Below are 103,086 nucleotides of genomic sequence, written 5' to 3' on the forward strand. Positions count from 1 at the left end.
ATCAAGACAAGACAATTAGGCGGTCAGAACTTCAAAGGCGTATAACAAAGAGACCGAACTCAAGAAACAAATCTAGTAGCATGTTCCATAAAACTTCACCTTCAAGAGCAAACTATGAAAAGACAATAGATGGAACAAAAAAAAAGGCTTTAAGTTTTCTTTGAACCAAAAGAGACACATGAAACTTGTACTGGAATAAGACAATCAAATAGAGGAAAGAGAGCCTACGATGCCACTCTGTGTTCTCCTATGGCCGCTTCTACTAACAAAAAATATGGAGAAAATGCCAACCATGGTACTGATTTGTTTTTTTTCTTCTTTTGGTTAGAACTCTGATTTTTCAGTTTTGTGGAAAACTATATATTCTTAAATCTTTGAAATTGGTTTCCTTGTCCGATGAGTATATAGATTCTCCAAAGCACCAACGCAGAATAACAAAAGCAGCCACAAAGATGGCTTCTTTAAGTCTCAAGAATATTGCAGTGGACTGATGATTAAATGGTTATTAGCTCTTTAAAACTTAAAGCTTTGCTTGGCTTCAACAGATTGTCGGTTATGGCTTCTTTCTGTCTCACTCTTGTTTTTGTTCGACTTTTCTTGCTTTGAAAATTCATACATGTATTATGGATGATTTATTGGCAATATGAAAATGTAATATTCCCCTTATTAGCTTATAAAAATGATGTTTTCTGATTCATTTCAGCTTATTAAACTTAACAGAGTAAAGTATTAATTCAATTCACATCGAGAAAACCACAAATCATACTAGTAGCAGGATTGTTTGATGTGTATAAGTTATAATTTTGAAAATTTGTCGTTTTACTTGATAACACTTAGAATAATTAATTGAGAAAAGCATCTATCAAAAATTGACTAATTCTTTCAACTTAAGAAAATACTCAAAATAGGCTATTTCGAAAGTATTTTTTTTTAAAGGGTTTATAATTCAATATTCTGAAGATGTAAGATTTAAATTTCGATTATTTTCGTAATGTAAAATAATATATATTAGTTTTCCATTTTAGTATATATATAGTTATTATTTACCATATTCAAAGGAAGTGATTTTTTCGTTATTTGTTTTCTTTTAACGATTTTTTCCTTTCTGGTATAAATATATCTATTATTTACCTTATTTAATTAATGCATAAAAGTGATTTTTATTTAAGTTTTATTCCTTTTTAACAAGATTTTCCTATCTAGTTTTACGTATATCTATTTTGAATTTTGGAAATTTGATATTTCAGCCTCTATATAACAAGATTGTAGAACGTAAACTTTGGCATACACACCTTTGCGTCCTAATCAATCTCACATCTTGGCTTTCTTATTCACCTTTTCACCCGCCATAAAATATGGACCTCCGAGAATCACTGCGGAAGCAAAACGAGATCGTACTGAGTTTGTTTAAGCACGTGATCGCCACCACCACCGCCGGAAAACCCTCTAACCGACTCTTTTCCCCGGCGTTAATCAATGTCATCCTCAGCTTTATCGCCGCCAAGTCTCCCAGAGACATCGAAGAAAAGATTCTCTCTTTACTACAGGCTTCTTCGACCGACGAGCTTAACACCGTCTCCTCCAAGATCGTAACCACCGTCCTCGCCGACAGTACACCAAGTGGCGGTCCGACGATCGCGGCAGCGAACGGCGTCTGGAGCGAAAAATCTGTCCCTGTCGATCCTTCTTTCAAGGATATTATAGAGAACTCGTATAAGGCTGCTTTTAACCTAGTTGACTTTCGCAACAAGGTAAATATTTTTTTAAACCTAGTTGCCTTTCGCCACAAGTTAAATACTTCCACAAGGCTTTTGTCTGAATCCAAATCACAAATGTTGCGTGAATTAACTTTGAAAAAAAGTAAAAAAAAAAAACTTAAGATAGCAAAATATCCGTTTAGGCTTGTATATTGATTATATTAATAAATTAATTTGTAATCCTTTAGAATTAACAACTTCTTTGTTGTTTTGTTTTTTAATAGGTTCATGAAGTGGTTGAAGAAGTGAACTCATGGGTTGAGAAGGAGACAAAAAGACTCATCACTGATCTCATCCCAAAAAACTCTGTTTCTCCTGCGACTGATCTCATATTCGCCAATGCATTGTTCTTCAACGGAAGATGGGATCAAGAATTCGATCCATCTCTTACAAAAGACTCCGACTTTCACCGTTTCGATGGAACCACAGTACGTGTGCCCTTCATGTCCGGCTACTCTTTAAGATACGGTCTGGTAGTTTACCAAGGTTTCAAAGTCCTCAACCTACCTTACAGGGGAGGACGTGGTGACTACTACGGTCGCCGTTTCTCGATGCAAATCTATCTGCCTGATGAAAAAGATGGGTTGCATGCAATGCTGGAGAGGTTAGCTTATTGTTGTGGATTCTTGAGTGGCGAAGGAGATATTCCTGGATACTCTGCAGGTATAGGAGAACTCAAGGTTCCGAGGTTTAAATTCGAGTTTGGTTTTAACGCCACGGAAGCTGTCGAGGGTTTGGGTTTGGAGCTGCCGGGGGATGTGATCATCCACAAGTCTTGCATTGAGGTAGATGAAGTGGGATCGAAAGCTGCAGCGGCTGCTGCTGTGATCAGTAAGGGTTGTCGTATGCCTCCTACTCCGAAAGAGAAGTATGACTTCGTGGCTGATCACCCGTTTCTCTTCCTTGTCAAAGAAAACTTCAGCGGACTAGTCCTGTTCCTTGGTCAAGTTACTGATCCTTCTATGCATTAATGTGTGTTCAAAGCATTTGCATGTTGACTTTGGTGGATGGTTTTTGAAACTAATAACTTCACTTATTCCTCTGGCTTTGTTATCTTTTTAAGATTTGTTTTTTTTCTTTGAAAGAAGTGTTAAATTAATTCAAATCGAAAAAACCTTGTTACAATGATTGCTTGTTTGCTATCTCGAACTTATGAATTATGGAAGCATTAAAATTGAAAAAGAACCCAAGTGACTTTTGTTGGCTTCATCAATATGCGAACTAAACTGGCAGAGCAACTTCATACACTCTTCCTCCTGTGACGCACTTGCTTGTCGATGTTGTGATTAGCCGAGTTGGGTTCTGAGGTTGTTCACCATGTTTTCTCATCTTTCTTTCGTACCAAAATGAGAATAATGTAGTTTGGAAGACATAACAAATCAAAAACAGTGACATCTTGTCTCGCGTTGGATCCATCAATATTTCCAGTATTTGATACCACATGAGTTGTATATTCCGTACATAGAAAGCTTTTGAGTCAAACCGTTCAATACTTCCTCCAAGTATTTGCACCAGAAGAAGAGATTGTTTCTATTAGGGCTGGCCGTGGGGCATTCGGGGGACCAATCGGATTTTGGTTCGGATTCAATCGGGTTTCGGATTTTCGGTTTTATGATTTCGGCCCATTAGGATAGCATAAAATTATTGGCATTTTAAACAATTCAAAATTACATGAACTTTGTTAGTTGGTGTTAATGTTAGAGATGAGGTCTTGCAAAATGTCTTCTAGCAATGGCTTAAACAAGTATGCATATGAGATTTTTATGTAAACTAGGGGTTGGCCCGCCGGTGAGTTAACACTAAAACTATTTTATATTAAAATATATTTTTTATTTAATAAATCATTTAAAATTTTACTTTATTGAATATAATAAATATAATATGTTCTTATTCGAAGATTATATTGTAAATTTTACTCATCGGCTTATGGCTCTGGAAAGGTATTAAACTTTTGTCGGTTTTGTGTACGTCATACTTTAAGTTAATAAAAATCCAATAGAAGACAAAAGAAAAAGAAAGTCTAATTACTTATATTGTAAGTTCTTGAACTTTTTTTTATGGTAAAATATTCAATCATTGTTTCGCTGAGTCAATTTAAATTCTTTTTAATGTGATTGTTAAGATGATTTAATATGGTTATGTTCTGCTTTTTTACGGGTTAGATTTTTAATATTTTTTTATGTTAGGTCATCTATTTTATTGATACTTAATATTTTTTTTTCATATATATTTGTTTTATGTTAGATGTATTGGAAAATGAACAAAATAATGAATAAAAATTCATTTGAGAAATTGGATAAATAAATTAATAAGAATTTTTGATCAACTTGTTCTTTAATAAAAGTAGATTAGAAATTTTCTTTTATAACTTCAGTTTGTTCTTTATCAAAATCAGATTAAAGAAAAATAGAAACCATATTTTGACTGAGAATATTTGAAAAAAATATTAACAACACATTGTAAGAAAAATAGAAACCATTTTCTTCATTTTGTTCTCAGTGACCAAAATACTGAGAATATTTCAAAAAAAAAAATACACTGCAACGAAACTAAAGAAAAATAGAAGTGGCTCCACGTCGATTGTAGTTTATAAACAACACATTGTAAAAGCGTATTTGAGATACGGCTGATGTTTAAAACCTGGTCGAGCAAACCATATTTTTATTTCTTAGATAAGAAAAACAACATTATAATTAAGCTCCAGAGAAATAGTATACAAATGAAATCAACACGTCCTATAATAATTTATATTACGTAATATTAATAGCCAAAGATGCAAACATGGTTCAAGAAACAAATTACTGAGAATATTTGGGAAAAAACATTGCAATGAAACTAAATAGAAATAGTAGCGGCTCCACGTTAATTTCTTTGTTTTGCCTCTTGGGGGGGGGGGGGGGGGGGGGGGGGGTTTCCTGCAATGGTGCTGTGCAGCTGTTGCTGTTCTAACGGATGGGATGTCGTGTCTGGTTTGAGGGGATTCCATCCATTTCGTTGCTAGGTTCATCACCACTTAACCTTTGTCCATTAGAGCATTTGCAGGAGACGCATGTGCCACCAGGAATATCAGTAAGCTTTAGAATGAATGTTTTCCAACAATTTCTTGGTAAATGGAGGGATCTCAGCTTCGAGTGGGCCTTGATATTAGGAGTTTTCAAGGTTCCTAAAACAAATGATGTAGTATAAAACATTGTCGAACCAATTCTAAGAGATTTCAAAGCACTGATAATGCAAGTACTCACTTAATCTAAGTGCAACCGGTGATTTAAAGGATTTCTAAACTAATGAGTAATGCTAATGCAGTTGCAGAATAATAAAAGCGATAAATGAAGTAACTTTCTTGACTAGCGGAAAAGAGAACTCATGGGCATAGAGATTAGACCTTGGGTGATCAAGTTTCAAACTAAGGATGACAAACGATCAATCAAACTATCAATCTTAAGCTTAGACACAATTCTAAACAAGCTCTATGTCTAGATGAATGTTCATTTACTAACACTTTTCAAACATCAAATGTCTTTGGTTGAATAATATGAAAGCAATCATTACTAACAAGTCTAATGGCTATATTAGCACCTCTAACAACAAACGTCTTTGGCAAAGTATGCTAAAAGCTTAGAAGAGTTGTCTCAGACATTTCATCAAACACCTTTTGGGTGGAAAATGCCTAGAGATCAACTTTTGAGAGGCCAACTCGGAAGATGCATTATGAATACTCTACTAGCAAGGACTAAGAATGATCTACACTAAAACATCCTAGCTCTAACCTAATCACCCTTAATCTCCCTAACCAATGAATTCAAAAGGTGATTACTCACTAATCTCCATGATTCCTCTTAAACTCATATTTGATTTCAGATTAATCATGTAGAGAAATACAGAGAATCGATATGAAAACAACAGGACTGCAATAACAAAAATGATCAACTGAATCAAAGAGATGAACTTTCCAAGAGGTTTTTTTGTGGTTTTCTTAAGATCAAAAAATAATTCGCCTGCAATGGCTTACAAAAGGTTCTTTAACATAGGTTTAGAAAGTGTAAAACGTGCCCAAAAGAATGACCAAAAAGCCCTTGATAAATCATAAGTTCGACCAAATAGACGACACACAGCGACCTCGGCACGTCGCTCCGGGAGGTCGCTCTGGGTGCTGGGAGCGACCTCAGGTAGTTGCTGTGGGACGTAACTCCTGGTTTGTTCGTCGCTCTCAAATCGACACAACCCGAGCGACCTCTGGGTGTCGCTGTGGTGAGGTCGCTCTGGAGTTGGAGCGACTTCGCCTTGTCGCTCTAGGAGGTCGCTCAGAAGCGAAAATGGCGAGCAACCTCGTGTTGTCGCTCTGGTAAGGTCGCTCTGAGAGGTAGGGCACAGCGAGTTCATTGCGTCGCTCCGGTAGGGTCGCTCCCATGCACTGCTTGTCCAATGATCACCTTTATCACCTCTTTTGAGCTCCAAATGCACCCAAATGTCTCCAAGAACTCCATGTGGTACTCCAATACCTAATAAAGACTCATGAATGCAAAATGCAACCTAAACATGGCTAAATCCTAGTCTATATGATCAAAATGCACATGGGTAAATTGATAACACAATGGAAATATGCAAGATAACAATCAGTTTTAGTTCTTCAGAGTACATAACATAGAACATGATTTGGTTTTGACCAGCATTGGTGGGTTCTTAGATTGTACCAGAAGCTTTGCATTCATCTAGTAGATTAAGCATGTGGGGTTGAGGAGCACTAGGAGATGGTGAGAACCGACGGTTGGGATTGCATTGGCTAGTCGGGGATGGTTTTGTCACAGAGCCATCAGATTCTACATCTACTCCATCTTGAGCAATGGCCAACTCGCCTCGTCTCCTCATCGAAGCCGACACTCTCTCTTTCCATATTATCCCATCCTGTGCTCAAGAGAAACAGAGGAACCATTTCTTTTATTTTCTTGAAAGTTGAAAAAACAGATAAAATAAAGATCATACATTAAGAATGGATGGCTCGGGGAGTGGAGTGGACACTGGATGGGTTGATCATGTTCCAGCGGTTCGAACTCTGTTGCTACTTCGATCCCATGAGTTGAATCGGCTAGGTTATTAAGTGAAGCAACAAAATCAGTATTTGGAGGCAATGCTCCCCTGTCATCCTGATCATTAGACAAGGTTCATGTCAACTGTTATTTGAAAAACACTTTAAGGAGAAATAGAGAATAATCTCAGATTCAAGAATAGCTTAAAATCTATTAAAGAGAATTATATAACAGAGAAAAAGATTATGAACACAGAATGTTTTGGACTAGACTAATGATGAGGAGTTCAGAAGATTCAACGCGAACCAAACTAATTAGCATCTCAAGAAGAAAGCAGAATACTAAGATTTGAAGATTGTTGTAACATCGTGATGATAGAGCGGACGACGAAAACGAAAACTTTGAAAAAACAGAGATATCGTGTTGGAGTTTTCTCCTTAAGCCCAAAACAAATTAAGCCTTAGTCCAAGAAGAAGAAATATCTAGAAGTAGAAGAAGAGTGTGGATTGAGAAGTGGGTAGGAGTGTGTTGAAGTGTTTAAGAAAAGAAGATGGAGAAGTCTCTAGAATTAGCTTGTAGTTACCCTCCACTAGTATAAATAAGAGTGTAGAGTCCCTTTGTAACATCATCCAAGAAGAGAGAAAACAAAAGAGAGAAAATATTTGTAAGAAAGAGTTTCCAAAAACAAAATTTTTTTAGTAAACCATTTCCTAAATATTAAGAGTCTTCTTCTTAAATTTCTTAGTTGTCTAAATCTCATTTTCATCTCATCAATATTGGGTAATTTTCCCAACATATCGAATGAGGCCCAAAACCAAAATGGCCAAAATATGATATGATAAATGAAACTCCCATATTGGTAATTATAGGAATTGTGATTTAATATATAAAGGTGTAAACTCATCTATTTGATTGTCAATTGAAGGTCATGAGGAGCCCCAAGTCATAAGCTTGGGTAATATTTGCTTGATAGATGGATCTTGGACAGCTTCTGCTCAGTATAGTGGATGTGGATGGGTCTGGTTGGACAGTGGAGGAAACACTTAATTGTTGGGGACAAGAAATTTCGATCGACGGGAATCAGCTCTGCATTCGGAAGTCGAAGCACTGCGGTGGGCAATGGAGAACATGCTTCAACACTCAACTTGCCAGAATTTTGGGACAGATTGTAAAGAGCTGATAGCAATGATAAAGGATCCTCATGCCTGGCCTAGCTTTGCGACAGAGTTGGAAAGGATAGAGACGCTGCTGATTTGCTTTCCGGACTTCGACATCATTTATGTTCCACGAGCGCGCAATCAGTTTTCAGATTTTTTAGCTAAGACTGCTAGATCCTTCCATAGGAAGTTACATTTTATTGGTTGTTCTGTTCCGGTCTGGTTACCCAGTCCACCTCAAGTTTGAGTAATAGAATGGCCGTTTGACGTCAAAAAAAAAAAAAAAAAAAAAAAAAAGATTGTCAATTGAAGGTAGTAGTTCATTTGGCTAACAACCGTGTGTGATCCTACTGCACTCATCAATTGACCTTTTAAATTAATTAATAAATCTATGAAATGATTTTTGTTATATTTTTATATGATCAACAAAAGTAAAACTAGTGTTCTGAAAGAACATTCTATGCCGCCGTTTTAGCTGCACCTAAGGCTAAGCCCTTCAAAACATAAGTCAAGCAAACTTTAAAAACTTCAAAATTATAACAAAGAAACAGAAACTTTTATCAGAACTCTTTGTTTTAGTTAGGTAGTTCAGACACAAACTATTAGATAAGTAAAACCACAAGAAAATGGTTTAAACAACATACAGAACTGATTGCAAACTACATTAATATATTGACTGCAATAGTAACATATAACAAGTAAGATCAAAACAGCTCCTAACATCAGAGTTCTGGCTTGACATCAACACAATGCAGAACATCAAGACAAGACAATTAGGCGGTCAGAACTTCAAAGGCGTATAACAAAGAGACCGAACTCAAGAAACAAATCTAGTAGCATGTTCCATAAAACTTCACCTTCAAGAGCAAACTATGAAAAGACAATAGATGGAACAAAAAAAAAGGCTTTAAGTTTTCTTTGAACCAAAAGAGACACATGAAACTTGTACTGGAATAAGACAATCAAATAGAGGAAAGAGAGCCTACGATGCCACTCTGTGTTCTCCTATGGCCGCTTCTACTAACAGAAAATATGGAGAAAATGCCAACCATGGTACTGATTTGTTTTTTTTTTATTCTTTTGGTTAGAACTCTGATTTTTCAGTTTTGTGGAAAACTATATATTCTTAAATCTTTGAAATTGGTTTCCTTGTCCGATGAGTATATAGATTCTCCAAAGCACCAACGCAGAATAACAAAAGCAGCCACAAAGATGGCTTCTTTAAGTCTCAAGAATATTGCAGTGGACTGATGATTAAATGGTTATTAGCTCTTTAAAACTTAAAGCTTTGCTTGGCTTCAACAGATTGTCGGTTATGGCTTCTTTCTGTCTCACTCTTGTTTTTGTTCGACTTTTCTTGCTTTGAAAATTCATACATGTATTATGGATGATTTATTGGCAATATGAAAATGAAATATTCCCCTTATTAGCTTATAAAAATGATGTTTTCTGATTCATTTCAGCTTATTAAACTTAACAGAGTAAAGTATTAATTCAATTCACATCGAGAAAACCACAAATCATACTAGTAGCAGGATTGTTTGATGTGTATAAGTTATAATTTTGAAAATTTGTCGTTTTACTTGATAACACTTAGAATAATTAATTGAGAAAAGCATCTATCAAAAATTGACTAATTCTTTCAACTTAAGAAAATACTCAAAATAGGCTATTTCGAAAGTATTTTTTTTAAAGGGTTTATAATTCAATATTCTGAAGATGTAAGATTTAAATTTCGATTATTTTCGTAATGTAAAATAATATATATTAGTTTTCCATTTTTCGTAATGCCTCTACACAAGTCGCAATACTCATCAAGTAACAAGTCACTTCAACCAGCTCTCACATTGATTCACACACACACACACAAAGTTAATTCTCACAAATGGGCATTTGATCTCAATCATTTGGCTAGGTAAGCAATGGTCTAATATGAATGAAGAGAGGCGTTCAAATGTTTTCATTTAAAGGTGGTTATCACTCAAAACAAGGAGCTTGATCATTATGCAAAATTTATCTAAGATTAGAAGCAACTCATGCATACATAGATTCATTCTCATCATTATACCCCCTTTTGTTATAAGTGATCACAAGTTCTACCCTTTTTATCATCATCTCAAAATCAAAATAAACCTCTCACATCACTCACCCAATGAACAACTCTCCTTTTCTTTTGACTCAACCACTAGGGACTTTAATTCATTTTTTACATGCTCTAACTCTCTCTCATTTCCTTCACCACCTTCTCTTTTATTCTTTTTCTCTTTTTTTTTTTATATATGGGGGGGGGGGGGGGGGGGGGAAGGTTCTTTGTTACATAATCTAGAGCTTTATACTTTCCTTTTTTGTCCATAGAGTTTTCTTTTCTATTTATACTCTTTTGCTCATCTCTCTCATCTTTCTCACTCCCTAAACCCAAGATATTGAAATTTAGAACACACAAACTCTTCTCACCATCCCCAAATGCTAACTCATTTTTCTAGCACACTACAAGAAAACACCGGTATTCCGACGACAAATATCGTCGGTATGTCCTCGGAATAACGGTATTCCGAGGACATACCGACGAGAATGGTCGTCGAAAATTTCTCGTCGGAAAGTAAAATTTCCTCGGAATTTCCTCAAAAAATTCCGAGGGAATACCGAGAATTAAAGATTCCGAGGACATTCCGAAGAAACATTTCCTAGGACTGTTCGTCGGTATCTCCTCAGATATTTCCGATGGAACGGTCCTCGGAAACATTCCGAGAGAAAAGAGGTATCAGAATATTCCGACGAACTTCGGCCGTCGGAATATTCCGAGAAACTTTTGCCGTCGGAATATTCCGAGGAAGTGTATCCGTCGGGATATTCCGAGGAGATATGCCCTCGGAATATTCCGAGGAAGTTGTCGTCGGAATATCCCGAGGGATACACTTCCTCGGAATATTCCCAAAAATAATTTTTTTTTAAATTAAAAATTTATTTTTTTAATTGAAATTTGAAAATATAAAATTAAAATTGAAATAGAAAACATATTAGATAATATTCAAAGTTGTACATACCAAAATAAAACATTCAGAGTTTTTTTTAAAAAAAGAAAGAAACTACGGAAACTGCTCGTTCGGGTACATCCTCTTCATCATCTCCATCATTTGCTCGTTCTGCTTCCTCGTTGCCTCCCATCCCGCCTCTTGATCCGCCATCTTTTGCTCCAACGCAGCTATGCGGTCATCTTTGTCCTTCAACTGGTCCATAAGCACTTCTGGATCAACATAGGGCTGTGGTGCAGAATGAGGAACCGACCGGGCTCGACGACCCAAACCGACCAAACGTCCCTTCTTCTTTGGAACCGACTGAAATAGAAAATAAACAAATTTAAATAATAGAAAAGATGATAAAATGAAAATAAAGAAATAGATGAATTGAACTTTTTTATAAAGAACATAACGATTCAACGATTTCGTTGATTCGAATCCGGGACAAGTTGGTCGAAGCCGTCGAAGTGGCGTCCAGGTCGGTTTGAAGCTGAGATTGACGGGTCTCTTCGTCTTCCTTCTGAGTTTCGATCAGGCTGAGCACATCCCTCACAACACCATCATCAATCTCCCCGGTGTGCTTGTTGGTATGCGCCGTCTTCATTAGGACGAAATCATCAACTGGCTCGCCATCATTTTCATCCGCCTTGAAAAAAACAAAAGTTAAACAAACATTAGAAATTAGAAGAAATGCATAAAAAATAAAATAAAAATACTTAAATAATTAAAGAAAAAAAGATTGAACTTACCAAGCGATTCCCCAGAGTGGCAATAGTCTGGGCACCCAAATTGTGCTTGTACATGCCCTTCTCGCCACGATCGCTTTTGCGGCTGGCAGAGTTTGTCACGGAGGTAGCTTTCGTCTCGTCCTTATCCCAATGCACACACAATTCCTCCCAGACCGTGCTGTTGATCGACTTCGGGACGTTTTAATAAAAAAAATATAAAATAGTTTAATAAATCCAAAAAAAGTTTAATAAATTCAAAAAATTGTTTAATAAATTAAAAAAAACCTAGTTGATGAGCCACTTCTGCTTCCACTCGTAGATCTGCTTCCCATAGTTGTCCATAATTTTATGGACGAAGGCGTCACGGATAAAGTTCGTGTGATCGGGATTCCAGGTGAACTCTTGCTGAAAAAAAACACAATTTGTAGAAATTTTATATTATAAATTAAAAATATAAGTTAAAAAATTAGAATACTTACCGCAAACTGACGAAACCACATCTCCTGGTCCTCGGCAGGGAAGTGAGTGAAAGTCGGATATCCCTTGCTGAGGTTCGAGTACATCATATTGTTGATCCATGCGCTGATCCCGTTCCCGGATCGGTTGAACCTAATATAAGAAACAAATTATTAATAATGAATCAAATTTTAATGAAAAGAAAAAAAAAGACTTTTAATTACCATGTTTGACGTCGTCCCTTTGGACACGGAGTGAGATAGGGAAGATGCTCACGACCGGGCGGTTGAACCAACTGGGCAACAGTCATCACCCCCGGAACGACTGGAGGAGCGGGAGGGGGTGCAGCAGTGGGAGGGGTGCAGCAACGGGAGGGGGTGCAGCAGCGGGAGCAAAAACCGGAGCGGGAAATGAAGAATCCTGACAGTGGCTGCTCGACCCCCGAGAGTGGCTGGACGAACCCTGAGAGTGTCTCCCCGTACCACTACGACCTCGTGGTGAGGCACGACGAGATCGAGACCGGGTCTGATCACCAGTAGACCTATAAATTAAAAAAAACATATTTAAAAATAATATTAATAAATATTAATTAAAAAAATATTTAAAATTAGTTATAATAAATATATAAATTAAAAAAACATATTTAAAAATAGTTTTAATAAATATTAATTGAAAAACATATTTAAAAATAGTTTTTATAAATATAAAAATAATAAAATAGTGTTTATAAATAAAACAAATGTTTTATAAATACAAAATTAGTTTTAATAAATATAAATATTTTTACAAATATGAAATCATCTTTTATAAATCCAAAAATAAAATTTATATACAAAAACCGTTTTGTAAAATCCAAAAAATCGAATTTATATACAAAAAACGTTTTGTAAAATCCAAAAATCGAATTTATATACAAAAATCGATTTTATAAATACAAAAATAATAAAAAATTTATAAAAAAGTTCTAAATCAATTCAACACAACAAATTATCCAACCAAATCACAATTCTAAACCTATTACAGAACCAAATCACAATCCTAACTAATCACCCTAACAAAAATCTATCAAAAAACTTCTAAAATCATCAAATCTACATAAAAACCTAACAAATAGAACCTAAGAGAGTGGAATAGAGTCCTTACATGATTTGTGTAGGTTTAGAGAGGATTCGCCGGAGAGATCGTAATGAGAGAAGGTGGAGATCGCCGGAAGAAGAGAGAAATGGAGAAGAAGAAGTGTTTCGTCTTTATAAAACCTAGGGTCCGACGGAAACTATCCGTCGGAATTTCCTCGGTATTTTCAATTTCAATTTTCGCGAAATATTTGGCGGCTGGTTTTCCCGGTTAAATGAAAATATTCCGATGAAATTCTGACGGACACTTAGATATCCGTCGGAATTTCCTCGGTATGTTCATTAATTCGAGGAAAAAGAATATCCTATGCATGTATTTCTATTGGTTTATATTGTTCCTCGGAATTTCTTCGGACTATTCCGAGAAAATTCCGAGGAACACAAGTTTGGGGTTTCAAAACATCAATTTGTTTTGCCCTATATCATTTCTTATACAAATGCAATGCATACCATTGAGGAATCTTTGTATAGATGATCACAAACTATGAAATAACAAAATTTCAAAACGAATTGTAAGTATCCCCTTTACCGTTCATTAAAGTGTATAAGTGTTTCTCTTATGTTGTGGGGATTTCGTTCATACAATCGGAAAAGTGTTTATTATAGGGTAAGGAACAAATTTTTGACTTCATAATCAGTCTAACACACTTAATAAGGGTTATATAAGTGTTATTCAAACCGCAAAACGTTGTTTTCGGTTTAAAAACCCTATTTCCTCGGAAAAGCCTCGGAATATTCCGAGGAAATTCCGAGGAACACTTGGATTTCCTCGGAATTTCCTCAGAATATTCCGAGGCTTTTCCGAAGAAACAGAAACCCTAAAAGAAAAGCCCTAAATCGTCGGAAAAGTCTCGGACTATTCTGAGGAAATCCCTAAATCCTATTATCCCTCGGAATTTCCTCGGTATTCTTATATTAAAAAAAAGGCGATGCTACTCTGTTTCCGAGTCATCATCACCAGATGAATCTGAATCTGGATCTTGGTGAAACTCTCCAATCTCTAGTTCATCCTGTACGTGAACGACGGCTTCCTCTCCAAAGTCGATTAAATCGACTACAAGGCCAACTGCAACTAAATCTTCTGATGCACTTATGTTACCGGATGTTCTTGGTTGTAGTGGGTCTTCCAGCTCAGAACTTCCCTGAACTTGGCCTCTCGGGTTGAGTGATGTAACAGTGACCCATGGATCATCTCTGTTCCTAACCCGGGGGTACTTGATATAACAAACCTTTAACATTTAAAAAATTATTTAATTTGTAAATAAGTGTTATTAATACACATGATGATGAATCATTATGAATAATTGATATATGTATATTTAATTACCTGATCGGCCTGAGAAGCAAGAATGAAAGAATCATAATATTGTAACTTTCGCCTCGAATGTACTGATGTAACACCAAATGCATCTGTTCTCACACCTCGATCTGGAGTGTTGTCGTACCAATCATAATATAAAACAATACAGCGCAATCCAACCATGCCCGGATACTTGATTTCCATAATCTCCCGTATGTTTTCGTAGTATACATCATCTCCAGATGCAGAACAAACGCCAACATCATAAGTCGTACTCGAACGTCTTCTCTTTTGAGTTGTGAATGCATATCCTCGAGTACAAAATCTCGGATATGACTTCACAACATACTCTGCTCCATGCACCATCTCGCGTATCCAATCGTCAAATGTTTCACCTCTGGTCATACCAGCAGACACCTATTAATAGCACATATATATCTAATATCAATATATGTGAATTAGTATAAATATGTGATAAATAATATTTTAATTTGTTTAAAGCACTCACATAAGTAAGCATCCATCCAAAAAATTCTCTCTGCTTCAGTTCTTCAAGTTCCTCCTCTGTGGCGTATCTATATTCGAACCGCTTTTCTGCCATGAAAATCCTGTACATATGTTGACAATAATATAATTAATTAAGATTTAAATTTCAACTTGTTAAAATAAAAATTTGTAAGCTAATTTATTTACCTCTCATATTGAAGAACATCTTCGCAGTTGGTGATAAAATATGTTTGCAAATGACTACGCTCCTGCTCAGTAAGTCGACGGTTCTTTGGTTTTCCGCTAAGTCGTCCAACATCTGTGAAGATGTCTGGAACCGTAACATGATATGTTGCCCGTTCGCCTCTATCATCATGCCGAGCAGGTCTTCTGTTTTTGGCTGCACTTCTGCTGGAAAGTAGAACTCTACAAAGTTTAAAGTTTCTGAATTTATCATCTGTGCGATTATAGAACCTTCCACCTTACTATAATTTTTCACATCTTCTTCAAATGGTACATATACCGCTCATTCAAATACATCCATCTATACTGCACAGGACCACCAAGTTCCAATTCTCTTGCCAGGTGAATAACAAGATGCTCCATAACATCAAAAAAATGATAGAGGAAATATCTTCTCAAGGTTGCACTAAATCACGGCTATGTTAGTCTTAAAATTTTCAATACCTTCAAGAGTCACTGATCTCGTGCATAAATCGCGGAAGAAAGCACTAATACCTGCAATTGCTTCATGAACATTCCGTGGTAATAGTTCCTTGAAGGTAAACGGAAGGAGGCGCTGCATCATTACATGGCAATCGTGACTCTTCAAGCCAATAAACTTTCCTTTCTTTCTGTCGAAACAGTTACACAAATTAGATGCGTAACCGTCTGAAAATTCCACATCGTTTGAAATCCAATCAAAGAACGCATTTTTTCCCTCTGCATCAAGTCGGTATATGGGAAAAGGAGCCCTACCATTCTCATCAACATGAAGTTCTGAACGAGCACATATATCGACTAAATCCAGTCTTTACTTCAAATTATCCTTTGTTTTACCTTGAACGTTAAGGATCGTGTTCATGAGATTGTCAAAAAAGTTATTCTCAATATGCATGACATCTAAATTATGCTTCAGCAGATGATCCTTCCAATATGGCAGATCCCAGAAAATACTCTTTTTGTGCCAGTTTTGTAGTTTTCCAACAACATCTACCGGATAATGCACATGTCCACCTTGGTCTTGTGTCCTTTCTGCACCAAAATCTCTTAGTTGTGTCGACAAATCTGCCCCACAAATTTCTGGAGGTGGACTGTCAAACACCCTCTTGTTCTTCGTAAACAAATTCCTACTCCTACGATATGGATGATCAGGTGGTAGGAATCTCCTGTGACAGTCAAACCAACACGTTTTCCTTCCGTGTTTTAGTTGGAAAGCATCAGTGTTATTTTGATAATATGGACATGATAGCCTTCCATGTGTTGTCCATCCAGATAACATACCATATGCTGGAAAATCACTTATTGTCCACATAAGTACTTCCTGCATTTGAAAGTTTTCTTTACATGAAACATCGTATGTTTCAGCACCTTGAGCCCATAGTTGTTGCAACTCATATATTAGTGGCTGAAGAAACACATCAAGTGATCTCTTAGGATGCTCTGGTCCGGGAACGAGAATGGAGAGAAACAAAAACTCTCGTCGCAAGCACAAGTTTGGCGGTAAGTTGTTTGGTGTAAGAATGACTGGCCATAGAGAATACTGTCTTCCACTCTTGCCAAACGGGCTGAAACCATCACTACATAATCCAAGGTAGACATTTCTTCTCTCATACGCAAAGTAGGGATATTTTGATTGGAAATGCTTCCACGCTTTTGCATCTGAAGGATGTCTAATCACACCATTTGTTGAATGCTCTGCATGCCATCTCATTGGTTGCGCTGTGCGTTCAGACTGATACAACCTCTGCAACATTTCCGTCAAAGGCAAATACCACATCGTTTTAAATGGCAGTGGAACTCTTCCACTCGTATCTTTATAACGAGCATTTCCACAAAATTTGCATGTAACCCGCTCTTCATCCGCCCTCCAATAAATCATGCAGTTATCGCTGCATACATCTATTACCTGATACGATAAACCAAGACCAGCTACTAGTTTCTGAACCTCGTAGTATGAACCAGGGGCTACATTATCCTCAGGTAGAATACCTTTTACAAAATCAGCAATCGCATCCACACAGTCATCAGCCAAATTATAATCTGTTTTAATGCCCATCAGTCTTGTTGCAGATGAAAAAGCTGAATGACCATCTCTGCAACCTTCGTACAAGGGTTGCTTTCCATCATCCAACATATCATAAAATCTCATAGCTTCTGCATTGGGTAAATCTTCCCCTCTAAAATGATCATTTACCATCTGCTCAGTACCTACACCATAATCTACATCCATTCTAATTGGTTCTTCTAACCTAACCGCATGCTGAGGTTCGCTAGTACTACCATATTCATAATCAGTTTCTCTATGATGATACCAAATTTTGTAACTTCGTGTAAACCCATTCAAATATAGATGAGTCCAAACATCCCACTCTTTAATAATCTTTCTATTTTTACAATTAGAGCAAGGACATCTTAACATACCCGTTTCTGCTTCCGGTTGTCGTTGAACTAACCCCACGAATTCGGTTATACCTCGATAATAATTTTGTGTTCGGATCCAAATGAGGTCGATCGATCCAACAACGATAATAATTTGAAGAAGACATGCTTTTTTTAATCAAATTCTTGTGTAAATATAGTATGTGAGAGGATGAAGAAATGGAGTGAATGAAGAGGTTGGGGGTGCGGGTATTTATAGATTAAATGCTGCCGACAGTACCGAGAAAATTCCGACGGAATACCGACGGCAACGGCTCTTTCCTCGGAATTTCCTCGGAATTTTTAAAATCCCCAACGGCTCTCTAACGGCTATAATGTATCCTCGGATATTCGTCGGTGTTTTCCGAGGAATATGACTTCCTCGGTATTTCATCGGTATATTCCGAGGAAACCCAAATTTTGGTTTTTCTCGGAATTTCCTCGGAAATTCGTCGGAATATTTCGAGGATCTTATTTTCCGTCAGAATGTCCGTCAGAATTACGATGTTTTCTTGTAGTGGCAAGAGATGAGAATAAACCTATGTCGCCTCTAATACTCTCAAGATTTTGCACATGACATGCTATCAAAAGAGGCCTCACTCATGCAATTCAATGTTTGGTCTCAAAGAATGATTAAGGTTTTAGGGTAAGGAGTGCTATTTGGGTTAACAAAGATAGGTATAAAGGAATAAGATAACCCAAATGTGTATGAGATCCATGATCAAGTATGCAAATGCCCATATGCAAGAGAGATTAAGTTCATTCTAGCCAAGTTCAAATTGGAGCTGATCTTAAGGACAATGCTAACATCAAGCAAGCAAGCAAGTTTCAAGAAGAGTTTTCAAGGCTCGAAGCGTGCAAGGCTTTCAAGAGATGCTTAAGCTACTTGATATGTTTAACTAGGGTGTCATTTTGAGTTCTAGACAAGAGTTCTTCGCAAGGCATTTTAAATCATTGTTCCCAATGCAAGTGAATGTAACCTATATGCTCTAGACTCAATCTTAAAAGTGCAAGTGATGCAACTACATGTTTCTTTTTGTGTTTTTCAAAATTTTCAATTTTTTTGGTTTTTTCTATGCATATATGTATGCACAATGCAATGCATGAGACTCAAATCATCAAAGAAAACATGATCAAATACTTGGTACCTCCCCCAGACTTAAGTTACACAGTCTCTGTATTGTCAAGTAGAGAGAGATACCTAAAAGAAAATTAATATGCAAAAAATGAAATGGTATATACAAGGGAAAGTAGTGAAATACCTTCTACGGATAGTGAGTAGGGGTAGATGCCCCAGCATCGTCGTCGTCAGGTGGGAATGTGGTGTAGTAACCACCTGTTGCTGAGCTGTAGCCTCCAAACCATGGGTGGCTCTGAACCTCGTCAATCTCGACCTCATTATCAAAAGAGGCTAGGGATAGGGACTTGTTTCCTGAGGCGGAGGGTTCAATGGATGGGTTCCTCCACTTGCGCTGGAGCTGTCTAGCAGTGAGGGGGAAACCAAGATCCGCAGGCTGAGGTGGAGGCTGGGAGACTGATGTGTTCGCGAAGGCGAAGTCTGCAGAGCTACATCCAGCTATTCCTCCCCTGGTCAAGAAATCATCTACTTTCTTCATGAACTTGGCTGAAGTCTTTGCTTGACTCTTCACAGTCTTGCTAAGCACCTTACACTTGTCTTTCAGCTTTTCTATCGTCCTGTCTTGTGCTTTGTTTCATCGCTGAAGTCGACCAATATGTTCATGAGCATCACGAAGCGCACCAGGAGGAAGAACTCTAGCATATGGCTGGAAGTAGTAGCGCGGAGGTCCATAGACGAGTTCAGATGCCTCTGCAGTAGGTTCATCATGTCTCGTTGGAGCACTCCTTTTTCTTGGTGCAGCAATGGGATCGAGAGACCCGTGCTCTCTAAGAAAGTCTTCCTGGGAAATGTTGAAGCTGATAGCTCCAGGTCTCTCTAAGCTCGTCAGGTTCTTGTTTGGAAGAACCACCTCAACAGGCTTGCCTTTCAAGTAGTAGTGGTAGACGTAGTTCTTCCCATACATCCCGCTGAAAATAAGTGGCAATCCTCATCTGAGCATCATTCAGGGTTTGGCTCGCATAGTAGATCACATGGGTCTTGCCATCTTTCTTCTGTCCCAAAACAGCTCCCACAGCATAGTCACTAGCATCACACATGATCTCAAAGGGAAGATCCCAATCGGGTGGCTGGACAATTGGAGCACTGATGAGTTCACATTTCAGCTTCTTGAAGGCTTTTAGACATTCCACATCAAACCTGAAAGTGACTTCTTTACACAGCAGCCTAGTCAATGGTCTAGTGATCATGGAGAAGTCCTTGATGAACCTTCTGTAGAACCCAGCATGACCAAGAAAACTTCTGATGTCTTTCACTGTCCTTGGTGGAGGCAAACCAACCATAACATCGATCTTAGCCTTATCCACCTCAATCCCCTTTTCTGAAATCTTGTGTCCCAGCACAATACCTTCCTTAACCATGAAGTGCCACTTCTCCCAATTCAGCACAAGGTTGGTGTCTTCACATCTCTGTAGGACCCTGCACAAATTTGACAAACAAGCAGAAAACGAAGATCCCTAGACAGATAAATCATCCATGAACACCTCCACAACATCCTCAATTAGATCAGAGAAGATTGACATCATGCACCTTTGAAAGGTGGCTGGAGCATTACATAGACCAAATGGCATCCTTCGATATGCGAAGGTACCATAAGGACATGTGAATGTCGTTTTCTCTTGATCATTGTGATGTATGAGGATTTGAAAAAACCCTGAATATCCATCAAGAAAGCAATAAAATGGGTGATTTGCAAGTCTCTCAAGCATCTGATCAATAAATGGTAATGGGAAATGATCATTTCTAGATGCAGAGTTTAGTTTTCGGTAATCAATGCACATTCTATGACATGTGATGGTTCTTGTTAGTATCAATTCATCCTTGTCATTTCTAATTACAGTGATACCACCCTTCTTTGGTACAACATGCACATGATATACCCATTTAGAATCTGAGATAGGGTAAATAACACCAGCATCTAAGAGTTTAAGAATCTCTTTCTTTACAACATCCTTCAGGTTAGGATTTAACCTTCTTTGATGCTCGATAGAAGTCATTGATTCATCCTCAAGATGTATCCTATGCATGCACAAAGAGGGTGCTATTCCTTTAATGTCATCAAGTGAGTAATCTATTGCCTTTCTAAATCTGTTAAGTGTTTTCAAAAGTTCAGATAGCTCAGTTTCAGTAAGTTCACTACTCACAATGACAGAATAAGTTTCATTAGGACCAAGGAATGCATACCTTACACCATGGGGAGAGGTTTAAACTCCACTTTAGGCGCCATAAGCTCGCTCCAGTCATCTTGATGGGTGTCCTCTTGTTGAGTGACTGAGGCTTCTTGATGAACTACTTTAGGCAGCTCCTCATACTGATCCTTACTAACAAACCCTTTGTGTGAATCCAGCATCATCCCATAGGCAGTACTCTCCAGGTTCTCAATCACTTCAACCTCTCTCTCTATCGTCAAAGCATGCTGTAGAGGGTCTTCTAGTGACAGCTCTTCAAGAAGCTCATCAGCAAGAGCGTCCACCTCTTCAATGTAGAAGACTTGCCCTTGAACCGTAGGTTTCTTCATTACCTCCTTGATGTCAAAGTTGAGAATGTGCCCTTTACCCAAGTGGAGATCAATCTTGCCCGCTTTCACATTAACAATAGCTCCTGTTGTAGCTAAGAAAGGCCTTCCAAGGATTAAGGGATCTTGAGCTTCCTCACCCATCTCGAGCACCACAAAGTCTGTAGGGATCTCATAGTTTCCAACCATCACGGGGAGGTCCTCCAAGATACCCACAGGGTACTTCACTGAACGATCAGCCAATACCAGAGAAAGTCTGCACTTCTTATACTGAGTGAAACCAAGATTCTTAGCAACAGATAAAGGCATCAAGCTGACACTAGCTCCCAAATCGCAGAGACATCTCTCAAATACCATAGGTCCAAGAGCATAAGGTAATGTGAAGCATCCTGGATCTTCAAGCTTCTTTGGAACAACAAGTCTCTGGATGATGGCACTGCACTCATGAGTGAGAATCATCATGCCCTCCATCTCTTTCTTCTTTGCAGCTACAACATCTTTCAGGAACTTGCTATATTGAGGAATCAGCATGAAAGCATCAATAACGGACATTGTGACTTGAACTTCACTCATATGCTTCTCAAATAGAGCTTTGTACTTCTCTAGCAGCTGGCTCCTGAATTTACCAGGGAATGGAAGTTTGGGTTCATAGAGAGGAGGAACAAAAGAATTCTCACTTGCTGGAACAACAACTTCACCATCTTTCACTGTTCTCTTCTCTTCCCCAACCTTTCCTTTACCTTTGGCTTCCACAATCTTCTCCAAAATCTCATCATTGATCTTCTCATCAACAATCACCACTTCGTCATCTATGTTGATGGTCACCCCCTCACCTTGTTTCTCAGCATCCTTGGTGAGAGCTCTATGAGGTAACTCCTTACCACTCCTGAGGGTGATAGCTTTCATGGTCTCTTTGGGGTTTTGCTCAGATTTTCCAGGTAAAGAACCTTGTTGGCGATTTTGGTGAGTGTTCATGGCAGCAAACTGGTTCTCCAAAGCTTTGAACTTGTTGTTGAGGTCATTGTAGGTCCCATCAATCTTTGAGTGAAGGTTCTTCAACTCATAACCAAAATGACTCTCACTTCTAGTCTGAGACTCCAATATTTGTTTCAGTAAGGCATCAGTGCTGCTTCCTTGAGAAGTAAAGGTAGAAGGATTAGCTTGTTGTTGTGATGAATGGTGTACTTTGTTGTTGAAACCATGAGGAGGGTTTTGCTGAGGCTGATAGCTGCCTTGCTGGTTGTTCCTAGGCTGATAACTACTCTGTTAGTTGTTGGAATATAATTTCTGTTGGTAGTTGTTGTACTGAAAGTTTGGCTCTTTTTTGTACCAGCTACCATTGTTGTTAATGAAACACAGCTCTTCTTAACCTTCCAAACCCTCAACCTCATGGACAACAGGTGGTGTCTCTTGGTTTGGGTTACCAACAAAGTTCAGCTGCTCTTGGGTGGATTTATCAGCAATGAGTATGTCTATCTTATCTTGTAGAGCTTTTAACTCCTTCCTCGTCTGCTTGTCATCTGTTCTACTGCCTCTGTCGTGGTCTCCACTGTAGACTGCGTCACTCTTTACCATGTTGTCAACCAGCTCTTCTGCATCTGCCTCAGTTCTTCCCAAGAAGAACCCATTGCTAGCAATCTGGCTCTGTACTTAGGAAGAGCACCCATGTAGAATGTGCTTAGCAAGCTTTCCTCAGAGAAACCATGGTGTGGGCATTGAGCTTGGTAGCTCTTGAATCTCTCCAAGGCTTCACTGAATCCTTCCAAGTTCTTCTGTTGAAAGCTGGAAATCTCATTTCTAAGCTTAGCAGTTCTTGAAGTAGAGAAGAACTTCTCCAAAAATGCTTTCTTGCAGTCATCCCAGGTGGTGATAGAGTCGCTGGGTAGAGACTTCTCCCACTGACGTGCCTTATCCCCCAAAGAGAAAGGGAATAGCTTGAGCTTTAAGGCCCTCGGACACACCATTGGTTTTTGACAACTCACAGTAGCTGTCGAACCTGTCCAAGTAATCAAATGGGTCCTCTAGAGCCAAGCCATGATACTTGTTGTTCTCGATGACGTTGAGGAGTCCTGATTTGATCTCAAAGTTGTTAGCTGCCACAGCCGGTGCTCGGATTCCCAGTCTATGACCATGAATGTTGGGGCGGTCATAAGTGCCAATGGGTCGAGCTGCTCGTTGTGGGTGTTGTAGAACGTTGTTGGCTCCATTAGCGTTCGCATCATCTTGAGGTTGGTCTCCAATATCAATATCCAATCTCTGCAAGTGAGGCTGTTGCTCTTCTTCTCTTCTCTTTCTAGCACACTCTCTCTCTAAAGCTCTGATGTCTGTAACTCTGGGAACTAGGTTTGAAGGACCCCTGCTCCTCAAGTTCATACACCTGAAAGTTAAAGGGAGGTGAAGAAGGAGAATCAGTAATAAAAGAAGAAAATAAAAATGACTTAGTCTCAAGCAAGTGACTAAATCTCAATGTTCAAATCTACTCAGAATTTGGCAACGGTGCCAATTTGATATTAAGAGTTTTCAAGGCTCCTAAGACAAATGATGTAGTATAAAAGATTGTCGAACCAATTCTAAGGGATTTCAAAGCACTGAGAATGCAAGTACTCACTTAATCTAAGTTCAACCGGTGATTTAAAGGATTTCTAAACTAATGATTAATGCTAATGCAGTTGCAGAATAATAAAAGCGATAAATGAAGTAACTTTCTTGACTAACGGAAAAGAGAACTCATGGGCATAGGGATTAGACTTTGGGTGATCAAGTTTCGATCTAAGGATGGCAAACGATCAATCAAACTATCAACCTTAAGCTTAGACACAGTTCTAAACAAGCTCTATGTCTAGATGAATGTTCATTTACTAACACTTTTCAAACATCAAATGTCTTTGGTTGAATAATATGAAAGCAATCATTAATAACAAGTCTAATGGCTATATTAGCACCTCTAACAACAAACGTCTTTGGCAAAGTATGCTAAAAGCTTAGAAGAGTTGTCTCAGACATTTCATTAAACACCTTTTGGGTGGAAAATGCCTAAAGATCAACTTTTGAGAGGCCAACTCAGAATATGCATTATGAATACTCTACTAGCAAGGACTAAGAATGATCTACACTAAAACATCCTAGATCTAACCTAATCACCCTTAATCTCCCTAACCCATGAATTCAAAAGGTGATTACTCACTAATCTCCATGATTCCTCTTAAATCCATATTTGATTTCAGATTAATCATGTAAAAAAATACAGAGAATCGATATGAAAACAACATGATTGCAATAACAAAAATGATCAACTGAATCAAAGAGATGAACTTTCCAAGAGGTTTTTTTGTGGTTTTCTTAAGATCAAAAGATAATTCGCCTGCAATGGCTTACAAAAGGTTCTTTAACATAGGTTTAGAAAGTGTAAAACGTGCCCAACAGAATGACCAAAAAGCCCTTGATAAATCATAAGTTCGACCAAATAGACGACGCACAGCGACCTCGGCACGTCACGCACGTCACTCCGGGAGGTCGCTCCGGGTGCTGGGAGCGACCTCAGGTAGTCGCTGTGGGACGTCGTTCCTGGCTTGTTCGTCGCTCTCAAATAGACACAACCCGAGCGACCTCTGGGTGTCGCTGTGGTGAGGTCGCTCTGGAGTTGGAGCGACTTCGCCTTGTCGCTCTAGGAGGTCGCTCCAAAGCGAAAATGGCGAGCAACCTCGTGTTGTCGCTCTGGTAAGGTCGCTCTGAGAGGTAGGGCACAGCAAGTTCATTGTATCGCTCCGGTAGGGTCGCTCTCATGCACTGCTCGTCCAATGATCACCTTTATCACCTCTTTTGAGCTCCAAACGCACCCAAATGTCTCCAAGAACTCCATGTGGTGCTCCAATACCTAATAAAGACTCATGCATGCAAAATGCAACCTAAACATGGCTAAATCCTAGTCTATATGATCAAAATGCACATAGGTGAATGGATAACACAATGGAAATATGCAAGATATCAGGCCACCTGCACCCTGCTGAATAACAAATACTATGTACACCTACTTTTTTTTAAAAAAATGAGGGTATCTGGAGACATACCATCATGTCACCCACTTCCGCTGCATGCACATTAGTCAACTTAGACATTTCTGCATCAAACACAAACAACTCTATGACATCTGTGATGTCATTTCCACACGATACCTAAAAGTTGAACATGTAACCGATGGGTAAGAACAAATATGGTGATCAATGTTTGGTGAAGTTGGTTGGATTGTGCGTAAAAAAAACTTAGACGCACAATTGTCGAGCTGTATTGAAGTGTAGATGCAGATTTAAAACAAATGGATGGAATAGAAAGAAAAAAACAGTGTAAAGGAAATAGGGTTCGTACCTGTCACCCTGGAGGTCAACCATAATGCATTGAGCACTCTGCTCATGGTCACTAAAGGTAGACTTGATCACACCAACAAACCTTAAGGCGCCTACGAAGCAAGTGGTTGAGTTCGTTAAACGTTGTATGCTAAATCTCAAACTTTTTGAGTTAATGAAAGTAAACTAATTGACCTGGCAACTGAGGGTAGTATTTGGTAACACAATGAGATGTCCGTAGTCATGGAACCAAAAAGAGCTCAAGAGGTATTGCAGTAGGAGGAGTTGTGATTTCAACAAACTTCGTTAGATTTTTCAAGCGAACGACCAAGGGGATTCTGATAGCTTGAAGTGGGTGTTACTCGTGTAACATCAAAACCACTGTTCTCTTAAGTGATGCCTTCTTTCAGAAGGTGTTTAAAAGTGTTAAGCTGATGCAAGTTGATAGAAGCTTGCAGGAGACTGGATTTTAAAGAGTGAAAACATGAAACGCCTTTAAGTATATATGGAAGAATAGGAAAATATAAAGCATAATCAAGGAGAAAATATGAGCCTACCCTTCTCATTAAGCAGAAGCATGTCAATTCCCATAAGCTCCTCCTCCTTTGCTTCACATTCAAGCTACACAGAACCGCAGAAGACGTGTTACTACTGCCTGAGAACAACGAACGAGATCCACATCAGTAATAAAAATATGGGATGGAACCATTGTTGCAGGTTGTCTTTGTGAGGATGCAGAAGAGTCGAATAATGTGAAGTTGGGAGATTCTGAGTTTGCTGCAGCATCTCTATTTATAGTGGAACAGAACAAATTAGGGTTTCGCAATGGAAGTTAGGAAAGGGGTAGTAAAATTCAACGTCGTGGGAGAGCTTCAATGAGATAGTTAATGTAGAATCGTGATGATATCGAAGAAAAGCGTTACGAAGAGCCGAGGAATATAGGTGAACCGAAAAGACAACCACCGAAAGAAAAGATAGGTTGTTAGGGGGGTTTTGTTCGAAAGAGAGATTGGGTCTCGTCATCTTAACACAACATAAACGTAATTTGAAAGCCCACGCGAAGACCCGGTTTCACTCTTCTTTAGTCAAAAGGGACAGTGGCATGGCAAAACCAAACTCTCTGATTGGACGATTTTCCAAGCTGACGTGAACGTCCTTCCTGAGGTTCATATTCTCCTTTTATTACTTGTTTGATGGAGCAAATTCATGACTTTATACGTGTTGTAATTTTCTACATGTTTTTACAAGTAAGTTAATGTTTCCTACCCAAGGCATAAACAACTTTAGCACTCAAAAACTAACCCTCTTTTGATTTTTTCAGCAGATAAATAAGGTTCTATCACATTGAACAACATGAAATATAGTGGCCTTAGATTATAATCTTGTTCATGCTTTAAAAACTATTATACTAAGGTTACTAACTATGTCGTCATAAGGTTTATGTTTGATTATCTTTACCTCACAAGTAACTTTTGGTTGACATATGACATGGGATTAATCGAAGTAACAATCAGTTTTAGCAATTTAGATTTTTTAAATCAAATTTTTTAAATTCTTTAGTCCTCTGGCATTTTTTTTAGATCTTTTTAATATTTGTTTTTTTTTCTTTTTCTGAAAGTGTTAAACTAATACAAATCGAGAACATTTTCTTACAATGATTTGCTTGTTTGCTATGGAACTTTGAATTATCAAAGCATTAAAATTAAAAAAGAACCCAAGTGACTTTTGTTGGCCTCATCTTGATGCGAACTAAACTTGCAGAGCACCTTTAAACACTATTCCTCCTGTTAATATAGTCGAGGAGATCATCCTGTTACGCACTTGCTTGTTTAACCATGCTTTCTCATGTTCCTTTGGTATTAAAGTGAAAATAATGTATAGTTTGGAAGACGCAACAAATCAAAAACCGTGACATCGAAGCTGTTTGTTTGATTGCCGCAGCTTTATGCGTCTGCGTCTGCATCTGCGTCTGCGTCTGCGTCTGCATCTGCGTCTGCGTCTGTTTGTTTTGGTGTTGTTCGTTTTTCAGAAGCAGATGCAGACTCAGACGCAGACGCAGCTTGTTGTTCGTTTCGAAGACGCATGACATTGATGCAGACGCTGGACGCAGACGCTGGACGCAGACGTAGGAAATTGATTTAGTGATGTTCGTTTGGCAGACGCTGCGGCTATTTGATTTAGTTTATATTTTAATTTTATGAATTTGTAAAATTGTATTTTAAATAAATAAAATGTAGTTTGAATTTGTAAAATTATATTTTAAATAAAGAAATGTAGTTTAAATATATTTACATGCATCAAAATATTATATTTAATTGATAATAAATTTTTAGTCAAATATACAAATTTAACAACATTTTTATCATAAATTATAAGCTAAATTAAAGAAAAAATAATATATCAAAATATTTATCACAAAACAAAAGCTAAACAATACATAGTCTTAAATAAATAAAACAAATATTTCAATATCACGAAATGATAATCAAAGCTATAAGCAAAGAAAAACTAAGTCACTAACGTAAACATTTAATACGGTAAACGACCTCTACCATATTCATCTGTGTGTTCTTACGCAAAGCTTCCATCGCTCTATCACCGGTCGGCTCATATACAGTATGTCCACCACCACCACCATCATCATCATCTTCTTCTTCATCACCGTCACTATCAACTTCTTCTCCTTCTGCTTCTCCATCATCATCACTTTGCCATTGTACAAAATCATGATCTTCCTGATGTGAATCACGTATGAAGTTGTGCAGCGCCATCGTCGCTGTCACGAGCTTAATCCACTTGGCCAGATCATACTTTGGATGCTTACGATCCAAAATCCTCCATTTTGCTTTCCATACTCCAAATGTCCTTTCAATCACCGATCGCATTCCTGAATGCTTTGGGTTGAACAACTCTCGTGCACTAACAGGTGGTCCTCCTCTAGCAAACTGACCAAGATGAAATCGCATACTACGATGCGGACCAAGATACCCCGTCCTGGTCGGATATCCCGAGTCAACTAGATAATACTTTCCAGGAGGAGGATGTGGGAAAGAAGCCTCATTCCTCGAACAATGAGTCAAAACCTTTGTATCATGTGCTCTACCAAGTACACCGAGATATGCGTATATGAACTTCATGTCGAAGTTACATATAGCAAGAACATTCATTGTAGGATCTTGCTTTCTACCTTTATATGATTCTGCATTTTGACTTGGAGGGCGAACCGGCACATGAGTTCCATCGAGTGCTCCGATACAATCTCTGAATGAGGCCAATACCGATCATCATTCCTCAAAACAAGACTTACTCTTCCAAACTCGCCTTCTTGTGGTCTTAGTGTATCCTCCGCAAACTTGAGAAGAACACTCAAAACATCATCAAGCTTCCGTTGGACCGTATCCACTGATCTTTGATACCTTGCAGCAATATCACGCTTAGTCTTATCTTGACCAACAGTCTCAAGAAACATCGCAACAGATTCCTCAAGGTAGACATGATGAGTCTTTTTCAATCCATATCGCTCAGCTAGCATCTTGCACAAAGCTTCAAAAGTCTTTTGGTTCATTCGAAGAATGTCATAACATTGCTGATCAGATTCATACATAAATTGTTGAACATTTCGCCATCCTGCTTCTCGATCTGTTCTATGACTCAATCTCTCAGTAATAGGCTTGAAACACACAGACACAGACGAAGAGACAGACGAAGCTTGGGAGATCTTGAGACACACAGACACAGCCTGAGATGCTATGGAGAAGCCTAAGACAAAGCCAACACACAACACATTCATCAAGCTCTACACAGTTTCATCAAAAGACACAAGAAATCATTTTAAAACAGTTCAAACTTAATACAGACCAACTCTAAGCATCAATACCAACACTTGTTTATATTTTCCTCAACTAATCAGTAGCCACATTATTATTATATTTTTCTCAACGTACAAACACAAACGGACATAGCTCAAGAAGTAAGCTTTTCAGTTTGTTTAACTCTGAGGAAACTTTGCTTGTCCGAGTCATAAATAATAGGCAGAAACACAAGAAGACTAGAGAAGTAAAAAGCCATATATAAAGCAAACACACAACTTCAGATTCTATACGAGGAGGATAGCTACAGTGACGAACCTTACGATAGAGAGATAGAGTGAGAGACGAAGAAGCTTCAGAGAGCTTGAGAGAAGCTTGAGACAAGAGGCTGAACACAGAACACACTTATTTGCCGCAAGTGCTGAAAAAAAACACACAACACAACATTCATCAACGATGCTTGAAACCAAAATGCTTTAGAACAGAGAATATATATATATTTTTTAGAACAGAGACAGTTACCTGAACGAGAAAAGGAAGTGATGGGTTTGGCCGAGCTCGAGATGCTATGGAGAAGAGAGAGCTTCGAGAAGATATGGAGAAGAGAGAGCTTTGAGATGAGATGCCATGGAGAAGAGAGCTTCGAGATGAGATGAGCTGGGTTAGAGATGGAGAGATCGAGAGAGAGAGAGCTGGGTTCGAGATCGAGAGAGCTGGGTTCGAGATCGAGAGATGAGAGAGATAGCTGGGTTGGAGATCAAGATTCGAGAGAGAGAGAGCGGGAGCGTCTAATGGAGAAAAGTTGCGTCTGCGTCTATTAGATTAGGTATTTTTGGTAATTAGTGAATTAGGCTAAGGGCAAAATGGTAAATAGTTTAAGTAGACGCGCAATTTAAGTCGTGATCGCTGGGTTTTTTGGCGGCTGACGCTGGACGCTGCGTTCGGACGCAGACGCAGGTACCCGTCGATGAAACGAACAAACTTTAATGAAAAACATAGCCGCAGACACAGACGCCGGACCTGCGTCGATGAAACGAACATCACTATCTTGTCTCGCGTATGATCCATCAGTATTTGATCCTATTGAGTTGTACATTCCGTACTTTTGCGTCAGGCCCTCCATACTTCCTCCAAGTATTCGCTCGCATTGGAAGAAAAGATGGTTTCCAACCGGATCTTTGAACAAACTGCAAGGACACGTCGGCCGTAGAATTACATTGGATGATTCAATCTCTCTAATTGTGTATTGCTATCCATTGAAAAACCTTAAAAACTTATTTAATACTTTATAGTATCATCACATGGTGGTCAGACCAAAAGTTATGATTTACTATTATGTTTTGCGGTTTTAGCATATAAGTTTAAAATTTTGACGAACCGTAATTTTGAAGCGAGTGCCACTTTTGACCCTGCGCGTGGCTTATAGGAGTAAACCTGGGCCTTTTGGTTTGGGTAGTTGGGCTACTAAACAGATCCGAAAAGCGTGTGGTGGGTGGCAATATCGTAAATAAAGGTGAGTTGAAACCGCGGGCGTTGAGAGGAAGAGACTGAAAGGAAGAGTACAGGAGAAGAGACTTCGGTGTTCAAAAAGAGAGAGAGAAGAGGAAAGAGTCTTCCGTCAGTCGGTGGAGTTTGTTTGCTTCATTCACACACTTTCTTCTGCTGCAGCGGATCTGAAGTGAACAATGAATCGCCACCACGATCCCAATCCCTTCGACGAAGAAGAAGACGAGATCGTCAATCCCTTCTCGGTAAACTTCCTCCAACTCTCTTCGGATTCACGATCGACGCGCTGGTTATGTAGATTCTTGTTTCATATGTTCGTTCGCGAGAGTCTTAAAAGGATCGGATCTTAGATCTCGAAACTGTATCGATTTCTCTGAGTGTATGTTTCTGGTGTGTGTTGTACTTTTACAGAAAGGAGCTGGCGGCGCTGGAAGGCCTGTGGCATCTAGGCCATTCGACGTTGATGCTACAGTCGATATTCCTTTGGATACGGTGAATGTAAGAGCACTTTACGCTCTTGCATATTCTCACTTTCAGTTATATGGAATCTAATGTGTGAATTGGTGCAGGACTCTTCAAAGAAACAGAGAGAGCTCTCTGATTGGGAATCAGAGCTTAAGAAGAGAGAAACGGTTAGTGTCAACGGTTTAAATTGCGAAAATCTTGATTGAAAATCACAAAGCAAAAATAGTTAGAATAGAAAAAATCTTTGAAATATACGAATTGGTTCCAGTTTGACTCAGTCTGTACTCTGTAGCACATGCTATAAATAGTTTTCTCTTGCTTTTTTTTTTTTTTTGCTGGTTTGATTTTATTTTCATGAAACTCTTTAATCCATGACTGACTCAGGATATTAAACGAAGAGAAGATGCTGTTGCTAAGTGTAAGTCAGCTCCTGTTGACTCCATGAGACTCACTCCACTTTTTTCATTTGCTTTGAATATTGTGCTTGTTCTTTGCTAATGAAACAACATCGAATTGTGTCCGTAGCTGGCGTGAAGACAAGCGATAAAAACTGGCCACCCTTTTTCCCTATCATACACCACGACATTGCTAACGAGATACCAGTTCATGCACAGAAGCTCCAGTATCTGGCATTTGCTAGTTGGTTGGGTATGTTACATTAGTTGCAACTATATCCTGTTTAGGAGCTGTGTAAACAGTGAACTAATGGGCTTGTCACTGTTTGAGTTTGAATTTTCAGGTATAGTTCTGTGTCTCGTGTTCAATGTCATTGCAGTGATAGTCTGCTGGATTAAAGGAGGAGGTGAGCTTTTATACTATAACTGATTCACACTATGAAGTTTGTGATTGGAATGCTGTTTCTAAAATCCTAATGGCAGGTGTCAAAATCTTTTTTCTTGCCACGATCTATGCGCTGCTTGGATGTCCAATTTCATATCTGTTATGGTACAGGCCTCTCTACCGAGCAATGAGGTGATGCCCTCGCTTATATCTGACTATTCCCTAGACTGGATCATATTGGCACTGTGCCTATAACTGAATTGTTTTCTTATCATCTTGCAGGACTGACAGCGCTTTGAAGTTCGGTTGGTTTTTCTTCTTCTACCTGGTGAGTTTATTGAAATGAACTCTTTTCTCTAGATTGGATTCACATTTCATCTTCACTCTATGCAGGTGTACTTTCTATTTTCTGTATAACTGATATTTTCCTCTTAACAGATTCACATTGGGTTCTGCATATTTGCCGCCATTGCTCCTCCGATCATTTTCCGTGGACAATCATTTACGTAAGTCTCAACCATTGCTCCTCTAATTCTTCTTAATCTGACGATTTACAGTGCTTCATGTATAGTTAGTTTGACAAGGTTTTCACATGGGAAGTTGTAAGTTGTTCTGATAGATTAGAAATACCGATTATGACTTAGGATGAGAACTAGAAAAGCTAAGAATCTTAGGTAGTCGTGTGACGACTAACCAGTCATTTGGAAACATTATTTGTCTCTGTATTATAACTAAACCCTTAGGCTCATGAAGCCTCGTCCAAGAGTATGTGTCTCTGTATAATAACTAACTGCCTGTGTTGCGACAAGTGATCCTCATTGTCTTCCAATCTGCAGGGGTGTGCTGGCAGCAATTGATGTAATCAGAGGCAGTTTACTAGCCGGGGTATTAACCATGGCATCCTTTGTATATTCACCACCGATCAATTTTTTGTCGCCAACTATTAGCCTAGCTTAACTTTGATTCTTGCTGCAGATCTTCTACTTTGTCGGCTGCGGTCTTTTCTGCTTGGAGTCGCTTCTCAGTCTGTGGGTTCTCCAGGTAATATGATACAAGTTTACCCTTTTCTTTTATTTAACTGCTAATGGTTACCAAACCAACATATAAGACAAGTTCATGCCTTAAATGTGTTTCCACTATTATTGGGATTTCTGCAGAAAATATACATCTACTTCAGGGGAAACAAGTAAGCAATGCATATACTAGAGCAAATACCATACTCCTACAATACCGCCTGCCCTCTTAGATGGTTTGATTATAGTACTATACTATCTTGCAACTACTGTAATTACCATTTGTGCACTTGTCTGCAATATTACTCTGTTGTGTTTTGTTGTACTATGTGGTGCTGTGTTCTTTGGTTAGTAGTGGCAGTGGCATAAGACATACTCTCTGTTATGTTATTACGTTTGAAATTTTTTGGGTTTGCAAAAGAGTATGTTATCAAAATTCAAACAAGACTATATTCAAACGCAGTCCAAGGTTAACAGATGGCACCCAAACAGTACAACTTTTCTTCCATACGAAAAGGTAAGACTAAAACAGAGATAGAAGGAAAACACATAAGCTAAACTTTAAACTGAACCTGATAGAACAGCTACTTGACGGTCGCAAACTTTTTTTTTTTTTTTGAGAAACTAAAGATGGTCACAAACTTGCTACCGATATGATCTTCAGTATCTTAATTTCTGTAGAGATCAAATTCAGTAATAATAGTGTCGCTGATGTTTATCAAAATACTTTTATGTTAAAACGTTTCCTTTATTTGAAATGTATTTCCCTTATATCTATCTGTATATAATTTAGTTTAGGAAACTCGTAATTTTATCAAGAAAATCATCTCAATTTAAGTCGATCGATCGTCTTATTCTTACTTTCATGGACTTATTAACGTACCAAGAAGAATTTTAAAACGAAAAAAAGTTTACATACAAACTGAAAACTCTGTTGCAGTTCTGTAGCCATTAGATGAACGTAGCCAAATCTATAACCGTTCATATGTGAAGTTCTGTTATAAAGCGTTTAACTGTTTTTCTAAAAATAGACGTTTAAACCGCTAAAGTCAGAGTCCGCCGTCGTTGGCCCTAACGTAGATCGCAAGTTATTAAATTTTCTAGCTGTTCCACATTTCTCTTTCTCCTTTATCTATTGTGATATACCCAGATCGATTCAAAGCCCAAGAAAATTTCTCCGATCAGATGGATTCTCGAGGTTCTTCAGATCAAGACGATGAACATATCGTCCAAGTTAGACAAGCTCTGATGTGTCCCGACGGAGGAAGATTCGAAGGTCTCCGAACGGCACGTTTCTTGAATTACACAACAACCTCCATAGAGGACGACGTTTTCGAGCTTCCTCTCGACGCCTTCGTGACGTCAGAACCAGAGAAACTCTCCTTCTCCGGATGGGGCTCTCCCTCGGTGAATTGGATCGAGTGGGTGAACGCCATGGCCGAGTCCAACGCCACGATGTGGCGTAGATCAGGAGTCTACGACGCGATCATGGCGTCGCGTTACCAGATAACGAAGCAAGACGATCTGATGACGGCGCTGGTGGAGAAATGGTGCATAGAGACTAACTCCTTCGTGTTCCCTTGGGGAGAAGCGGCGGTGACGTTGGAGGATATGGTCGTTCTCGGTGGGTTCTCGGCTATAGGGAACAACGTTTTGGCTTCGGTGAAACGAGACTCGATGAAGTCTGTTGAGGAGAAGCTGAAGAGAGCGAAGCGTGAGATTGAGGCGAGTTCGATGAAGAGATGTTGCGTTGGTTTGTGGATGAAGGAGATGATGAACTCTGGGAATGAGATTGAGCATGAGGCGTTCGTGATTTCGTGGCTTTCACGTTTCGTCTTCCCTAATTCAGGTTATTTCTTTTTTGAATGTTTAGAGGTTCTGAACCGAAAGCACGTACATCTTCTAAAACCATTTAAAATTAATTCTCGTTAAGAGAGCAAATCCTTCCCATAATTAAACTCGTGATCCTTTAAATCATTACTATGAAATACACCAAGAATTTTAACCATGTTTCAAAAGTAGGTGTATAAAGTAGCAACACGTCCTAGCCGAAATGATCTTTTTAAAATCTGATTTATATGATATTGTTCTAGACAGGTTAAAATCGGTCTAAGTCGATTCGAGTTAGTCTAATTGTTTTAAATTAAAAAATAATGTTGGTACAAATTTTAATTTTGTCTAATTTTTTTTATTTTATATATTTAATTTTGATAATTCATCGAAATAATTTATAACTTAAACCAAAAAGCTAAAATATTTTACATAAATATAAAAGAATATAACAAATCAATAATTCGTTACCATCTAAACCTCACATAGGTCTGGACAATTCACATAATCGCTAGTAATCTACAAAACGTTACTTACCTAGCAATTTTCTTGAACATTGGTTTTAACCGCTAGGCTAACTCCACTTTGTTAATTCAGGTGATCTCGTGAGGGAGAAGCTCTTTGCTGCTGCGGTTCAGCTCGCTAGAGGTGTTAGGCTTGCGCTGGCTCCTGCGGTTCTTGCCGGGATCTACAGCAGTCTTGGAGTTTTGAAGAAGCAACTTGTTGGTGGGTCCGGAGAGGAAGAGACGGTGGTTACTGCTACATCCCCGTTTCAGTTTGTGCAAGTGTGGGCTTGGGAGAGGATCATAGACATACGGCCACCAGGCCAGCCTAGCCAGCTAAAGCCTCACGAGCCAAGAATGGCTCTATGGCACCATCACGGCGGTGGTCAAGAGGCAAACCAGAGTCTCAAAAGTATCCGAACCGTTCTTGATTCCGCCAAGGAGAGTTTCCATCACCGTCCGTACACAAAACCTTTGAAGAACTTCAAGTTCCCTAAGTTCTACTTAGAAGATGACTGTTGGGTGTCTTTGGAGGATGAAGACATTGTGGCGTTCGGCCGGTGTTTGAGATGCTCTAAGCTGGTGGGTTTGAACTGCATTGAGCCTTATTATCCTCACCGTGTAGCGTTGCAGTTTGGTTACGATCAGGATGTTCCTGGAGTAGTTCCCGTGGTGCTGACCGAGTCGCCGGAGCTGGCTTGGAAGGATTATATAAGACCGATTACAGATGAAATGATTTACATTCCGTCTAGGCTCCGGCGAGCTGATGTTACGGTTAAGTATATAAGATGGTGGAAACAGTCTGTTACTACTCTACAGGCCATGGCTAAGAGAAGTACACATAAGGTTCTGAAAGAGAAACCCACAGAGACAACAACTTCAACAACAACAATGGTTAAATCTTCTCCTCCTAGAACCTCTAAAACAGGAGGAGTAAAATCAGAGTTGAAGGGAGGAACTTTAAAGACAGAGAGTGATAAAAGCAGCTCTGCAAAGAGTTTCACAGGTTCGGAGAAACCGAAGCCTTTGAAGAAGGTTGAATTGGTCAAGAAGCCATTGTCTAAGTTGACAAAGACTCCAGGAAGATCAGTGGATGAAGTCAAAGAACGTAAAGGAGGACCAGGACCAAGGGTCTCGCAGGAGATAAAGGCTCATAGCCATGTGAATATTCTACTTCCCGGTTCACCTGCTAGCTCACCAAAGACTCGACAGTCACTCCCTCAAAGGCAAACGTCTAAAAGTAAATGATGTGTTAACATCAGCTCTATCTCATTGACTCATTATGACGCGCTTTTGTTTGTTTCTAACTTGTTGCTGGCTAGTGCAGGTTCTCATGTAATAAGACCAAAAGCATTACCTGGTAAGTCACCAAGACCACAAGTTTCAAAAGGACCAAAGGATTCATCATCTTCTTCTGTTTCTTTTTCATTAACAAGCAAGAAGGCCCCAAAGAGAACCACTGAAGCTACTAGCCTCCATCAGATTCCCCCATCTAAAGCCACTCCTGCTCTTAAGAGAAATGTGGCTGATCAACGAATCAAAGCTCATACAAAACAAGAAACTCGACATAGCAGCAAAGGAGGAGATGAAGCGATGATGAACACATTGAAGGCTATGAGCGAGATAATGAAGTTAGAGGAACACGTAGGTGAAGGGGGTGAAGTGATGTATCAAATACCAAAACAACAATTCGAAGTTTTGAGCCAAGGAATGCAAGATGTTCTACACGAGTTGCAGTCTATTAAATCCGCACTGAACATCGAAAAATCATCATCAATCTAAGACTTTTACCCAACAACATGATTGATGATCCATATGATTTAGATCTCAACCCCTTCCTTGTAATTGTTTTTTTCTTGCCTCATTAATCAGAATCTTCACATCTTTTAAGAGAAACCAAAAAATGGTCTACACACCATCCTCTTTTGCTTACTAGCATGCATGATAAGTAGAAACAAAAGAAAAGAAGAAGCATCTCTATGTTTACAAAGTGGCAGCAACCAAATCAGGAGGAACAGAAGCAAGATCAAGCACCCAAGACTCTCTCAGACCAGCTCGAGATTGATCTTCCGGCAGCTTCTCGGACGGAATCTGATGAGAGAGCAAGGCCGCAACATCGTCTTTCTCGACCCATCTGACCGCTTTATACCCGTAATCCCGTCTCTTGAACAAGTTGCTACACTCCTCGTTAACCTTCTCCAAATAGGCTACACTCAAGCCATACGCATCGCTATACATAGTCAAACACACAACAATCTCATACCGTCTAGTCTTTCTTCTCTGAAGACCTGGACTAGTCTCTGAGTGGACAGCCCAGACAGAGCCTTTCCTGGGATATATCTGGTATACTTCTCGTGCAACCCTCTCGCAGTTGACAACGTGAGAGAACAGTTTCACTTGTTCAACCAAAGCTTTCTCTGAAACCCTGAACCTCCCACAAGAACTGATCTTCACCCAAGAGATCAGTTTCTCACTCTCAAAATCTAACCAAGTGATCCATACCTTAAAAGGGTTCAAAGAGACGACTTCACTTACCAAACAGTAACTCCGAGGCATTCTGTCATCATCACCACCATCGTACACCGCCCAAACCTGCCCTTTCTTGAAGCTTCTAGGCATCCTGTCTTTATCAAAATTATACATTTCACAATCCTCGTCTGCCATGTAGTTTTCTTGGTTCAACTTACCACGATCCCTCTTCCTATTAACCCCTGGCACGTATTCTAAATCCACTACCTCACTTAACTCCTTGCGGTTCGTCTTCTTATTCTTCTTTTTATTACTCTTATTCTTTAAAGCTTCTTTCTCCTTGTTAGTACTCATCTCCATCAAAGTTTCATCACCTGAAGATATGTCATGCTCTTCTCTAGAGACTCTTGTGCTACTTCTCTCAGTGATCTTCACCTTCGGTTTCTTTCTCTTTAACACTGATTGCATTTCAGCTAAAGTCATCATCTCTTCATCCAACCTCTCAGGTGCATTCAAAGCTTCTGCTTCCTCCTCTCTCATCTCCCCTGCCTCGCTCACTCTTCTCAAGCTCTCACCACCCTCACCAACGCGCTTCTTCCTCCTCGTATAAGTTATAATCTTGGACGAACAAGCTCCATTCGAAAACGTCGACGTTTCACCATCACAAGCACCAAACTCGCCCTGAATCCTAATCCTCAACCTCATATCATACTCATTCCTCCTAACCTTATCAGACAAAACCTCAAAAGCCTCATTCACAAGCTTGAACCCTTCCTCGCACCCCACATACGGATTCTCATCAGGACGCAACACCAAAGCTAGCTTCCTATACTGTTCCTTTATAGTATCGATGCTAGAGAAAGGCACTACCTTTAGAATCTTGTACCACTCCGGCGCATCTCCGTCGGAGGCGGTGACCATGGAGGATACACCTTCCGTGTCCGGAGATAAGGCGAGAGCTTTACGCGCGTGATTCAGAGCTGAGATCAAGTCGCCGCTGTTGAATTTCGATTCCGCTAGGGTGTATTGCCTCGTTACCAGTGTCTCGGTCTGATCCTGAAGCTGCCATTGCTATCTATGTAAACTTAGGTGTTGATTTTTGTTTGTATTTAGTTTAAATAGTTTTTGATTTTTGTTTTTCCAAAAATATAGTATTTTTTAGTCCAATCAAAATTTTTAGATTTTATTTTTTGATTTTGTAAAAATCGTTTTTTCTTTTTTTTGCCAATCAGAATTTTTAACTAATAGATTTTTTCTAAAGTTTAGGAAAACGATTTTTTTATTCAAAATTTTGATCGGCTTACGAAGGGAAAAAAAAAAAAAACTTTTATGACTTTTTAATAAAAAAAACCAAATTTTGTTTTATTTTTGTATATTTTAGATTTTAATTAATTGAAAAAACACACATACAAGTTTTTTCTTATAAGATATCATTTTAACAATATGTAAATTAATTTGTTTGTGTTTCATATATGTTAAATAAATTTAGATATTTTATATATACAACATTAAAACCAAGAACCAAAACTCGAAATATAAAAGTTAAAGATCAATATCAAAGTTTTCGAAAATAAATTTTAAAATCAAATACCAAAACCTGAAAATCAAAAGCCAAAATCTAAAAATCAAACGAAAGTTTCATAGGAAGACCCTAAAATTGTTTTATCATAAACTAGGATCGGAGTTATGATAAAAATTATTTTACATGAATTTATATTAACTTATGAAACATTTAAAATTATTACGTATTGAAAATAATATTATAAACAAAAAATAATGGAAATAATTCTAAGATCATATTGTTATTATTAATAAACATTTTTGATTTGAATTAAAATGACAACAACTTTCATTATTCTATATCGTTAAATAATACAATATTAACAAAAATAATTAAAAAAATGTAATAATAGAAATATTCTCATTATTTCTATTTCAATTTGACATAGTAAAAATATAAAGTTTATACAAATAATACTATATTTATTTTAAGAAGCTTCAAATTTTTAAAAACATTAACATAATTTTTTTTCTAAAGAACCTACAGTCCAGTAAGTAAAGAGTATTTGTATTGTTGTCAGTTTGTCACCATATAAATCAGGCTAATCTGTAATAAAACACACAAATCATTATACAGAAAAGATAATGAAAATCAAATTCACGCTCCCTAAAAGTTAACTGAGTGTACTTGCCAACCAGCTTCTATGCTGTTAAGATACTTTATGAATAAGTCACTAAGAAGCCATATCTGCGAGAAAGTAAACGCGTACTGCTGATGTATCTTTGGCTCCCACACATTTATAGTTACTTTAGTTCCATAGTATTTATTTTCCCTTTCCACATAAGATATAACATTCTACAGTTCCAAAAACCAAAACAAATAACACATCTCAGATTAAGAAATCAGAAAAAAAAACTTTTAACTCTTCTGATGACCACTTTGGTTCATGAGTACATGTTCCTCAGATTTAGGAAACGGGAAACTTTTATACTTTTTCATGCCATATTTTTTGTTTGAACTTTCTCTCAAGACAACATCTTCCTCTGTCATGATTCCTTCAGCACATTTACCATATCGATGGCATAACTGAGGGATATGTATGTCCTTATATTTTTGACTTCGTAAAGACACTTTGTTGTTATCAAAGAGTCCCTCATTAGGATACAATTTTTCAATTTTTTTTTTTTGAGATTATACAACCTTCTTCGTAAAGACAAATTATTTCAATACTAAGATATGTTTTAAAAATAAAATATCTTAGAATCAATAAAAAGCATGTCAATTTCTCAGAAACTGAGCAACCTCACCTCTAAGGTGGAAGAACAACCCATAATTCAGATCAGCAAGTCGAACAGAGGAGTTAACTATTATAATGAGAAAATATCGAATGCTATTGGATTTCTGAAGATGATTTTCAAGAGATGAAGCTTTACCTTTTTATAGGTGGAGATTCATTGGTAGGAAAAAGGGATAAAGCGAGATACAATGAATGAGAAATCATGGAAGCATTTATGAAGGTTGTTACGTAACGCTTCGGAAGATTACAACAGAAGACGAAAAGACGCAATTAAAGCTTGGCACATAGGTTTTTCACGTCGATTTGATCCACTCAATTCATCATATCTCCTCCATAGCTGGTGTAGATCAAAGATGACACGATCCTTAATTTTTGGTCACGCCATTGGGGAAGACAACCTCTCTCCGTTGGGCCAATTAAATGTTTAGAAGCTCATTAACATGTGAACAAACGAAACATAACTCGATTAAATGAAACGCAGAGTTTTACTTATCTGAACACGTGTCAGCTCCAGAACGCATGACTTTCTGACGTGGCATCCTAGGTGGCATCACAGGAGAGAGGCGAACATATTTATATATATATATATATATAGATATAGTTATCAAGTGTTTTTTTTTTGACAACATCAACTAATAACTAACTAGAAACTCCAACCGGTCTAACAAGCCAAATCGGTAGGATTAAATCGACATAAAGCAAAGCAGAAGGAGAACTCCTCGCACCATAAGAGGATGAATATGATCTGTTTTCGTCCAAAGGATCAGTACTCCGAAAATAGCGTCCTTTAAAAAATTTAGAAAACAAACAATCTGGTTTATCTATTAACTGCCAGAATTGTTTAGCCAACAGAGCTGTATTAAAATCTTGAAGATCTCTAAAACTCAGTCCCCCCTCTTCCTTAGGAGTACACACTTTATCCCAAGAAAGCCAATGAATTCCTTTTTTATTTCCACTTCCACCCCACCAGAAATGAGAGAGGGTGCTTGTTATTTTCTTCGTTACTCCTTTAGGGAGCCTGAAACATGACATTACATGCGTTGGCATCGGTGCAGCCACCGATTTGATCAAAACTTCCTTTCCCCCTCTTGTGAGAAACCGAACTGTCCAGCCATTAACTTTGTTGTTTATTCGGTCATTTAGATAACCAAAAATTTGTATTTTGGACCCCTCAAGGCTTTCCGGAATACCCAAATAATTGCTCATCCCCCCCAAATTGGTAATTCGCAGAATATTGTGAATATCCGATCTTATATTATCTGGAACCTTGTGACTAAATTGTATAGATGATTTCTGAAAGTTAATTTGTTGGCCCGAAACTGCTTCGTAATCTTTTAGCAGTTTTAAAATTACTACACACTCCTCCTTCGTAGCCTTACAAAAGAATAAACTATCATCCGCAAATAAAAGATGGGAGATATGTGGGCTGCCGCGCGCGATTTTCAACCCCGTGAGACGTTTCTCTCGTTCCTCCTTCTTAATATTTGCTATAAGGGCTTCGGTGCATAAAATAAATAAGTACGAAGACAACGGATCTCCTTGCCTTAAACCTCTTTCTGGGACAATATGCCCTTTCGGCTACCCATTCAAAGAACCTTATAATTAACTGAAGAGATGCAGTGCATCATCAGAGCTACCCAATCATTAGAGAAACCCATCTTCAAAAGTAGTCGCTTGACAAAAAGCCACTCAATGCGATCATAAGCCTTACTCATATCCGTATTGATTGCTAAAAATGTGTCTTTGCAGGCATTATTTGTACGGAGACCGTGGAACATTTCTTGTGCAATGAGAATATTATCTGAAATTAACCTTCCCGACACAAATGCAGACTGTGTTTCCGAAATCAGCTTTGGTAATAAACCTCCGAGCTGCTGACATAATACCTTTGAAATAATCTTGTATCCAACTTTACATAAGCTAATTAGCCGCAGTTCAGTCATCCGGTTAGGTCTTGCCATTTTGGGAATAAGACATATTTGTCATATTTAATTTATCCTCAAAATTTCCTGAATTAAGGAAATTATTAGCCATATTCACCACATCCTCCTTGATGATTGACCAGGATTGTTGATAGAAAAATGTTGTCATTCTGTCTGGCTATGGGCTTTTTCTGGATGCATCATAAACAGAGCTTCTTTAATCTCCTCTTCCGTAGCCGCAGCCATCAGTTTCCGATTTTGAGAATCCGTTATCGAGGTAGGAACTTCCTCTAAAAAACTAACGAAATCCTCTGGGGATGAAGTGTGGAACAAATCCATAAAATATTTAACTGCGACTTCCTCAACCTTGGATTCCGAATTAACCCAAATACCATATTCATTATACAAACCAGTAATCCTATTCTGAATCCTTCTTTGTTTAGTAAGAGCATGGTAAAATTTCTTATTCCGATCACCGGAAGTATGCCATTTCGTTCTACTTTTCTGTTCCCAATATTGTTCCTCATCCCGGTATGCTTCCTGTAGTTTCCGAGAAACTTCCAAGACCTCATCATTTGTTTTGGAGAAATCATTATGAATTTCTTCAAGAGCCTTTTGCAATGTATTTATTTTATCCTTTCCATATGGTGGGTTAGCTTTTCTCCAAACCGATATCTTATGCCTTCAATTATGGATCTTTTCAACGATTAAAATGTTAAAATGACCAAATAAATAGATAATTATACCCCAATATTAATTAATCTAAATTTTGGGTTTAGATTTGAAAGCTAGAATTTAGGAGGTGGAGTTTAGGATTTTAAAAAGTAAATTAATAAGTATTTAAAAATAAAAATAATTTTTTTAAATAGTTTTAAAAGAAATTATTGAATGTCAAAACAAAATTTTGAAAAAAGTTAAAAAAAATCAAAAAAAATTTATTAAAATTTCAAAGTCAAAAAAGTATTATTCGAAAACTATAAAAAATTATTTAATTGTTATTCTTTATTTAAATAATTATTTATATTTATATATCTATAAAAAGTAAGGGTATAACAGTTTTTTCATTCGTTAATGAAACTTTTTTAGTCTTTTTCTTTTTAGTGTGTTTTTTGGTGAAAAAATCTATTTTAAATTCATTTGAAGAATTGCATTACATAATTTTCTAATGATATATACATATATATATATACTCTATAAGTATATTTAAATTGTTTAATTAATATTCTTTCACTCCAAATTATATGATATTTTAGAAGATTTATATTGTTTCAAAATATAAGATGTTTAAAGTTTTAAATTAACTTTAACTTTATTTGAAATTGTTCAACTAGTAAAATTTTACAGTTTTTTTTAAAATTGGTTGAATAATTTTACAATTATAGTTTTAAAATTATATTTTAGAGGAATGTAAATATTAATCTTTATACATAGGGAGTATATCTAAAATCAATAACTTGATACATTAATTTAAATTTTGTGCATGTTAATATTTCTTATGAATAAAAATATAATAATTAAATGAATATAATATACTTTTTAATTTCATAAATATGAAATCACATTCATAATCATGAATAATAAAATGTAAATAATTAAATTACTGTAAAAAAACTGTCAAAAAAATAATTAAATTAAAAAATTTCGTTGTGAAAGAAAATATTCTATAGAATAAATACAGTTAATATATTAATACCAAAAAATTTATAATTATATATTCATAAAAATCATATATCGCATAATTTTTAATAATATTATCCAACAGTATATCACTAATATATATATTTAAAATAAATAAATTTATGTCTTCAAGTATAATATATAATTTTAGTAAAAATATGATATGATTTTATAAAACGGTTTGAACATTTTAAAATTAAAATAAGGACATCATAATACATATTATATAATCTTATACTTTAAACAAAATAAAAATTAAATACATTTCAAACCTTGAAATCTTTAAATAATTTTCTAATTTTATATAAATATAAAAATATATTTTTTTATGTTAACTTAAATTTTGTAAAATAATAATTCATACTTTTAAAGTGCAGATCGGTATCTAATAAAATTTTAAGAAAAAACTAAAATTAAAATACTTATTTGTAAAAGGCCTCGTGGGGATTAATTTAGTGGAGATTAGTCTAGGCTTACCGCCTAGGACACCCCACGGTTATCAAAACAAAAAAAAAATACTTATTTGTAAGTATGGTAATTGGAAAGAGGTACCAAGAGCATATGAATAAGACATTGATTTATTTGGTCATAACTCGAAGACACAAAGGTAGCTTCACATGAAAACAATGAATACTTTGATGCTTTAGAATAAAAGTATGCTACACGCGCATGCAACCTTTAGTCATTAACAAATAAAAAGAAAAATCATTTCCTTTTGATCTACATGCTAAACGTACACAGAGCCGTGCCTATATATGGTGTTGAGAAAGAGGCAATGACCTCAGCCCCACTCTCACATAGTAACTTTAGGGCCCCATCTTTTTGTTTAATTGGTTAAAATTTTGCATTTTAGTAAATTGTATATTACATGGTAAACATTTTTACATATTTATTTGAACTAATTTTTTTTTTTTTTTTATGTTACTTTAATGGGCTTTATTATCTATCATTAGCTTTTTCATCTTTTTGTTGCTAAATATTTTTGTAAACTCATTTGATATTTACATATTCTGAATATAATTTTATACATTTTTGCTATATATTTTTTTTTAGTTTTTAACATAAATATTTAATATCATTTTATATTTTATAGTGGAATTAGCATTAATGATAAAGATCACACAATATTACATATACAATTTTAATATGGTCTTTGTTTTTTTATGTAATATATAGTTCTCTTCATAAATATTTTACATGAAATATTAAATATATTTTTACTACAATATTAATTATCCTTGCAAATTATCATAAAAACTATATTCACCCATATCGCCTTAGGCCCCTTAAACACTAGGCACGGCACTGAACGTACACATGTGACATGTGATTCGGATTTTCATATTATTGTAGAAAGCTGTTTCTTATAATAAAATAATATTGTAAAACTAATCATTTGAAAAGACATCAATTAAATTGAGATCTAATACAAAACAAAACTATGTCGAGCTAATAACTGAAATCTAGATTTACTTTGTGGTTGAGTATAATTAGAATAGCAGAAAAAAAAACACTTGAAGAGTAATTTTATGGAGGACGAAAACCATGTGCAAAGAAAACATTTACAAGCTGATTCCTTTTTTAATTTGCGGGGAAAGGACAATATCACAACAACAACAACAAAGAAAAGTATATTTGTCGTGTCTGAAGTTAAGGATCACCATTGAGAAATTATATATAGTAGAGAATTGTTCAAAGCTTTAATTATGTATACCAAATCATTCAAACAATTCAGCATTTTTCTTAGATAAAACCAAAATATTGTAAATAGAGACTGAAAATGGATATCGTTGGTGAATTTCATCTAATAGAAAATGATGGTAAATCATTTCTGGAATATCACCATTCAAAATACCATCCTATACCGCAAATTCAAAGCCCACCCTCCTCAGATAATAAATTCATCAACAACCATTTTCTTCAGTCTCTTTTCTTATGTCCTAAAGAACGATGGCGTGATGCATTTAGAGTCCGCACTCAGCATTACACCTTTCATCCGATCATTTCTTCGCCGGAGTGTTGTTATACCTACCATTCAGTACACCCTTTGTTTTGGTGCAACAATAAAGAGTTTGAAAAAGATGGTGGGTGTGACATATGCAACGGTGTAGATTTTGGCACAGACTATTATCTATGTGTTTACTGTGATGAAAAGTATCACAGAGAATGCGTTCAGTCTCCACTTAAAATAAAATCCCCTTATCACCCTCAGCATTCTCTCCAACTTTACTATCGTAGGTATATTCCCCCCATCATCAAATGTTTATGTTGTGAAAGAATAGCAAGTGGTTTACTTTATTATTGTGACATATGTGAAGTTTTCATGCATCCTGTTTGTGCAATGAGACCAATACCCTTTGTTATAGACCAACCAAAAAGACATGACCATCCTCTCACCTTTTTCCCCAGACAAGCTTCTTTAACTTGCAACGTTTGTGGCTTGTTGAGAAAAAATTATTTCACCTACATATGTGTCAAATGCAACTTTGTAGCTCATAAAGATTGTATGTATTTTCCACGCATCATCAAAATATCCCGTCACCGCCATCGTATCTCCTACACTACTTCTCTCCAGTCCGGGGAATGGTTTTGTGGAGTTTGTCGCCAAAGTATTGAGACCAGTTACGGTGCATATACTTGTGATAAGTGTTGTGATTATTTTGTTCATTCAATATGTGCTCTAGGAAAAGATATGTGGGACGGGAAAGATCTCGAAGGTGTACCAGAAGAAGATGATATAACAGAAGACGTTGTACCATTCATTATGATATCTAAAGGAGTGATACTTCATTTTCTTCATGACCATCATCTCTACCTCCAAGTCAGCATGCTTTATGACGAAAATAAGTTTTGTCAAGCGTGTGTTCTGCCTATATTTGAAGGTGATTTCTATTCTTGTATTGAGTGTGATTTCATCCTCCATGAAACATGCGCAAAATATGGCCGCAAACTACAACATGCGTTGCATCCTCATCCTCTTACATTGAAGCTTGTGAGTCCATATGAATCTGGTTGCTACGGTTGCGATGCTTGTGGTCGTGTATGCGGTGGATTTAATTACGGGTGTCATTTAAAGGAATGCAACTTCGATTTGGATATACGTTGTGCTTCAATATCTGAACCATTTGATTACCAAGGTCATGAGCATCCCTTGTATCTAGCTTTGAACCCAGAAGAAAAGCCCATATGTCACATATGCAAGATAAAATGTAAGAAGCAACTAAACTGCATCATATGCGATTATATTATATGCCTTAAATGCACGACCTTGCCGTCCAAAGTAAGGTATAAGCATGACAAACACTTTCTCAGAGTTTTGTGCGGGGAAGAAGTATGTGAGAAAAGTTGGTGCGAGGTGTGCGAACATGATTTGAGAGATACAAACGTGATCTATTGGTGTGATGAATGTTGCATCACTGTTCATATTGACTGTTTATTTGGTAAGGATCCATATCTGAAGCATGGTCATTTTTATAAATTATATGGGTACAAGCACCAAACTTTTTGCAAAAGCAATACTTCTCGACCATTGTGCAACTACTGCAGAAAACGTTGTCAGAATAAAATATTTATGAGAGATAATATCATGCTATGTTCTGTGAGATGTGTTTATTATTACTACAAGAAAAATTGTATTTTTTTTTGAACTGAAGAAAAATTGTATTTAGCTACAAATTAGCCACTAATTTTTTTTGTGGCTGTTTTCAAACCACAAATAGCTATAAAATAGCCACAACTTCTTAAAATATGTAACTTATAGCTATTTTGTAGATTTACGTAGCTAAATAGCTACAAGTTTAATGTTGTGGCTATTTGAAAAAAATTAACCGCGATTAGCCACAAACTAAAGTGTAGCAAATTATATCCATAATTAGCTACAAAATAAGAAGTAGAAACATATAGTAACTACAAAATTTGTGGCTATTCAAAGAAAATTTAATCCCTAAACATACTATAAACCCTAAATATTCAATTTTCAATTATAAAATGTAAATCTTAAATTCTATATTTAATAAAAAACAATAATAACATTTTAAAAAAGTCCAACACTTGTAATAAACTCAAATATAATAACTTTTTTCATCAAACTCTAAACCTTAAACATATCTCAAACTCCAAGTATATTCTAACCCTAAACATTTAATCTTTAATAAACAAACTTTTGAAATTTAAACAAACAATTCATCTAAGATTAATGTCTAAAAAAAAACCAAACATATATAACAAAATTTTAAAAGTTTCAAATATAATCATTTTATGTACCTTAAACTATTAACCCTAAATATATATATATATGTATCTAATATCAAATACGTATCTCATTTTTATAAATAAATATGATATTTAGTAAATCATAAATATTTAAGCTTATAACTTAAATCTAAAACTCTAAATTATAAAATATAATTGTTAATTATTTTTAAAATATATTGTTTTAACCCTAATTTCTGACCTTATACATATCCCCCTAAACTCTTATCTTCAAACCAAATCAAAATTCCAAAACACAATTCATAAAATCGATATTTTTATATGAATCAATTTTAGTTACTAAATAAAACTATTGACTTTTTTTTGTGTCGGCACACTATAGACAAAATTAAGATATAACCAATTATCATATATATTCAAAAGAAAAAGGTTAAAATACCATCTTATTTCTAATTGGGCAGTACATCAAAGGTGCGGATTACAGTCTGGACCATTGATTAAATTCAATCTAATGGTTCAGATTGCTTCATTTCTTTCCCCTTCTTTCTGTTTTTTTTTTCTCCGTGTTATCATTCTCTATCTTTCATTCTTTCTTATCTCCTTCTTCCTCTTGTATCAATATTGTCTTCTTCCTCAATACCAACATCATCATACAAGACATGAGTCGATGATGATGTGCTTAATCTCTTATCTTTTTTTTTTTACTATCATTAGTCTCTTGCTTGCCCATTAATAACCTTCTTCCTCCCCTTTCTCATCCGTCGCTCGGTTAGTACCTCCTTAAATGGATTTACTGCGTTAGTCACCGGATCTGGTTCGTCGAACTCATGTCTCCTCAGTGATTACACCTCGGTCTCCAGATCTCCTCTGCTCAAGCCCCAAAATCTAGCCGCTCTCAGCTTCAGTCTCAAGTCGCATCTTCTTCATACCGGTCAACTCGTCACCGTAATCTCAGCTTTAGTCTCAATTCAAACCTCCTTCAACGGCTTCACTCAGTCTCCGGAGTTGGTTTCATCGGAACTCACCGGAATCTGTAGATATCCTCCGCTCAAGCCTCGTATTCTCGCCGCTCTCAACTTCAGTCTGAAGTCGCTTCTTCATCACCGGTAAAGCTTGTGATAGCCAAGAACGACGGGTTTAAGCAACACGACCAGCCTTCAGCTCCAACCATAGGTTTGGTCATGACGGCGCAAGACTATACAAGACATAAGTCTAGGTTAATTTCATTAGGTTTAGGTTTAAGTTTCTAAACCAGTTTATATGTGTAAACCAAATGTGTAAACCATTTTTTTAAACCAATTTTAATTTCTAAACCAGATTATTATTTGTAAACCATAATAAAAATACTGATGTAAATAAAATAATTTGTTTGTCGATTTATTATATAGAAATTTGTATTTATATTGATGTCAAAAAAAATTCGTAATTTATAAAATCTACAAATTAGCCACAATTTAATAAGTTGCAATTTGTGGTTAATATAGCCACAAATATATTTGCCACTATTTATAGATAGTAGCTACAAAATAAGGATGTGGTTATGCTGTAGAAAAGCTACCACAAATAGCCGCAGTTGATGATTATCCACGACGCTACAAAAACAAATTTGTAGCTATTCTTGTCTATCGGTCATATAGCCACAAAATATTGATCATAGCTACAAAAAAAAATTGCGGCTGAAAGCAGATTTTCTTGTAGATCGTTAACTTTCACTGAAGATATATAAAAGTCCAGTGAGTTGTTTTATATATATGTAATTTATGTATCTATCATAATTCATATATGACTTCACTATTTGTTACAATAGTGAATGCCATCTGACCTCCGTGTTCCATATCCAACCACTAAAAACATGTGTTTATAGACGAGACGACCAGATTTTGTAGGTGCGTTGTAGATACCATCCTAACAAAACAAAAATGAATATAATATTGTAGAGAAATTTTTTAAATATATATTAAAACTAAAAAAAACAAACTGCATTAGAGCAACCTTAACGGTTGGATTCTAAAAATGGGTTTTTAAAAACAAGACATTATTATTTTAATTTATTTTGTTTAAATGTTTAAAGTCAAACAAGACATGTAGTTGCAGATAGTTTCTTCCTGGTAGTTATTTAGGGTCCGATTGCTGTGTTTTCCGTTATAAATCAATCGGTGGATCTCCATAACCGGTCCGGTCCATAACCGGTCCATATACTTAGAGAGAGACGGTCCAACCCTAGAGAGAGAGAGGCGGCCGCGAGACTTGGAGAGGAGAGAGAGGCGGCTATAACTTGCCTATTTCCTAATTCGTTGATGTTTATGATTTGTAATTTTTCCTATTATTGTATTTCCATTTATCTCTCTTGTAACCCCTATATAAAGAGAACACTTATTCATTAATAATATACATAAACTTACAGTTCTAAATCCTTAAGTTTACAACACGTTATCAGCACGATAGCCTCTAACACTCTGAGCCTAAAACCAAATCGCTAAAACCCAAAACCCTAAATGAAAAGGAATATGCCTTGGAACTTCGAAGAGGAAGTTCTCCCAAACCGTGAGGACCCAGAAAAAGATCAAAATATCAAATCGAAGCCCTGGCCGAGGAGAATCAGTCAGTGCAAACCGCTTGTCGATCTGACCACCGACGCGCCCTCAGGCACAGATAGAGTGCGCGCCGATTTGCTTTGGAACCCTAATCCGAACCCGAAGATACCGACGAACCCTAATCCGTTCGTGACTCTGTTCCAGCTCGCGTCCAAGACAGCTCGTGTACAGCTAGCGTCCCAGCCAGCTCGCGTCCCGATCATGTCTAAGCTCGAGGTTTATTCTTGGTGGTTCGGTTTCTACAAACAACTAAACTAAAGGTATTTCGAATTATAAGAACATAATGAATCGAATTTGGTTGATTGTAAAGAATGGAACCCTAAAATATAATCTCTAATATGAAAGCCATAGGATAATAGATCAATCCCTAAGTGCGTAAATCGAAGCTCTATAAGTTCGATCCCCAAACCATAAAAATCGAGATTGATCCATTGATCAATTAAAATCAGAACCTTAAAGGTTTTGAATCTCAGATCAAATCCCTTTGATCTAAGATCAAATTTTCGAAATCTCTAAACCCTAATTCGAAAACTATTGATTAATTAAAATTAATTGATTGATTGATTGAGATTGAATTTGATCATCCTGAAATTGAAATTGCTTGTTAATAAAATCGAAACCCTAAAACCCTAATTCTGAAAATCGATTTTGATTGTTTGAAATTGAACATTGATTGGTTGATTTGATCACCTAGAACTATTGTTAGGATTTTTCAAACTCGAATCTGATTGTTTGGCTTGTTTAAACTAAAACCCTAATGACCTAGTTTAGACTATTTTAAAATCGAAATCTAAAACTACATATTAGGTTAAACTGTTCTAGACTTGATCATACTCGTGGCCGTGTGGCCTTGTTGCATTCATACCATAACTTAATCACATTGATTGATTGCAATTACACTTAGAACTTATTCTAGGAATGGTGTTGAATCGAATCAAATAGCCGTGTGGCTTGATCTTGGCTTGGCCGATAGATTTACTTGTTTTGATTGCATCATGAACTGATAGAAACAAACAATGTTAGGATTGCAATTACACGACAAACTAAATGCATAAAAATAAACTAGTTTGCATCCATGGCCGTGCGGCTTGCTCATTGGCCGTGAGGCATAGATCTTGGCTGTGAAGGCTTGTTTGATTGTTTGAACATAAAACCCTAATAGTTTAAACATTAAAAACTATTCCTAAAAGATCTAAAAATATTAATCTATAACTTCAGATGTCGAAAATCAACAACCTTGATTTCGCTGCCCTAAATTACCTTCAGTGGGCGCTCGATGCTAAAATCATCCTGAAATCCAAGGGACTCTGTGAGTTTATCACCGAGAACAATAATGCCAATGAAAAGGATCGTTACAGAGCCATCTTGATCATTCGTCATCATCTAGCTGAGAGCCTCAAGGATCAATACCTAACCATTGAGAATCCACTAGATCTTTGGAATGAATTGAAATCAAGATATGATCACCAAAGAACGGTGATCCTACCAGAAGCTCGGTTTGATTGGACGAATCTGAGGATCCAAGACTATAAGTCTGTGGACGAATATAACTCTGCACTGTTTAAAATTGTTTCTAAAATGAAACTGTGTGGTGAAAGTATTACAGAACAGGATATTCTTGAGAAAATATTTTCCACTTTCCATGCAAGCAATGTGCTGTTACAACAACAGTACCGAGAGAAAGGTTTCAAAACCTATGCTAATCTTATTTCTTGTCTCTTGCTCGCTGAGCAGAACAATGAATTACTAATGAGAAACAGTCAGATGAAACCACTTGGATCAGCTCCACTACCTGATGCACATGCTACAGAGGACAATAAAGAGTCCAACCACGTCCAAGGAAATGGCCAGCATGGCCGTGGTCGAGACAAATCGAACGGACGTGGCCGCGGTCGAAGATCCTTTGGCCGCGGGCGAGGAAATGGTCGAGACCATGGACGGGACCGTGGCTCATTTGGACGAGGCCATGGTCGTGGCCGTGGATCTTCTTTCAAACCCCAACACTCGACTAAATCAGAGAAATACGTGTGCCATAGATGTGGAATGAGCAATCATTGGGCTAAGACTTGTAGGACTCCCAAGCATCTAGTTGACCTCTATCAAGAGAGCTTGAAAGGGAACATTCCTGAAGCCCATATGACTTACCAAGATGATGAAAATGACTTCAATCATGAGAAGGCCGATCTTATGGATTATGAAACTTCAGATTGTCTTAAAAAAACTGAAGACTGATTTCGACATTTGTAATCTAAATTCTATGTTCATTGTTTTGATGTTTTTCATTTCTATGTTTTTCATTTTTATGAACTTGTTTTATTAAAACTTAATAAAAGGAATGAATGATTTTTGAAAACGCCAATATGATTTGTGGGTATAGTACACATTAAGGGCTATGGCCAGATATGTATAAGGGCAAGCACTTAGATGCTTTATATTCACCCAGAAAAACCCATTGAGATGAGATATAAGAATGAATAGTTTCCATATTGAAAAAATGGGCGAAACAAACAAACAGTTCCTTCAGATATATGTATAAAATCGCCCAATGCCATAATGAGTCCTAAAAAACTATACATGCATTCTCTATTGATCTAAAATATGCCAAGATCAGTATGATAGAGGCAATAGTCATGGTAACCAGAATGGTTTACCCACGAAATTATACACTTTATAGTATGACCGGATTGGCCATCCTGGTCCAAAACATATTCTATTGATCTAGAATATGCCAAGATCAGTATGATAGAGGCAATGTCATGGTAACCAGAATGATTTACCCACGAAATTATACACTTTATGGTATGACCGGATTGGCCATCCTGGTCCAAAACATGATGCGAAATTGATATTAGAAAGGGCACAAAGAGTTATCCCATAAAATCTCACGTGTGTAGTATGAACACAAGGGAAACTCATTAGACCATGATGTCCCAAAGCACTTAAAGATTATAGTATGTCCATGAGGGGGCAGTGAGGACAAATCCGCACATGTCCATACTATATATAGCTTGGCTGAATCCTTTTATAAATATGTATTGGCCATTACCCATAGGTTCAAACTCTCAGTCCAAGGCTTGGGGACACACGAATTTACATGCATCTTAACTAATAAGCATCAGACCATTAAGTGAGCATAGATATTCCCATCTCAAATTTATTACAGGTCATGAGCCAGACATATAACATCTTGAGATATTTGGATAAGCCACCACAAATATATGTGACGTCTAAGATGGATTCTTAGAAGAGGATGAGGATGGGGATATATGTTGGATATGAATCTCCCACAAATAATGAAGTACCTTGAGCCAAATATGGGTGATCTATTTAGTGGCCAAGAACACGGATTGCAAAGTTTAATGGATCCGACTATCCAACATTAGGGGGAGAAAATAATAAGCTGATAAGAGAAACAGAATGGCATCGACCATCATTGTCTTGACAAGTTCCTCAGACTAAAGAATGTGAAATAGACGTCCAAAGATTATACATTTACAAAGCTAGCTAATCAAATGACAGACACATTTGCTGACCCGAAAAAGAATGACTAAGTCATATATAAACCAGCTTGTAAAGTACCAACTAAATTGATGTCCAAGAGAGACACAGTCAAGTTGCTACAGAGTCTATACAAGATAGACCAATAAGTTCCAAAAGATAAGAATCTTCAGAAACAAAAGAGAAAGGTGCATAGAATGATAAAAAAAATCTGAGGTCAAGGAAGCCATACCAGACAGAGAGATAAGGCCGGCCGGCTCTAAGGTACAGGTTTCAAACAATGTAGCTTGGGACGCCAAGCTGCAAAGTATTAAAGGTCCTGATAATAATGAATCTCAATCGATTATATCATGTCTGGAACATAATGGAACACAATAAGGAATGTCGACATAAGATGGTACAAGGTAGCACTTGAATTTATGAATATAAGCGAGGATCATGAACCCACGTCAATATAAGAGTGCGCACTCGTAGAACAGATTGAATGGAAAAGTGGGGTTAAATAGTTTAAAGAAGAAAAGCGTATTTGGCCATATGATTAAGACGCCATATGATGTTAAAACCAGTGGATATAAATGGGTCTTGTGAGGAATAGAAATCGTGAGATATAAAGCTAATATTGCACAAGGATTCTCACAAAGACCATTAATAGATTATGATGAGATATACTCCCATGTGGTGGATGCAACTACTTTTAAGATTTCTCAAAAGTCTGGCTATATAAGAGAGAAAATTAGACTTGCAGCAAACTTATGTAGTGACTGCATATTTATATGGTCCACTGGATAATGAAAGTACTAGAGGGTATTGAGCTGAATGTACAGCAAGTTCTCAAGAAAAATATTGATAATCATCGAAATATATGATCTGAATATCCTAGGAACCTCTGGATACAATTTCCCAAACGGTTGAATACCTTAAGAAAGAATTCGAGATGAAAGATCTCGGGAAAATAAAATTTTGTTTGGGATTACAACTTGAGTACATAAATGATGGGATCCTTGTGCATCAGATGGCATACACTGAAAAGGTACTCAAGAGATTCAATATGGCCGATTGCCATTCTCTGACCAGTCCCATGGTCGTGAGGTCTCTCGGCCTGGACACTGACCCATTCCGTCCCAAGATGGACGATGAAGATGACCTAGGTCCCGAAATGTCATATCTCAGTGCCATAGGAGCTTTAATGTACTTGGCAACTCACACACGGCCTGATATAAGCTTTGCCGTGAACCTACTATCTTGGTTTAGCTCCTGTCCGACCCAGAGGCATTGGAATGGGATCAAACATGTTCTTCGTTACCTGCAAGGAACGAAAGACTTGGGTCTGTATTGTACTAACCATAACAAAGCTGGTTTAGTTGGGTTTGCTGATGTTGGTTATTTATCAGATCCACATCAAGCTCGATCATAGACAGGATATGTCTTTACACATGGAGGTACGGCCATATCATGGCGTTCCATGAAACAAACCATCGCGGCCACTTCATCTAATCACTCGGAAATCTTGGCCATACATGAGGCCAGCCGCGAGTGTGTTTGGTTGAGGTCGATGACCCAACACGTCCGAGCTGATTGCGGGATGGCCGAGTTCAAAAAGCCAACCGTGATGTATGAGGACAATGCTGCGTGCATTGCTCAGCTCAAGGATGGTTACATAAAAGGTGATAGGACGAAGCACATATTGCCTAAGTTCTTCTTTACTCACAAGCTTCAGAAAGCATGTGAGGTCCATGTCGTCCAAGTACGATCCAGTGACAATTCATCTGACCTATTCACCAAGGCACTTCCTACCTGCACGTTCAGGAAGCTCACACATCAGATTGGGATGCGTAGGCTGAAGGACCTCCACTGAGGTTCACATCAGGGGGAGTAGTACGTGTTGTACTCTTTTTCCTTCATCATGGTTTTGTCCCACTGGTTTTTCCTGATAAGGTTTTAATGAGGCAACATTAAGCGTATTACAATCCATGTATGGTTATGGCATCCAAGGGGAGTATTATAAATCAATTGGTGGATGTCCATAACCGGTCCATACACTTAGAGAGAGAGACGGTCCAACCCTAGAGAGAGAGAGGCGGCCGCGAGACTTGGAGAGGAGAGAGAGGCGGCTACAACTTGCCTATTTCCTAATTCGTTTATGTTTATGATTTGTAATATTTCCTATTATTGTATTTCCATTTATCTCTCTTGTAACCCCTATATAAAGGGAACACTTATCTTATTATATAAAGCTTGGTTATTCAAAGTTGCTAATTAACATAATCGCGACATGTGTCAATTAATTTATTAAGATTATGACATGTGTCAAAAATATGTTACAATTTTCTTGGTTCTTCAAAGTTGCTAATTAACATGATCGCGACATGTGTCAATTAATTTATTAAGATTATGACATGTGTCAAAAATATGTTACAATTTTTTTTAATAGGATGTAAAAAGATTTAGAAAAAAAAAATTATTATAACATTTTTTGGACACTAGAAAAAGAAAATTATTACAAAAATATAGTTTCTTATTCTTTTTAGGAGTTAAGAAAAAGAAAATTACTATTACATAGCCTTTTACAATTATATTTGTATGGTTCTTTTTATAATATTTTAAAAATATTTGATAGTAAATTTAATTTTTGAAAATTCTATAAACAAAAAATAATTGTAAAAAACTATTTGAAAGTATTTTTTTCTTTTTAAAATATTTTGTATATTTTTCATCTTTAAAGATACCAAAGAATGATATTATAAGAGAAAATATTAATTTTTTTAAAAAAAGTTTAAATAAAAACGAATTATAAAATCCTACAAGTACAAGAAATTATGCAAAAGCTTACATAAAGGAAAAAGCTTAATTGATCATCATATGGCGAACCCCTGGTTCCCTGATGGCAACAGTGCTTCCGCCTTGTCTCCGCTGCTTCACACCACTGGTGATAACTGCATCCTCATCCCGCCAGACCCTCCCGACCCTGACCCTGATAATCCCCTCTCCCTGACTCGTTTCCCTCCTCTAAACTCCCCTGGCTCTAAAACTCCCAAAACTTCCGACGTCAGTTGCGGCAAACCTTGAGCTCTGGTCCTTCTCGCTTGAACTCCACTTTAACTACTCTAACTTTTGGTTTGATTCAACCAATTCATCAAACTATGGTCTCTCCCTCAATAGAATCCAGATCTGAAAGCTCTGTTCACCATACCCTAGAAAACTTTAGAGTCCTCCCTCCTAAGTCTTCCTCTCCAATCTTATCCAATAAAGCCTCAAACTTCTCCTCTACCCCAACTCTCTTCGTTTCTCCACCTGCTACTATTGAAATTCCACCAAAACCTTCCCCTTCCGCTCCTCTTCCCACAAACCATGTTTACCCTATCCTAAACCCTTCCTCTTCACGCTCGGTCCCAAAGAGTTTAAACACTGATGCTCCTCAGAAGGCTGCTCCTCCTCTGGTTGAAAGACTCCGTAAGTCTGAAGATAAAACTCTTCGAAGGCTTGCACCTGTGACGATTTCGGATACAGGTCGACCTAGGGTACTTATTCCAAACAGTGTGTTCCAGAAGGGAGCTGAATTACACAAAGACTTTATAATCTGCTACTTTAATGGTAGGCCTCCACCATTTACTCATATTCAGAATGTCTTAAACCATCTATGGGGCAAAGGAGTCCGAGTTGAAATCCACACGAACCCACTGTCCCGTTCAATGTTGGTAAGGATACCTTCTGACTATCTGAGGCAGAAAATTCTGGAAAAGCGAGTTTGGTATGTGGGGGATTCCATGTTTCAAGCAGTACAATGGACCTCTTCAGCATCCTCTCAATCCTCTCCTCCGCTGGAAACAATACAGATTTGGGCTCATTTGACAGGCATCCCACTTGATCTTCGTCATCAGCAAGGATTGAGTCTTATAGCAGGCCTGGTGGGAGAACCTAAAGAGACTGATGACTTCACACTTAACTTGGTCAGTCTAACGCTCTCCCATGTCAAAGTGGCCGTTGATCTTACCAAGCCTCTTCCAAGTGTGGTGGAGTTCACTAGAGAATCTGGAGAGATCGTTGAAGTTTTGGTATCCTACCCATGGGTCCCTCCTACTTGTACACATTGCAAGGAGCTTGGCCACACCATGCAAAATTGTCTCCATCTTCCTCCTCCCAACAAGCAAGCGCCTCCTCAACGGACTGGTAAAGCGCATGTTGATGGTGGGGCTAATATTCCTGCTGCTGGAAAAAATGAACCAGACACCAGTAAGAACACGCCTGCAAGATCAAAGCAATCTGGCGGTAAAAGTCTTCGTACTGAGAAGGCCTCCTCTGCAAATCCACAAACTCTTGCAACTCAATCTGCAACTCATACTAAGCCGTCCACCTCCACTAGCCCTCCCCTTCATCCTTCTTTACCCATAACTCCCCTAGAAAAATTCATTGTCCTTTCCACAAAACCTCCTTCACCTAAACCTATGCCCTCTGGCCTTAACCTCCCCTCTCCAACCTCGTCTCTTTTGCCTTCTCAGATCCTCACCCTCCCTTTTAAACTTGTTTCCCCGCCAAGCCCCTCAGACCACCCAAAAAAAGACCTCGCCAGACCTCCCCTTCTTCCACCCAACAATTCCCTTCCTTCACTGCCCAATTAAAATTTTTCTCCTCTTCTCCTGCCCTCCCTGCACCTGATCCACCTGTTGCTAAACCTTTTGAAAACCTTACTTCTTGCTCAAACTCCTTTTCTGTTTTCACTTCTATTGGCTCTCTTCCTTCGGGGGAGACCATAGACTAATTCCATGAATACTAAAATCTTTTTTTGGAATGTCCGCGGATTGAATGACCCGGACAAACATGCCTCTTTTTGTCAATGGCTTGCGAGTCACCAGCCTTCTTTTGGTACTATTTTGGAGTCACACATCAAGAATCATAACCTCAGCCGCCTAATGAATAAACTTTGTAGAGGCTGCTACTACACTTCCAATCACTCCTCTAATGAATATGGTCGGATCATCATCATCTGGAAAGACACTATCTCGGTTCGTATCCGACATCAATCAAGCCAAGCAGTCACTTGTGAGGTCAAGATCCAGGGTACTGCACCATTTGTGTACACAGCAATTTATGCATCTAATGAGCGATCAGAAAGAACAGACCTATGGGTAGAGCTGTTAAACACTTACCAGACTCACTCTCTCGACTCAGTTCCATGGATGTTGGGAGGTGATTTTAACCAGATAGTTCATCCTACGGAGCACTCTCATGCTGATGTAAACTTTCTCTCTGCCAGCATGGTTAAACTGAAGGACTGCCTCCACCATATGAGTTTGTATGATCTACGCTATCAGGGCTCCTTCTTCACCTGGTCTAATAAGCAACCTGATTTCCCTATTGCAAAAAAGCTTGACCGATTACTTATCAACAGCCAAATCCTAAACCTCTTTCCTAACTGTCAATCCTTCTTCCTCCCTGGCCTTTTCTCTGATCATTTCCCTTGCTTACTTGACCTTGCCTATAAAACCCCCACTCATGGTACCCGTCCCTTTAAATTCTATAATTACCTAGCCAAACACCCTAGTTTTCACCAAGTGGTTTATGAGGCATGGACACAAGCCGGAAGCACTGCCTGGAACCTCACAGTTCTATGCTGGAAACAAAAGCAAATAAAGAGTGCCTTAAAAACACTAAACAGAGACAACTTTTCACAAATACAGATTAGAATGAGTGAGGCTAACCGTTTGCTACAACATGTGCAGGTGCAGGCTATGCAAACTCCTACTTCTCAGCTATTTGAAATGGAGAAACAAGCGGTAGAGAGATGGAATTTTCTGAGGATGATAGAGGAGTGCTACTTTAAGCAACGATCCCGCATTAATTGGCTGAAAGAAGGTGACCTGAATACAACTTACTTCTATCGGGTGGTGCAATCACGCATGAGCTTCAACACTATTCATTCCTTTATCCTCCCCTCAGATAACATCCTAACGGATCCACTTGACATGAGTACGCATGCGATTCAACACTTTACAACAATTCTGGGTAACCCCCTCCTCGAGTCTCCATTGTGTCTACCACCGCCTGGTTTAGTTCCTTGACTTCTTACTGCTGTTCTCCAAGTGATGCTCTCCTCATGACATCTATACCAACAGCTGAAGAAATTACCTCTGTTCTTCATAAACTCAATGTTAACAAAGCTCTAGGTCCGGATGGGCTTACCTCAGGTTTTTATAAATCCTCTTGGCATATTTTGGGAGACGAGGTGGTTAACTCCATCAGGCACTTCTTCTTCTCCTCTTTTATGCCAACTGCCACAAATTCTACCATCCTGTCCATGGTACCAAAGCATACGGGTGCGTCTAGCATCACTGACTACCGGCCCATCTCCTGTCTGAACACGCTCTACAAGGTTGTTTCCAGGTTGCTTGTGAAGAGACTCAAGCCCATTCTACCATTGCTCATAGCTCCAAATCAAACTGCTTTTGTCAAAGGACGGCTGTTAGTTGAGAATACATCTCTAGCAGGTGAGCTAGTCAATGGCTATCACAAGGCTACTGGAACCAAAAAAATCACAATAAAAGTGGACATAGCAAAAGCTTTTGATACCTTATCTTGGGACTTCTCTTCTCCTGCCTTGAGGGTTTAAATCTTCCGCCACTCTTCATCTCCTGGATTCGAGCTTGCATCTGTACAACCAGTTTCACAGTGGGTTACAATGGTTGCATTAATGACTATTTCAAAGAAACTCGCGGTTTACGACAAGGAGATCCATTGTCTCCCTACCTGTTCGTCATTGCCTTAAATAACCTGTCCTTCATGCTCAAGCAGGCTGCTAAGGAAAGGAGGTTCAACTATCACCTTAACTGCTCATCCTCTAAAATGACACATTTGTGTTTTGCAGATGACCTCTTAATCTTTGTTGATGGAACTGTAGACTCTGTCCAAGCTGTTCTTCAAGTGCTCCATGAGTTTGAAAGGTGTTCCGGGTTGGCCGTTAGTGTCCACAAAACTTCATTCTTCGCATCAGGAATGTCACCTGCAGAAACAGACCTATTTCAGTTCACTACGGGTATGCCAATGGGAATGTTACCGGTATGTTACCTAGGAGTTCCACTCTGTACAAAGAAGCTCACTCTGCTCAATTGTGAGGGACTGCTTCAGAAAATTAAATCAAAGTTCTCCTCTTGGAGCTCAAGATCTTTGTCATTTGCTGGTCGACTCCTATTGATCAAAACTGTAATTGCTGGCATAACAACGTTTTGGTGCTCCACTTTCATCCTCCCACAAGCTTGTGTTAAGCGGATAAACTCATTATGTGGAATATTTCTGTGGAAAGGTAACATTGAGGGGCATCATTCGGCTAGAGTGTCTTGGGATGCTGTAACAAAACCGAAGTGTGAAGAAGGGCTAGGAATAAAAGACTTATCTCTCTGGAATAAGGTGTGCTGTCTGAAGCTAATCTGGCTCTTGTTCTTCCAAGCGGGTTCTGTGTGGGTTGCGTGGTTTCGCGAGGAAGTGTTGCAAGGAGACCTTAGCAACTTATGGACGACAACTCCAAACCATCGGTTTTCCTGGCAAGTAAACAAACTCCTAAAGCTTAGTCCTCTCATTTATAGTTGGATTTGGTTGCGTGTCTCAAATGGTCTTACCTGCCGTTTTTGGACTGACAACTGGTCTATCTTCGGAAACCTAAAACAGTTTCTTCAACTCAGTGAAAACTCCCTTCTAGTAATACCGGAAATGACATCTCTGGGATCCCTATTTGTTACTGGCTCATGGCAGCTCCCACCGGCTCGTTCCGAATCTCAGGTGCAGCTCCATGCCTATCTCACTACGATCCTGTTGAATGAAGAACATGATTATTATGAATGGGAAATTGATGGCAAGATTACAGAGAGATACTCTATTGGAACGGTTTATGACAACCTTCGATCACGAGGACTCTCAGTCGATTGGTTTCAATCTGTTTGGAACAAAGGAGGTATTCCAAAACACAGTTTTCTCACTTGGTTCTTTGTGTTGAATCGGTGTCCTACAAAGGGATAAGATTATAAGCTGGGGGATCCAATCTTCTCCACTATGCCTTCTGTGCAACAACTCTTCTGAAACTCGGAACCACCTATTCTTTGAGTGTGCCTTCTCTTGGGGATTGTGGGGATCCTTGGCGCGTCGTTGTGGCTTAAACCCGGAACGTTCCTGGAGCAGAGTAATGTCTCAGCTTCAAGGACTGAATCGACGCTCTCCAATTGGTATCTTGACCCTACTTTGTTGGCAAAGCTGTGTTTACTGGGCATGGACTGAACGCAATGGCAGACTCCATAGGAAAAACTTCCGCTCCGTCGATGCTTTAACTCGACTCATCGACCGACAGATAAGAAACAGAATCCTCGTTTTCAGAGACAATAATCCAATTGTTTCCTCCACTTTGATGCAGCAATGGTTAGCCTGATTCAACCTCTTTGGCTTATCTTCGTGCATGATCTGATCACGATTTTCCCCGACCATCTCCGTCTCTTCGTTACTTCCAAATCTCCAATTGATCTAAGTTATGGGCCTTAGTTGGGCTACTAATGATTCTTGATTTGCTTAATTCTGTAATGGGCTGGTGGGCTAAGAACAAACTGAAGCACTTTGGGCTTGTTTTTTTTCTTTCTTCTGCATTTTAATACGAAAATATGTTCAAAAAAAGTACAAGAAATTATTTAATAAAAATCAAATAGAAAAACTAACTATAAAATAAGTGATATTTCTTTTTTAAAACCTAAGTAAAAAAATGTAAAAGTACTCTTATTATTTTCATATAAATAACTAACTTTTCTTTTTAACCGATAAATGTATGCTACAAAAATAGAAACCAAAATAAATATTATTTTCACATCTATATTTAGGTTTAAGGTTCCTCATATTATTTTCTCAAAAAAATAGTATTTACAATATAAATATTATCTGAGTATTTTCTTTTAATTTCTTTAAAAAACTCAATTTTTTTATCATCCTTATTACATCTTATGATGCTAACACAAAAGTTTTTTTTAATTATGATGTTTTTATCATACATAAGTATGTGTAAATATGAGGAATATATGTGTGTATGTATAAGACACAATATATAATTAACTAAACATAATTTTTTATTGAAAATATATTAGTTGTATAAAAATCTTAAAAAACAAGAACAAATTATAGTTGGAATTTTCCTTTTTAAAAAAATTAAAAGTAACTTATTTCTTACTAATAACTAACTTTTCTTTTTAATAGATAATTTTGTGTTAAAAAATTATAAATCAAAAATAACTTTAAATATTTTACCCGACATGATTGTCACATTTGTACAAAAAAAACATTGTGTATGTATTAATAAAATTCTATCATTATGTGAAAATAATTTTTTTTCCTAAAGTTCTAAATAAAAGAAATTTGAAAAATAACTTTTTCCTCTTCTAATCTTAACCAAATAAGATTTTTTTTTTCCTTTTAAATCGTGACCAAATAGAATTGTAAAAGTAATTTTTACTTTTAAAATTTAATTATAAATATGATACTGAAAATATTTAGTTAAAAATATTTGTGATATTGAGAAAACGAATTTTGAAAATAATAACTTTTAAAAATAGTTAATATTTGCTGGAAATAATTATTTGATAGCATTTTTATTTTCTAAATCCTAGGAAAAATTAATTATAAAAGATTATGTAATTTTAATTTTCATTTCTAACACCCTAAAAATGTAAAAAAAAAATATTTGATAGTTCTTTTACTTTAAAAATAAAATTCTAAACAAAGGAAATTTGTATCATATTTTTTAGTTCCTAACGATAAGAGAATTGTAAGAAATTATTTGATAGTATAGAAAATTTGATGATGAACTTGATACTAAAAATTATTTAATTAAAAATGAAGTGTAAAAATAGTATTGATATGAACCGTAAAAATCGTAATTTAAAATTATTTAATAGTAACTAGAAATTATTATTTGATAGCAATAAGAATTTTCTGAAATTCTAAACAAAAGATAATTGTAAAATTTTATATGATAATACTTTTCCTTTTCTATAATCCTAAACAAAATATAAAAAAGTATTTGATAGTTTTTCTTTTTTTTAATTTTAAATAAAAATGAGATTTATAATATATATTTTTTTCCTTTTTAAAAAAAATCCGAACAAAAGTAAACATACCTACTTAATAGTATTTAAAAAAAAGAATTTTATGACAAGTATGATGCTAAAACTATTAAATTAACAAATATCAAAACTTAAAATGTTGTCGTGATTAGTATTTATGTGTTTGGTTGTACGAAAATCAAACACATGTTTGATATGCAGTAGTTTATAATTCATTTAAATTAAAATGTTATTATGAAAATATATCATTTATAAATAATGAATCAAGAAAATTATTTAACATCATATAAGTTTAATAAAACATTAAATTAGTACATAAGAAAGTGTATAATGTTGTTATTGCTTCTTCGCCTTATTTAACTTCTAAATTCCTTTTTATTTCATTATAATTATTATTTTGGGTTGGATCCGGTTTAAATTTTTACGTTTGGATGTTTTTTCTAGCTCTAACAAATATTAACTGAAACTTATATGTGAAAACAAGTTCTTAACTATAAAATAAATTTCACATAACATATGCAAAAACAATTTTTGAAAAATAATAAAATGAGTTTTCAATATTTTTTATTAAATTAAAATATCAAATAAAGCCCGTTGCAACCACGGGCCCAAATCTAGTTCATTAATAATATACAGAAACTTACAGTTCTAAATCCTAGTTCTAAATCCTTAAGTTTACAACATTTTCTATTTTCTTTTCTCTTATTTTCTTTTCTTTTAATCTTTAGATACTTAGTAATATCCCTCCGTTGGACCTGCACCCCTTTAAAACTAACAAAGCTCTCTCCAGTATCCATGCTAAGAGCTACAGGACCACCATCAATGAGCAAGCGCATAAGTTCCTTTTCATCCACTTTGTTTATAATGGGAAAGTCTTGAACTTTAAACACACGAACATTCTGCAAAAGAACATGTAATAATTAATGTGGGAACCGAAATTCGCACTGTCGATTTCCGTTTAAATAAGGAAAGTAGGAGAACCCTAGTTTCCCAGAGGTCCCGGATATCTGCTAATATCACACGCCAAGCAATCAGAACACGAAACGAGAACAGTAATAAAATAAGAAATCGAAAAAGAGAGCAAGATAGTTCTTATTCCGAATCTGCGTTTGAGCGTTTACAACAAGGTTGGTGTCTGGGCTACGAGAGCTGTCGGCGAGATTCCTAGTTCTAAAACCCTAAGACGGCAAAAACCTAATTGAGTCGCAGCTCGAATAACAAAAACGAAAAATTGCCTAAAATTGCTCTAAGTGCTAAGTTTGCTCTAAAAGTCCCCTCCATGCCTCTCGCCTAGAACTCCTTATATACTGGCTCCAAGGTCGGTTTATGTTTTTCCCTTTCTGCCCTTAAGCCGTCATAGCATAAAAATGGAAATATTCCATTTTTTCCGATCTTCGTAATTATCTTCAAAATTTCGTATTTATCCGCGGAAACTTGACATTTATTTTTCCTTGCGAACCAAGCGTAAACCGTCATGCGGCTTACGGGTCATTGGTTAAGAAATCGTAGGTTGGGCTTCGAGTCATGTCTTAGGTCCCTTTGGGCCGTCTTCCGACTCGAAGGTGTTTATTACGGCTTCTTTCAATAAAGAACGAACTTTTCGCGGTTTTCACGGTAAAGTTTGATCGATAACTTAGAATGGCGAGGGATCGTGAAATGGGTTCGCTACGGTCTTTGGGAGATAGCATCGAAGGGTAGACGAGAGCGCATGGACTAGCGGCGTATCGATGTTTCGGAAGAGCTTGGTCGCTACGTAGCGACCGAGCGATTGTTCGTTCGATACGTAGCGACCGAGCTTTGGCTCGCTACGTAGCGACCGAGCGGAACGTGTGTTCCGATGCTGCGTAGCGATCTTCTTCGAGCTCCTGTCCGATGACTCGCGTTTCTTCCGCAAAGCTTTTCGTAAAGAAGATTCTATTTTGAAAAAGTATTTGTCGAAGAAGTTTTCTACGTTTTTCTTCTTCGGGGATTTGGACGTTAACTTCGTCGTAACCGTTTTCGACCCCAACAATTAAATAAGACACAAGCAGTGCATTATATAAATAGACTTATATCATTAAAATATCATTACCTTGGATTTGCGTTCTTCATTGCAATGAACCGGTTTAGCTTTTTTCTTATCCGTTTTATAATCCAAGGCTCGTTGAGAACATGTACAGTCGTCTTCTGAAATGGCTCCGTAATCGATCAAGAACTTTTGCATATGCGTTAGATCGTTCAGTCCACCTGACTTATCTACTCCGCCAATGACACCCACTAGTAGGTGACGAGCTGACAAGCACACAGCTGGAGGCTTGAATCCTTTCTCAATTACCAGACGTGCAGATAAGCTTCTGTTTGATGAAATTGTCCAGCAAGTACCTTCAAAAAGAGAAATACAAATTATTAGGTCCAGTTTATGTATTCGATATGACTTATATTTATAAAGAGAACTTGATCATGCGCGTAACCAAAACGGTTAAAAGAAATTGATATGATTCCAAAATATTTGCCTATGACGGAGCAGTTCCGCATGATCCAAGCAAGTTTTATATATATAATAATTAGGAAAAATCCTTTAAAAAAAAAAGAAAAGAAAACTAGATACTCCCAGTCGAAAACAAGATTTAAGACATTAAATAATCCAACACTAGATTAGTATTTCCCTACATATGTATACATGAAACTATGTGCAATAAAGGAAATAAAGACCAGGCATTTATTCATTTCGCTTATTTGGATCATTTGATTTGAATCATTGTAGTAGGAGGTTTTACTTACGACGGTCTCCTTGATCCGTGACTTCTCTCACAACGTAAGCCTCGTCACACCAATCGAAATCGGTCTTAGCGCCTTTGGGGAGATCCTGCAAAACATAAAGGTAATGATTTCATTAATTATATTTTATGTAATTAAAATAATAAAGTCAGCTTTCATTTTCTTTTTTTAACAAACCAAAAATGCAGTTTATGTTGCGAAATCAAAAATTGATGCAGATTCACGAAAAACAAGTTCCAATATAGAGGATATGATGCTTATACCGTTGGGTACATTTCATCAGATGATGTCAACCCAATAAGAGTCTCTGGGTTTATCTTGATCTTTCTTTTTTTGTCTCTTACTACTACTACCTCCATAAGAGTCCCATGAAACGTCGTCATCATCTTCTTCCTCCATCTGTCACTAACAAAACAGTGGATTATTAAATCTAAGTTCGTATGGGCCCTCCTCGAATAAAGATACATATGACCTACACTACACTATGAGTAGAAAGCACACACAAAAATCGAAAGAAAATTGAAAACAAAGCAGCTCATCTAAGAGAACCGGAGACACAAACGTTTTTATTTTAGCAAGCAAAAATCATTATTTTCATGGTGAGAACTGTCAGATCTATATAAGGTCAGATCGATCCAGATGATAAAGAAAAGCTATAATTTATGAAAACCGTCAAGGGAAAAAATCAGTGACAGCAATTTCGTTTACGCATCCCAACAAGAAAAAGAGGAAAAAAAAAAAAGAGAGGAGAAAAGACCTTTCCAATCACCCAGAGCTCCAAGAGAATAGAAAAACGAGAACGACGCCCTTAAACCCTAGAAAAGACCTGCAACCTTTTTGTGGAGCCCACATTTCTTTAAACTGTTTTTCTTTCTGGTTAACAATCCGTTTATTACTAAATGCGAGACTAAATTCATAGTAAGATAAGCGATAAACTCTCATTTTCCCTGACTAATCAAATCAGTATTCATTCTAATACCCAGGTTTCGATTATTTTGGAGAAAATAATTGAATTATAGGGAATTTTCAATCAGTCTTAGGGTTTTCTTTTTGGATTTGGCATTAGTTTGTCTTTTTGGATTTGGCATTATAGGGAATTTTCAATCAGTCTTAGGCTTATTAAGCCAGATCGTGACGTATTACTGTTAATGTTCATGTTATAAGGTGACGTGTATTTGATTAATGCCAAAAGTTGACCATGGTTACTTTTTTCTTTCTGACTAACTAAGTCCAGGGTTAAAAAAATACCATGATGTGTAATTTGCCAAAACAAAAGTTAACTCTGGTTACTTTTTCTTTTGTATAACTAGTCAAGGGTTTAAAATATCACGATGTGTGATCGAACGCGCAAATACTGTGTCTTTCTTGCTTTGTCTCAAAAATTTTGATTTTTTTTTCTTTTCGAAAAAAGGCCTTTCAAAATTGTGATTTTAGACCTGTGCTGCTAATGATTTTAAATCTATAACGGTATAATAAACTTTTAATCGTCACTGGTTAAAGCAACGAACGAGAGACCCTTTTTCTTGTTTGTTAAAAACGAATAACTAAACCTTTTCTTCATATCAATGTTGTTTGGTGCATTCCATGTGTTTTGTATTTGGTTTAGTACAGTGTTGGATATCTCTAAACATTTATGGTCGTTCTGTTTTCAGGCCGATTGTGTGTAGGCATTTGAAATATGTTTTTACCAATTTTCTTGATTAAGTTTCCGTTTGCTTCTCTTTGTTTGGGATAAGTCTTTTCTTTTTTATTTTGGGAAGTGGGATTGTGTATAGGCATTCACCTTGATTATTTTTGGTTACTTATACTATAGCAAATTAATTTAATTCTTTAATTAATTGTTTTATATCAGAAATTATTATTTTTGTGTTCTACAGACAGCAGTTAGTTTCATATGTTTTGGATATATATAAAAAGTATCCTTTATCATAAGTTTCTAAATAAAAACATGAAAAAAATAAATAGAAGAAAAATATGAAGTGGGAGAAAGAGAATATGCGGTGGAAGATTACAAGAGAAAATATAGGCTGTTGAAAAAGTTCAACCATTGTAGATGGTCTTATATTATTATCATGTATTTCACATTTATATGTCATTTTGATAAATAATATTCATGTTGGAAAAAATTCGCAAAATTGATTAAAGAGATTCTCCTAGAATAATATATTAATATGTGACCACCCCAATAAAACCCTACCAAATCAAACTCTCGTGCTCAACTCCCTGAATGCATATTCCATGTTTTATCATTGATCATTATTCCTTATTACACATATAACTTTCATTATTCTTATATTTTCTTGTAAATAAGCTGTAGGTTTCTTTCCAACCAAATTACGCGGTAATATGAAGTAACTGTATTCTCTACCGTCAAACTTCTAATTTAGAAGTTTAGAAGATTACCCATAAGCTTCTATCTACTCAATATACAAGTGGGGAAAAATTGAACATGCCTCACTGAAGCAAGAGTTGATCATTCACCGCTTTGGAAGAAAAAAAGACATTGTCAGAAAGAAAATATATAGTTTACATTGCAAACGCCATGGCAACAAGAATGGTTTTATCACACATCAATACCTTAAATAAAAAGTTAAATTTTAAAATTGATTGATGGGTGTTAGGGTATATATTAAGAATTAAAGAATTTTAATAAATGTAAGCTTGTATACTTTTAAGATTAGTATTAACAGGTCTCTTTTTTTTTGCTTAAATTTGGTGGAGTATTAACAGGTCTTTTGTATCACTACCCTATAACTTAGAAATTTACGTACATATTTCAGTGATATAGTTCATACAGTTTGGCTACTACATAACATAAATTATTATTATAATTAAGTAAATTAAAATTTTGGAGTAAGTAACAATGAAGGAAACGAATATAATTAATTGTTTGGGACCGTTACGAGGTTTATAGGGTAGCGTCCAAAAGGAGAGATCTGGACTCATCCACGAAGAAAATCTGGCCACAGAAGACCCCACAAAGATCACATCTGAACACTACAAGAAAATAGCGGCATACCGAGGGAAAAAATCGTCGGTATGTCATCGGAATAACGTTATTCCGACGACATACCGACGAAACAAGTCCTCGGAAATAACTCCTCGGAAATTCATTTTTCCTCGGAAATCCCTCGGAAATTTCCGACGGAATTCCGAGGAAATGAATTTCCGAGGAAACTCCGAGGACCACCAGTTCGTCGGAAAGGTCCTCGGAATATACCGAGGGAGAACTTCCTCGGGATATTTCGATGGATTTTCCGATGGTCCAATCCTCGGAAGTTCCGACAAAATGTTCCTCGAAATTTTCATCGGGAATTTCCGAGGAACGGAGCCCTCGGAAAATTCCGAGGAATGAGTCCCTCGGTATATTCCGAGGAAGGAGTCCCTCGGTATATTCCGAGGAAATGTTCGTCGGAAATTTCCGAGGGTTCATTTCCTCGGAATTTCAAAAAAAAATATTTTTTTAAAAAAAAATAAAATTTTGGAAATTTAAATTCAAAAATATAAAATTAAAATTAAAATTGAAAAAAACATATTAGATAATATTCAAAGTTGTACAAATAAAAATAAATCATTCCGAGTTTTTGAAAAAAAAAAAAAACTACGGGTCTTGCACGTTCGGGAACACCTCGTTCGGGTACATCCTCTGCATCATCTCCATCATTTGCTGGTTCAGCCTCTTCTGTGCCTCATAGCCCGCCTGTTGAGCCGCCATCTGAGTCTCCAACAAAGATATGCGATCATCCTTGTCCTTCAACTGAGCCGTAAGTACTTCTGGATCAACAAAGGGCGGTGGTGCAGAAGAAGGAGGAACCGACCGGGTGCGACGACCCAAACTGACCAAACGTCCCTTCTTCTTTGGAACCGACTGAAATAGAAAATAGCCAAATTTAAATAATATAAAAAGATGATAAAATAAAAATCAAGAAATAAATGAATTGAACTTTAAAAAAAGAACTTACCGATTCAACGATTTCGTTGATTTCGTTGATTCGAAACCGGGACAAGTTGGTCGAAGCCGTCGACTCGTCATCCTCGGTTTGAAGCTGAGACACTTCGTCTTGCACCTGAGTTTGGACCAGGGTGACCACTTCCCTCACAAGACTGTCATCAATCTGGCCGGTCTTCTTGTTGGTATACGCCATCTTCATTAGGACGAGATCATCAACCGGCTCGCCATCATTTTCTTCCGCCTTGAAAAAACATAAATTAAACAAACATTAGAAATTAGAAGAAATGCACAAAAAATAAAATTTCAAAACTTAAATAATTTAAGAAAAAGCGGCTGAACTTACCATGCGATCCCCCAGAGTGGCAATAGATTGAGCACCCAAGTTATGCTTGAAGACGTCCTTCCCTTTACGGTCGCTCCTGCGGTTGGTGGAGTTGTGGAAGAAGTTTCTTTCGTCTCTTCCTTATCCCAATGCGCACACAACTCCGTCCAGACCGTGTTGTTCATCGACTTTGGGACCTTTTAATAATAAAAAAAAAGAAAATAGTTTAATAAATTAAAAAATAGTTTAATAAATTAAAAAAAAATTGTTTAATAAATTAAAAACAACTTTGTTGATTTCCCACTTCTTCTTCCACTCGTGGATCTGCTTCCCATAGTTGTCCATAACTTTATGGACGAAGTGGTGATAGATAAAGAGCGTCTCATCGAAATTCCAGTTGAATTCTTGCTGAAAAAAAAACACAATTAGTAGAAAATTTATATTAAAGATTAAAAATATAAATAAAAAATTAGAATAGTTACCGCAAACTGACGAAACCACAGATGCTGCTTGTCGGTAGGGAAGTCAGTGAAAGTCGGATATCCCTTGTCGAGGGCCGAGTACATCATACGGTTGATCCATGCGCTGATCCCGTTCCCGGATCGGTTGAACCAAATAAAAAGAACAAATTATTAATAATGAATCAAATTTTAATGAAAAAAATACGTTTAATTACCATGTTTGACCCCGTCCATGTGGATACGGAGTGAGATAGGGAAGATGGTCACGACCGGGCTGTCGAACCAACTCCGCAACACTTATCACTCCCGGAGGACCCGGAGGAGCAGGAGCGGGTGCAGCAGCAGGAGCGAGAGGAGCAGAAGCGGGAAATGGAGAGGGAGATGTATGGTAGGAGCTGTGGGGCGAAGCGGAATCCTGAATCTGGCTGGAATCCCGAGACTGGCTTCCCGTACCACCACGACCACAACGCTGTCGAGGCCGGGTCTGATCATCATTAAACCTTTAAATTAAAAAAAATATATTAAAAAATTAGTTCTAATAATTTTATAAAATAAAAAAAAACATATTTAAAAAATAGTTTTTAATCAAAAAAATATAAATAGTTTAATAATTACAAAAAATAGTTTTAATAAATAAAAAATATTTTAATAATTACAAAAAATAGTTTTAATAAATAAAAAAAAGTTTAATAATTACAAAAAATAGTTTTAATAATATTAAAAATGTTTAATAAATATAGAAATTTATATTATATATATATATATATATCTTTTTAAATCCCAAATAATAGTTTTTATTCACAAAAAAAGTTTTGTATATATTAAAAATGTTTAATAAATATATAAATGATTTTATAATGGAAAAAATAGATTTTATATACAAAAAACGTTTTCATATTATATATACATAATGAATATAAATATTTTTATAAATATGAAATCATCTTTTAAAAATCCAAAAATCGAATTTATATACAAAAATGTTTTGTAAAATCCAAAAAATGAATCTATATACAAAAATAGTTTTGTAAAATACAAAAATCGAATTTATACACAAAAATCAAATTTATATACAATAATCGATTTTATAAATACAAAAATAATAAAAAATATATAAAAAAATTCTAAATCAATTCAACAAAACAAATTATTCAACCAAATCACAATTCTAAACCTATTATACAACCAAATCACAATCCTAACCAATCACCCTAACAAAAATCTATCAAAAAACTTTTAAAATCATCAAATCTACACAAAAACCTAACAAATAGAACCTAAGAGAGTGAGATATGGTCCTTACATGATTTGTGTAGGTTTAGAGAGGATTCGCCGGAGAGATCGTCGGGAGAGAAGGGGGGGGGGATCGCCGGAGAGGAAGAAGAGAGAAATGGGGAAGAAGAAGTGTTTCGTCTTTATAAAACCTAGGGTCCGACGGATAGTTTCCGTCGGAATTTTCTCGGTATTTCAAGTTCAATTTTCGCAAAATATTTCGCGGCTGGTTTTCCCGGTTAAATGAAAATATTCCGAGGAAATTCCGACAGACACTTAAATATCCGTCGGAATTTCCTCGGATATTTCATTAATTCGAGGAAAAAGAATATCCTATGCATGTATTTCTGTTGGTTTATATTGTTCCTCGGAATTTCCTCAGAATATTCCGAGAAAATTCCGAGGAACACATGTTTGGGGTTTCAAAACATCATGCATACCATTGAGGAATCTTTGTATAGATGATCATAAACTATGAAATAACAAAATTTCAAAACGAATTGTAAGTATTCCCTTTACCGTTCATTAAAGTGTATAAGTGTTTCTCTTATGTTGTGGGGATTTCGTTCATATAATCGGAAAAGTGTTTATTATAGGGTAAGGAACAAATTTTTGACTTCATAATCAGTCTAAGACACTTAATAAGGATCGTGTTCATGAGATTGTCAAAAAAGTTCTTCTCAATATGCATGACATCTAAATTATGCCTTAGCAGATGATCCTCCCAGTATGGCAGATCCCAGAAAATACTTTTTTGTGCCAGTTATGTAGGTCTCCAACAGCATCTACCGGAAAACGCTCATGTCCACCGACGTCTGGCGTCCTTTCTGCACCAAAATCTCTTAGTTGTGTCTTCAAATCTTTTCCACAAATTTCCGGAGGTGGACTGTCAAACACCCTCTTGTTCTTCGTAAACAAATTCCTACTCCTACGATATGGATGATCAGGTGGTAGGAATCTCCTGTGACAGTCAAACCAACATGTTTTCCTTCCATGTATTAGTTGGAATGCATCAGTGTTATCTTGACAATATGGACATGATAGCCTTCCATGCGTTGTCCATCCAGATAACATACCATATGCTGGAAAATCACTTATTGTCCACATTAGTACTGCCCCCATTTGAAAGTTTTCTTTACACGAAACATCGTATGTTTCAGCACCTTGAGCCCATAGTTGTTGCAACTCATATATTAGTGGCTGAAGAAACACATCAAGTGATCTCTTAGGATGCTCTGGTCCGGGAACGAGAATCGAGAGAAACAAAAACTCTCGTCGCAAGCACAAGTTTGGGGGTAGGTTGTATGGTGTAAGAATGACTGGCCATAGAGAATACTGTCTTCCACTCTTGCCAAACGGGCTGAAACCATCAGTACATAATCCAAGGTAGACATTTCTTCTCTCATACGCAAAGTCGGGATACTTTGATTGGAAATGCTTCCATGCTTTTGCATCTGAAGGATGTCTGATCTCACCATCTGTTGAGTGCTCCGCATGCTGTCTCATTGGTTGTGCTGTGCGTTCAGACAGATACAACCTCTGCAACCTTTCCGTCAAAGGCAAATACCACATCCTTTTATATGGCACTGGAACTCTTCCACTTGATCTTTATAACGAGGCTTCCCACAAAATTTGCATGTAACCCGCTGTCAATCCGCCCTCCAATAAATCATGCAGTTGTCGCTGCATACATCTATTACCTGATACGATAAACCAAGACCAGCTACGAGTTTCTGAACTTCGTAGTATGAACCAGGAGCTACATTATCCTCGGGTAGAATACCTTTTACAAAATCAGCAATCGCATCAACACAGTCTTCAGCCAAATTTTAATCTATTTTAATGCCCATCAATCTTGTAGCAGATGATAAAGCTGAATGACCATCTCTGCAACCTTCGTACAATGGTTGCTTTTCAGCATCCAACATATCATAAAATCTCATAGCTTGTGCATATCTTCCCCTCTAAAATGATCATTTACCATCTGCTCAGTACCTACACCATAATCTACATCCATTCTAATTGGTTATTCTAATCTAACCGCTGGCTGAGGTTCGCTAGTACTACCATGTTCATAATCAGTTTCTCCATGATGATACCAAATTTTGTAACTTCGTGTAAACCCACTCAAATATAGATGAGTCCAAACATCCCACTCTTTAATAACCTTTCTATTTTTACAATTAGAGCAAGAACATCTTAACATACATGTTTTTGCTTCCGGTTGTCGCTGAACTAACCTCATGAATTCGGTTATACCTCGTTGGTATTCTTCCGTAAGCAATCTCGTGTTCGGATCCAAATGAGGTCGATCGATCCAAGAACGAAAATAATTTGAAGAAGACATGTTTTTTATGAATCAAATTCGTGTGTAAAGAGAGTAAGAGGGAGGATGAAGATATGGAGTGAATGAAGAGGAAGAGGGGTGCTTGTATTTATAGTTGAAATCCTGCCGACAGACCGAGGAAATTCCGACGGAATTCCGACGCCAACGGCTAGTTCGTCGGAATTTCCTCGGAATTTTTAAAATCCCCCAACGGCTATAATATATCCTCGGAATTCATCGGTTTTTTCTGAGGAATACATGTTTCCTCGGTATTCCATAAGAATATTCCGACGGATTTATATTTCCTCGGAATTCCGTCGGTATATTCCGAGGAAATTCCGAGGAAACCAAATTTTGTGTTTCCTCGGAATATCTTCGGAAATTCTTCGGGATATTCTGAAGATTTCATTTTCCGTCGGAATGTCCGTCAGAATACCGTTGTTTTCTTGTAGGGGAAGATGCAACTCGAAGAAAAATATACAGTTGTTTTTCTTGTTTATTGATCCAGACGCACTCCGCGGATAATACTATTACTTTATTACATCAATATACACCATATAATTTTAAGAATATTTCGGAGTGCATAAACAGGATTCGATGGTTGCAATCACATGTCATCAAAACCCTGAATGAATGTTTAGATTTTGAACTTAATATATATATATATATATATATATATATATATATATATTTTGATGGGTCAGTATTCAAAATTTAGTAAATGACATTATTTTCAGAATTTTAACACTAACATATATATATACTGATACGGGTCTTATGACCATCATATAATTTACAAAGAATTAAATAGATTCAAGATTGGATACCATATAGTTTGGTGTACAATATAATTTAATTATTATTCAATAAAATAATATTTTGGAGTAGCATAAGCTTCAACTAAAGAAATATATGCTTGGGAGTTGGAATCAATACAGGTTGGAAATAGTTATATAGGAAAACGTCCAAAATGAGAGACTCAACAAGAAGAATGTTTGCATGGAGGACCACCAAGATCGCATCTTCATCATCAACTTAAAAAACATGCTTTCAAAAAAAAACTCAAAAAATATCATCTCTATTTATTTATTAATTGGTATAATAATATTTGACAGTATTAAGTATATATATTTCCCATTAATGTGGTGTTGGTTTGTTAAGAAGGTGATTTAAAATGTGTTTTACGACTTGTTGTACTACAATAATACTATTTACATATAGTGTAAAAGATAATAATTGTTTACTTTGGCCAAATCATTATTATCTTTTTTCTTTGTCAAATCATTATTTATCTTTATCTATCACTAAAAGTGGTGATCTTTTTCTTAAAAGTTGTTGCACTTTTTTATTTTTAGTACTGTCAATATCTCGAACTGGTGAGAAACCTTATTTAGATCTGGAATCGAACAATGCATCCACAACCGAACACAGCCTCAGCCGCAACTACGAACCACAAAGTACAGCGGCTCCGGCTGACACGTCGACGGAAACCACAGAGAAAGGTGATCTCACAAACCATCTACAAAATAAGACCCAAAACCTATTAAAATTGAAAACGGTTAAGGTCTAGAAATAAAAAAGAAAACTACAGCGGAGTTGACCGGCGGTGGTGCAACATTTTCCATTGTTGTTACTTTTTTTTATATTTGTTGCATTTCTCATAGTTAATACTCTTCGTGACTTTAATTATACTAGGTCTCTTACCGGGCGTAGCCCGGGTTATTTTCTATGAAAATGTTAAAATAAAATATCACAATAAATTAATATAATTTTGTCTAAATCATGTTTAATGTAAAATAGTGCTTGGATTAAAATAATCATTGAATGTTAAATAAAGAAAGAAAAAGTATTATCGATGGCTATTGGTAATTATAATACAATGATTATTTTAATTGACGTAGGAAACAATAATGTAAATTTTAAAACAGTTGACTGATCTCGTTTACTGTCTTGTTGTTCGATCCCATGTGGAGTTATGCCATCAGGTTTAGGATAACAGTTTTGGAAGCGTTGTATGATATCAATGTCGTTGTCAAAGTAAAAGCGCGATCCTGGTGTGGTTGTGAGTGATATTTTCCCTGTAAAAGTGGAATATTTGTAAGCATTTAGTTTGACATAAACTTTATGTTTAGTTTATTTCCTTCATGTAACCGTGGAATTATACTTGTGATGATTACGATTGGTTTTTCCTGGTAAATATGTGATTTAGCTCTCTGAAATTAGCCGCCTCGTTGTCCCATATAGTTAAACGTACCAATTTGGATCTACAAAAAATTATTGTAGTATATTTTTTTTGGTGAAAAACAAATCTTATTTAATAAAATGTTAGTACCTGTCTAAACGCAATCCAATGATGATCTTTGTATCGTTGTTGTGGTTATATATATCACTTCCTTGGATGAGACATATTCGGCCAACAACATATGTGGGAATAATTTTTTTAGTAACAATAAAAGAGAATTTATTGGTATGTGAGATAGGTAATGGTTTTTTTTTTATATGGGAGGAAGTTGGTTGCACTGGCTAAGCTGATCAACTGGGTGTAGTGTTGGGGATGGAATATGTATGAACGAATTGGTGGTATGTTTTCTTGAACTTGTGTAATAGTTGTTGTCTCATTGATATTGATTATGTATGGATGAACGGTAAGCTTGTACCGTTGGTTATTGGGAAGAAAATTAAAATATCTAATGTGATAAATGTTTCCTTCCTTGAACCGTTGGTACATTTTGTCAGACGTAGAAATAGGCACCCTCCCTTGCATTTGTTGTTCCTGTTTAGTGGTTAAAATCAATCATTTCAAATGTAGTTAAAGTGATAAAAACATAGTATTTTTAGACAGACCTGGATGTCAAGACACATGAAAATTGTTCTTAGGAAAGCATTTTTGTTTTTGTGGTTTGTGATAGGCCACATCCTAATGATCCTAACGATTATTGGCTGTGGTCCGAGGTGGTCGCTTTGGTTGTTGTGATCTTCGGCCGCATGTCCTGCACAAATGAGAATGAGAATTATTTTGTATTGCCCATCTTTATAATTTGTATATTTTGATGTGTGGTTTGAGATTTTTTTTGCACGGAAAATGCTTTTAAACTTTTCTTTTAGATGATAATCTACGATAATTTGGAGTTAGCTTATATTATTTTAATCTCAAACGCATATGTGATGATATTTTAGCTGTTATTTGTTTGATTTGTCAAACTTTTAAAAAATACGAAAATTCTTATTGTTAAATTTTAATCTAGTAAAAATACTTGTAGACGGTTATTAAATATTGTATTCATATTATGTGAGTTTTAATAAAATTTAATACAGTAATAAATAGAGCAGAATATTATTTTAAAAAGTTCATCATATATTAAAAATTAATATTTAGTTAATTATTAAATATATCATTAAAAAATAAAATTATTCTAATGGTTTCTGAATTGATAATATATCTATACACTATTTTCTGTAAAATTATTTATTTATAATCGACACCATAATCCACTTTTAACACTTTTTCTTGTAGGTAGATAAAGGTTTGGAAAAGCGCCAATAACTAAGAGATTGTAAAAATCAACAAACTGGTGTTCTAAAAGAGCTAACCTATAGTAATGAAAAGTGATATTTTTGTTCTATAAAAATGTCTAATAATATCCTTAAAGTATTTTTTAAAATACGAAAATTCTTATTGTTAAATTTAAATCTAGTAAAACTATTTATAGACGGTTATTAAATAATGTATTCATATTATGTGAGTTTTTATAATATTTAATGCTGTAATAAATGGTGCAGAATATTATTTTCAAAAGTTTATCATATATTAAAAATTTATATTTCGTTTTTTTACTAAAAATTTCATAAAAATAAAATTATTCTAATGGTTTCTTAATTGATAATATATCTATATATTATTTTCTGTAAAATTATTAAGCCCCCAAGTGCGGGAAAAAAACTTATCATTCATACAAATAAGAAGAAGTTCATATGGTATTACAGTTGTGTTACCTACAAAACTCCTAATAGTAGTTAGTTAACTTTTTTAATATGAGTTTTAGTTCTTTTACTATATATATAGATATTCTAAATTATCTTACCACGTTCCTATTAAAAAGAGAATTATCTTATGTTTATCAAACCATATGCATGTTTTTTCCGTATTAACACTAACTCTTATAAAAATTGAAATAATAATATATGAGAAATCCATATTATATTAAATGTAGTTAATAAAAAGATACTAAAATACAGTTCTTTCTATAGTATACAAATAATTACACGAAAAATAATTTATGATTTTTTAATAATTGATTATAAACCTTCTTTAGTTTTATTAGATTTGTGGAGACCAGTGTCATCCCATCTATAATGCAATTCTCAATTTTATAGTTACTTGTAATTATACTACAATATAATTGAATTCCATTTTATTAGTTTAGTAAAACCATATATGAGTTTTGAATTTTAAAAATATTTGCATCATTTATATGGTTTTAGTAGAACCATTTAACAATACTCCCCAAATTCTCCAAAACTCTTTATAGTTTTTTTAACAATTTAGAACACATTAATTTTTCTAAAAAGAATTCTGTCAAGCTGATCAAGGTTGACAAATTCGTTGCTCAAAAACAAAAAATTGGGTGACAGCCATTGGTATTATAAGTGTTATGTCGATGGAGTTAATGTTTTTTTATGGAGTTGAAAATAGTTACTTTCTACAATGAAAAATAAAGTCGGGTATGCTTTGTGTGGATAATTTAGTTTATTAAATGTCGATGGAATATACTTATAGAAAGTAACTATTTGTAAATAAAGCTTTTTTTGTGGAGTTGAAAATAGTAACTTTCTAGGTTTAGTTCAATGAAAAATAAAGCTCAAACCTAAACAAAAGAAGCCTACACACATAAGTCCACTTTAAACAAACTTTAAACCCATATCCAAAAATAAAATAATCTGATTGGTTGATTATTTTTGATGATGTGGATAGCCTAATTGCTCACTATATTGTGCTTTTAGTATTGTGATAATACTAGGGTCGTAATATAATAAGAACTATATGAAGCCAAATGTGTTGTTCAAAAAAAAAAAATTGAAGCCAAATGTAAAACGTAAAGAATCTTTGAGGGACTTGAAATGTAAAATAGTTTTTTTATTTTTTTAAAGATGGTTACTTTCCCAAAAAAATAGGGTTTGTCAGCCACTACTTGAAGATACCGCGGTATCTAAAGATGGATGATAATTAGTTTCCATAGGAGCGACGGTGGGCATGGAAGAAGCGTTGATGGGTAAAAATGTGATAGTACCAATTAGCTTCTCTAAATTTATGTGGGGTTTTATTTAAAATCAAGGGATAATTTAGTTGATAACCAAACTGGAAACAAAAATAAATAGTATAGCCATATGACTTAAATTATGTAAGCAAAATAACCCATTTTTGCACTGTATACAAATAGTATTGTCGAAACTAACCTTCTTACTTATTTAACATATTTTTGTTTTTTAATAAAATTATATAGAATAGTGTTGGACTATCAAAAATTCCAAATAGTGTAGAAAAACCATATAAAGTAATATAAATACACCCAAGATAAATACTCAAGCAAAAAAAATAGTTTTTTTTTAAACAGTTATTTTATTAGATTCATGAATGTTGTTTGAAAAGGAAAAATCTGAATAGTTAATAAAAAATTTGGTTTACTAAAAAGTAAAATAACTGAAATAACAAAAAAAATGAAATCTAGAAGTTTGTGATACACTGATGTTTAGATTAAATTCTCTAGGATTTATGAAAAGTTTTGCGAAATTGATCGGTCAATTCAATATAATCATGAAAGTTGTTTAAATTTATATTTTTATGATTGACAAATAAAAAAAATTGAGATGAGAATTTTGGCGAGACATGGTAGATTTTAGCTTAGGGTGATTAAAGATAGATTGAAGTTAGAGAAAATAGTTACCGAAAATTATAAGTTAGAAATTTTTGTTCAGTTCTCATATTTAAAAATAAATACAGAGTTGTTAAATAAATAAACAGTACTTTTACAGTTTAGTTAAAATTTTATTGAGCGATTTGCACCATAAATACACATAGAGTGGGAAATTTGCGGGGATGGAAGATTAGACAGCCCAAACCCAAGGTCCAGCTTCTGAAGGGGCGAAAAGACGACGGTGCCCCTATTGCTCGTCTATTTCTTTTACGTAGAGAAGCGGAGGAGTTTTACAATGATGACATGCAAGTAATGATTACAAAATCTATATATACGTCGGACCGTTTATAATTGTCTAGGTTTCTATCTAAAATTAGCATAAAAAATTGACCACTCACTGCACATAGAAAATATAAAACTTTTCGCCTGTTTAATACGAGTAACAAAACGATATGCATGCTGAGTAAACTGTACCGACATGTGTATTTGTTTTGCTCTATATAACAAGTGTTGGTCCGTGGGTGAAACACAAACCATAACTATCACCTTCTTAGAAAAAAATCGTCTTTAATGGCTTTTTAAGGTTCTCTTCATTACTCCAGTTTGGGAAGTAATAATCAGGTCAATTATTAGTATTTATGTCGTATCTTCTGTTGTTTCCGCCGATAATGTTTGCATTTATGATGGATGCATGTCAGTCTTAACAAGTCTATATCTTAGAAACATTATTTATCTGAACATTCTTTTTGCATGCGGTCGTTTGCTTTGTCATTACACTTTATTTAAGAGAAAATATCTTTTCAGATGAGGAAGCTTGTAAGGCTTTGGCGTGGAGAGTGGCTCAAGGAAGGCGACGGCGCTTGGAATTTTAATGCTGATCCTACTGACTTTGGGTTCGGGGCGATGATAAGACACAATGAAACCTATGAATCTTTGCTGAACGTTGTGAGGATGAGATACGTGGTGGGGCAAGGGACTCCTGTCCTACTGTCTTACCAGTTTCCGGCATGGATTCTCGGGACACAAGGGAGGCAATCTCTGCCGATTAGCTTCACCACAACCGCTGACATACCAGTCATGCTCAGTGTAAGAGAGTGGTTCACCGAGCTCGTGCTCGTTGTGACAATCGGAGCTGAGAGCGTCGCTAGATTCCATTTCAACCGAAGAGACAACTTTGTTATTGGCCGAAAGCGGTTTGTTGTTGACGGTAGTCAAGACGAGTATGCGAGAAGAGAGTATCAAAGTAAGTGTACATACATTTATATTGTTTGCCTTTTGTTTTGCATGATTGTTTTTGTTCATTTTTCTAAGAGACATGTGGTGCGATTTTTTTTGCAGGGCTCGTGGTTGGGAGAAGGATGACATGCAACAGATCCATCTTGGAGAAAATTTTTAATGAGCAGGAGATGATGGTCCTGCATAGGGTTGATCTTGAGATGGACTTGGCCGACACACTCCAGGAACAAGATGACCGGCGCTACGAAGCTGTTGCTCGCGAGGTGATATTGGTGGAAGACGACGATGAAAACATGACTGATGCACAAACAGGTACAGGTTTGATTTGGTAGTTCGCAGTTATACTGGTTCTGTAAAAGCGTCGCTATATCCGGCTATTCTGTCTCGCTTATCAGCTACATTTCTTATTAACCGCTTAATATGTGTGTTGTTTACATTACACAGATGGGGGAAATGATCATGCACCTAATCCAGATCCGTCGCAATTGCCCCTGATCCAGCCACCTACAGCCCCGTCTGAGACGGAGGCATTAACAGAAGGTGAAGTCCATTTGCACTTTTTAGCGGCATGTTAGGTTTTACATATTATCCGGCTATGATTAAATCTGGAGTCTACGTTTTAACTTAACCAGTTAATATATAATGATTTGGTAGGGGAGTTGACACTTACACAACAAGCTCCGTCTCTCCCATAAGCGGCAACCATGAATCAAAATGAGGGCCAAATCGTCCGGCGATGGACAATGGAGACGCCGATGGATTTTTGGGAGGGTCTGATGGGTGATGACCTTGTTCTCCCTGATGGCGTGGAACCAGATCGGGCTGTAGTGGAGGCTGAAGGACGCGCAACCGAGACAATATGCTTTGTAGGTGATGGAGGGGTTGCAGCAGATCACGAAGAAAATGATGCTTTCTCTACTGGATCGTGTCCAGATTTGGAGATGGAGGTCCCTCCGCCTGTTTCTGTGTCGGATGAGACTCACGGAGGTGCTAACGCTGCACCCGAGCCTGGTAACGAGTTGCTCGTAGCGTTTGAGAAATTCTTAGGTAATGAGACAATATGTTATCTCCTTTTTGATTTAACAACTGCCCACGTGACAAAATGAATAATATCACCCCGGTTTTGGTATGCAGCATCAAGGGGCGAAGGTAGCCATGTGCCTCAACCCCCTCAATCGCCTGGTAGCGTCCAGGAGTGGAATGTCAGTTAGTGAAAAATGTCAGGACCAGACCACCGTGGTCGTTACAGCTAAGCTCGGACTCACCATTGACTGCGGTGGTATGGGAGCCCCCGGACCCCAAGATGTGACACCTAAGAACCCAAATTCCTCGTCTGATGAAAGTGAAGCTGATGGTGGGTTTAACTAAAGTTATTTAATCGCTATCGACTGCTAGTGCAATATGGGTTATTTGTAGTATTAATCGGCTAAGTGTGTTTCCTTTTAAGGAAGTGTTTTCCAACGGAATGGGTTTGTTACCATTTTACGTGTGATATATTAGCCGGCTAAAAACCCCAAATTTGTGTGATATCTTGCATATTTCCATTGTCTTATCCACTCACTCATGTGCATTTTGATCATATAGACTAGGATTTAGCCATGTTTAGGTTGCATTTTGCATACATGAGTCCTTATCAGGTATTGGAGTACCATATGGAGTTTTTGGAGACATTTGGGTGCATTTGGAACTCAAAAGAGGTGATAAAGGTGATCATTGGACGAGAAATGCATGGGAGCGACCTCACCGGAGCGACACCGTGAAGTCGATGTAACACCCTTTCAGAGCGACTTGACCGGAGCGACACAGCGAGGTCGCTCGCGTCTCCATCACCCGGAGCGACGTGACTGGAGCGACACAGCAAGGTCGCTCGCGTCTCCATCACCCGGAGCGACGTGACCGGAGCGACACAGCGAGGTCGCTCGCGAAGAGCGACCCACAGCGACGTCTCGCAGCGACCCCTCCAGAGCGCTCCCGAAGCCTGGAGCGACCTCCCGGAGCGACTACTGGAGGTCGCTGCGCGCCTTCTGTTTGCTCGAATTCATTTCTACTCAAGGGCCTTTTGGTCATTTCATTATGCACGTTTTTTACTTCTGAAAACCTATGTTTTAAGTTCCTTTAGCAGACACCAGACAGATTATCTTGGTGCTAAGAAAAACCTTTGGAAAGTTCATCTTTTAAATCATCTTTGTTCATCTAGTATTTGCAATTCTGTGTTTTCCAATTCGTTGTTGTATCGCTCTGTATGATTAATCTGAAATCCAAAATGGGTTTAAGAGGAATCATGAAGAGTAGTGAGTAATCACCAATTGAATTCATGGGTTAGGAAGATTAAGGGTGATTAGGTTAGAGCTAAGATGTTTTAGAGTAGATCATTCCAAAACCTTGCTAGTAGAGTAATCATAATGCATCTTCTGAGTTAGCTTCTCAAAAGTTGATCTTTAGGCATTTCCCACCCAAAAGGTGTTCGATGAAATGCCTGAAACAACTCTTCTAAGCTTTTAGCATATTCTGCCAAAGACATTTGTTGTTAGAAATGCTAAGATAGCCTTAGACCTGTTAGTAATGATTGCTTCCATATTATTCAACCGAAGACATTTGTTGTTTGAAATGTGTTAGTAAATAAACATTCATCTAGACATAAAGTTTGTTTAGAATCGTGTCTAAGCTTAAGGTTGATAGTTTGATTGTTCGTTTGCCATCCTTAGTTCGAAACTTGATCACCCAAGGTCTAATTCCTATACCCATGAGTTCTCATTTCCTTAGTTAAGAAAGTCAACTCATTTACCGTTTTTATTATTCTGAAACTGCATTAGTAATAATCATTAGTTTAGAAAACCTTTAAAATCATCGGTTGCACTTAGATTAAGTAAGTACTTGCATTCTCAGTGCTTGAAATCCTTTGGAATTGGTTCGATAATCATGTATATTACAACATTTGTCTTAGGAGCCTTGAAAACTCCTAACATCAAATTGGCGATGTTGCCAAATTCTAAGTAGATTTGAACATTGAGATTTAGTCATTTGCTTGAGACTAAGTCATTTTAATTTTCTTTAGTTATTGATTCTTCTTCTTCACCTCCCTTCAATTTACAGGTGTATGAACTTGAGGAGCAGGGGTCCATCAAACCTAGTTCCAAGAGCCGGAGACATCAGAGCTTTAGAGAGAGAGTGTGCTAGAAAGAGAAGAGAAGAAGAGCAACAGTCTCACTTGCAGAGATTGGATACTGATATGGGAGACATACATCAAAATGATGCCAACAACGTTCCACAAAACCAACAGCGAGCAGCTCGACCCATTGGCACTTATGACCGCCCCAACATTCATGGTCATAGATTGGGAATCCGAGCACCAGCTGTAGCAGCCAACAACTTTGAGATCAAATCAGGACTCCTCAACGTGATCGAGAACAACAAGTATCATGGCTTGGCTCTAGAGGACCCATTTGATCACTTGGACAGGTTCGACAGCTACTGTGGGTTGTCAAAAACCAATGGTGTGTCTGAGGATGCCTTAAAGCTGAAGTTATTCCCTTTCTCTTGGGGGATAAGGCACGACAGTGGGAGAAGTCTCTACCAAGTGACTCAATCACCACTTGGGATGACTGCAAGAAAGCTTTCTTGGAGAAGTTCTTCTCTACTTCAAGAACTGCTAAGCTGAGAAATGAGATCTCCAGTTTTCAACAGAAAGGCTTGGAAGGCTTCAGTGAAGCCTGGGAGAGATTCAAGGGCTACCAAGCTCAATGCCCACACCATGGCTTCTCTAAGGAGAGCTTGCTGAGCACATTCTACCGTGGTGCTCTTCCTAAGTACAGGGCCAGACTGGATACATCTAGCAATGAGTTCTTCTTGGGGAGAACTGAGGAAGATGCAGAAGAGCTGGTTGACAATATGGTAAAGAGTGATGCTGTCTACAGTGGAGACCACGACAGAGGCAGTCGAACAGATGACAAGCAGACGAGGAGGGAGTTAAAGGCTCTCCAGGATAAGATTGACATTCTCATTGCTGATAAGGCCACCCAAGAGCAGCTGCACTTTGTTGGTAACCCAAACAAAGAAGCCACACCTGTTGTCCAGGAAGTTGATGGTTTGGAAGGGCAAGAAGAGTTGTGCTTCATCAACAACAATGGTAGCTGGTACAAGAAAGAGCCAAACTTTCAGTACAACAACTACCAACAGAGATCTTACCCCAACAACCAACAGAGTGGTTATCAGCCTCGGAACAACCAGCAAGGCAGCTATCAGCCTCAACAAAACCCTCCTCCCGGTTTCAACAACAAAGGACAACAACCTGCCCAACAACAACCTACTACTTCTACCTCTACTCCTCCAGTCAGCAGCACTGATGCCCTACTAAAACAAATCTTGGAGTCTCAGACAAGAAGTGAGAAGCATGTTGGCTATGAGTTGAAAAACCTTCACGCAAAGATTGATGGAAGCTACAATGAGCTCAACAACAAGTTCAGAACCTTGGAGAACCAGTTTGCTGCCATGAACACTCAACAAAATCGCCAACAAGGTTCTTTACCTGGAAAATCTGAGCAAAACCCCAAGGAGACCATGAAAGCTATCACCCTCAGGAGTGGTAAGGAGTTACCTCAGAAAGCTCTCACCAAGGATGCTGAGAAACAAGGTGAGGGGGTTGCCATCAACATAGATGATGAAGTGGTGATTGTTGATGAGAAAATCAATGATGAAATCTTGGAGAAGATTGTGGAAGCGAAAGGTAAAGGAAAGGTTGGGGAAGAGAAGAAAACAGTGAAAGATGGTGAAGTTGTTGCTCCAGCAAGTGAAAATTCTTTTGTTCCTCCTCCTTATGAACCCAAACTACCATTCCCTGGTAGATTCAAGAGGCAGCTGCTAGAGAAGTACAAAGCTCTATTTGAGAAGCAAATGAGTGAAGTTCAAGTCACAATGCCCATCATTGACGCTTTCATGCTAATTCCTCAATATAGTAAGTTCCTGAAAGATGTTGTAGCTGCAAAGAAGAAGGAGATGGAGGGCATGGTGATTCTCACTCATGAGTGCAGTGCCATCATCCAGAGGCTTGTTGTTCCAAAGAAGCTAGAAGATCCAGGATGCTTCACATTACCTTGTGCTCTTGGACCTATGGTATTTGATAGATGTCTCTGCGATTTGGGAGCTAGTGTCAGCTTGATGCCTTTATCTGTTGCTAAGAAGCTTGGTTTTACTCAGTACAAGAAGTGTAGACTGTCTCTGGTATTGGCTGATCGTTCAGTGAAGTACCCGGTGGGTATCTTGGAGGACCTCCCCGTTATGGTTGGAAAATATGAGATCCCTACAGACTTTGTGGTGCTTGAGATGGGTGAGGAAGCTGCAGATCCTTTAATCCTTGGAAGGCCTTTCTTAGCTACAGCAGGAGCAATTGTTAATGTGAAAGAGGGCAAGATTGATCTCCACTTGGGTAAAGGGCATGTTCTTCACTTTGACATCAAGGAGGTAATGAAGAAACCAACAGTTCAAGGGCAAGTTTTCTACATTGAAGAGATGGATGCCCTTGCTGATGAGCTCCTTGAAGAATTGTCAATAGAAGACCCTCTACAGCATGCTTTGACGATAGAGAGGCCAGCTGAAGTGATTCAGAACCTGGAGAGTGCTGCCTATGGGATGATGTTGGATTCACACAGAGGATTTGGTAGTAAGGATCAGTATGAGGAGCTGCCTCAAATTGTCCATCAGGAAGCCTCGGTCATTCAACAAGGGGACACCCAGCAAAACGACTGGAGCGAGCTTAAGGCGCCTAAGGTGGAGCTTAAACCTCTCCCCAATGGTGTAAGGTATGCATTTCTTGGTCCTAATGGAACTTATCCAGTCATTGTGAGTAGTGAACTTACTGAAACTGAGCTATCTGAACTTTTGAAAACACTTAAAAGATTTAGAAAAGCAATAGGTTACTCACTTGATGACATCAAGGGAATATCACCCTCTTTGTGTATGCATAGGATACATCTTGAGGATGAATCAATGACTTCTATCGAGCATCAAAGAAGGTTAAATCCTAACCTGAAGGATGTTGTAAAGAAAGAGATTCTTAAACTCTTAGATGCTGGTGTTATCTACCCTATCTCAGATTCTAAATGGGTATCTCCTGTGCATGTTGTGCCAAAAAAGGTGGTATAACTGTGATTAAAAATGACAAGGATGAATTGATACCAACAAGAACAGTCACTGGGCATAGGATGTGTATTGATTACCGCAAACTGAACTCTGCATCTAGAAAGGATCATTTTCCACTTCCATTTATTGATCAGATGCTTGAGAGACTTGCAAATCATCCATTCTATTGTTTTCTTGATGGATATTCAGGATTCTTCCAGATCCCCATACATCCCAATGATCAGGAGAAAACAACATTCACATGTCCTTATGGTACCTTCGCATATCGAAGAATGCCATTTGGTCTATGTAATGCTCCAGCCACCTTTCAAAGGTGCATGATGTCGATCTTTTCTGATCTGATTGAGGATGTTGTGGAGGTGTTCATGGATGATTTCTCTGTCTATGGATCTTCGTTTTCTGCTTGTTTGTCAAATTTGTGCAGGGTCCTACAGAGATGTGAAGACACCAACCTTGTGCTGAACTGGGAGAAGTGTCACTTCATGGTCAAAGAAGGGATTGTGCTGGGGCACAAGATTTCAGAGAAGGGGATTGAGGTGGATAAGGCCAAAATCGATGTTATGGTTGGTTTGCCCCCACCAAAGACAGTGAAAGACATCCGAAGTTTTCTTGGTCATGCTGGGTTTTACAGGAGATTCATAAAGGACTTCTCCATGATCACTAGACCATTGACCAGGCTGCTGTGCAAAGAAGCCACCTTCAGCTTTGATGTGGAGTGTCTAGAAGCCTTCAAGAAGCTGAAAGGTGAACTCATCAGTGCTCCAATTGTCCAGCCACCTAATTGGGATCTCCCCTTTGAGATCATGTGTGATGCTAGTGATTATGCTGTGGGAGCTGTTTTGGGGCAGAAGAAAGATGGCAAGACCCATGTGATCTACTACGCGAGCCAAACCCTGAATGATGCTCAGATGAGATATGCCACAACAGAGAAGGAGATGCTAGCCATTGTCTTTGCCTTTGAGAAGTTCAGAAGCTACTTGGTGGGATCTAAAGTCATTGTCTACACAGATCATGCTGCGTTGAGACACCTTTTGGCGAAGAAGGATGCAAAGCCCAGGCTCTTGAGATGGATTCTTTTGCTGCAAGAGTTTGATTTAGAGATCAAGGACAAGCCAGGAGTTGAGAATGGTGTAGCTGATCACTTGTCCAGGCTGAGAGTGGAGTGTGGCATTCCCATTGACGAAGGACTCCCTGAGGAACAGATCATGGCTATTGGAGCAGTGATAGCAGTTTGTGAGACTGGAAGGAAGCTTGAAGAAGTCAAGGCAACAGAAGAGAAAGAACCTTGGTATGCTGATTTGGTGAATTACCTAGCCACAGGAAAAGAGCCTTTGAATCTTGTGGGTTATGCCAAGAAGAAGTTCTACAAGGATGTGAAGAGATACTACTGGGATGAGCCCTACCTCTACATTCTCTGCAAAGATCAACTTTATAGGAGAGTGGTTGCTAATGAGGAGATTGATGGGATCCTTACACAGTGTCATGGATCATCTTATGGAGGCCACTTTGCTACCTTCAAGACTGTTGCTAAGGTGTTACAAGCTGGATTCTGGTGGCCACACATGTTCAAGGACACACAAGACTTTGTTTCAAGGTGTGATTCATGCCAAAGGAGGGGAAACATCACCAAGAGGAATGAGATGCCTCAGAATCCAATCCTTGAAGTTGAAGTGTTTGATGTGTGGGGTATTGACTTCATGGGGCCATTTCCATCATCACATGGCAACAAGTACATCCTGGTAGCTGTTGATTATGTCTCAAAATGGGTGGAAGCTATTGCAAGTCCCACCAATGATGCAAGAGTGGTAATCAAGATGTTCAAGAGCACCATCTTTCCAAGGTTCGGAGTTCCAAGAGTTGTAATCAGTGATGGAGGGTCTCATTTCATCAACAAACTGCTTGAGGGACTTCTCAGGAAGAACGGTGTTAAGCACAAGGTTGCAACTCCTTACCATCCTCAAACAAGTGGTCAAGTTGAGATTTCTAACAGAGAGATCAAGTCCATTCTGGAGAAGATTGTGGGGATTACAAGGAAGGATTGGTCAGTTAAGCTTGATGATGCGCTTTGGGCTTACAGGACAGCTTACAACACACCTCTGGGGACCACACCTTTCAACCTATTGTACGGGAAAGCTTGCCATCTACCAGTGGAGCTTGAGTACAAGGCACTTTGGGCAGTAAAGTTTCTGAACTTTGACATCAAGAGTGCCAAGGAGAAAAAGCTTTTTCAGCTACATGAGCTTGATGAGATAAGAATGGATGCCTTCGAAAACTCAAGGATCTACAAGGAGAAGACTAAATCTTTCCATGACAAGAATATCTTAAAGAGAGAGTTTAAAGAAGGAGATCAAGTTCTTCTCTACAACTCAAGACTGAGGTTGTTTCCAGGAAAGCTTAAGTCAAGGTGGTCCGGCCCTTTCAAGGTCAAAGAGGTTAAGCCATATGGAGCAATAGTTTTGTGGAGTACTGATGGACGAGACTTCACAGTCAATGGGCAAAGGGTTAAGCTCTACATGGCTGATGCACCTGAGGAAGATGGAGTTTCAACTCCACTGTCTGATCCTACCCCAGCCTAGTCCAAAAGGAGGCAAAGTCAAGCTAGAGACTTAAAACAAGCTCACTTGGGAGGAAGTCCCATGCGTATCCTTGTACATATTGCATTGGTATTTTCATTTTCATCATATTTCATTAAAAAAAAAAAGGGGAAAGTGTTGAAGTATTGTTCAGGTGGTTCATCGATCCAGTCAAGGCAAGGACTTGAGCGTGGGAGTGAGGTTCCGCAGCGACGCCACGAGGTCGCTCCAGATGGGAGCGACGTCTCGCAGCGACCACGTGAGGTCGCTCGCGTTTCTGTCACTGGGAGTGATGTGATCAGAGCGACTCGGCTAAGTCGTTCGCATATTCGGTGTCCGGAGCTCGAGAGTCGCTTTGGGAGCGACGTCCCGCAGCGACCACGTGAGGTCGCTCGCGTTTCTGTCGCTGGGAGCGATGTAACGCAGCGACCACGTAAGGTCGCTCGCGTTTACTGCGACACGGAGCGACCCATCAGAGCAACAACGTGTGGTCGCTCGCGTTTACTGCGACACAGAGCGACCCATCAGAGGGACCACTCCAGGTCGCTCCCGAGCCGGTCGAGGTAAGTCCCTCTTCAATTTTGTCCGATTTAATTTGATTTAACCAGCCCTAAACCTAACCGGACGACCCTAGAACTACCCATATCCACGACCTTCATCTCTTTCACTCTCCCTTCCTCTCACAAACACTCATACTCTCTCAAACAAACCCACACCAAAAATCTCCTAACTTTCTCAATTCTCACCCAAATCTCCTAGTTCTTGTTTCTAAATCTAAGCTTTCGCCCCAACAGTCTATTCCTCACCACCCATTCCCCATTTCCTTCCATCCAAAGCAAGGTATTGTGTTTTTAAATTCAAATTCGTAGGTCCATGAACCCTAGAATTTGAAAATCGAAATTTGGTCATTTTCTTGCTTGATTGTGGTGAAATAGACTAGGGAAAGCTTATAATTCAATTTGGGTTGTTGAATTGAAGGTGGAACTGAGGTTAATTTGAACTTTGGCAAAATTAGGGTTCATGGATTTGGGGCTTTTCGAAATTGATCCTATTGAGTGTGTTAGTGGGTGAGTTAGTATGTTAAGGTGTTGAAAGGTTTGATTAGAGAACCCTCTCATTCTAGAATTACTTTGATTATTGAATTTTACTTGTCTTGTAATTTTCACATGATGAAAAGATTAAGAATTGTGATTGTTTACGTTCCTTCTTGAAGTTTACATTTGCAAACTCAATTGACTTATCCCTTTCCAAGTTTTGTATTTCTCAGGTACAATGGTTAAGAAAACAAAGGGAAAGTCGGATGCTGAGAGGCAGGAACCTGAAAGTCAAGAGTCTTCGTTGAGAGGAAAGGCTTTAGCCTCAGAACGAGCTGGTTCTGGGACACAAAAGACTTCTCGACAGAAAACTGTGGCTGCAAAGAAGGCAAAGGAGCAAGAGAAGAGGGCAGGGAAGAGTATAGCAGTTGCCACAGATGAGGAGAGTGGCGATGAAAGTGCAGATGAGTAGGCTCCTACAAAGAGGGCCAAGATGTCCAAAGGGAAAGAGGTTGCTGAGGATAGAGACAGGACGAAAACTCCATCTGAGGAAGAGCTGTATCACCATTTGTTGAATGGGGTAACTTGGACTCCGACCAGATTCGCTGACCTTGATTTGCTGAAGGAGGTGGGTCTCGATTTTGATATTGAGGCAATGCTGGGGCACCTGAAGATGCCCAAACTCCTCACCATGGCCTACCCCACCTACCGGGATGTCTCCTGTCAGTTCTTGTCTTCCCTTGAGGTCACTTACCATGACGATCCGCACGTGAGGCAAGGATGGGGCAAAATAAAGTTCAAGGTCAATGGGAGAGAGTACAACATGAACTTCAAGACATTGGGAGAGTCATGGGTTTCCAAGACTTGGCAGACTACTCCCTTCCCAAGTTCGAAAACCTCCCCACTCAGCTTTGGAAGTTAATCACTGGAAACAAACACTCTACCGGGGCTGACAAGAACTCACATATCCGGCACCCATCTGTACGCTACCTCCATAGGATGCTCGTCCATGCATTCTACCCACGGAAGCAAGCTGGTAATGTCACCGAGGAAGACATGCGACTGCTCTGCCCGGCTATCCGCCCCTATGCCCCACCTCAAACGTTGCCCCTTCCAAGCAACGACATCTATGCTTCCTTCGGGATGGTCAGTTTCTTCGTGAATCGTCTCGAGCACTACAGAGACTAGGCATGGTACACAACTGATTCGCAACCAAAGGTTGGGATAGGCGGGATGATCACGCCACTGCTCCAATTTCTGAATGTTCCTTTGGGAAAGGACGCAGCAGGGCCTAAGTTCATCGATGGCACTTACTTGAGGATCGCCACCTATTTCAGTGGGATGTATGGGAAGGACTACGTCTACCACTACTACTTGCAGGGCAAGCCGGTCGAAGTGGTTCTTCCAAACCAGAGACTGGCGAGCTTAGAGAGACCTGGAGCTATCAGCTTCAACTTATCCCAAGAAGACTTTCTTGGAGAACACGGGTCTCTCGGTCCCATTGTTGCAACAAGGAAAAGGAGTGTTCCGACGAGACACGACTTCACAGAACCTCCTAGGGAAGAATCTGTACCCATCTATGGACCTCCACGCTACTACTTCAAGCCACATGATGGAGTCCTTCCCCCTGGTGCGCTTCGTGATGCTCATGACCACATTAGCCGACTTCAGCGATGGAACAAGGCACAAGACATAACAATCGAAAAGCTGAAGGACAAGTGCAAGGCGCTGAGAAAGACGGTGAAGAAGCAAGCAAAGACTTCAGCCAAGTTCATGAAGAAGGTGGCCGATGTCTTGACCAGAGGAGGAATAGCTGGATGTAGCTCAGCGGACTTCACCTTCGCAAACACATCAGTCCCCCAGCGCCCACCTCAGCCCACTGATCTTGGTTTCCCACTCACTGATAGACAGCTCCAGCGACAATGGAGGAACCCACCCACTCAGCCTTCCGCCTCTGGAAACAAGTCTCCATCCCTAGCCTCTTCAGAAAGTGAAGCTGAGATTGAAGAAGTTCAGAGCCAGCAATGGTATGGAGACTACAGCTCAGGACATGGAGGTTACTATACCACGTTCCCACCTGACGACGATGACACTGGGGCATCTGCCCCCACAAACTATCCTTGAAGGTACTTCTCTACTTTCCCTTGTATATACCATTTCGTTTTTGCATATTAGTTTTCTCTTTTTGGGTATCTCTCTCTCCTTGACAACACAGAGACTGTGTCATTTAAGTTTGGGGGAGGTACCAAGTATTTGATCATGTTTGCTTTGATGTTGTTTCATTGAGTCATGCATTGCATATCTATTTGCATAAAAAAAATCATTTAGTTTGCATCATTTGCATTTCTAGGAGAGTCTAGAGCATATAGGTTGCATTCACTTGCATTGGGAGCAATGATTTTAAATGCCTTGTAAAGAACACTACTTTGCACCTGAGTAGCTTATGCACTTCTCAAAAGGACTTGTATGCTTCGAGCCTTGAAAACTCTTCCTGAAACTTGTTGATTGCTGAAACTCAGTCTTTGAAGCCAACTACAACCTTATTTGAACTAAACGATCTTAATGCATCTTGCTCATGGTCCCTTGTGTACTGAATCATGGATATACACACTTGAGTTGTCATATCCTTTATGCCAATCTTTTTGACAACCTCTAGTGGTAGACCTCTCCCCAAAATCCATTCCTCTGTTTAAGCCTTCATTGATTGATGAGTGAGGCCTTTTTCGGAAAGTCTTACATGCACATAATGTTGAGAGTATCGGGAATGACAATGCTTGATCTTCATTCTTGCTAGATTAGGCACATTATTGTCTAGCCATAGGATGGGGGTGAGTGTTGTAAAGTTTGATTTGGGAGTATGAGAAAAGAGTTAACTCTTGTGTTTAATTGACTAGTCTTTATGGGATAAGTAGAGAAACTTCTAGCTCAATTTGTGAAAAGTCTTGGCCCCCCCAAAAAAAAAAGAATATATATAAAAAAAAAAGGAAGAAAAGGGGGCTAGCTTTAGAGCTAAGATTTGTTTAGAAGTTGAGAAAATCCTTTATAGATTTCAAAGAAAAAGAGTTTTATGTGCAAAGTGTTCTTGGGATCTTTTGGTGAGAGATGGGAGTTGAGTTTGACATTATGAAGTGATTGTATAACTTCTATGTTTGGGAAAATGGTAGAACAATGGAGATTGAGCATTGTATGCATGAGTTGCTCCCTTTCTTAGATATATTATGTGCAATGTCAAGGCTACTCGTTTTGAGAGTAGACCACTTTAAAAGATCATGGATTTTGAACCTCTTGACCCACTTGAATAAAAGCCTTCCCTTACTCCACCAAATGATTTGGATCAATTGACCATTTGCAAGAATTCACCTGATGTTTTATGCTTAATGAATGTGAGAGTTGGTTGATTTGAATGTGTGGATGCTTGATGATGAGTATAAGGGCAAAAAGAGTTTAGATAGGCCTAGAGAAGCTAGAGTGTAATAAGAGAGTGTGCTCATGTTAGATTATATGTTGAATCGAGTGCTAGTTGTGTTTCTTTTGGCTATGAGCTCCGACCTTCAAACCTCTCTCCCTATGAGTTCTAGAAAGTTCACTTGTGGACAAGTAAAAGAACAAGTTTGAGGGAGTTGATATCTTGCATATTTCCATTGTCTTATCCACTCACCCATGTGCATTTTGATCATATAGACTAGGATTTAGCCATGTTTAGGTTGCATTTTGCATACATGAGTCCTTATCAGGTATTGGAGTACCATATGGAGTTCTTGGAGACATTTGGGTGCATTTGGAGCTCAAAAGAGGTGATAAAGGTGATCATCGGACGAGAAATGCATGGGAGCGACCTCACCGGAGCGACACCGTGAAGTCGCTGTAACACCCTTTCAGAGCGACTTGACCGGAGCGACACTGCGAGGTCGCTCGCGTCTCCATCACCAACAGCGACATGACCGGAGCGACACAGCGAGGTCGCTCGCGTCTCCATCACCAGGAGCGACGTGACCGGAGCGACACAGCGAGGTCGCTCGCGAAGAGCGACCCAGAGCGACGTTTCGCAGCGACCCCTCCAGGTCACTCCCGAAGCCTGGAGCGACCTCCCGGAGCAACTACTGGAGGTCGCTGTGCGCCTTCTGTTTGCTCGAATTCATTCCTACTCAAGGGCCTTTTGGTCATTTTATTATGCACATTTTTTACTTCTGAAAACCTATGTTTTAAGTACCTTTAGCAGACACCAGACAGATTATCTTGGTGCTAAGAAAAACCTTTGGAAAGTTCATCTTTTGAATCATCTTTGTTCATCTAGTATTTGCAATTTTGTGTTTTCCAATTCGTTGTTGTATCCCTCTGTATGATTAATCTGAAATACAAAATGAGTTTAAGAGGAATCATGAAGAGTAGTGAGTAATCACCAATTGAATTCATGGGTTAGGAAGATTAAGGATGATTAGGTTAGAGCTAGGATGTTTTAGAGTAGATCATTCCAAAACCTTGCTAGTAGAGTAATCATAATGCATCTTCTGAGTTAGCTTCTCAAAAGTTGATCTTTAGGCATTTCCCACCCAAAAGGTGTTCGATGAAATGCCTGAAACAACTCTTCTAAGCTTTTAGCATATTCTGCCAAAGACATTTGTTGTTAGAAATGCTAAGATAGCCTTAGACCTGTTAGTAATGATTGCTTCCATATTATTCAACCGAAGACATTTGTTGTTTGAAATGTGTTAGTAAATGAACATTCATCTAGACATAGAGTTTGTTTAGAATCGTGTCTACGCTTAAGGTTGATAGTTTGATTGTTCGTTTGCCATCCTTAGTTCGAAACTTGATCACCCAAGGTCTAATTCCTATACCCATGAGTTCTCATTTCCTTAGTGTGGGAACCGAAATTCGCACTGTCGATTTCCGTTTAAATAAGGAAAGTTAGGAAAACCCTAACTTCCCAGAGGTCCCGGATATCTGTTAAACTACACGCCAAGCAATCAGAATACGCAACTAAAGACGAAAAGAAATAATAAATTGTAAAAGAGAGCAAAAGGAGTTTTATTCCGAATCCGCGTATGAGCGTTACAACAAGGTAGAAGCCTTGGCTATGAGAGCTGTCGGCGAGATTCCTAGTTCTAACAACCTAAGACTGCAAAACCTATTTGAGTCGCAGCTCGAAATAACAAAAATGGAAAGTTGCCTAATTGCTCTAAGTGCTACGTTTTGCTCTGAGAAAGTCCCCTCATGCCTCTCGCCTAGAACTCCTTATATACTGGCTCCAAAGTCGATTCACGCTTTTCCCCTTCTGCCCTTAAGCCGTCATAGCATAAAAATGGAGATATTCAATTTTTCTCCGATCTTCGTAATTATCTTCAAATTTTCGTATTTATCCGCGGAAACTTGACATTTATCTTTCCTTGTGAACCAAGCGTAAACCATCCCGCGGCTTACGGGTTGTCGGTTAAGAAATCGTAAGTTGGGCTCCGAGTCACGTCTTAGGTCCCTTTGGGCCGTTTTCCGACTCGGAGCGTTTATTACGACTTCTTTCGATAAAGAACGAACTTTTCGCGGTTTTCACGATAAAGTTTGATCGATAACTTAGAATGGCACAGGATCGCGAAATGGGTTCGCTACGGTCTCCGGGAGACAGCATCTAAGGGTAGACGAGAACGCATGGACTAATGTTGTATCGACGTCCCGGAAGAGCTCGGTCGCTACGTAGCGACCGAGCTCCTGCTCGAGTGTGGGAACCGAAATTCGCACTGTCGATTTCCGTTTAAATAAGGAAATTAGGAAGAACCCTAATTTCCCAGAGATCCCGGATATCTGCTAATACCACACGCCAAGCAATCAGAACACAATAATGACAACGATAAAGTATAAGAAATCGAAAAAGAGAGCAAGATAGTTCTTATTCCGAATCTGCGTTTGAGTGTTTACAACAAGGTAGGTTCCTGGGCTACGAGAGCCGTCGGTGAGATTCCTAGTTCTAAAACCCTAAGACGGCAAAAACCTAATTGAGTCGCAGCTCGAATAACAAAAACGGAAATATGCCTAAATTGCTCTAAGTGCTAAGTTTGCTCTGAGTAAAGTCCCTCCTCCATGCCTCTCGCCTAGAACTCCTTATATACTGGCTCCAAGGTCGGTTCACGCTTTTCCCCTTCTGCCCTTAAGCCGTCATAGCATAAAAATGGAGATATTCCATTTTTCTCCGATCTTCGTAATTATCTTCAAATTTTCGTATTAATCCGCGAAAACTTGACATCTATCTTTCCTTGCAAACCAAGCGTAAACCGTCCCGCGGCTTATGGGTCGTTGGTTAAGAAATCGTAAGTTGGGCTCCGAGTCATGTCTAAGGTCCCTTTGGGCCGTTTTCCGACTCGAAGCGTTTATTACGGCTTCTTTCGATAAAGAACGAACTTTCCGCGGTTTTCACGATAAAGTTTGACCGATAATCTTAGAATGGCGCGGGATCGCGAAATGGGTTCGCTACGGTCTTCGGGAGACAGCATCGAAGGGTAGACGAGAACGCATGGACTAATGTTGTATCGACGTTCCGGAAGAACTCGGTCGCTACGTAGCGACCGAGCGCAACGTGTGTTCTGTTGCTGCGTAGCGATCCTTTTCGAGCTCTTGTTTGATGACTCGAGTTTCTTCCGCAAAGCTTTTCGTAAAGATAAATCTTTTTCGAAGATTTATGTTTCGTAAAAACGTTCATGCCGATTTTTACGGCCTTTCAGACATTGATTCCGTCGTGACTGATTTTGACCCCAACAGTTAGCCCCCCAGCTCCTTAAAACCGTGAGCTCATAGCGTGAGGTTCTAGCGAGTGGATTGGTAAGTTTGGCAAGTTAGGTGAGTTAGACGGAATTAATGGTCGAAATAGTCAGTGGTAAGTGGTCTTCTCGCTCTTCTAAAAGTAGAAAACGATAAGATTGGGGCTGCGCCTTATGACGGCTGCCTACGTACCCTTGTTGAAGGGATCAAGCCTTTCGTAGTTCGTCTTGGAATTAAGGTTCTTATGACTTGTTTTCCAGCGAGACCTTTACGGTCTAGTTTTTATGTAGCGGTTATCGGGCGTGTTGCTGCCGATGGCATTTTATATGGGTGTAGAAGGAAGAAAATTAACCAGCCGTAAGGAAGAAGCAGCCATTGGCATCGCGAGACGTCGCGAGAGATGCCATAAGCGTTACTTCTTCCGAACGACGAAAACGGGCGCTCCGTCAGAAAAATGACGAACATTTTAACACATATCTTGCGCAAAAACTCTAAACAACGGCATTTGTTGCCAGGTTCGGTACTGATCACATCGAACTCTCAAACGTCCTAAACAGACATAGCCATCTCACGAAGATGACTCTCGTACATCCGACACAAGGATAATAGCGCTATAAAAGAAACCCGGAATTTTGGTCCAGCACTTCCGGTTGGTTTAAAAATTGTCTCCGGAGAGTTGCTCGATTCGTATCTAACAAGTCATATAAGCCGAGAACCTATCGCGGACTTTAAATCGGTATGAGTCAGGTTAAAATCGCGACAGATAAATCGATAGCCGGCTAGTCACCGCATAAAATCTTAAACCGAAAGTAAACCTAGGTCTTGCCCTAAACCCAGCGCACTGGTCTCTAACATCTCAAGGCATGATATCCAAAAGATACGAGATCCCAAAACCATGCCTCTATGTTTGTATTCGACATCTTCAGATATCCCGCGAAGTCGATACCTCGCGGAAAAACTCTCGAAACAGATCTCGAATGAAACATTTCACATGGAAAAAGGATATGAGACGACAACTCATCCCCCTTCTTCCGCACCTTATGTAAGCTTGTGAAAAATGCAACTCGACCATCTTATCATAAAAAAGCCGCAGAGCGGCAAGGATTCAAAGCCACATACGGCCTGTCCCGAAACACAGAATAAGGCCATTTAAGGCCGAAACATCAAACATATAAAAAAAAATCTCTTGCAAGAGATCTAACCAAAGTGATCCTCCGAGCTCACGCTCCCTCTTCACCCGTCGCTTCATCTGAGCCTGGAGCCGCGTCACCTCCGCGCACCGGATCCTTCCCTTCCGGACCTTCTGAACACGTCGGAAGGAAGCACGCGGATTTCAGGTCAGCTAGGATGAGATTGAAATCTCCATCCACGATTTCCAAATCTCCCTTGCCGCCGGACAATCGGGCCTCTTCGGCCTCTAAGGTTGGAGCAGTCTCACTTCGGAATGACTGCACCACGGCCATCCCGCCCTCGATCGTCGCCAAGGCTAAAACCCTCTTTCGAATGCATTCGAGAGAGCCCAGAAAGGCGGAGATCTTCGCCAAGCGAGCTTGGAACTCCGAATGGAGAGCGTCCTTGGCCTCTCGAATCCCGCGACTCACTAGTCCTGCATCGTCCTCGATCTGACGCTGAAGACGACGCACTTCCGAAGATTTGGCCTTCCTGGCCTTCTTCTCCTTAAGCAATGAACTCGCCGTCTTCCCGAGGTCCCTCTCGAGCTCCCCTATCGCGACCTCAAGTTTCGACACTTTCACGGAGTGAGAATCCTTGACAGCCGTCAGCATGGCCTCGGTTTCAGACCATCTGCCCTGAAGTTCCAGCAACTCCCCGGCAAGACGACTGGTCTCAGAACCACACTCGCTGATCATCCCGTCGATCAACGACATGAACTGTGAAACGAGAAAAAAATTAGGGACTCTTTGTCTTTTAGAAAAACATATATAACAATCAAGAAATTAAACAAGCGACAAACCTTGCCGCAAAGCCCCGACGCTATGCTCGAGCCTCCATGCTGCGAAGATTCCCCGTCACCGCCCTTGGTAAACTTCCTCTTCCGGCCCTTAGGCTGAGTAACCGGAACAACACTAGGAGCGTGCAGCGCCAGTGCAGATGAGGACGGTAACTCGGCGCCGGCTCGAACCAGTTCTTTCTCAGCTTGGCGACGAACTAATTTTTCTCGGAAGGAGAGATGATCGGCAACGCAAGATGGCGCTTCGACCAGAGAAGCCAGAATCGGCGCCGGAGATGTAGCCTCGCCCATCTCCACATCAGAACTTCGCTTATCACCATGGGAAGAAGACATGTTAGGAACAAGAGGTTTGAAGCTAGAGAGGTTTCGAAGATATGAAGAAGGGAAGGTGTGAAGCAAATGAGTGACAAGAGCTCACTACTTATAGAAGTATGGGCTCGAAATTTAAGTATTTTTTAATAAATACTTTCTCGAGAATCCTCCTCCGTGGAATTTGAAGTAAACTTCGTTCAAATACGCCTAACTTCGTCGAAGTCGACAAACCGCCCGCAAGAGTCTCGACTCTAACGAGCTGGGGGGCTAACTGTTGGGGTCGAAAACGGTTACAACGAAGTTAACGTCCAAATCCCCGAAGAAGAAAAACATAGAAACCTTCTTCGACAAATACCTTTTCGTAATAGACTCCTCTTTACGAAAAGCTTTGCGGAAGAAACACGAGTCATCGAACAAAAGCTCGAAAAGGATGGCTACGCAGCAACAGAACACACGTTTCGCTCGGTCGCTGAGCCAAAGCTCGGTCGCTACGTAGCGACTGGGCTCGAGCAGGAGCTCTGTTGCTACGTAGCGACCGAGCTCGAGCAGGAGATCGGTCGCTACGTAGCGACAGGGCGTTCGCTCGGTCACTACGTAGCGACTTAGCCCGGGCCAAGGCTCGCTCGCTACGTAGCGACCGGGCTCGAGCAGAAGCTCGGTCGCTACGTAGCGACTGAGCTCTTCCGGAACGTCGACACAACATTAGTCCATGCGTTCTCGTCTACCCTCCGATGCTGTCTCCCGAAGACCGTAGCGACCCCATTTCGCGATCCCGCGCCATTCGAAGTTATCGATCAAACTTTATCGTGAAAACCGCAGAAAGTTCGTTCTTTATCAAAAGAAGCCGTAATAAACGCTTCGAGTCGGAAAACGGCCCAAAGTGACCTAGGACATGACTCGGAGCCCAACTTACGATTTTTTAACCAACGACCCGTAAGCCGCATTTCGGTTTACGCTTGGTTCACAAGGAAAGATAAATGTCAAGTTTCCGCGGATAAATACAAAAATTTGACGATAATTACGAAGATCGGAGAAAAAAGGAATATCTCCATTTTTATGCTATGACGGCTTAAGGGTAGAAGGGGAAAAGCGTGAACCGACCTTGGAGCCAGTATATAAGGAGTTCTAGGCGAGAGGCATAAAGGAGGACTTTTACTCAGAGCAAACTTAGCACTTAGAGCGATTTAGGCATATTTCCGTTTTTGTTATTCGAGCTGCGACTCAATTAGGTT

At 38.1% G+C, this 103,086-nt stretch overlaps 6 protein-coding genes, 2 non-coding genes and 1 pseudogene across 8 annotated transcripts; 6 read left to right on the forward strand and 3 right to left on the reverse strand.

The window, feature by feature from the left end:
* The first annotated feature begins 1,101 nt into the window (after positions 1–1,101).
* On the forward strand, positions 1,102–4,216 carry LOC106395989 (serpin-ZX). The gene is made up of 2 exons (XM_013836289.3): positions 1,102–1,751; positions 1,982–4,216. The coding sequence occupies exons 1-2, from the start codon at positions 1,356–1,358 to the stop codon at positions 2,726–2,728; spliced, it is 1,143 nt and encodes a 380-aa protein (XP_013691743.1). The 5' UTR covers positions 1,102–1,355; the 3' UTR covers positions 2,729–4,216.
* Positions 4,217–11,048: 6,832 nt separating this feature from the next.
* LOC125585488 lies at positions 11,049–12,712 on the reverse strand. The gene is made up of 3 exons (XM_048754638.1): positions 12,364–12,712; positions 12,163–12,292; positions 11,049–12,088 (listed from the first exon to the last, which is right to left on the reverse strand). The coding sequence occupies exons 1-3, from the start codon at positions 12,447–12,449 to the stop codon at positions 11,969–11,971; spliced, it is 336 nt and encodes a 111-aa protein (XP_048610595.1). The 5' UTR covers positions 12,450–12,712; the 3' UTR covers positions 11,049–11,968.
* A 10,334-nt stretch (positions 12,713–23,046) lies between these two features.
* On the forward strand, positions 23,047–23,153 carry LOC125586644. Its single transcript, XR_007323181.1, has one exon. It is a non-coding gene; the product is annotated as a small nucleolar RNA R71 (small nucleolar RNA).
* A 7,836-nt stretch (positions 23,154–30,989) lies between these two features.
* On the forward strand, positions 30,990–33,681 carry LOC106396726 (secretory carrier-associated membrane protein 4). The gene is made up of 12 exons (XM_013837197.3): positions 30,990–31,248; positions 31,415–31,501; positions 31,573–31,635; positions 31,853–31,886; positions 31,994–32,116; positions 32,208–32,270; positions 32,347–32,440; positions 32,531–32,576; positions 32,687–32,754; positions 33,085–33,133; positions 33,224–33,289; positions 33,406–33,681. Exons 1-12 carry the CDS (start codon positions 31,183–31,185, stop codon positions 33,436–33,438), a joined length of 792 nt encoding a protein of 263 aa, XP_013692651.2. The 5' UTR covers positions 30,990–31,182; the 3' UTR covers positions 33,439–33,681.
* Positions 33,682–33,865: 184 nt separating this feature from the next.
* Positions 33,866–36,691, forward strand: LOC111206599. Its single transcript, XM_048755440.1, has 3 exons — positions 33,866–35,110; positions 35,689–36,600; positions 36,660–36,691. The coding sequence occupies exons 1-3, from the start codon at positions 34,447–34,449 to the stop codon at positions 36,689–36,691; spliced, it is 1,608 nt and encodes a 535-aa protein (XP_048611397.1). The 5' UTR covers positions 33,866–34,446.
* A 614-nt stretch (positions 36,692–37,305) lies between these two features.
* Positions 37,306–39,132, reverse strand: LOC106392691 (annotated as a pseudogene).
* A 5,878-nt stretch (positions 39,133–45,010) lies between these two features.
* LOC106394703 lies at positions 45,011–50,050 on the forward strand. The gene has a single exon (XM_013835275.3). The coding sequence runs from the start codon at positions 46,241–46,243 to the stop codon at positions 48,104–48,106; it is 1,866 nt and encodes a 621-aa protein (XP_013690729.2). The 5' UTR covers positions 45,011–46,240; the 3' UTR covers positions 48,107–50,050.
* A 9,621-nt stretch (positions 50,051–59,671) lies between these two features.
* LOC106392690 lies at positions 59,672–60,820 on the forward strand. The gene has a single exon (XM_013833493.2). The coding sequence runs from the start codon at positions 59,672–59,674 to the stop codon at positions 60,818–60,820; it is 1,149 nt and encodes a 382-aa protein (XP_013688947.2).
* Positions 60,821–86,735: 25,915 nt separating this feature from the next.
* LOC125586529 lies at positions 86,736–86,842 on the reverse strand. The gene has a single exon (XR_007323063.1). It is a non-coding gene; the product is annotated as a small nucleolar RNA R71 (small nucleolar RNA).
* Positions 86,843–103,086: the final 16,244 nt, after the last annotated feature.

The sequence above is a fragment of the Brassica napus genome, chromosome C4 (genome assembly GCF_020379485.1).
Source record: "Brassica napus cultivar Da-Ae chromosome C4, Da-Ae, whole genome shotgun sequence".
NCBI lineage: Eukaryota > Viridiplantae > Streptophyta > Magnoliopsida > Brassicales > Brassicaceae > Brassica > Brassica napus.

Coding starts and splice junctions, on each gene's coding strand:
- LOC106395989 (XM_013836289.3), top strand. CDS start 1,356: ATGGACCTCCGAGAATCACTGCGGAAGCAAAACGAGATCGTACTGAGT. Junction 1,752..1,981: donor TAGTTGACTTTCGCAACAAG/GTAAATATTTTT, acceptor GTTTTTTAATAG/GTTCATGAAGTGGTTGAAGA.
- LOC125585488 (XM_048754638.1), bottom strand. CDS start 12,449: ATGACTGTTGCCCAGTTGGTTCAACCGCCCGGTCGTGAGCATCTTCCC. Junction 12,293..12,363: donor AAGGGACGACGTCAAACATG/GTAATTAAAAGT, acceptor TTCTTATATTAG/GTTCAACCGATCCGGGAACG. Junction 12,089..12,162: donor TGTGGTTTCGTCAGTTTGCG/GTAAGTATTCTA, acceptor GTTTTTTTTCAG/CAAGAGTTCACCTGGAATCC.
- LOC106396726 (XM_013837197.3), top strand. CDS start 31,183: ATGAATCGCCACCACGATCCCAATCCCTTCGACGAAGAAGAAGACGAG. Junction 33,134..33,223: donor GAGGCAGTTTACTAGCCGGG/GTATTAACCATG, acceptor TTCTTGCTGCAG/ATCTTCTACTTTGTCGGCTG. Junction 33,290..33,405: donor TCAGTCTGTGGGTTCTCCAG/GTAATATGATAC, acceptor GGATTTCTGCAG/AAAATATACATCTACTTCAG.
- LOC111206599 (XM_048755440.1), top strand. CDS start 34,447: ATGGATTCTCGAGGTTCTTCAGATCAAGACGATGAACATATCGTCCAA. Junction 35,111..35,688: donor TTTCGTCTTCCCTAATTCAG/GTTATTTCTTTT, acceptor TTGTTAATTCAG/GTGATCTCGTGAGGGAGAAG. Junction 36,601..36,659: donor CTCTGCAAAGAGTTTCACAG/GTTCGGAGAAAC, acceptor CCATTGTCTAAG/TTGACAAAGACTCCAGGAAG.
- LOC106394703 (XM_013835275.3), top strand. CDS start 46,241: ATGGATATCGTTGGTGAATTTCATCTAATAGAAAATGATGGTAAATCA.
- LOC106392690 (XM_013833493.2), top strand. CDS start 59,672: ATGAATAAACTTTGTAGAGGCTGCTACTACACTTCCAATCACTCCTCT.